This window comes from Rousettus aegyptiacus, unplaced genomic scaffold (genome assembly GCF_014176215.1).
Source record: "Rousettus aegyptiacus isolate mRouAeg1 unplaced genomic scaffold, mRouAeg1.p scaffold_m13_p_2, whole genome shotgun sequence".
NCBI classification, from domain to species: domain Eukaryota; kingdom Metazoa; phylum Chordata; class Mammalia; order Chiroptera; family Pteropodidae; genus Rousettus; species Rousettus aegyptiacus.
In genome coordinates this window covers 39,247,606-39,389,546 of record NW_023416295.1, presented here as the reverse complement: position 1 = coordinate 39,389,546, position 141,941 = coordinate 39,247,606, and the positions used below count along the sequence as shown (strand labels likewise).

The window sequence follows — 141,941 nt, the reverse complement described above, 5'->3', positions numbered from 1 at the left end:
ACTTATGAGTGTATTTGCTGGACTATATGATAATTCTGTATTTCACCTTCTGAGGAATTGCCAAACTGTTTCAAAGTAGTGTACCATTTTACATTCCTACCAGTAACAAATAAGAGTTTCAATTTCCCCACATCCTTGTCAACACTTAATCTATTTTTTTGTTTTGTCTTTTAGCGTCACATCTAAGGCATCAAGTAACCCAAAGTCACAAAGATTTACTCCTGTGTTTTCTTCTGAGAATTTTACAGTTTTACCTTATGTTTAGGTCTATGATCCATTTTGAGTTAGTTCTTATGCATGGATAAGGAAGGGGTTCAAATTTGTTCTTTTGCATGTGGGTATCTACTAGTATCCAGACAATTTATTGAAAGAGTTATTCTTTCCCCCATTTAATTGTCGTGGCACTCTTGTCAAAAACCAACTAAACAAGCCTGATCCTGTCTGATCTTGGAAGCTAAGCAGGGTCAGGCCTAGTTAGTACTGGATAGGAGACCACCTAGGAAGACCAGGTGCTAAAGGCATAAAAAATTAAAAAATAAAAGGATTGTAAACTGACAAGGTCCTTGCAATCTGTGAGGTCAACCAAGGGTTGCCTTGCCTAAAAAACAAACTAACTAACTAAAAACCAACTAAACATAAATGTAGAGGTTTATTCTGGACTCTCAGTTCTATTCCATTGATTCTGAGATATCTTAATTCATTTTGATGATGATTACTGAAGACCTTAATACCAAGATTGGTTTTATATTAGAGAATTTGTCTTGTAAATCCTATCTTCTTTGAATAATCTCTCAGAAAAAGTAAGGCAAGACAGGACAAGACATTTCTAAATCCTACCCTAAATGTATGACCGATATGTCATCAATGCAATATTATTAACTGAACAAAATAGTAAATAATTTCTTGAACCCAAAGGAAAAGCACCTGGTCAAATTTATTAATTATTATGACTTTATGATGCATTACAGTTTCTGGAATAATTCTATGAGAGAATTATACCTTCTATCTGTAAATCAAAATTTCTTTTCACTTATTTCCTTCATAAGAAATAGATTCCAAGGCTGTTTAGAAAATATTTATAATTATAACTTATAATAAATCATCTTCATTTTGATCCTCAATATTGGCTCTCAGTCTGATCGTGTACATTGTGAAGATGAAGAAGTGAGACTCTGCAATTCCTTGCTTGACCTGATGAGATTTATGATTTCATATGACTTTGCACATAGTTCTTTTGGGAAAACACTGCTTCCCTCCTAGTTATATGTCATGTGAAAAGTAGCACAGAACATGAGAAAGATTCCTAGACAATTAAGGAAAGATGTTATGTGGAGTGACACTGGTCACTTATTCCACGTGTGGTGGAAAGGGAGACAGGGACAGAAAATTAACCATTTTTTTTTTTCTTGGCTTGATAAAGATAAGAACTTGGCAGTTATTAAAACAACAAACGTGAAGGTTAGTTCAGTCCATCCAGATAACTAAATCATTTTTATCCAGATAATTTCTAAGTACAGAATTTCTATAAATCCTTACCTCTTCTCTTCATAGAAGTTCAGATTTTGACTTTTCCCTAGTAATTGCCAAACAAAAACAATTTGAATATTTAAATACTTTGCAAGAGTAATTAATAACACTTTTTTTCTTAGATTTCCCTTTTTCCCAATTTTGAAACTAAAATGATTTTAATTTGTAAACAAAATAAAATCTACTTCAAATAAAAACAGACTATGAAAATTCAAGAGGGCATTGGAGTAGAGTATCCATTGGAGTACATTTATACTATTTTTATAAACAATAAATATTTGAATGTTTGGATGGTGATGAAAACAATGACAACATAACTATCAAAGTCTAGGATACTGTGTCTAATAGGCCTAAACTGCACAGGATACAGAAGAAATTTCTTTTCTGGGTGAAGAAGTAAGGATGGATTATAATATCTGAAGAAAGTTTAAAAGAATATTGTTATCCTGGAAAAGATAATTCCTTCATCCATTCACTGAACAATTATTGCTGGCCTTCTAAGTGCCAGACAGTTTAAGGTTATGGAAATAGCACAGTAAACAACGCAAAGTCTGGGCCATTATTAAACTTACATTCTAACAAGTTTGTCCTGCAAATATGGAAAGAACTGTGTAATGGTCAGTCCTGTACCCTAACTGAGGAAAGACTAAATTACAACATTACGTTATAGCCAAGAAGGTTTACACTAGATTCAAAGAATGTACTAGGCAGAGGATGCTAAATTCTTGAAATTGGACCCTTAAAACTGTTATCGTAGATAAAGTGAACACCTTTTTCCTCAAAAAGTTTAGATGAAGCCATTTTGCAAGCCAGGCCATAAATATCACTATCTTCTTCAGACAGGCCCTAAACTTAATGTGGAAGGAGGAAGTCCCAGGAGGTGAGGTTCTGAAAGAACGGGCAGGCGGAATATAGTTAACTTGGCATTCTTAATGGTGTCTATAAACTGTTGTTAAAAAACCGCTTGTATTTCACTGACATATTTTCATGTGGATATATACTTATTTAGTCACTTTTCATATAAGAGCCTAAATGTATGCATTTGAAATGATATTTGTCCTACAGGTAACATATTTAATGTTTCATTTCACAAAATTATAGGTTTATATTTTTCTTTTAATTTTTATTTTCCCACATCATCCATGGACATGTTCTTCACAGCAAATTGCATTTCCTCTGAGTCTAGGTATAAAAAATTTTAACTAGAAGTATCTGTAAGACCATAATTGCCAGGTTTGTGTAGGCCTCAAGGAATTCCCAGTCACTCAGTACCAACCACATCAACTCAGTGAGTGCTTCCTAGTGTTAAAAATATCACTTATGGTGAGAGGTGGGAAACTTTGCAGTGCTTTACATCTGCTATGCATTTTGTTTTAGAGTTTGTTTTTCTCTAAAGAATGTGGTCAAGCCAACAACAGGCTAAGATTTTCCCTAAAGTATTTAAGAAGAACCAAATAGAAAACCATAAAATTATAACACTCATTTCATAGTAAGACTATGAGCAAAAAAACCCCAAAAAACAAAAAAGGCAATAAACTGCTTTATGTCTTTATATAGAAAAGAGGTCAATTGCATTTAGAAAACAAAAAAATTATCTAAATAGACAGCCAGTCAATTTCTTCTATCTAGCTATTGCTTCCTCTAGGGAAACACAAATTTCCAGGTTCTGTCTTTAAGTAAACATATTCTACATTTTAAATAAATGTTATTTTCCTTAGGTATTCACACATTTCTTATTTTCAACCTAAGTACAAATTTACTTTTTCTTTCCTGAATATAGAGAACTAATATTTGCACCATTTCATCTATAGATCTTAAAATAGGTAATGTATATATTTTCATTTTTGCATTTGTAAGTGGGCATAACTAATATTTCTATTATATCCCTAAGGCTACTGTATATAATCAAAGTAAATTATTAGGAGAAAATGCAGAGAAAAATGTTTGCTGGCTGCCCGGGGTCAATACGGCATGAAGCCCCCTCCCTAACACTCTAGGGCAAGGAGAGAGAACAAAGGAAAGAACAAAAGGAATGAAGAGGCACAGCAAAAAAACAGGTTGGAAGGATGATAGGGATTAACTTAATGCTAGTGGACAAACAAGGCGGTATTTCCATAGAGAGGAGTGGAGGAGAGACTTTTCTGACCTGTGAATTCTAACAAAGAAAGTGGCTGGGTTTTTCTCTCTCCTTTGGAGCCCTTCAAGCCCTCTTATTTGTCCTGTGTGGTCATTTCTAGGCGTGGCTCAGCAATGGGCCAGCACTCCTGTGACTGAATACTTAATTCTTATTAATCCTGGGGTCAAAACTGGCACTGTTAGCCATATATCTAAAGGCACATTCTCCAATCAACTTTGTTAGTAATAACATCCATCAGTTTTTCTGCTATAACTTATTTCCCAATTGGTTTCTAATTTGGATTGTTTAGAGGGATTTGTTTACTGAACTTCTTCAAGATTTACCAGGAGTGTAATTTCATCCCATTGGCATCAGAGACAACTGTATGTCCCTGGAGTCTAGCTCTCCTACAACATGGATACTTACAAAACCTCTGTGCAGAGCCTCAATAATACATCACCAAGAAGGACACAATTCCCAAAAGACTCTTTGATGCTAAAATACTGTTCTTATTAAAACTATTGTTTACTTTTTATAAACATGATCACAAAGAACAAATCAGTCAGACATGATAAATACAAAATACTGTTTACCAGGACTTCAACTCTCACCATTTTTATTTTTCTCACGTGTGCCATGACCCTCTAAGCAATTTTCCTCTCAAATTGCCTGTTCTCTGCCTATCTATAAACCAAAATGCCCTGGAGGATTAAGTACTACATAAATATAAGACGGAACAGATGGTGTGCTGAATAACCCTTTTTGCCCCCAGAAAACCCGGACTGAAGGTGCTTTTGACATTCTGTATGTTTTCATAAGGCCAAAATTGTGTTGCACCTTTTTATAATATGAGTACTATTCAGGAATCTGATCTGTACTGTGGCTTACAGCCATAAAGCAGTATGAGATTCTGAGGCACGATCCATGAAAACTGCTGAGCTTCTGTGTGAATCCACTTGTAATTCAACATGTATCCTACCATATTTATCATTTACTGACACTAAGACTCTCCTGCTTGTTTGATTTGTAACTCCCCACTGATAAAAATAATGAATTCTGAGCATGTTCACCTGGGCCTGTGAACCAAGACTCAAATTGGGACACAGATATGTTCCCCCAGGATATAGAATGGTTACAAAATATTGATGCCTTAGAAGTAAAAATTCCTATACATTTCCATTATTGATTAATTATAAATTGTTTATAAAAATATACAGCTGGTGAATCCTTAACTGATCTTTCCTGATTTCTTCTTTTTTAAAAAACTATCCACACATAGATTCCTACTTACTAGATAATAATAGCATGTAATTCCAAAGGGAGTGGTGATTAGCACTAAGGCATTTTAAAATCTTTTATTGTTTGAAAGGATTATTGACTATCTAATTATTAACATTAGACTGTTAGGTTAAAGGTGTCCTTCAAAGAAATGTCTAAGGTAACTATTACAAAAACTACAAAAGAACTTGCAACTTTCAAACTAATAAAGGTAAAAATACAAGAGGAGCAGAGAAGAAAATGAAATTAAAAGCTTTAAAATGTATCTCTGTACTTGAGAGCTAACATGGTCTGAAAATTATTTACATTTGCAAATACTCTAGAGGACAAATAACTCCTCCTTATGATCTTCAAACCCCATTGCCTCTTCTTTCTCTCTCCTCCTCTTTCTTTTTTTCTCACTGTACACACACATATATACCTATATCTATATACTCCATTCTTATGCCCTCTACTTATTTTTAGATCAATGCTATGTTTACATTTTAAGCACTTAGAAAACAGAAACCATTTACCCACCTCTATGATTGAATCTCTATATTAACATAAACAAATTTGACTATGAACAAAAAGCCAGGTTGAATATAACTGAATTCTGACTTATCTGGTTGCTGATGGTATAAGGGCTTTTAAAACCTATTTTCAATGATAAGCCAACTCTCAAATTTATGTAGCTTAAATCACTCTATTAAATCAGAATTACATATTAATCGTTTCATTGATAGTGATAATTTAGAGGAGAAAGAGGAAGGAGAAAAAATCAGTAATTGAGACATGCAGAGAAACCCCCTATGGTTGGGAATAAGTTCTCAGTGACAGCAAGAGAGTAAATAATTTCAGCCATTTTCCCTGGCTATTTATCACGCCATCTCTTTCTCCCTTTCCATCTCTGATTAGATAGCTCTGAATTGACAAATGAAGCACCATAGGTTAGAATTAGATTCAGTGTCTCATTATTATGGCTCCCAGGAAAGACAAGACAGTCACACTTGTGAATGATGCCATCAACTATAGCTAAGATCTGCCTACAGCCTTTACATATGCAGCACAGCATGATATGAAGACAAGACAGAGGCTTTGAAAATGGATTAAAACAAAGCAAAATACAATTCCTTAGAAAAGCATTCCATTCTATTCTAAAGTATAGGATTTTTGCAAAACAAAACAAAAACAGACTCATAGAAACAAATCAACCTGAGGGTTGCCAGAGAAGAGGAAAATGGGGGGATTAGGTGAAAAAGATAAAGGAAAATATAGTCAATAACATGGTGATAAATTTGCAAGCTGACTGATGATTACTAGATTTAGTATGGTGATCACATTGTAAGGTACATAAAAGTTAAATCATTATATTGTACACCTGAAACTAATATAATATATTATAATTGTATACCAACTATATGTAAATTTAAAAATAATAAATTAAAAATAGGATTTTAATGTTTAATTTATAGAGCCCTTCAAAGTTTATGAATATCCAGCAATAAATTTTAAATCCATTTGTTTCAAAGTAAACTAATTAGAAAAACTCTAAAGAGTTAGACTTTCCATTACAATTTGATTAATATGTAAACCTAAAATTGAAGCCTCTATAATAACTTATTTACATTAAATATATCCCAGAAACCAACAAAATGTTACATTAATTTAAAAATCCTCTTAGACTGCCATTTTGTTTCAAGATGGCATATCAAACTAAAATTTCACTTATTTTGTGCATGTGATGCTCTTTGGCAGATGCATGTTAGGTAGTTTTTTTCAGACAAACATGAACTATCAAATGGCTAAGCTAAGACAAAACTTTATTGCTATTGAATAAAGTTTTCTTACTATTGTTGATATAAGAAACATCCAAAACTTTCGAGAATTTTTATGAGTTTATTTGAGCCAAACTGATGACAATTGCTGGGCAGCAAAATCTCAACAGATTGAAAAAATGCTCCAGGGAATGTCAGTTTTGCAGTTTACTTTATACATTAGAATCAAAGGCAGCTATGGAAGGAGGGTTACTTGAAAACTGTTGATGGTAGATTAAGGGTGGGAGATATACAAGCAGGGGAATCTCTGGCATTGGATAAAAAGTAAAACAGAGAGGCATATACTTCTTTTACATTGATGGGTACAGGATAGTTAATAATTAACATTACCAGTCCGTAGAGATGGTATTTGGGACACAAGATATCTAACAGTTTCTGTGGTCTTGTACTCACTCTGGTTGGAGGTTATACCCCGAGGGGTCTAGAGAAGATTACTTTGACATTTCAGAGGTATGTTATCTTAGATGCAAAAAGACAATAAATAGGCTCACTTGAGGTAAAGATTGACCTTTGTCAAGGAAGCTACAGGTCTAGGACCTGACTACCCATGATTACTCGCTTTCAGTTAGGATGTTTTTGTTCAGACCGTCCTTTGTGGTTAGTTTCAATCTCTGAGTTTAGAGGGTATTGTGGTTTGCTCAAATCTAAGACCCACGGAGCCAATTGAGATGAATTGTGAGCCTTTATTAGCTACCAGGTGACTGACTTGTTAGAAGAGATCAGTCCTGAGCTCCCAAAAGAGGCAGTTTATAAAGCCTAGAACCACACTCTGGTTAACAAGTAAGCAGATTACCACATCCTGGTTAACATCAAAACAAGTAAACAGATTACAGAATCAGAAGTTGGCCATTAGCATATCTTTGAGCAGATTACCACACCCTGGTTAACAAAATCAGAAATAAACCCTTAATACTGGCTTACTGGAAAATTTTCCACCCTTAACAAGGGCCTGCCCTGCTGGCCTCCCCTGAGCTTGTCAGGTTTAGTATGTGGTCCCTTTCTTGTCCACACTGTAATGTTGTGAAAGAATTTTTGCCAAAGTTGGTGTCGCTGCGTTTGGCCAATGTAGGAGTTATGGCCCTAGCTGTTAAGAATGCAAACAAACAAAAAACTTTTTAGATGAACTATGCCCAAAATTCTGGATTTCGTTTATTCCCTTTTGGCTTTCTTTGGTGGCAAAAACATGAAATGAACACTATAATTTATGCAAATAGTCACAGTGTTTATATTTTATTAGAGTATAATTCTTTTCTTGATCATTTTTTAGGAACAATAGCTTTGCACGGCTAAAACTCATTCATAAAAACCATAGAAAAAGGTGAATTCTCTTAAATTAATCCCTACTTTTATAAGGACACTTGTTGCTGGATAGTTTGTAACAGAAAGTTGAAAACAACCTAAATAGTGTTGACCAAGGCCTGAGTCAACAGAGGATGGTCATTTACCTGAAAGTGACACTGTACAACATTGAAAAGAACGAGGTAAATTTGCCCATTGTGACCTAAATATAAATTCATGATATATGAAGTGGAAAAAAATGCAAACGAATATACTTAGCATTACTTCATTTTGTGGGGGAGAAATATACATATATCACCAAGTCTCTGCAGGAACCAGCTGGAAGAGGAAAGTAAAACGCAGGGTGTGAAATTTCCCGTGGAGGCCGGGATTAAATGCGTGTGTAAGCAGAGGGAGGGGGCATGTATCCACTTACTTTATATCATGATAATAAAAAGATGGGATAGTTTTTATGTTACTGTATTTCCATCATTTTTTCAAATAAAAATTTTAATTGAAAAAAATTACTTGTTTTCAGAGCTCTTCAAGCTCTCTTAGCAACACTTGAGAAGTAAGCAGGGGAAGCAGGCAGGTGCGCACACACTACAAACCTCCAGACCACCTGCTCCCACACGGGGCTCTTCCGCTCCCGGCTTTGCTGGGAACTGAGAGACACCGAAGCATTCCCAGAATGCCCCTCTGCCAGTGGGCTCAGCTGGGCGGGCGTGTGGTCTCTCCCTGGAACGGTTATCACCTCTTCCAGCCCTCTGAAAAGGAGTGAATGGACTCAGTTTTCCACACTAGCTTAAAAGATTGTTGGCTCTTTTCTTTCCTCTGGACCTGAATATACTTGGTACCGTTCAATCTGTTCAAAAGGTCTCATATATTTATCACTGAATCAACCTACGAGTGCAGAAGCATAAAGAAAAAGTTATGCTCAACTGTCCCGATAGTGGCAGTTTTCCAGCTCGATAGGGTAAAATGCTAGTGACTTTGATAGAGCATCAACATTAGCCACTGCAAGTGCTATTTCATACAGACCTGGCTTGGTTCTCCAGTGTCTCTCCATAGAGTCGTATATGATTTTATTATGAGTTTTCTTTTGAAGTCATTGGAGAATGAAATGACTCTATTTTTGTTTCTTCACCAGAAATCACTCGACCCTGAAAGTCTTGTAGAAGACATGACAAGGAAAAGAGTCAACCACACACACCACAATAGTAGAGAAAAAGAAAGTCAATCATTTACTGTGTATTACATCCATCTACATGCAAGGCTCTGTGTCAAACCAAAATGTATTAGACACAGTCTTGCCTTCGAGGAGTATACACTTTTGTAACAAAGATAAGAAACACATTATTTTGTCAATAAGTAAACTGGGTAGTTAGTAGGTAACAATTGTTTATCACAGGGATAAATCTGATCTGAATCCAGGTACATATGGAACTGTCTTCCTAAATAAATTCATTTTATAAGCTTGAAATATGAGTAGTAGAGCAACAAAAACAAAAAATTTCATATTAACATCTGGCAACAGAATCCTTAGAAAGGAAATATCTCTGTTTAGAAAATGTTTTCATAAACACCTTGGATGAATGACAGAACTAGAGGTCGGCAGCTGCCAAGACAGCAAACAGGAATGTGGGTGGCAGAAGACAGAGAAGAGATAAAGGAGAGGGGGGCCAAGCCAGCTGGTTGGCAGCCAGATAACAATAATTGTGATAAAAATAAAAGTAATGGCTAACCACTTAATGCCAGAGATTGTTCTAAGTGTTTTTCATGGTTTATCTCATCTAACCCGTGGTGAGCACAAACCTCAGACAAATGAAAATGGTTAGGGGGATGGGTGAAAAAAGGAATTAAAAAGTACAAATTTTCAGTTACAAAAAGTCATGAGTTTATAAAGTACAGCACAGAAAATATAGTCAATAATATAATAATAATCATGTATGGTTTCAGATCCGTACTAGACTTAATGGGGTAATCACTTCATTATGGCTAATCACTAATGAAACTAATGTAATATATGTCAACTGTATTGAAAAAATACAGAAAATCCAAAATATTCAACATTTAATTTGTAAGTTAATGTATCTCTAATGTAAATCCCTCTACCTGAAACTTCTGTCAAGTTTTCTACATACAAATATCTTTTGAGAGGTGTGTGTGTATGTGTGTGTGTGTGTATCTCTGGGTGACTTATCAGGGTCAAAGTAGCACTAAATATGGACAAATTCATGGGATGGCGAGACAATTCCTTAACAAAAAATTTGGCACATGTAGGAAATTGGAACCATAGGTAACCAAGACCAGAAGCCCCTCAGGAATTCATTGAAATTTTTAGGAAGGCTTTGGATTTTCTGCAGTTAATGAAATGATGTTTGACTCTTAAGGGGGCAAAATTACCTCCAGTAACACCTAGTGGAGTCCCCATGCTTAATGAAGTCCCAAACAATTGTCTATTCCACTTGCTGAAATTTTTCTTTCTGTGTGCCAAACTCTATGCTAATCACTTGAGATATATTATCTTATTTAATCCTCACTAAAACACAGAGTTTTAAGTCATCCCAAAAGCAAAGAGATGATTAGTAGAGCTGAATTTGAACCCAGAGCTGTCAGACTCCTGACCCACTTTATTCAATTATCATCAACTCCAGCAGCTGAATTCTCCTTTTACCACCTGCAGCTGAAGGATGATGCTTCATGCTGAATTGTACTAAGATTCCCTTCCATTATATGTTTACCCATTTAAAGAAACAGCAGTGTTCCACTGGAGGTAAAGTGAGCCAATATGAGGAATCACAGTTAGAAGCAGATTCCCTCTTTCTCCTCCACTGGACAAGGCTCTAAACACCTCAGAGAACTTAAAATAAAGGAAAAGGGTCAGAAAGCAAGAAAAGATTGAAATATAGAGAAAAGAGGAAATTGAAGAAGGAATGTAGAGATGAGTGCGAAGGACAAAAAAGTGACTAGAGGAGAGTGCATATGCAAGAATGACAGGCACCACTAAGGTGTAGTAGACTTTTGGGATGCTGACCTATGCCCCAGACCATGCCAACCGTTATCATTAAATCCATTCTTTCCATGTTGCATTTTCATGTGTTTTCGTTGATATTCTACATCAATGCAATGAGGATCATTCCATTTTGCAGCAAATCTACCTTTAAGTGTGTAGCATTGAGGTTATAGCAACCCCTCAGAGCTACTTCTTTTTAGATGCAGATAATTTGGGAAGATCTTAGTAAATACCGTAGGTTATGACTTGAAAATTCTGGCATATTGTAGACTTAGAAAAATCTTCAAGCTATTTTTGAAGTGCTTTGTTTTTAGCAAATGTATTTTCCAATCAGTGATATTCCCTTAAGTTAATGAGTATTATCAGAAAATTTAATCTTTTATAATTAATTTATACTATTCACCTATTCTATTTGAAGAATATTTTAACATCTAGACATTTGTTTTAGTTTCTTTTTACAGGTCTCTCTCTTTAAAACTTATTTTGTCCTGGTAATAGAAAGTCACCCTGCACTAAATTCTATTAGATCTCTATTTGTTTTGAAACTCTGAAGAAATTTTTGAACGTTACAAAATGAACCATGCCACTCTTTGAATATATAGCTAGGTGAAATTTTGGCAATATAGCTAAAAGAAAGAAACATAACCGGAAAGTCAGCTAAGCAAGAGTCTATTCTTGGTCTTTGGTTAACCTAATCTTAGTTTCCTACTTCAGCCATATATTGAATATTCCTCTCTAAATTTATCATAAGCTTTTCACTGCCCTACCTAATATAGAAGACATTGTCAAGTGGATGCCTGTGTGGCACTTTGAGCTGTTCAGATGATGAATAGCCTACAAAAGCTTAAAGCAGTCCATGGTCACACTACCCTGAACAAGCCCGATCCCATCTGACCTTGGAAGTTAAGCAGGGTCAGGCCTGGTTGGTACTTGGATGGGAGACCACCTAGGAAGACCATGTGCTATAGGCTTAAGAGATTAAAAAAAAAAAAAGTGGGGGGGGGATTGTGAACTGACAAGGTCCTTGCAATCTGTGAAGTCAACCAAGGATTCCCTCGCCTAAAAAAAAAAAAAAGCTTAAAGTAATGTTTGCTAATGAGACAGAGAAGAGGTCCTCTCCAACCTTGCTGGTGGATGAAGAAATAGAAACAGACCATCTGGAGGACAGTGTCATTGAAATGCTAACCTTACAGTTTTGACTCATAATTTCACCTCTGTGAGTTTATCCTAATAAACAATAGGGGATTGGTAAAAGTATGTTTTATGGAATACTATGCATTAAACCATTAAAAATGATTTAGTAAGCTATACAGCAGTAGAAAAATGACATGGAAAAATGTTCATGATATGTTTAGTTTTAAAAGTTATCAAATAGTATGTAGTGTATAATCCCATGTAAGTAGATATAGATACTGAGATCAATAGATCAATTGGTTAATAGATAAATAAATGTATGGAGTAGATGTAGATATATTAGTGTATATAAATGTAGATATAGAAATACATATAGCTCTTGAATGTATATATCTATATCTATATATCTATATCTAGATAAAATGCTAATAAAGATGGAATTTGATATTTAACATTTGTGTTTTTTTGCTTGTTTGTATTTTTCCTGAGTAAATATTGATTTTCTTCAATTAATACATAAGTTTCTGTCAATAAAAAGTATTACTTTATAATATAAAAAATTATTTAAGTAGATTACACTAGGAGAAAACAACGTATATAAGCCAATTATTAGACTATACCATACTCACTCTAAAAGAAAAAAAATTATTATGCAAATTTTTATGTTTATACTTTTCAAGCTCCAATTCTACCCATATAGTCTCATGCCCTTTCAGCTTTGTCACAAGGAGAGGTATATGTCATGTGCCATATGGCCTGATAACTGGAAACTGAGTCACAGCCACCATCTCAGGTCTCAGGTAGGAAACATCGCTCTGGCAGCTTTTGACCTCCTAAGACCTCTTGAGGTATATCTGACTTCATGAAGATTCTAGGACATTAAGCTACCTAACATCTGAAGCATGACAAAGAGGTATTTAATAGTTGCTTTAATGGGTACTCTAAATTCACCTGGGGAGCATCTTCAGATTTAGGAAGTGAAGGTAAACCTTATTCCACATAGTACCTTTATATGGCAAGCAAAAGGGGACCCAATCTGTCACCCCAAGTACTGATAGCTGGGTAGCACAGAGAATAGGAAAATTTGTTTTGGTATCCAATTCCTTATTGTTTTATCCATTTAGAATAATAATAGTTTAATAACAGAGGAGGGATGTAGTCACCTCCACTAGGGAATATCACCTTAGAGTCAAATATTTCTAGTATAATATCCTCTCTGTAGAATGCTGGTTCTTAAGAAGAATGCTTTAAAGAAATAAATATGAAAATTTTTTTCCATAGAAGATTGGTATTCAACCTGGTACATGACAGAAGACCGAGATGTTGTGAATGAAAAATATTAGGAAGGAACAATTATTGAACGCATTTTTCCATTGTTATTTAAGCTACCGTAAACTCTAGAAAACAGCACATGCAATAGAAATGCATATATGCTGAATGGCTCAGCATAAAGATCTCATAGAAGAAGACTCCCTTTTATTTTTTTTGGTTTGGACTGTAGGGTTTTCCCCTACCTTTTTGAAGCTCTCCCTAATTTATTTGCAGCCATGAGGCAACCTTTCCTTCAGCACTCAGGAGAAATGTGTCTCACTTACGGCTGAATCCTATAGTTAACAGTTCTGCAGCTTCTGGTATTTGTAGTCTGTTCTCTGATTCACAAAATGCCTCTCTATGATTATAGCCACAATCACAATATCCACAGCAAGGACCATGAATAAAATAGAGGCGGACTATTGAAATGCTGATTCTGAGCTGCTTCTGCATGTATTTGACAGCGAAATTCTGAATTTCCACTTGCTCTTGTATCCCTTTTCAAGTGAATGGGTCCTATGACAGAATTAATCTTCCGTCTGTATGAAGAAACATCTTTTCCTTCTAGAGACAACTTTGGTTGCAACAAGACTAATGATTACTACAGTCACATATCAAAACCTTACACTGGAGATATGTGGAGTTCAGACTTTTCAAGCATTTAAAGGTATTAAACTGGAATCTTCTATAGTGTCCAGAAAACGGATACCCTTTACAAGTTCCATCTCAATACCATTCACTCTTGATTAGGTCATAAATTGGAGATGCAAACTCAGACGCACGAGAGGCCCTATGGGCATGGAGAAACACCGCCGAATTTAGACCTGAGGTGTATAGTGACTTGAACAAAAATAATTGGGTACAAATACAGATAATATGGTGACTTCAATATACACTTTTCAAACTAATTATTCAGAAAAAATAAGATTGTTTCTTCCTTTCTTTCTTTTTAAAAATTTGCCAATGAAAGAATATGTTGAATTTATCTTGAATGAGCTAAAAGAAAGAAAGGGTATGGGCATCATTTAGATTCTAATCCCCAGCTTCATAAATTAAAAACTCTTTGAGAAAAATATTCCTAAAATATTTCCTAGTTTTTAAGTCATCTACTATTTTAATATTAACCTAATGCAATACAATATCTCATTGTTGGTCTAATTTGCTCACAGGAATCCCATTGCATATAATCTTTTAGGAATTTAGTATCAAGTGCCTCTTTTCTCTTCATTTCAATATCACAGTTGATTATGTGCTACCTACAGTGAAGACACAAGCTATTATTATATTTGGTAGCAAATATAAAAGACAGGTTATTATTTAGCAGTGACTATTTATTTAGTAATACATAATTTATCTGTTCCCCCCACAAAGTTACATGATTACTTCAAACACCACAAAGCATGTTCACTTCTAGGCATAAAAGGGGGATTTACTGTGTATTTCCTGTTTCAGCTGAGATCTTATAGCTCCCACAGTAGAGAAAACTCAGGAGAATTTTAACTTCCCTTAATAATTGCTCATACTTGAATGCAGCCAATATACAAGGAAATAGGAACAGGCTGTAAATACATCATACCCTCTAAGTGTTTGGGTATCTCTGGTTTGTATTTCTAAGGTAACAGTCAATCATTTTGTCTCTTTAAAAAATTATTAATTGTGAAGTTTCTTTTCCTAAAAAAAAATCAACTAACTTGCTAAATTTTACATCCTATATCGTACCATATCATCAAAGCTTGATTTCCTAAGGCATTTTCTAGGTCTTTTCTTTAGCAATATACACTTGCTTCTTAAAAAATAATAATAAAAATCATTTCCCAAGCACCTCAATCTAAAGTGACAGCTGTATTTGGTTACTCTTTGGATGGGAAATTGGCCGGTTGCTTTTCTTCTTGGCTTCCAAGCCTTGCTCCAGAATCCCTTCCACACACACAACTCTTATTTCAAAGAGAAACCCCACTGGGAGGCTGGAAGACCTGACTGTGAGAGAAGGAAGTTATGTTAATTTCCTACCCCCAAAGACACCCTAGAGCATACAAATACTTGCAGTTTAGGAGGGGGAAAAGGCCTCATTCTAGATCAATTCAAAGTTCGGTTATCAATCTTGCAAGTAAGTGTTCAAGCTCTGCCATCTCATCCTTCTTTCCCCCTCCCCAGTACCTTGCTTTGTCAAAGAAATAGTGTTGCTGCTTGAGGTGCAGAGTCAGGCTCAATGTGTCCCCACGGGAGCCTGGGCCCCGTGCTGACAATGTGGGCAGCTGCAGCAGCACATCCACGACTTTACGTTTGGGGGAGCAAATGACCCCCGAAGTATTGGGGTCACAATTCATCCGTGTAGCCTCTCTGATGTTCAGGAGAATTTTGCTTCTCAAACTTGAAAGATTCCAGAAAAAAGGGAGCTGGGACCTCTGGGAAGAAAATAATTTGTTAAATGTTTATGCATTTGTTGATGGTAAAAATAACAGACCCTTACCTCTGTTAGTTGAGGAATTTCTAAAGGAGAAATGGTACATGTTAAATTTTTTAACAAGAAATACAGTTCATTTAACAGACATTTTACATATGTTGTACAGTGTAATAATTCTTAACCTTTTCCTCACCCTCTTTGAAAATGTAATGAACAATATGAACTATTTCCCCCAGGAAAAGGCAAACACATATATAAATTCAGAGTTTATGTCACAAACCTCATGAAATGGAGCCCCCGGGGCCCCAGTATCCCACCAGGTCGAGAGCTCTGGGGTCAGTCCCTGGGTTCATGTTGGGTCCGTGGTCCTCACCGCTGCACCTGCCGCCTTTCAGTGTGAAAAGAGGCCCAGTAAGGCTCACAGCCCTATAGGTACAATTAATTTCCGAGCAGCATTATGGAAAAATATCTTCTTCTACATTCTTTGTGCCAACCCAGGAAAGTGTGAGAATGAAATTTTGGGGAGAGGAAAAACTGTATGCTGCACTGGGAGTCAGGAGTCCTGATGGGTTTTTAAAGATGCATCTCCTGCTTATGTAATATCTCTAGAGCTCAGTTCTTGTGTAAAACAAAGGAAGAGACAGAGTATGAAAGGAAAGCTCTCATGGATTCTGTGAACGAATTAGCTATTTGGACCATTGCTGCCCAGTAATTGAGGGCAGAAGTCTTGTCTCTTTACCAATCGGTAGTTGTGATACTGGGCAAGCAACTGGAATTCTCTGAACCTGCTTCCTCACCTGTTTGCTTTACAGATCAAATTATGGAAGGTAATCAGCATAGTACTTCACAAAGTATTTAATGAATAACTATCATTTTTATAAAAGAGCCAAGTTTCTTCTCCTCAATCCTTCCTCCAAAATAATAGCTCAAAGGTTTAAAACGAAAGAATTAAACCATAAAAACAGTATGACACTGGCATAAAAATAGATCCATAGATCAATGGAACAGAAAAGAGAGCACAGAAATAAAACCATGCTTATGTAGCAAACAAATCTACGACAAAAAAGACAAGAATATACTATGGGGAAAAGACAGTCTAGTTAATAAATAGTGTTGCGAAGACTAGACAGGTAATGCAAAAAAATAAAACTAAACCACGTTCTTACATCATATATAAGAATAAACTCAAAATGGATTAAAAACTTAAATGTAAGACCCAGAACCAAAAAACTAGAAGAAAACATAGGCAGTAAACTCTCTGACACTGCTCTCAGTAATATTTTTTCTAATATATCTCTTCTAATGTATTTTTTCTAATATATCTCTTCAGGCAAGGGAAACAAAAGAAAAAATAAACAAATGGGACTACACCGATTTAAAAATTTTTTACATAGCAAAGGAAACCATCTATGAAATGAAAAAGATGACCTACTCAATGGGAGAAGATACTGCCCAATGATACATCTGATAAGGGGTTAATATCCAAAATTTATAAAGAACCCACAGAACCTAACACTAAAAAAACAATCTAATTTAAAAAATGGACAGAGGATCTGAACAGACATTTCCCCAAAGAGGACATACAGATGGCCAATAGACACGTGAAAGAAAAGATGCTCAACATCACTAATCATCGGAAAAATGCAAATTAAAATCACAATGAGCTATCACCTCACACCTCTTAGAATGGTTATCAATAAATCAACAAACATCAGTGTTGGCGAGGATATGAAGAAAAGGGAACCCTCCTGCACTGTTGGTGGGATGCAAACTGGTACAGCTACTATGGAAAACAGTATGGAGATTCCTCAAAAAGTTAAAAATAGAACTACCTTAGGACTCAGCAATTCTACTTTTGTGTACTTTGGAAGAAATCCAGAACACTACTCGAAAATATATATGCACTCTTATGTTCATTGCAGCATTATTTACGATAGCCAAGATACGGAAGCAACCTAAGTGTCCATCAACAGACAACTGGCTAACGAAGCTGTGGTACATATATATGATGGAATATTAGTTGGCATTAAAAAATGAAATCTTACCATTTGCAAAAACGTGGATAAACCTAGAGGGTATTATGCTAAGCGAAATAAGTCAGACAGAGAAAGACAAAAAACAAAAACAAAACATATGACCTCATAAGTGAATCTAAGGAACAAAATAAACAAACAAACAAATAAAATGAAAACAGTCGTAGATACAGAGAACAAACTGATGTTTGCCAAATGGGGGGCGGAGACGGGGTGAAAAAGGTGAAGGGATTAAGAAGCACAAATTGGTAGTTACAAAATAGTCACAGGGATGTGTAGTATAGCATATGGAACATAGTCGATAACATTGTAATAACTATGTATAGTGATGGTGGGTATTTAATTGGGGGGATCACTTTGTAAATTATATAAATGTCTAACTACTATGCTGTACAACTGAAACTAATATAAAATAATATTGAATATCAACTCTAGTTGAAAAGTAAAAATTTAAAAATTAAGAGAAACTACAAAAAAAAAACCCACACACATGCACACACATTTATACACAGAATACTTTCACCTTCACTTATACATACATACATACATATATACACACATCACACATATGCGTAGTGAAATTCCTGGAGCATACACAAGAAAAATAACAGTGGCTACTTCTGGAGAGTATTTTTTTTAATGACTTTTCTATTTTGGTAAAATATATGTAATAAGAATTTACCAATGTAATCATTTTTAAGTGTACATTTCTGTGGCTTTAAGTACATTCATATTGCTGTGCAATGATCACTACTATCCATTTCCAGAACTTTTTCAACTTCCCCAACTGAAACTCTGTCCCCAGTGAATACTTGCTCCCCATTACCCCTCTCCCCAATTCCCAACCCCTGGCAACCACCATTTTGCTCTCTGTTTCTGAGTTTGACTACTCTGGGAATCTCATTTATAAGGAATCATACAACATTTGTCATTTTGTTTGGGGCTTATTTCACTTATCATAATGTCTTCAAGTTTCATCCATGTTGTAGCATATATCAAAATGTCCTTCATTTTTAAGGCTGAATAATATTTAATTGTATGCATATACCACATTCATCTGTTGACAGACACTTGAATTTACTGCCTTTTCCTTGTGTTCTTGTTCTATTTGAGAAATAACTTTTAAGTTCAAGTTTCCCCTGAGAATATATTTAGGGTATAGGGCATCCCAATACAAATAATTTGATTAGAAAGTGTTTTCTATGCTCCATTTTGAGTTTGGTGGTGCTCAGAATGGAGCTGGGAGACAATCTGAGCTGAGGTGCATTTGAGCTTGTTCGGTACTCCTAAGAAAAACACTTCCCTGGAGCCCATCTCCAGCCACTCACTTATATAAGGGCCAAAGAGCCTCTTAGTCAAAAACCATAAATTCTGCCACATTTGGTGCTCAGACACATGCCACATTTGTTGGAACAGAGGTGGAGCTGAAGAAGGGATTCGGTGAAGACCAAAATACAAATCAAAATTGTAGCCTCAAAGAGAAAGTTTATTCTAAGAAGTTCAACTGCTGGGCCCTAGAGTTAGGGAGGAGTAATGGTTTCTGCAAAGGTGTGGTAACTAGTTTTTTAACCGGTTCGGCGCCATGGAAGCTGAAAGGGCTCTAAATGCAAACTCAAAAGGCTGCCTTACTAAACTTTACATTTTGGGTTCCAGGTAACCCTGCTACAGGACAACCCTTGCCACTCTATCACCATCCTCTGCTGAGCACCGCCCACAAGAAGGGCGAAATTCTCATCATTACACAGGGAACTGGCCAGCTGTCCCAGCACTAGTCAGGGTGTCTGGCACAGGTCTGCAGATCTGGAGAGAGAGCAGGGAGCTCTGAGCAGCACATTCTAGGTGCATTTTTTTGTGAGAGAGAAAGAATAATTTGTGTCTGTACCAAGGTGAATGCACCAACATACTTTGGAAAGGAGAAAATATTTTTCAGAGGGTTAGAAGTCTGTGTGAGTAGTATGTGGGGAAATGGTGATTGTAATTTGGGCATTCATGCCAGTGTGTTCTCATGTGTACACACAACATTTGGAGCCTTGGGAACATTTGGGTTATGCTTCCTTGGGAAAGAAGGCACTTTTCTTCGCTGACCTGCAAAGGATAATCTTGGATCTAGGAGAATCAGATCATTCAGGATTCAGACACTAAGTAGGAGGTGTTGTGAAGGATGTGCTTGCAGTAACCTAGAAATGCCAACATCTTTGGTTTTGGCATCATATCAAAACATAGAATTTCATAAATTTTAGTGAGCAAAAAATGTTTTTTGAGTCGTTTTGGGGAAAAGTATAGATAAATCAGTATCTCAGAAAAAGAACTCAGTTTTTGGAAGTGAAGAACTCTAGTGAAAAGAATAGTTTCTCGGGCTTCTTCATGGTAACCAGAAGTTGGGGCTGAGAGTCAGAAGGATGGGTTTGAGTCCATATCACACCACATGTTAGCCATGTGTCTAATTTGTACTGACCCTCAGGAATCTCACCAAGAAAAGGCAGAATAATTCCTGTGTCACCTTCTTTACTGGGCCGTTGTGTACATCCAATCAGACAATGGGTATAAAATAGCAACCCTGAAGTTAGCCCACCTTTTGTGAGACGGAATCCTTAGCATGGTCAAGGTAATCATCAAATAAAACTTTTCTCCAAGGACATCCCCAGCAATCTCATCATCTCATTTCTTACCAAACTATGTTAATTAAGCAATGTATAAAATCTATTTCCACCTGATAGTATACTGGCATCATTCATCATATTTGCATAGGATTTAACCATGTTTAAAACAATTTCATGTACAGTTTATGTTGTGTACGAGACAGTGTGGATTTAGATTTCAAATAATCCCCTTTGTGCTTCCCAGCCGTGTAACCTCTTCCCCTTGATTCCACTGCAGCAATATACTTGTTGCTTACAACACTGTGGTGGCTTAACTTGTACAAATGAGTTCAATGTAGTGTAACATAGACTCCCGTGCATTTTAAAAGTGCAAAGCGAGCTCGTTTTACCAATATATGTGTTTGACAGTCATGATCCATGAGGTTGCAAGAACAAAAAAGAACAACTTTGATTTAAGTAACAAGGGAATTTAATGAAAGAATATTGACCAGCATGTCACTAAACAGTCAAGAAGGCTAAAAACTCAGACCTGGACCCTGGGCAGCCAGAAGCAGTCAAAATCAAGCCATAAAAATAGTCCAAAGAGAACTCCACTGTCATCCCTTGAACTATAAACAACACAGCCTGCCATAGTTGGACTCTGGACACCACTGTTGTGGCCTCTCCTGCCCAGGACAAAGGGATGAGGGTACCATCTCCTCTGCGGCCAGCAAAGATTCTTTGTGTCCTTATCTTGCATCGCTAACCCCAGTTCATATCCAGGTACATCTGATTAGATGGGCTTGAGTTATTTACCCCACAAACAGTACAAGAGAAGCTAGAAAAGTGGACCTCTAGAGTAGGAGTAGGCTTTACACCTCACCAAGCCTATGTAATGAGGAATTTGGGCAATTCTTGAAACATAATTGAGAGCCCAGAAATAAATCCTCACATACATGTTCAATTAATATTGATGAGACAAGCAAAATTCTCAGTGGGGAAAAGAGTCTTCAATAAATGATGGTGAGAAAACTAGATATCCACAGCATTCACAGAAATTAACTCAAAATAGATTGAAGATTTAAACAGGAAACCTGAAACCATACAACTTCTAGAAGAAAATAAGGAAAAAGATCCTTAACATTGATCTTAGCAATGATTTTTTGGATTTGATACCAAAAGTACAACCAACAAAAAACAAAAATTAATAAGTAGGACTACAACAAACTAAAAAGCTTCTGCACAGCAAAAGAAACAATAAACAAAATGAAAAGGCAACCTACAGAATGGGAGAATATATCCTCAAATCTTATATCTGATAAGGGATTAATAACCAAAATAAAAACACAAACAACTCAATAGCAAAAAGCAAAACAAAAAACAAAACAATCCAATTAAAAATGTGCAGAATAACTAAATAGACACTTTTCCAAAGAAGACAAATGGCCAATGAGTACATGAAATGGTACTGGACATCGCTAATCTTCAGGGAATTGAAAATCAAAACCCCAATGACATATCACCTCATACCTATTAGAAAGGCTATTGTCAAAAAGATGAGCGATAACAATTGTTGGTGAGTATGTAAAGAAAAAGGAATTCTTGTGCATTGTTGGCGGCAATGTAAATGAGTACAGTAACTATAGAAAACATTATGGAGGTTCCTCAAAAAGTTAAAAATAGAACTGCTGTATGATTTAGCAATTCTACCTCTGGCTATATATCTAAAGGAAATGAAAACGGGATCTGGAAAACATACGTGTACTCCCCTGTTCTTTGCAGCATTATTCACAATAGCCAAGATAGAGAAACAAGCTAAGTGTCCATCAACAGATGAATGATATATATATATTATTCAGCCACGAAAGAGAAGAAAATTCTGCAATTTGTGTCAACATGGATGAACCTTGAGGGCATTATGTAAAGTGAAATATGTCAAAGAAAGACAAAGATTGTATGATATCATTTATACGTGGAATCTAAAAAGGCCAAAGTCATAGAAACAGAATGTAGAGAGGTAATTACCAAGGGAGAGCAGGGGAAGGGTGGTAGAAATAGGAAATGTTGGCTCAAATTTCAAATTATAAGATGACTAAGTTCTGTAGATCTAATGCACAACATAGCAATTATAGTAAATAAGGCTGTATTATATACTTGAAAGTTGGTCTTAAATGTTCTCACACAAAAAGAAATAGTAATTATGTGACATGATGGAGGCGCTAACTAATGATAGGGTGGTAATCATTTTGCAAATGTATCAAACCAAAACATTGTATACCTTAAACTTACATAATGTTAAATGTCAACTATATCTTAATAAAGCTGGTGGAGGGAAAGGCTTTCTTGCGGGGCAGGGGAACCATATTTCAGGGGAAACCTTCCCTCATGTGCTCTTTTATAATTGCCTCAACAAATTTGAGACAGTTATATATTTTTTTCAATTTAAGTTTTTCATGATTTTATTAGAAAGCAATAACTGCAATGGCACACCCTGCTAGTCCCCTTCAGGATGACTTTTCCATTATTCATGCATTTTTCACAATAGACTCTTCATGTCTTTGAATTCTTTTAGTTGGAGTAGGAAATGCAAACGAATCAGCAAATGCACTTGGCCATTGAAAGTCTGTGTCCAGCTGAGTGGTTATGATATCAATTACACCATGAAAAATTCCTCTTACCTAAAAAACTGCCAAACTCAGAGGGTTGCAGTAACTAGCTCTCAGCATAGGGCAGACTGGAAAAGAAAATGTACCCTTTTAAATACCTTCAAAAGCCAGCAAAAACTGGGAGAGTTTTTTGATATACGAAAAGTAACTGTTTGCCTTTAAGGCAACATGTTGCTTATTATGTATTAATAAACTGACTTCAACAAAGACTTTCTTATCCATTGCTAAAAATTGACCAACTATAAACAGCCACCAGAGTGCTGTCTTTGCCAGTGCCAAAAAGATTTCCAAATCCTTTCAGCTAAAAAGCCAGCAAAGATCAAAGAGGTTTCACATGAGCGCTCTACATGCCAATGAGATACAAGTGCCATCTTTTAGCACTTTATAATAATCCTGTTGTGCAGTATTCTTTTCCAATGACCTGTAAAAATAAAATGAGAGGGAATTTTTTTAAATTTATTTAATTTTATTAGCAAAAGAAAGTATGAATTACGAAAGGCATATTTAAAAAGTTCGATAATCTATTGTTGTAAGTTAATTCACTTTTCCCCCACTTTGGAATTGGAAATGTTTGGCAGATTAGCCATAAGAGATAAAACTTGCATGTTACAGTCAATGAGATGAAATGATTTATTACTTCTCAGTCATTGGAATAAATAATATGTGTTCTAACATTTAGTTATTTGTTATGCATGTCCTACACCAAATTAAAATGTGTACAAGCATAATATTGTAGCCAGATTTCAAAGAGAGAGAGAAAAGGAATGAAAGAAGGAAGTGAGGAAAGAAGGGAGAGAGGAAATCTAGCTAAAGAAGAATTGTCATTAAGTGCAATTTATTTTATTTGCTAATGATACTAGTTTTCTACTGCATTCCCATATCCACTGGACATGATCAATAAAACAAACTTTCACTTGACCCTGTTTAGTTCTGACACTACAACATTGAATAGTCATTTGTTTTACCATCTGCCTCTTGCATCAAACAGAGTGTTTACACTCTTGTTATGGTCAAGATGAAATATGTAAAACCAGTCTTCTCCACTATACTGCAAGTATGACATTTGGGTCTGCTCCACGCACATACCGAGCATTTTGGACACAATGCCCCATGCATTCTTTCATTCAACAATATCTGAACATCGAGTATCTGCACAAGAAATACAAATTAAGTTATAAGAAATATAATCCTAGTCAAATTAATTCAAGTAAAAAAAAAGTCTGAATGTTTTCTTATCCTTTCATGCTTCTTTGCTTTATTGAGTTTCACAGGTGTTACAGGTCTTACAGTGAAGGCAAAACCCTCCACCAGCAAAAAGATTAACTACTCCATTGCGGTGGGCTGGACTCGAACCCATAGTATATCTGAGGGATGGCTGTATAAAATGCTCCCAGGATGAGTAGAATTAAATCTGGACAATTGCTTAACTTCCCTACTCAGGTTTTACTTTTGAAATAAAAACTTTTATAAAATCGGTCTTTGAAAAATCAATGAAACAGCTGAAATAGAAAACAGAGTACATAGTATGTAATTTCTTGGAAATCCTTGTCCACTATAACTAACCTTGAGGACACTGAACATTTTAAAAGGGCCACAATACTGTATTCTCTTCTTTTTTGATTCTCTTCAGAACTTAAGCTATTTAGAATGACAGCAAGGGTTCTACTGTCCATTTCAAGATTGAAAAAGAAAACAAATCCTCCTGTAATAAATTTCCCCTTAGAAATATGCTGCGAGATAGAAAAGGCTGATGGCTAGACAGATGTTATAGAAATCTGTTGGCAGAGATGCCCTCTGCATCATGTTGAGAGCAAGTAATTACTTTTCTCTTTGTTCTTATGGAGGGGGCGCTTCTAGTGCCCAGAGGACCACCTACTAGCCTTTCCCTACCTTTCTCTTCAAATAAATCAAATTTTGTAAAAAAAAATGGACAAAACCAAGACCAGATATGATCATTTAGGTTGGGAATCCATCCATGCCAGTTGTCAGAGCATGTCGTGAACACATCTATCTCGGTGATCCTCCCAGGAATACAGGTGGCACGTAGCACATACTGTCAAGGTGACCTCCCTCTCACACAGACACAGTTAAACTCATTCCAAAGGCGCATTTCCTGTGCACACTTTCAGGAACCTCTACTTCAAAAGGTACTATGAGGTTAATATATAAAGCAAAGCAGAATTCCTACAACAGGTTTTACACAGGGGGACCTGGGGGACTCAGAAGCTACTCTTGAAACATCATACCTATCTTCTAACTGTAACACTTTGTACAGATTGAAAATGTTCAGATTGCTTTTCTAAAAGGTTGCATGGCTTACAGCTGAAGAGAGCATGGTTGAGCTGTGTGATTTATCCTTCAGACTGGAGTCATGGTTTTAGTTCACATGCCAGCAAACTCTGGACTTGGACTTGGATGCAAATAGCAGAACTCACTAGAGAGGTCATCAGCTGCTTCCTCTAATCACTTTCTGGGTGCTGTGACCTCCAGCAGCAGAGGCGTTTATTCTTCCAGGGTGTTTTGCTGTCTTGAAAGTCTAAGAGCTTGTCGGTGCTCACTGTGATCAGCTGTCAAGGGAAATTGCCAGCACAATCTTGAGAAAAGATGAGAAGTTAGACTGATAGGATAACATTTTAAGGCCTACTAATCCTTGTGTCCAGTGACATGAAAAGATCATCAGACCAGCTTGAGTATGGAAGGTACTTCAGCGAAGGGATAAGATTACTGTTAAGTGTCTCAAAGCTCCTGCCTTTTTTTTCAAGAAGTACTGACTCTAGTTAGAGGTGAGTCACCAGATTGAAAGGATCACTTTTCTATTTCAGGACAATGACCTGAGCAGTTGCTTTATAATTTCGCCTTTGCTCTTGGCATTTCACTTATATTTCCAGAAAAAAAAAAAATCAGTTTTCTGTAACATGGAACACCTTTTTGATCTCTCACAAATGTTCTCATCTTTATGCCTATTTATGTAAGAAGCTCAGATTCTGCATCTTCTCCCCAAAATACTCCAGAGACATTACTACCTGCATTCCAGGTGCTAGAAATCCCCATCTACCCGTACCTCATAACACCCTGTCTCTCCACAAGAACAAAGAGGAAAATAACTACCTGCTTCCAACATGAAGCAAGGGACATCTTCACTAATGGAGTTTTGCAGCATCTGTCCAGCCATCGGCCTTTTCCACCTCATGGCATATTTTTTGAGAACTGAGAAGGGTTGGGGCTTTGATTAAACAGAAAGATGAAATAAACATGTCCTCAAGAATTCCCAGAATCAAAGAAAACACAAGAGATATGTAACAATTACAGTATAATTCAATAAGTGTTACGATAAAGGCATCTATAAAGTTCAGAAGAAACAGTATAATGTGCTAAGAAAAAGGGAAGTAATGTTTGAGTTCACTGTTTACAGTGTTCAGGAGTTTTCCAGCCAGAATATAAGAAAGCATTTCATTCCAAAGGTAGGAAGTGAGATTTGAAAATATAAGCTTTAGAAGGGGAACACACAGTGTAAACACACACACACACACACACACACACACACCCTTACTGTTAAAATGTACAGCTAACACTTATTGGATTTCATTAACCAATGTCACCACAAAAAATATTTCATGTGACTGTAATCATATAAAAAAATGTATAAGCTTTATATTGTTCATATCTGTAGTATAGAGCATACAAACTACAGGATGTGTATATAGTATAGAGCAGTCTTAAAATTAACTTTAGCATTGCTTTATGTTAAAGTCACATAAGAAAACAAACAAACAAACTTCTATTTAAAATAATGTAGACTTTAAGACCAGAACTGGAACACAAATGACATAACAATGTCCCATCCTGATGAATGTTAAGCTGTGTGGTATACTATTTATAAAAGCACAATGAACTCTTTGAAAACAATTTTATAAGAAGCAAAACCAAACAGCCTAATAATATCAGAAAAACAATCATTATTTACTGAATGCCTATTATGTGGCAGGCCCCAATCTCATCAATTTAGATACATACATTACTTTAATTCTCATAATACCCCTTTGAGGTAGATATTATTCCCATTCTACACTTAAAGAAACAAACTCAGAAATGCCTATCTCATTTTATTATGCTTCACAGAGTTGAGTTTTTTACCAGCAAGATTATGACTTGCTTTATTCTGGTGGTCCAGAACCAAATCTGCAATATCTCCAAGGTAAACCTGTATTTTCATAATTGGTAAGTATGTGACATACTACCTATTAGTATGAAGATAGACTAGGAAAGAAATTTGATTCAGCAGAGATTAAGCTGTGGAGGATGAGAAAAAGGGATGAAATAAATTAGGATCAGAGAGAGACAAGAGCCATGATACTCCCCCCCCCGCCCCCCCCGCCCCCCCCCCCCCCCCCCCCCCGCTCATTGAGTTATTTCTTATCTACCTGGGAAATATTTTTTAGTGTCTTCAGAAAAAGCATGATACAGTATAAGAAATATGGGATCAAAATCCAACAAAAATTTGAATGTCAGCACTGTCCATTTTGTGACACTAGAGCAAGAGATTTAAAGCTCTGAGTATGTGCATTCGTTTAGGAAAACCGAGAAAATAATTCCTATTGAGCAGTTTGGTTTTGGAGTTTAAATGAGGTAATGGGCATGAAATGCCTACTGTGGAGTGAATTAGTGTGAGCACTCAGTATTATTTTTTCTGTTCCTCGAGCTGCAGTTGAATCAGTGCAAAGTAGCTTTAAATGCTACTGAATAGAAAAGCCAGTCATATCTGCGAAACAATGTAATAATAATACACATCTGGGCCAAATTTAAATCTTGGCTCTGCTACTTCCTTCAGGGTGACTTTGCACCCAAGCTATTACCTTCCCTGAGCTTCAGTGTCTGCATCAGTAAATGATAATCGTCCTGCAGGGTTGTCGTAAGGACTGAGCAATACTTCGAGGATTAACTTAGCAGTGTCTGGTACATACTGATCTCTCAATAAACATGAGCTCTTGTTAGTACTCTAGTCAGCATTTTTGACTTGGACAAAACCCCTATTAACAGCCAAGGTCAAATTTTCCCTTCCCTCTCAAGTTCTGCCAGCTGGGCCTTGCTGCACGCAGTGACCCTTGTACATTTTGGCTGAAGGGAAGAATTAGGAATGAACAGAAAGATCACCTTCAGCCTGGGAGGTTGTACATTATTTGCTCCTCAGCTTCAGCTTCAGCCTTTGCAAAATCTAACAGCTGAATGCCTACTTCAACGTGCTTCCTGGAATCCACAACTTGTGTATAATCAATGATGTGACCACATAAGTTATGGTCATATCTAATTAGTATGGCATCCTGATAATGATTATTGAATATTCACTTTCAAATTAAGACAAACATTTTAGATGTAACTTGAAGTGAAAATCTATGTACTTTTTATGTTGAATTCTATTCACCAGTTTTAGTGTGAATGAGCCTTTAGAGTGTAAGTATTTCTTACATGATATTTGCTATAAAGATTATCTTTTCTACTGCAGGAAGATGCTAAAATTGACGTGCATGCAATTAAAGATAACACGCAAATGAAATTCGGAAGCGATATCTTCATCTTGAGAGCCATTGTTCCATTGTCACATTTCTAGAACCAAGGTTTACAGACAATCTGCCCTCCCCACTCCCATAATTGTGTAGTAAAGGCAAGTGAAAAAAAATTAGGAAAATAATAAACAAAGGCAACGTATTTTAGGTTTCTGAAAACATCATCCAATAAATAGTGCATGAAGTTTCAGTTTGTGAGAATACTTTAATGAAATTTTATCACCACCACTGACCCCCAAAACTTCAAATCCAGGAAATAAAGAGGAAATGCCTTTAACTTAGTTGCTAAAGGAGACAAAGCAAATCTTAGTAATTTGATAGCAACTTTATATCATGAGTTGCTCACTGATATATACATGAGAGTAACTACTTAGTATATTAAATAAATAGTTTAACATGAATGCAGGAACAATTTATCAGTTGACAAAGCTAAGAAATTAATGAAATTAAAGTTTATTGCTTGGTAGAAAGGAATGACTCTGTACTACATTAAAATTTTAAAATATAACTAATATAATAAATTCTAATTTTTGAACAAAATTTGTTCACATATTTGAGAAGCTTGTATCTTACGATGGCAATTCAACATAGGCCTTGGCAAAATATTCTTTACAAGGCTCAACCATTGAGCATTTGATCAATATGTACACTATGAACATGACTGATATATATCACAGTTAATACACTGCAATCATCAAGGCTGCATATTAAATACGGCCCCATCTCCAGGTAGCCATTTCCCAGGTTTACGGACCTCGTGTAAGAGGGTGACCAGAATGCTCATGCACCAAGAACTTTCCATTCATCTCACTCCTGAAATTGAGAAAAAAGTAGTAAGGTAAGGGTCAAACTGGGTGTACTTAATCAGAAATGAGAAATGGCCCTCTACTCTATTGCTAGGATCCTGACTTTAGATTGTTAGTTTTTCCTATTTTGTTATTTTTTGGTCAGAATGACAGGCTGAAAACTTTTCTTGGAAATGAAATATTCCAGAGTGAGGCATACTTGATCTGAAATGTTAATGACAGCAATATGTATGGAAAGTTGGGTTCATATAAGGAAAAATGAAATTTTAATGTTCTTAAAGCCACTTTCTACTCTGAAAACACCAAAGTCAATAAATATTATTTTTCCTATCAATTAAACAAGACCAAATAACTCAAAATCTTTTTACTAAAGATTAAAACATTTAAAATTTCAAACAAATTCTTTTCCCTGAAGACACTTGTCATGGTAATCTTTAGTATTTTGAGGGCATATTGTCTTGTTGGAAATTTGAGCCAAGGCCCAAATCAAAGATGGCACATGATCAAGTGGTTACAAAGAGATGAAGAAGAGATGTAAGAAGTTACACTATATTAAGGATTATTCATTCAGAGGTCTCTAAGAATGACACAGCTCAATCTCCCAAAGGCAAATCATCACACTAGAAGGGTAGGCATGATCCTATGTAAATTAACTAGACCAGTGTCCGCTACCTGATAGAGCTTGTGCTTGATTTAGAAAGCCCGATGATATGTAATAAACTTTACCATTTTAAGATTTATGGCAGAGCATGTCAGTAAACTCTGTTTATTTCCTTCTTTATAACTGACCCGCCTTACAATAAGATTTGTGAACTTTGAATTTATAAGCAAAGAACAAAGGAAGAAGATAGGCAGACCAGAAAAAGAAAAGAGCTAGTTAGCTGAATAGACTCTTCATGCTCCTTGGGACTGAAATGCTAACTGGTATGCTGTTTTCTACTTCTCATCCATGCCACCACGTTTGTTCTTGCCTTCTGGGCCTTTACCTTGACTGTTATTTCTGCCCATTTCTCGTTCCTTCTCATCCTTCACCTATTAGCCCAAATATGTCTTTTAGAGGCCTTCTCCGATTACATTTTCTGAAGTAGTGCCCCAAGAGACTCTCCCTGACTCCTTAGCCCCTCGTCTCAGCCCATTGTCCTGTATAGTTCCCTATCATTGCAGAAGTTTGCTTCTTTACTACCATCATTCAAATTCAAATATAACTATAAAAGGGGAACTTCTCTATTTTGCTCACTATTATATCTAGCATCTCTAAGTATTTGCTGAATGAATGAATGGAAAAGTAGTAGAAAATGATTAGGAGCGTGCCACTGACCAACAGGAGGATCCAGATTGGGAAGTCATAGGAAGTACATATGGCAAGTTCCATGATTACCTTTGGAAAAGAGAAGGCAGGGAAAATTAAGAAATAAGTTGGAGAAAAGAAAGGCAGTGGGTGGTGAGAAATAAGTAAGAGTCTAATGGAAAAGGAAGTAAGTTCTCATTTTAACTCCCAGGCACTGTTTTCTTAGCTGGGGATATACAAACACTAGAAGGGGTATTGCTGGCTTAAACTAAATTTATCTCATCCAGCTGATAGCTGCTTAAGTGAATCAGATTCTCACAACTATAAGCACAGGCCTTTATGGGTTATGCCAAGTGTAACCCATAAAGCCAAGCTCTGACTTTTTTCTGGACTCAGCCTTCTCTTACCTGTTAAGTTCCCGGTGGTCTTTTTTCTTGAATAAATACCAGAGCCCTAGTCTTATGGCACTTAACTTCGGAAGGTTCTCCATTCCTTCTGGGTTAAGAAATTGGCAACATTAACATCATACAATAATCAGCAGACTAAAATATAACTTAAACAGCACAAAGTTCACTCTAAGCTCCAGAAAGACAGAAGCAAGATCCTATACATTCCACCTCAGTAATAAGCAAAGATATGTAAATTGAAACAAGATCTAAGTTTCACCTTTTTAAGAGGCAAAGATGCACTGGCAATAGTGGAGAAAACAATACACACACAATGGCAGGAGTAAAATTGATATAATCTTATTGGAGGGAAATCTAATAACATGTATTGAAGTTTAAACTGTATACATCTTTCCACTAAGCAAGCAATCTTAACTTGTGAGAAATTATCCTAAGGAGGTAACAGACTAAGTTCATCAAGATATAAATACAAGATATTTATAATAATAAAAAACATAAACCATCCAAATGAAATTGTTAAATTGGTTATGGTACGTGTGGAGGCATTAAAAAGAATATCAAAGATCTTTCTTTTCCTACTATTGAGTGAAACAAGCAGATTACGGACAAGCATACATGGTATAATCACATATTGTAGAGAAAACAATAAAAACAGTATGTTCTAGTGCAAGTTTAGAAGAAAATAAGAAAAGTTAGGACAAGATGTTAAAAATAACTGTCAATTTATATTTAACTTTAATTTTCCAAGTTACCCTTTGCCCTTTTTTGGGCGCAGGGGATAAGGGGCGGGCTGGGCGAGCTGAAAGACTGTGAAGAATAACAGTACACCAGTTAGTCAGTTTAGGTATTTGAGAAAAAACAATTGGGACAAGAAAAACTTCAAATGACTATGAAAGAGTGACCTTTACTTTGTCTGAACAGGGGTAAATAATGTCTTACGAACATCCTTATGTCCTTCCCACATATTACCCCAACTTAAGTGCACATTCTGAAATGCCTGCTTTATTCTCAGGATATCAACAAATTATTACTACTTTAGGATCTTAATATTTCAGAACAAACAGTATTTAATTTAATCTTAGTTTCAATTGTTCACTGTGTGAGCAGACTATTTAGAGTCTAAAACTATTTCATTTAAAAATTCCTTCCCTTTTAAAAAATCCTCTCAGAACCACTGAAAAATTTTAAGATAGTGACAACTATTCCCTGCTTTAAATATGGCTTCGAGAAATCATACACAAAATAGTATTATAATCTTGTGGCACCTCAATTTCATTTCATTCTCTGTATCTGAACAAAGAAAACATTATAACTGAGTTCTCAGCAGCTTTCTTTTATCTTAATGCAAGTTATCAGTGTATACATAAACTTTTGAATGACAGAAGTACTACAGGATACCACACACAAACCTGTTGAGAAAGTCTTTACAATGCCAATCAAACTAACATCTGGTTAGTTTTTAAACTAAATGAGCTGCTCTGCCCTCCATGCCAGCCACCAAGCAACAGGTACTTTATGTCATCCTCGTTCATTACTGATGTAGTTTTCAACAACATTTTCACTAGTTTCATGATCATTCCATTTCCCCCCATTCTTTCAAGTAACAAACAGTCCATCTGGTCACAGATACAATTAGCAAGCTGATGGCGTGCAAGTTTCCTTTTAGTTCTTAATTTTAAAATGTTATGTAATTTTATTTTCTAATTTTAGTTTTTTCCAGTGGAATGTTTTTCAAAACATTTAAACAAACCTTGTAATAGCTGACCTGGTAGCAAATGCTATAGTTAGACATTCCTAAATGAAACTAAAGTTTATTTTAAGCTAAGTTTAAACTAAAACTTGCATATTATTGAAAAAAATTATGAGATCTCAAAGAAATCATTCAAAATGTGATAGAGTCTAGTCTTTATTTTATGTTATGGCAGGTACACTTGAATTTCAAAATTTTAAAACATATAAAAAGTGGTTAGGGGACTAACATTTGTATCAACAATTGATAAATGTCTAAGATTGTTTATTATACAGCAGGGTACAATGGTAGGTGCTAATGCCAATAGGGCACCATGGAAGTTAGTCTAAAAATTATCACTAGGCTTTATACAAGCAACAACATATGCTGCTGTTTTAGAATTGTGGGACATAGTCTGCTTCTAATACTAAGCAGTCCTTTAATATTTTTAATGTTATACAGTGTTACAGTATTTAGTTTGGCAAATGTTTCAAAATAAAGTAGAAATGTATTCATAACATCACAGAAATGCACATCCAGTTTTGTTTTCAATAAGAACCATAGGTACAGATCAGAACTCTTCCCTATATGAAATAATTTACACACAGATGAATGCTATAGTATCACTATCTAAAATAATCACTAAATACAATTCTTTTTCAGAAATAAACAAGCAAAGGTTTTTTTCATTATCAAATATCAAAAACATAGAGATAATATGTTTTCCAACCAAATGATACTCTAAAATTATAATTTCTGTGAATTCAGTGAATGTGCAACCTAAATCAACCAAGTATATTGTAGCACAACCATATTAAGAAACCAATGATCAGAAAATACAGCTGTATCAAAGAAATTTATAATCCACAAAACTGTTTTTCAGGCTTTAAGGTAAAATAGCTCCACAGTTTACAGGTAAAACCGAGGCAACAAAAATGCGTGCTTGTCTTCAATAAGTAGATATTTTACGCAGAAGATGTAACACTTTGCTTGTAGACAGCATGATATGCATTTCTCAGCAAAACATACGGAAAACAAGATTCCAAGAGATCCATTGTCAGGAATGGGGATTCCTGCACAATCTGAAAAATTCCCAAAATGGTCAGAATTCAAATTATTTGTAATGAGGACATTTAGTGGCAATAAACTGTAATTTTATATCATCCTTATTAGACATAGACAAAAATCATTTTCCTTTTACTTTAAAATTTGAGATATAAATGTGTCACAATATATGCTATCAAAATGCTTAAAAATCACTATTTCAATTAATTAATCAACAGAAATATACTGCACACTTTCATTTCCTTCAACAATTTATCAGAGTGAAGAGAATGTAAACATATTTAAAATGTGGGACCTATCTTCATGTCTAACTGGGGACCCAAGACTAAGCGAGAAAGTCAAGTCGAACATAAAACCAACTATAATTAAGTGGAAAACTGTAAGTTCTAGAGGAGTTAAAAAGGGAGGAAAGATTAATGAAGGCCAGAGTAATAAAGAAAATCTATCTGGAAAAAGATTTGAGCTATTATATAGATTGTGCTGGATCATTAGGCTAGATGCAGATCTCTGCAGGTAAAGGAAGTCATTCTGAGTAAGTGAGGAGCCACATGGCAGAAACAGACATGACTGGTTCATGGACAGTGAAAAGAAGCAACTAAGTATACAGAATTACAGAAAATTTTATTAGATGGGAGAAATGAAGTCAGAATAGAGAAAACTCAAAAAAACTGGTAGAGAGGAAACTGATACTCTAGGAAAATATAAGGCCAAAATGTTTCCCAACAGGTTGAAAAACTATTCACAAAAAAATAACCTTATAGGTAACACTAACTTTTTATTTTGTTTTCTGATATGCTTGCCATATAGCAATACAAGAAATGTCAGTCTTTTTAGCAATTTTAGAAAGTATGTAGCTTGGGTGGAGTGAACACAAGAGATCAAAAGAGTACCTCAGCCCTTACTGTTATGTTTTCACTAAAATGTCAAGTACAGAATATCACAAATGACTGGAACTTCTTTGTTGTTAATAAAAACTAAAATGAGACTTACCATATCTAGCAGTAAATAAACAGATTCTCTATTTCTTGTTGTTGTTTTATCTGTCTCCTGGCCAATTTTCAGTAAACTGGAGGATGCAAGCTTAAAAGTACACATACATTTTAAATAAGTTTTTTAAATAAAATGTTCACCAGTTACTGATTTTCAGTATGTTTCAACTTGTAACATATTTCAATCATTCAGTGCCTAGATAATGAGTAATTAAATAACAAATAAGATAAGCTTAGGATCTTTACATTCAAGCAATAATTTTGAGAGCTATTAAGGTATAAATACAATGACAATAAATACAATCAAATATTCTTATTGATCTTTAAAACCATTTTTTTAGAACATCTTTTTTAAAAAATGATTTAAATCAATATCTGTACTAACCATATTTCTTAGTTCCCAAATAATTTTACCCTGAGTTTGAATTAATGGGAACATTGTCAGATGAGGATATTAAGTCTTAAGTGCAGGAAAATAAAGAAAATGGAAAGAAAAATTTTAAATCTTAATAGTTTTCTTTAAAATAGAAGTTATTTTCTCAAGTTAATACTACATTTGCTTTTAAAATGAAAAAAAAATTATGAAAAACTAACAGGATTTACAACTTGAAGCAAACAGTCTAGTGTTCATTACACCATGATGAATTTTTCCTTTAAAGTAAAATTCAGAAAAGGCAAATTGATAAAGAAAAGAGCTACAGTAACAAAGAAACTGAAAGCCATATTTCATGTGACTAGGGTTAGCACAACTTTGGTAGTGAGTATTCTTATTTTTGAATTTGTTATCATTAACAGTTTTCCTCCAAATAAATGCGAATAAGTAACATCCTTTTGGAGGGAATACTCACTGATAGCCTCAATTTTCTTTTGTTTTGTTTTTCCTCTTTCAAATCCTAGGCAAACTTCTAGGGCAGTACAAACATCAACTTAGGAAAAAAGTCATACTGCCAAGCTCTAGAAATGAGAGACTTATACGTCAAAGGGGAAAAATGTTAAACTACCTTCTTGATTTTAAGGCCCTGCCTTCATCTATTATTCCTTCCAAAAAAACTCTTTAAATTTGAATTTATTGTTATATCTCACAGCTATTGAAAATTTTCTTCATAAAATGTCATCATTTTGCTTATGGATTATACATACCGCCAAAAATTCTTTAAGACGGTCTTCAATGCTTCCTTTGTGAATTGTAAACAAAGCTGCAGCGATCTGGTTGATGGCTTTGGCCAAGCAATGTATGTTATTGCAGTGCCCTGAAAAAGTACAAATGGGGTTTGTAGTTTCTGTGTGACCCCCAAAATATCAAATAAGACACATAAGGCCAATCTTTAATGACTTCACAATCTACATAAATCATGGCATGATTAAAAGCAGAACTGGGGCATAACCTGCCTTGCTCTACTTTCACTTTCATGAGGACTAGTGCTTTTGAAAATAATGTAATAAGAGAGCAACAAATGACTATGTCAGTATGAAACAAGCAAATTTCCAAAAACTCCTAAAAGAAATCTTACTTCAGTTTTATATTCTTAGACACTTAAAAAAGAAGTGCTTAGCTGCTTTACCAACATCTTTTCATCCAATCCTTAAAACAATCCTAAGAGTTAAATACTCCCTCACCATCACCTGCCCCACACACATTCAGGCACCCATAAGCTCACATATACACATTTCATATATCAGGAACTGGGGCTTAGAAAAAGAAAAATCAAGGTTACAAAGCTGGTAAGTGGCAGGACTTAACCCATATTTTATTATAAAAGAACATCAATTACTTGAAAAGTATCTACCATATCAAAACTCATAACTTTTCCAATGCCAAAACAATTTTAAACCACTATTACCTTCTATGGCAGGGCTGTACTGAGACATCACATTACTGGCCAGTGTTGGCAGAGAAACTGCCACAAAGACCATGAGGAGGCAGGCAATTTTATATTCCTCTTCTGGACTTATATTTTCTAAGGAAGAAAAATTAAAAATAAAACCAAGGTATTTCTTCAAGATTAGTTAAGAGTTGATCATCTAAACCAGAAAAGGCAAGTTTTAATTTTGTTATAAGGTATTTCACTGAGCCTCTACAGAATTAATCATGATTGTTAAATATATATACAAATAATAGATATTACTATTGGCTTATTTATCTATTACTCAGGTATATTTCAGGTACCTCTAACATCTTTTCCCTTTTAAAAGTTTTAAGATTATAGGGCAAAAAAATATAATTAGGATAACTGGAATCCTAAAATTTCCTAACTGAACACTTGACAATAAAATTTTACAAGAAAATTCTATCTATAACAGTTTAGAAAACATTATCTCATCAATTACTCTGCAAAACCATTCAAAAATCCTTAAATTTTTCTAAAATAGATCTGAATATAACTTGAAATTCACTTTTTAAAAATTATAAATGTATAAATTGGACTGGATTTCCAACCTCTCAATTTTAGAAGAAAGCAGTCATAAATGAAAATAACTAGCATTTTCCCAAAGCTTTTAAGATATAACACTTTCTAAAATATTTATTGTAATGTGTATTAAAATTGTTGGTTTTCTAGTGCCTGGGAACCTCCACTTACCCTATTATTCACTACCACATATAACTAAGAATTGAACAGAATATTTTTTTAAAATTTGGTTGATTATGAAAAACATAGTTATAGCAAATTAAGCAATAGTAGTAATTATCCATGTGACTATAATCAACATACTGCATGAATGACAAAGCAATTTATTTACTTTGTAGACAAATCTAGCAATATCTAGAGCGTTCTGGTACTACATTTCAAAGGACTGGACTAAAGTCTTTTAAATGTTTAATAATATATAATAAAGCATACTCCTGATGTAAAGTACCTCTAGTTCAATTAAAAGATAATACCCCTTTCTAAATATCATCTAGACCATACCCATCAGCATACAAATAAATATAGGCAGAAATTTTTACTTTCCCACCTGAAAAAAAACCTTTCCCTTGATTTTACTCATGCCTCAAGCTACTATAATTTCACTTCTTGGCTCCCCTTTACCTTAAAATCCTTTCAGAGAGTTGTTTTATACTTGGTATCTCCAGTTCCTTTTCTCCTATTCTCTCTTAACCCCTCTCTAGCCAGCCTTTGGCTCTGGAAACTCCACTGTCCCTGCTCTTGTCAGCATCACCCATTAAAATTCTTTGTAGCTGACCATTCCCTTTCCCCTTGCCTGGAAGTGACTCTTTTCTGGTTTTTCTCCTTCATTGGTTCTTCCCTCTCAGTTTCTTTTTTGGTAGTTTTTCCTGAGCTCCTAAAGTTGAGCGTGTCTGAGAGCTCAGACCGTGATCCTCTTCACTTCTGCATAAACACTAAAAGGATTTAGTTATCTCACCCAGTCTTGTGGCTTAAATGATCTAATCTGTATGATAACTATGCTATAACATATGTTCTAGAAGACAAAATCATTGTCTTTTCTGCACTGAAATACTCTACCTATGAAAAAGGAAAAAAGCTTGACATAAAGTAGGCATTTGAATAAAGAGGTAAGTATCACATCTGTAACTGTGTTGCCTTGGTAATTTTAACTAAGACTACTACATATTAACTAATGCATTTTACCTGATTTTTGTGAGGAGAGAGCTACAACCAAGGCAGGATCAATCTCGCAAGGCAATCCAGCAGCTGATGATAATTCATACACATTCATTGCAACCTGATAAAAAAAAATATATAAGAAATACAGAATAAGAAATGTTATAACAAATTTTTGGGAAATCTCACTATTAAGAAAAGCTATACTGTTTAGAGTTTATTTACGAGAACACTAGAGAATTTTGGAAACTTGTCTGTGCAGGAACAAATGCCTGTCTAACCTACACTGAATAGATGATTTAGTACTTTGTGATGTGCTGCTGGTTATAACTTCCTATTATCAGGCCAAATAAAACTTGTGTACTTTCTATGGCAAATCCCAACAGAATCATTCTAAAGATATTATTTTTTTGGAAGCAGGGAGATAAAATATCAAGCCAAAAGAGATAAATGAACAAAAGTAATTTATAGATTTATGCTTATGTCCATACTTCATACTTATTTAATGAAAAATTATACTGGCCTAATCATATCATACCTATAAACATGGTAAATTACTTATAATATGATTTATGGTCTGTACTGACTGAAAATCTGACAAAGGAATTTCTAATGACTAAAGAAATAATTGCCATGGATTAAGTTCTAGGTAATCATTTGTTTGTGATCCAATACCTGTTCTATCCCCCCAAATTAACTCGAAATGGATCACAGATCTAAACATAGGTACTAAAACTATAAAATACTTAGAAGAAAATATTGGTATAATTCTTTATGGCTCTGGGTTAGGCAATGGTTTCTTAGTAGCAACAATAGAAAAAAATTGAAATTAAAAACTTTTGTGCTTCACAGGACACAGTAAAGGAAAAAACAATCCAGAATGGAAAAAAAAGATTTACAAATCATGTATCTATTAATCCAGAATATATAAAGAATTCTTACATCTCAAAATTAAAAAGGCAAACAAACCATTTAAAAAATAAGCAAAAGCATTTAAACAGACATTTTTACAAAGAAGGTATATAAATAGCCTGTGATCACATGAAAAGATGTTCATCATCATTTGCCTCAGGAAAATGCAAGTCAAAACAATGATGTTTTACACAGCACACACACTAGAACGACTATAATTAAGAATACAGATAACAAGTATTGATAAGGATATAGAGAAACTGAAACCATCATACACTGCTGGTGGGAATGCAAAATGGTATAGCCACTTTGAAAAAAATTTGATTGTTTCTCTAAAGGTTAAGCATAGAGTTTCCAAATGACCCAGCACATTCACTCCTGGGATATACCCAAGAGAAATGAAAGCATATGTCCACACAAAAACTTGTTCATGGATATTCACAGTAGCATTATTTACTAAGAGCCATAAAGTGAAAACAATCCTAATACCCATCAATTAATGAATGGGAAATAAAATGTGATATATAGCCACACAATGTACTATTTGGCAATATAAAAATAATGATATAATTCTATGACATGCATAAGCCTTGAAAACATTATGCTAGGTGAAAAAAGCCAGTGCCAAACAACTATTATATAAATTATATGAAATGATGAGAATAGGCAGACCTATAAGGCAGAAAGTTAATTAGTGGCTGCTCACAGCTTGAAAATATGAAGAAACAGAAAATGACTGCTAATGGATACAAGGTTTCTTTTTAGGGTGATGCAATGTTCTGAAATTGATTCGTGATAGTTGCACACCTCTGTGACTATACTAAGATCCACTGAATTGCATACTTTAAATGAAATTTTATTATAGGTGAAATATATCTCAATAAAACTATTAACAAACATATGTTTGGTTTTTAAAAAGTAGGAAGTTCTGTTTAAAGTTTGTTAGAAATGAAATACAATTATGTCAGGTGCTAAGAGAATTGAGTGGTTGCTTACAATATTAATTACTATTCTCATAATCTGCACACCAGTATCTTCTTAAGGATTGATTCATCTTTAATGTTTAATTTTTTCCTATAGTGTTTCCACTTAAAAAATAATGTTGTGCTATTCATAGAGTTCTCAATCACAAAATCATAAGACAATCTTTCATCTCAAATGTTTATCCTGTGCAAAGCACTGTGGGAGAAACAAAAATAAAGAAAACTAGGTCTTGGTCTTCACAATGTTTACGATTTAGCATAAATTTAAGTGGAAAAACACAAACTACAACACAAGGCAGAATGTATGTAACTCTACAATGAGTTTTCTAATAACACTAAGAAAAAAATCTTTATCATCTCTTGGGAGGAATCAAGGGATGTTTTTTTTAGATGGCAACTGAATCAGGCTTTATAAAATAAGCAGGATTTCAAAAGGCAGAAATAGAAAATGGCAGAATTTTCAGGCACAATAAATTAGAGGACAAAACTGACAGATGTGAGAATGCACACAAAGATTTGGTTATCTCACAGGATGCACATAAAGACAGGGGTAGAGTAAGAAAGGGAAGAGTAGGAGAAGGATGGAACAAGAGATGAAAAATAAGGCTTAAAATGTTTGAGAAGAGAATTGAGTGTCACACAAAAGAATTTACTTTTTTTAGTCAGTGATTTTTGAAATTTGAGAAACAGAAAACAATCATTGCAAGAAACATGAAAGCTTAGAAAACATAAATATGAGCCCCAATAAGCCACTTATTAAATGTGTACCACTGATAAATCATTGCTGGCGTTAGATCAGTGGCTGGATTTTATGATCAATACATTTTCAAAACAAAACTGTGGATTCACATAAGACTACCAACCTTCTATCTTATATTTATTATTTAAAAACAATATCAAAGAAGTTTTAAAAACTGATTGAATTTAGCTTTATTTAAAACGGAACAACTCTTATATCGCAGTCATCTTTCTCCATGTATAAACAGCTATCAGTTTAAGAAAAAAAAATATCAACCCATTTTATTATACTTGAAGAATGACTTTCAAAATACCTACATAGTATTTTGGTGCTGAGCTCTCAAAGATGCATTTTCAAAGGCAAGTATGCTAACTGATCACTCTAAAATAGAAACTTAATAGGAGTTTAGAATTTATCAAATTTTATTTTATATTTAACTTAAATATTTCATTTTAGAAACTGTAAAAATCCAAATGGAAATTTTATTACCTTCATATCAGTTTCCCTTGGAATGTGATCCTTGAAATCTTCAATTGAACTTACAAGAAAAGGAATGTGGTAGGACAAGACCTAGGCAAGACAACAAACAAGAAAGTAGAATTATTTTTAAATGGTGATTAAAAATAATTGCCACTCGATTACTTCTAGTTTTCATAAAAATTATTTTACTTTATCTATTTTCATGTTATTTTCTGAAGTACTAAGATGCACAGAAATGGAATGTATTTGATGCCAAACCGAGTATAGTCAAAATGGAAAATGCTTTAATGAAGAGTAAAGTTTAAAAAGTAATGCAATATCCAGGCAAGTATACCCCCTGAATTTCAATACCAAAACAAAGTTTAAATACCTTTAATTTCTGTGTACTTTACACTTTAGATAACTATGAAAACTGGAATTTTAATTATATCACTGCTAACTATAAAGAATAGCTTTTAATTTCTGGGAAATTAAAAGGGATTATTTGGATATAGATATGTACTTATAATGGTTTCTTACATCTCTAAGTGCTTCTTGTGCCAATGAGCGGAAGGATAAAATTACACCAATTATTGTCATCCTCTTCAAGACACTGTCAACAGCTAAATTTGAAAGAAGGGGAGAAGAGAAGAGTGTAAATTGGATTCTTTCTTAACCTTGGAGAAAATTCTTTGTCATAAAATTTCCATGATAAAAGGCATAACTAACAGCAATCTGATTATAGCAAATGATTAAAGAGGCAAATGTATTGAAAGCTGATATTAAAATTAAGAAAATTATAGTTTATTTCAAATGCAGTACACTCTATTCTTTAAAATGGTTTAGATGGTTCACCAGAATCTTGAAACAATCATATGAGATATGAGATAGAACAATTCTATCTCAGAAATGGCAGAGGTAGGAGGAAAGAGAGACTAGGAGGAAAAAGAAGCTGATCAGAGCAGACATGATTTAACAGCTCAAACGGCCCTAGAACTTGGAGATGCTAAATTTGTAAATTACTGAGGTCTAGAAAGTCCAGAAACAAAAAGCGACCATTGAGAGCCCAAGCAGTTTGAGCAAGACCAGGCTGCTAAAGAGTATGAATGGGTTTGATCAGTTACGTTTTAGTTACAAGGCATTATTCTGAAAATTATTACTACATATTCAACATTAAAACTTGGTTAAAAAAAATCAAGGACGGTTAGGATTAAAAGGATCAATACCTTCATATTAAAAAATAACAACGAACATTTATTGAATTACTTCCCATATATAAGACACTATGTAAGAAGAATACAATAGACCGAATAATCTAGACCTTAAGTAACAATCTCAATGAATTGCCAAGATGACTAAGAAAATATTATCCCATTTATGTGAAACAAAAAGATATACATATATATTTGTATATACCAAACAAATTTCTAGAAAGATGTTTAGAAAATTGTTAACTATATAGTTACCTTTGAAGAATAGGACTGGAGAGAATTGTTGCATTTTTACTTTCTACCTCATGTGTCGTTTGTTTAAACCTTTACAATAAGCACCCTTTACTATATAAGCTGAAATGTGATGAGAATTAAAATAGCAGTGTCAACAAAATGATGTTAACGCACAGGTATGTCATAAATTCCACAAGAGCGGGAACCAGTTTCATTAATCTTTCTATCTATCTCTAGCACTGAAACCCAGAATATTAGATGTTCAATGAAATGGTTATCCACAAAATGAGGCTAGAAACTGTTACTATCAAGAAAAAGAAAGAAGAAATGAGGATGAAAGGAAAGATTTCTCTGAGAAAATGTCATCCAAGCTGGGCATAAAGGAGTAAGACGAGAAGGATATTCTAAGCCATAAAATGAAAGAATAGCAAACTCAGAAAAAAGAATGGCAGAAAACAGGTGAATAATTAAAAAATAAATAGTGTGATAGCATATATTTTCCAAAAATTTGCTGTTGCCCAAAACTTAAATAATAAATTTGCAAAAACTATATCCTATAACCTCCTCTTGAATACATACATCAATAATGGCATTTTGTGTTAGCAGCCCAAATGGATCAAGACATATTCCAAAGAACTAATACTAGAGCAGTGGCTATGTGGAGGTCTTGGGCCAGGCAAGGAGAAGATAGTGGGGGAAAGGTTGGAAAAGAATAGCTGGATGTGAAGTTAATCCAAAATAATGTCTTTTGAATACCACGCTAAGGAGTTTAAACTATCCTTTAAGCAACAAGGGGTTTGTTCAAGATTTTCAAAATACAAAGAGTGATAGGAAAAGTATGTTTAAAAATATGACTCTGAATGTGGGAGACAGGTTAGAAAGGAAAGACTGTTAGGAAGCCATGACGACTATAGACAAAACAATGATAAAGCCTTGAAACGATAGCTACAGAAATAGATTTGGGATTTAAGAGATGGGATCTGAAGTAGGACTCATAAGTTCATACACCTACAGCAGGTAACATAAAACAGTAAAGTAGACAAAAAGACAGAGTAGTGAGTAGAGAAGACTGAAGAAAAAATTTCTAAAGGGGACAGCTGCAACTTAGCTCCAGCTAATCACTGCCATGTGTGAAACACCCAGGTTTTTTTGGGGGGGGAAGCCAGATGTTTGTTTTTTTATGCAAAATATCTCATTTTAAAAATACTGATCAAAAAAAATTTTTTTTAAATTTAATGTAGCATAGGGCCAAACAAAGTACATCTTTGGGCCAATTGTGACCTACCAATTAGCCAAGTGATCTGCCAGATACAGCTACTAGATGCAGAATGTAATGATAAGAAGAATCAGAGAAGATACCCAGGTTTTCTTGTGTGAGTCACTTGAAAAATGGCAAGGGAGGTAATAAAATGGTCAATAAAGAAGATCAGGCTTTTTTTCCCTATTCACTTACACCTCCCATGAGGGGAGGATTCTTCCCATTACAGAATGTTGTGAAGTGTCTGTGGGGTCATATGTCTGAAAATGTCTAACAATGTTTCTCAAACTTTAGTACAAATAAGAATCACTTGCTGGGCCCCAGCAATGTGACTCAGGTGTGACCCAATAATTTATATCTGAACAAGATCCTAGGTGATGATGCTATTTTATTGTTTCTGGTCCACAAACCACACTTTGAGAACCCTTGGTCAACTTGCATTTAGTGTTAAATATTTGGAGCTCAAAAGAAAGTCAAGGATAGGGATAAATATTTAAGACACATTGATAAATAAGACTGTATGCATTCTCCCAATAGGAGTGTAGAACAAGGACTAAGAAAAGGCAGAGGTAAAAGTAGTGGCATATGAAGAGAAAAAAATAAAAAGGAGAATAAAAGAGATAAACACTACAGAGAAATTAAGTAGAATAAGAGTAAGGAAAGAAGACCTGATTTTGCAAATGGGAAAGCAGCCATATTACAGTATATTTAGAGTAGAGAATTGGAAAGATGAAATACATTTCTAATTTTAGGCATTCCTTGTTTTTTATTTTTTTCATCTGTGTGATCTAAGCTTCTAGCTGATATTTTTTTCCTTCAGCCTAAAGAGCTTCTTTTAAATTTTCTTGTAATTCGTAAGTTATCAGATAAAAATCTTAATTTCACTTTTGTTTTTGATAGGTATCACTGCCTGTTACAGAATTCTAAACTGTTTCTTAAAAAGCTCTTTAAAGATATTGTTCCATTTTCTTCAGATGTCCAAATTTCTGATGAGAAGAATACAAGCTAGTCAAAAAGTTTAGCAATATGAAGAGTGGTAGGATGAATTAAAAGGCAGGTTTAACAACAGATATAAAAATTCTCATTTCACAAGCAGTCGCTGACATCCAAGGAGCTGACTTTCAGGATCAGTGAAATTGCTTGGGATGATGAATGTAGCAGAAAGTCAAGAGTATGACAGTATGGAGGAAAAAGCGATTAAAATCACTAACCAAATTTCATACTCCAGCATGCATAAGTAAAGCCAAGAATAGGCTGATTAGAAAACTAGAGAGACATCAAAGTTTCAATGAGCTAGAAAAAGCTTAATAACCATGAAAGAGTGGGAGAGCTGGAAGACATGACTCTGGTCTGAAAGTGAAGTTTCAAATTCAAGATTTTACCGGTGCCAACAGTTTCAGGGGATAATAACATCCAAAGTATTACTAAATAAAGGTCCTTGGAGGCAACCTTCAGGTTTGTAGATAAATGGTGGCAAGGCCAGGACAAAAGTGAGCAAAATGAGTTTTAAAAAGGAAGAAAACAAGAAAATAAAGGTCTGGATTAAGGAAGCCAGTAAAGTGATGAAGCTAGCCCCAAGAAACACAGTATCATAGAATAGAAATTAAGAAATAGGGACATTATTCAATTTGTTTAAGTCACATAGTTAGAAAGCCTAAAACTGAAAATAAATTTCAGATTACCTTCCAATTCAAAGCTATTTTTAATAAATTACACGACTTTTTCTTTTTAAAGGAATTTAAATGAATGTGTTTGTTGACTGTGAAAATCAACTTCTGGATAGAGGGTAAAGGAAGCACAAAGGTAGAGATCAAAAGGAATATTCTGAAAAACAGTTCATCGGAAAGGATAGCTTTCTCTACTTCTCTAAATAACCCACTATCAAGAAGTTTTATTTCTATATCACCGTTAAAGATTTAATAAATTCTATTTAAAGAAAAATTTGCTATATAGATAAGTCATTAAAATTCAACAATTTAGATTCTGATTTCGGCCAATTTCACAAGTCACAAACAGAATCTAGATAAAGGATTATGGATTTTATTTTGAAAACCTGCAAATTCTATTTTGTTTCAAAAAACTCTATTTTGTTTCAATTCCACAAATAGAGTTAAACTAACGGTAAACAGGCATTGAACACTGCAGTGGATTAGCTGCTTCTGTCCAGACGATACAGTCAAGTGTTGTTTATTAGTAAAAAGTTAACTAGAGTTAAGGCTAGTTGGGTGGTTAAATGAGTATTTAAAAAAAAGAGAAACATGAAAAAAACAAAAATGATAAGAAAAAAGACTAGAAAATATAAGTATACAGTAAAACAATGAACAAAAGGAATCAGGTAGCTATTTAATAATTTCCTACTATTTATTCACATGCCTCCTTCCTATAATGCTACCAAGATAATCTTTTTCATTTTTAATTTCATTTTTTAAAATATTGTACAGTAAACTTGACTTTTTCCCTCTCTTTTGATGTATAGTTCTAGAAAAATATTTTAACATGTCTACGTAGACTTGTATTTCCACCATCACACTCTGTGGTGCACAGTTTCATCACCTCAAAAAATTCTCTCATTGCTTTCCCTTTATATTTCTGGCAACCACCAATCTACTCTACAAGGCAACTTGTAGTGTAATTTTATACTAATGTGTACTAAATAAGTTTATATTTTTTTAAAGCAGGATAGATAGCCTAATAAAGTGATCCACAATTCATTTTATAGCTTTATAAAATTTGATAACGTTATAAAACATTTAAAAGAAAAATATCAAAGGGGAAGTATGTAAAATATATGAATGGACTTTAATTTTAAGGATTATCTTTTTATTTAGGAAAAGTAACTCTATCTCTGGTTTTCTCAAATACAAACAATGTTTTATTTGGAATTTCATTAATTTCTTAATGTTGAGAAGGCTTTTACATAAATCAATAATATTATAATTTAAAATAATTTTTAATTATAACTGAATTCAGGTACAAAAAGCAAATGAAAATACAATTAACTCAAGTGCATCTAAAATAGCTTCCTGGCTAAATAAACTTTAGTAAATATTTAAGATTTACTGTTACTTCACAGTATACTTCCCACAAAGAATCAGTATCAAGAAGATATTAAAAAAAAATTTTATTAAAGCTGCAGGCTCAAGTTTTCATGCAATGAATGAATACTAGTTAGCAATAAAAAGGAACAAATTACCGATTCACTTAACACAGATCGGTGAATCTCAAAAAAAAAAAAGCTACGTAAAAGAAATCAAACACAAAAGAGTATATACTTTGTGATTCCATTTATATGACGTTCTAGAACAGCAAATTTAACTTACAGCAACAGAATTCAGGTAAGTCATGCGGTTTGGGGGCTGTGAGGAGGGAGCTGACTTCAAAGGGACATGAAGAAACTTTCCGAGGTGATAAAACTGCTCTATATTTTGATTGTGAAATGGTTACATGGATGTATACATTTGTCAAAATCTATCACAGTTCACTTAATGAGTGCATTTTATTATATGTAAATTATACCTCGATCAAGTTGATTTTTAGAAAGTTACAGACTCAAAAGTCAATTCTCCATTAATCTAAATTAATATAGATTTACTATATTAAATTTAATGGGTTCATGAACTGATGACAATATTCATTAAATATTTGACACATGGTACTAAGTATGGTAAAAAAAAAATTGTGAAACGGAGTACTTAAAAGATCCTTTGACTGCAAAATTTTTCTAATTTTCTTCATAAGCTAAAGAGTATTATTCATAATTTACTACTTATATTTGTTTACAAATTTTGAGCAAAAGTTAAATATTGAGTGTCGAGGCCTTCTTAATGCTTATAGAAAGTATCATGAGTTACCCACATGATAATCTTTTAAAGAGTGCAGCCATCTGGTCTGGTTTGTCAAAGCTGGTCCTCATTTGTGTTAGCACATCAACATTCTCCACCACAAGTTTCTAAAAAAAAAAGAAAGATCCTAGGTCAGGCATAGAGCTCCTTGTGTTAGAGATAAGAGCAAGCTTTTGGATTTTACAATCTGGCAAGTAGGAAATACAATCCATGAAATCCAGATGCTCTATGCTATATATTTTTATTGTTGTTTTAATAAAAGCATCTTAAAATTATTTACGTAGGCTTAATTTTTTAAGTTTGCAAATTCAAGAGAGAGGTTCAGGAACAAGCAATAAAGATAAGTAGTAGGATAAAGGATTACCTTATGTTTAGACACAGAACAGCATTAATAATAAAAAGCAGACACTGAGGTGGATAGAGAGCAGTAAATTCCAACCAAAACAAAAAGAACTGTTGAAGCTAAAGCTGGCCAAAGATAGCCTAGAGTTCATCACTGGACATATACAATCAGAAGGAGACTAACTTATTGGGTATGGTACCACTTCATGGGGATTATAAAAGAGCAAATGTTTCCCAATATGCAATTATCAAATGGAAGTGTCAACTATCTATCTTCTCTTTCAGGCAACACTGAGAAAAGGGAAGAGACTAGAAAGAAAGGAGGGATATAAATAAGGGAAGGAGGTTAAGGATAACTGTTCAAGAAAAGCAGAATTCATTGAAGACCATTTTTGTTAAAAAGATCAATGGAAAAGTAATTTAAAAGTTATAACTAAAACAAATATAATTAATTTGATTCTGAAAGAGATATTAGGTATATGTATTGGAAAGCCTAGATACATGTATTTGAAATATTCAGGAATGAAGCCTAGATTTGGATATATGTAATTCTAAATACATATATTCGGGCTTCACCCCTGCATATTTCAATGCAGCAGGTCAGAGTGCAAAGATACATCAAGAATGCTATTAAAGTGCCATAGTGGTTTTGTTACGAGCCAGAGCTAATGACAACTGAATTAAGGGGAGTATGAAAAACTATATAGTAAATCTACAAAAATCATTTTTTCTATACTAGTATGTATTTGATTTATGTTACTTGATGTTACTTCAGATTATTTCTCATTATGCTCCCAATTAAATGTTCAGGTCCAGTCTCATTTATTTGCTAAATTCAACTTCTATGGTCTCTGATTAGACTGTCTGCTCTCCCTAGAGTCAATTTAATACTTGTCCCATCTTAAAATGGTTTCAATCAATATACACTCAAACTATATGCCGAACCCTGAGAGTGCTCAAGTACCTTGAACACAGTATCATACATCTGTGAATCAAAGCCATCACTGAATTTTAAATGCACCATTACCTTATGTGCCATTAAGAAAAAAAAAAAAACTTTACCAATTAAACTGACATGTTTTCTATAATCATCTGTCTATAAAACACAATTCATAAATGTTAATATGGGATAATTGTTTTAGAATCAATAAGTTATAGTCTACGGCATATAATTAATTAAATTACAGTATATATTTAATAGTAAGGATACTGTGATCATTTTTAAGCTCCCGGAGTAGACAGTTTACAAACAATTCCATTTACTCTGATCCAAATGAGGGAGGTGATATTCCAAATTTAAAACTGACAAAACTAGGGCTCACAGAAATTAACCTGCCCAAAGTTACAAAGATATTAAATAGTAAAATCTGGAATTTGAATGCAAATATGTTTGATTTAAAAACCCATGCCCTTAATCTCTAAAGAAATAGTTCCTAATGTTTAGTGTGCATCAGAATGATCTGGAGAACTTATCAGAACACACTGCTGAGTCCCAGACCCATATATTCTGATTTAGCAGGTCTGAGGTAGAACCAAAAATTGTGCATTTTTAACAAGTTCCAAGGTAATGCTGATGCTGTTACTGATCTGGGGACCATACCTTTAAGAACTGTTACTCTAAAGCAGCAGTCCCCAACCTTTTCGGCACCAGGAACGAGTGCTCCTATGAAAATCTAATGTCTGATGATCTGAGGTGGAGCTGAGGTGCTGATGCTATTAACATTGGGAAGTGGCTGCAAATACAATGAAGTTTCTCTCGCTGCCCACTTCTTACCTCCTGCTGTGCTGCCCAGTTCCTAATAAGCCACAGACCAGTACAAGTCCATGGCCCGGGCATGGGGGTTGGGGACCACTGCCCTAAAGCATTTGTTTACACTTACACATCATTCTTAGGAAAAAAAGTTAATGTCATCTCCTCTTGAAGGTATAGTTTATATCTTTAATTTTTTCCTTTTCTTCCTCAATTGCATCCTGAAACAAAGTTCTCTGTATATTTAAAGCCACTGAGGAATACCACTGATGAATGGACTGAAAGCCAGAAGCAATACTAGGAATTACCAAAGAAATGGTTTGGAACAAACTGAGAAAAACAAAGTGAAACAAATCGACAGTACTAAAAAAAATTGGTTTCCTATTAACAAGAAAGTGTTAAATTCTTAACGCAATCCATATTGCTATTTCCTATTTTATTTGAAAAGAAAATCTTCTAGGGCTCTGTGAAGAACTAAGAGAGTTGATCTGTAAAATGCCAAAAACAATTCTTTTGGCAGGACTGGAAGAATAAACTGACTCAATGGGCACAACTCCAAATGAAATACTCCAAGAATTTTAGTAGGAAAGAAGACTGGTTGTTTTCTTCTCCAGAAAGTAATAAACATGTTTTACCATAAGTACACATGCATAGTGTTGACTATGTCTGACACATGATTTATTCACAACCATTAAATATAAAGAAGCTCTCCCCTTTTTTTTTATTAGCACACAAATTTACTCTTTGAAATAAAAAGATCCTCAGCTAAAGCAATTAAGGTCATGTTTAAAATGAAAAAAGTGCAGGTACATAATATTTAGCTTATGTCAATTTAGAAGTTATAGGATAATCTTAAAAACATTGTAACTCCCCCCCAAAACTCTCATGCACTAATCTGTAAAAAACTAAAATGATATCAGAAGCATTACTATGCTCTAATGCAGAGAGTATGGAGTATAATTATCTTCAGAGGGATAACATAAAAAATTTTTAAATGTTCATATCCTTTGATCCACTTTCAGAAATTTTACCTATAGAAATGCTCAAAAAGTATGTAAACTATGTGGAAGTGTTGGTTAAATGTAGAGATTTCTATACATATATCTAAAACTCTGATTCCTCCAGAAACCCAGTGAAATGAGAAGAGAATTAAAAGGCAAAATGAAAGATGTCAATAAATTTCTAGAAGATGGAGTAAAAAATAAACAGAGATGAGAAATCTAACCAGCAAGTTCCTATAAGGGAGACACAATGTAGAAGGCAAACTAATGCATGTGTGAGGACCCAAGCAGAAAACCGTAGATGGTGGCACAGAAAGGAAGTCCTGAGGTTAAAAACAGAGAGGTTATTACATGTCTGTATGAGGGACTGTTATATAACCAACTTCTCATCGTCATATTAAGTGATGGCAACAAGAGAACTCTATATTCAGGAACACCAGGAATAGAAGGTGGCAGGAGAGAAGAGAGGGAGAATGACTTAAGAATCATGGCCAGCCAGATGTACTAAGTAAACTTCCAACCTCTACCTTCTACTGATCTCCAATAGACTTTTACCTTCCAGATGGAAATCATTGTTCAAAAAATTACTTGCAGGAACTAATTAAAGCCTAGGATGAAAATACCTATCTCCAGAGAGAATTTCTGTTAGTTTCTGCCAAGCACCTTGGAGTGCCACTCATCTAGGACCACCTTAATCCAAGTTCAAGACTCAAGATTCACTGGACAAAAGAGGGCAACCGGAACAGGGATCCTGTTAAATAGGGGTGAATCATTTTCATTTCTAGTTCACTGTCTCCCTGCGTGCTTATGTAAAGAGGGTGGAGAGGAATTTAAGCAGACATCCCACTCTCCACTTTGGCAGGTTTGGGTTTTGTTTACAAACCATCTTACCCTACAAGGTCACCAAAACTATAACTTAATTTTACAAATGTTATCTCTGGATTAGCGAATGTCCTCAAAAGTGGCTTCCAGTGCTAGGCTTATGTATGACTTCCCACATTCTCCTTGATTTTAGCCTAGAAATAACCTTTTAGCTCTTCTTTAAAAGAAGATTCTTTTTATTTATATATCTCTCAGACTTTTTCAGTTGGTCTTAGGAGAAAAGGTCTAAAACAGTGGTCCCTAACCTTTTTGGCACCAGGGACCAGGTTCCTATGAGAAACTAACGCCTGATCATCTGAGGTGGAGCTGAGGCGGTGATGTTGGTGCTGGGAAGCAGCTGCAAATACAGATGAAGCTTTTGTTCCTTTGCCAGCCATTCACCTCCCGCTGTGTGGCCCAGTTCCCAATAGGCCACAGACCATGGCCCAGTGGTTAGGGACTCCTGGTCTAAATAACCTAGTGAATCAATGGTGGAAGCAAACCTCTATATGTCTGCTTCTGTAATTTCACATAGTAGGTTATTCTATAGAAAGTAATTTTATAGGACATGGAAAAATGTGAAATAATTAGAATTATCATTCACAGACTGAGTATTTCTGGAGATTTACCTCAGTGAGATAGGACAGTATACAACTCACTGAACTTGTCCAGATGAAACATCATATTATCATCAGATTTTTTATGTAATAAAATAAAGAATACTCATGGAAGTGTATGCCTCACACAGAGGTTGAATCTACAAAGTCAAAAATAACACCTTCTCCAGTTCTTAATAATACATCAGTAGCTGAATCCAGAGAAATTTGGATTATTTCTTGGTGTCGTTAAAAATAATTTTCTCTAAGAAAATTATTGTAAAGCACTGAGCAATTCCAGAAAATTGAATTTAAGGACTATGTTTTGAAGAAACCTAAATGATAAAGTCACAATGCTAGAAATGAAAAGCTTTCATATTTATGGTTAACTATATGAAGAAGCCTTTTGAAAAATATTTCATCAAAAGTATCTGAGAAGCAGAAAAGTAAAAATACAAGTAAAATATTAAAAAAAAAAAGTCTTCCTATAACTAACATTAAATTAAATCATTAATAAAACAGAAAAATTTTTGTGAAAGTAAAATAAAAAGTCAGCTAAAGTAAGGATAATCACATAGAAAACAATTACTAAAATTAAGTTTTTGAGACAGAAAGTTTTAGTATTCTAAGCAATCTTGGTTTGGGGAGCATATTACATTTAATGAGAAACTCATGCTAACTCACACTCATGTATCTTAAAGATGATGATTCTAAGCTCTTACAAGAAATGTTTATTTGGTCTGGCTTTTTGACTCAGTTCTATTATCAGATATTTGAAAAAGAATCCAGCCAACAAATACTCTTAAATCATAAAATGCAATAGCATTAAAAAAGTCAACATTATTTATACTATCACATCAACTTTAAATTAAATTTTAAAAGTATCCGAAAAAGAAAATATAGTCCCTCTAAGATATGAGAGAAATGTTAAAACATAAGCTTTTTCTATTTTTTTCCAAGAATAAGAATATATTTGATAACATTAATAGTTGAGGACACAAATAAGACAGTTAAACATATAAAAGTGGTTATAAGACTGTAACAAAATTGGAACTCAAAAAAGACCCAGAAATAATGGACAGTATCCAACAAATAAATTTTTAAAAGAATAATAAATAAATTGTACAAAATGTAAGATGTGTAGAGCCATGATTTAAGGTCACTATATATAAAAAACAATAAAACTTACCTAATTCCAAGTTAATATGAAAATAGTTTGATAGAGCTACCAGAAGTATTAATTTTCTCTTAAATTGTATTAGTAAGTACAGTATCCAGAATAGGTAAGTATACCCTTACTACACATATCTCTAGCTGAAGTTTAGTCTCATTCTGAATTGGCTCTATTCTCTAACAGTGACGCCAACAAGAGAGAGCATGTACAGAAGACAAGAGTAAGACTGAATATGAATATATTTTCACATGGGGAAGAGGAAGGTAATATACAAGTTTTTAAACATGTAAAGGGTGATCTTGTCAAAGACAGTCTCTGACTCTTCTAAGAATGAAGACCAATCAAAAATTACTGTTTAGATACTGACTCAAACATAACTAGAGATACGCAGTAATTGATGAGACTACTTCAAAAAGACCAGATTATCTGCCTGGAAAAATGTATATGCTCCTGCATTAGATTAGGGTGGGTTAGATGACTGCTAAGATCCCTTTCATTCCTAAAGACATGTTATTAGTGTAAGCACTGGAGCTAGATAAGACTAAATAGGTTCAAATGTCAGTTTCTACACTTATTAAGCATGTGAGCCTGGACAAATTACTTAATCTTTCTTGGTCTTACTCTCTTAATTTGTAAAATAGGGACAACTCTAGTTTTAAGAATTTGGAGGACTTAATAATATACATGTAAAAAGTTTAGAAAGTCCTAGCCAAAAGTAAAGAATCAAGAAGCTAGTAGCTATATTTATATTTGCATCCAATCAATATTTACCAAGCATTTACTCTATGTTGGAAACTAATTTAGCACAAGGTTTTAAGAGAATTTATAATTCAATTTTTACTCTAGTGAGAGTGGCATAAACAAATACATGATATGGGAGGTTACAAGTAAGATACACATAAAGCTGGATGATGAGAATAAGAAGTGATGCTTGCTATTTTTTAAAAAAGTATGAATGCCAAATTGTACACCTGAAACTTACTGGGTTTTGTTAACCAATGTCACCATAATAAAAAATAATAATAAAAATAAATTAATTTTTAAAAGTGTGGTTAAGGAAGGATATCTTCTGATAGAATGACATTTGAAAAATACATGAATGTTATGAGAAGGCGAGCTAAGATAGTATCTCAGTAAAGAGTATTTTGAAGTGATACAAGTAAGCACATCATGCTGGAAGAGTAAAGGAGGTGAGGAAGAGTGAAAGGCCAGATCCTACAAGGGGCTTTCCAGTACTGTAAGGACATCAGATACCTTTGAACTCTCATAGACATGAATAAAGAGAGATCCAAACAAGCTAATTTTTATAACTACATCACTTATTCAATCCACTACATGAGAGAGCAAGAGACACTCAAAATGCTAACAATTCTAGAAGTACCTACTTATTCAGTTGTAATAAAAACAAATTGGCAAAACTAAACTTATTGGGCCATAATTCTTCTATTATCTCATACTGAAAGAAACACTAAATAAACTGGAGATGATAAATTTGTTACCTGAGACAGAAAAAATAATGTATTCACAGTAAAGTGAGTCTAATAATATTGCTTATAAAAAAATCAAAACTAGCATTGCAATGTTTGTGTATTTAAAACCATATTAAGTATAAAGTTTGTGTACTGAAAATCTGCACTATAAAGTTGACTTCTATATAAGAATTGCAGAACATTTTTTTAAAAAAGAACAATGAGAGGACAATAACATGATGAATATCAAAATAATATTTACTCAGTACTTATTGTATGTTAGGCACTATGCTGAGTACCTAAGTGGCATGCATTAACTCACATATTCTCTCCAAGTTAAAGCCTAGTGAGTTTAAACTTTGCCTAAGTCAAAGCTTGTAAGTAACAGGACTGCATTTCAGGAGAGCCTGACTTAAAAGCTTGAGTTCTTAACCATTGGGTAATACTGCCTCTCCTTTTAGTCAAGTCACACTGACTCTTGCCATGTATTTCATTCATTCAGCAAAATATTATCAACCTTGCAGGAACTGACTTATACTATATATTTGCTTGATTTTCAGTAAATCAGATTACCACATTTAGGTCTCTAAGTGCTACCTTTGAAATGCAAGCTACTTAACAATGTGACTGACATACTATATTCTTAAGTAGTTAAAAAATGCAAGGCACAAATAAACACCAAAAAACTTTCACAAAGAAAAAAATGTATTTTAAAACATGTTTTTTCTATTCTGTTCATAAGCTCAAAAGTTTAAGTGAAGTCTTATGAAAACTAGATAGCTATTATACACACAGACTCATATAATATAAATCACCTTAACACTGGGATATTTATTTTTAAAAGGCTTTAAAAAATAGTTATTTAAAATGTTGCTACTTTAGCTCTTTTACATCTTTATTAAAATGCTAAGTATTCTAAACGCATTTTTCATTTAGCTTAAAAGGATGTTAAGGTAATTTAAAAGATTGCTTAATATTAAGAAAAAACATTAAGCATAATGTTTATATTATATAACTGTGGAAATGAATATATTCAAACTACAAATTTAAACAAATGACTTTGGCTAGATTTTGAACATGGTCATTCAAAGAAAAGCATTATAGTATAAGAAAAGAAAGGGAGACCAAAAGTCAGGAAATCTGAGTTTCAGTACCCATTTTAGCAAGTCAACTCACCTCCCTAGGATTTTAGTTTTTTTCATTTGTAAAACAAAGCAAAATGAAGGTGCTACTGAAAGACATGTTAGCTCTATAATTTCATTCACATATGAGAACTTTCATGTCAGGTAAAAGTAATTAACATTCTAGGCTAGCTGTTGATTTTCTTGAAATGTTTTTCAGGAATTAATGTGTATAAGCTAAAAGTGATAAAGACTGTATTACCTTAAGTTCAGCAACCTGCGATGAAATATGCCACATAAGGCTTTCACTTAGAAACTTCATACCATATGGGCCTAGCAGTTCTGATAAGGACCTCATTTCTGAAAGGAAATGTAATTCATTTTACACTTTGACAGAGCAAATACTTCAAGAAAATGAATATTAACATTGAAACATTCCATTATAGAGACAAATTATTAATGCAAAAACCCTGAGAAAAGTCTCTGGAGTAAAAAAAATAACACAAATGCAAAGGTAACTCTATGATATAATGTATGAGTATGCGTATAATTGAATGAAAGTAGTCATAACAAAATCGAAGCCAAAACATGTCATAGTATTATTCACCTGATATGTCAGAATACTCCTCTGCATTGAATGTTAATTCATTTTCTGTAGGTAAGTTCACGAATGCTTTCATTGCAGGGAAATAAGCTATATGACCATTGCTGACTTGTCTTAACAAAGTTTCCAAATACCTAAGGAGAAAAGTAAATTTATAACCAGGAGAAACTTTTAATTCAAAATTTATTTTGGTATACATTCCCGTATATAATTTTAAGTTGACTGATAACATGAATGCTTATCCATTAAAAAATAACTTTCCCAAGTAGTTCATTGCAAAGTAACTTTATATCACTCCAAATTTCTAAATGTGTTCCTTACCAATTTGTGTATAGACTTGTAATGGTTGGCTCTCCATGACTGTCTAAATGTTGTGTTTGTTGAAGAAGAACATTATTAAATACTCTTGTAATATCAATCTGCACATAGTTTTCTATCGACTGGAGTACAGTCATGTATGCTCTGACACTTGTTAGAAGCTCTGATGGTTTTGCAATTTCTTGTGTGGCTTGATTATACATTGTCATTCCAACAATTGACCTGGGGGGAAAAAAAGATTAAAAAAAGAACTCTAACTTTTACATTTATATAAAAAGGCCATTCAACCTATTGATCTCTAGTATTAAATAAGCAATAAAATAAATTTCAAATACAATGTTATAAAGCCATGAAATTACTAATCATTACCTTCTTAAGAAACAGCCTAAAAAGATGAATATCTAAAAAGTACAATGAAATGCAAATGTAAGTGATTAGAAAAATTCTTGATCTGATTTAAGGATAAATTCTTTTACCATTATACACTGTCTGTACCAAATACAATGACTACTAGGCCATAGCTTGAATTCATCTGGCACTGTTATGTGCTAGTAGTTTTTTAGGCTTTATATATATTACCTGTAATTCTCATATTTAATAACCCTACTATGTAGTTGTTATTACCACATTTCACAGATTAAAAAAACTGAGGCTCAGAACTCAAATAAACTGATTGAGGTCACTTTGAAATTGGTGGGTTTACAGTTTGATGCCACATCTGCTTGACTCAGTGCTACTTCTCAGCAAAATATATTACAGTCAACAAACAAAACTTTATTGTTTTTAAATCACTCACAGCACATAAACAGTTATATTTGGTTTATATCCCAAGAAACTATATAAGCCTAAAAAGAAGCACAAATTTTTAAAGTACTTTCCTACACTGGCCACCCCTATTTTACCTTCCTTGAAACTCCTTGAGCACTAGATTTCTAAAGCTCTTAGACTTATTTGTATTTGTAAGGACGAATCTTTAAAGACAACAGACAAACCTTATCACTAGAAACGATCCCACGAGACCAACTCAAGACAAAAATGCTATCCTTATACATAGCCCCTAAGTCTTAAGATTGTGCTCAATGAAAATCAACCAACTAATACACGTTATTTGTCCTGGCATAAAAATCTTTCTCAGGTAAAGTAGTTTACAGCTTTCCCTTGATCCTGATCACTAAGAGTAGATGTTTGGTAAAAAGAATGCCTGCTTCTCCACGGATTAATGAACCAGACTGCATGTTTAAAGAAGAAAAACAAGGAAGCTGTAAACGAAATCCTACTTTCCACCTATACCACTCTACTACCCCCACCTAGTTGAGAATAATAAATACTAGAGTGCATAATTCCCCTTTGGTCTGAATACTATAGCATTCTGGGTTTCACTGTCAGAATGCCTACCTTACTAAAGGAGAGCAAAAGACAGTCTTTGTTCAACATCGGGCTCTTCTCTAATCAACTGATAACTTAATATCCAATTTGGTGCCCACTTATTCTATTTTCTAATTGTTGTAGTCGTCTCACTAACTATAGCTCTAAGCTTTATATTGTTTCATTTACTACTCTTAGTACTTAACACAATTTTATGCATATGACATAAACACTACTTGTTAATAACTACAAAACTCTGGAAAATCTTTGGCAAAATTTTGTTTTATAAACTGCTTTAAAGCTTTCAAGAAAAACTTGTCAAATCAATCAATATTTTCTTTAATAAACGTTTAAGTTTAGAAAAAGGATTAAGAAACAAAGTAGAAAGGTTTCTGACTTATCACATGTAATATTATTTCAAGAAATATATATATAAAACTTATAAAACTTTAATTAGAATTGACTGCGTCAAGAGTCTAGAATTCTATTGGCATTAACAACATACATTTGAATCCAGAAAATACTTCAGAGTTCATCTAGTCCTGAGCTTTTGAAACATTTAAATGTGATACCCGATAAGATATGTATCCAAGAATCACGACTCAGTATGCACATACATACACATAATTGAAAAGTTTCATGAAGGAATATTTATACTTACTATGTTCAATGTATGGATTTTTTTTCCTACTTCTTTCTTTCCCTCCTCCCTCTTTCTTTTTTTAAATGTTTACTACAACCTTTTAAACTGATTTCATGACCCTCTTGCCAACTGAAATATACTAATTTGCCCCAATTTTCTCATTTTGCTTATGAGGAAGCTGAGATTCACAGAGATTAACTGTCTTGTCCAGTGTCACAAATAGTTAACAATAAGCATGGAACACAAATATGGGTAATTTAAGTAATTCCCCATTCACTATTCTTTATACTTCCCAGTTCATTATTCTTTATAATACATCAGTTCTACTAATGTTTTCCTCATAAAAGTTGACATTATATATATATGAGAAATAAATACAACAAACTCATTAATTGAACCAACAAACAAAAACTGTGTATATTTTTTCTTACTTAGTAAAGCGGATTTCCAGATGAGAAGTCAAATATTCTCGTGGAGTAAAGGTATGTTCCCAAACCACCATGTTTGGTACGTAATTTATAGAGAAACACAACTCAGAAAGTGCAGTGTGCAATTTATCAAGACTGAAAAAACATTAATAAATAGTAAATAAAATGTTCAACATTTCTTTAGAGCAATACAAAATTAATTTTATAAACATATCAGACCTTATTTGGGGATAATAAGTGCAGAATTCAATTCCTCTCCTAAACTGACGAAGTTCAAAATCTTTAAGGATATCTCTAACACATGAGAACAATTTTCTAAAGATACTATCATTCATGTTTCTATATTTAGATGTCTATATTAACTTAATATACAAGAGCAAGCTTATTTCACACCATAAAGACAATCATTTCTAACTGGTGCTTAACTTTCTGTTGTGAAGGAAGAAAGTTATCTGCTAAATGGCAAACAGCTTCCTCAATGTAGAAAGTGAGAAAGTAGGAAATTTTTATTTTAAACAAAAAATTGTTTACCCATTATTGCCCACTATGCCTCCCTCCACCAATGAGCCCTGAATGCTACTTATTCTTATATATCATTTAAAAATAGTATCAGGTATGTTCTAATACATGAAAACATTCTAAAAATAAGGTCTCAGATATCTAATTTTAAGTAAATGGAAAATAAAATACTGCTTACAGTGTACCCCCTAAATTTTTAGACAGATTCTTGGCCTTCAGTATTCTGTATATAAAGACAATATATTATCCTATTACATCTACTTTCTTCAAAAATCCAAAATCTGTATTTTGGGGTGAAAAAAGCACTAACTTGCTAATCAAGTTCACAAAAGCTAAACAAACAAAACAAAACTAATGACTGGGAAATGAATTTATCACAATTACTAGCATGTTCTCAGTAGTAATGCCATATAAAAAAAAAAGATGTAGTAAAAATAAATGGCTTACTTGGTCACTATCAGCCTGTTTTTCCTCATGCTCTCAACTCCTGGTTTTTCCCTTTCAGGTTCTCCTTTCTTACCAGTTTGTTTTTTTGACTTCTTATTCACTGCTTGACTAATGGTTTTGGCACAATGCTTGGGCAGCAACTAAATTTTAAAAGAAAGAAATCTTAGATGACACCAATTACTTTGAAAACATATTAACTATTGAAATAAACCTTAGCTGAATCCAGACTATGTAGGAAATATAATGCTAGCACTAAGAATGGAGATGTGAGTAAAAAGCAGAGTTTACCTAGCTAGCTAGCTTAGGGAGCCCACACAGCTTGGTGGAAAATAGAAATAGATCAATCATATGCGAAGAAACGCTTCATAGAGAAAGTTCTATGAAGACTGTAGTTTAAAGGATAAGTAAAAACAGAGTAGGCAAGCAAAAAATAAGACAGAATATGTTACTGGAAGGAAAATGGCCTATGAAGAAGAAAAATATATTAGGACACTTCTAGGTGATGAAGCTTAAAGTGTAGGTAAGATAGAGGGGTTTGAACTATCAGGAAGGAACTTCGATGCCAAGCTAGGGGTTGGATATTAAACTGTAAGCAATCCTTAAGACAGTGACAATTTTCAAAAACCTGAAAATGTAGCTTTACAAGCAGAGGTAATGACCTTTATTGAGATTGTGAGAAAAACAAAAACTTAAAAAATAACTAGCTAACAGATCATTTTCTCCCTTTTACACAAATTTACTACCTGTAACGAAACATAAATTATCACCTGGTCACTAAGAGTACATTGTTCTGTGCAAATATCAGTGATGAGATTTCGAGCTTGTTTGGCCATTTCATCCAGGAACATATTACATAAGGAAAGACTGCGATCTCCAATATGATGTCGCTGTTAAAGCAGGATAATAAATAATAAAAAAAAATAATAAAAGTTATAAGAAAGTAGTTTGAATTAAAACACTTTTAAAAAACATGGAAAATAAAATCTATTCTACAATAAGGATTAGGGGTGGGGAGTGTTATAGATTTCTTTTATCTCGTAACAATTACCCTACTATAGTGTATTGGCGCAGAGTTGACATAAAGTAAGTACTTGCTGATTATACAAGTAAAGTAGGACTGGAAGGAATATTAAGAAACAGTATTTTCCTTTACATGAGCAACTATTAACTTAATTTTCAAATTCCACAAAGTCCTTATCAAACATAAGATGTGAAAGAATACATTTATTTAGAGTACGTTTTCTAATCTTACTTGATTAAATACATATATTTATACCCACATATATAAAAATCTTGACACAACAAACAACCTTTTAGTGTATAAACAAAAAAGAAAAGCTTGAATATCTAAATAAAATTGTTAAAAATCTGTTGGTAAAACAAAGAAATTCAAAAGGCACTCAACTCCCTAAAATCAAACTGCCCCCGCCCCAATCCTGGGAGAGAAAAGAAGCTGCACATGAATTTTCTGAACACAATAGAGAAAAAGAACATTACATTTAATTTTTAGATTATATCTGTATATCTAGACCCATAAGCACACTCAAATCCATCTATCTCTATCTATAGTATTCTGTTTATCTTTTTTGTTTTGGTGGGTTTTATAATAGTTTATAGGTTTTCCTTGTCAATGGTAACTGGAATGTTGAGTATGTAATATTGTAAAACTGTGTACTACATAGTCGTAAAACTGAAAAGAGAGATATTTTAAAGAGCTTCCCTTCCCTCACCACCCCAATTATATAAAAAGCATACATTGAGATGGCATATTTTTACACTGCTGAAATTAAGGTAACATAATATGAAAATACTTAAACATGCAAAATAAATGTTCCTAGATCTATCATGATACTTTACAATGTGTTTTACTTAAAATGCCCTTTAAAACTTTAAAAGGGATCTATAGACCAAATACAATTAAATATTGGTTCATTTAAAGAAAGATTTCAAGTTATAAATATTTAGGGTTCTGTTTAACCAAATTCTGACTCCTGAAAGATAAAACATCTCTCACTGCCACTTCTTCCTAAAAAAGAACATTGAACTAGCACTGCTTCACATTTACTAGACTAACTTATTTAAAATACAGATCTGGTATTACTACTACACTTCAATGGCTCAGAAATGCTGAAACTAGGAAAAAAAACAAGGTTTCTTAACATGTCACAAGTCCTTCTATAATCTGTCCTCTGCCTCTATCTGCAGTACTGAGAACAGACTTTAGGACAATGGCAGAAGCACAGGGATCGCTTAGAAGACTATAATAATAATCCAGACAAAAGATGACGTGGCTTGGTCAGGGGTAGAAGAGGCAGGAGTTTGGGTACATATAAAGGTAGAGCCCAAACCAAAAAATGCTCCAAGGTTAGGGTTGGAGTAACAAGATCAAATAGTTCTATTTCTGGACATGTTACATTTCAGATAGCTAAAAATACCTAAGTTACATCTGGATATAAAGAAAATCTATAACTGAAGGGGAAGGTATGGGCTGGAGTTAAAAATCTGGGAGACAGCATACGGAAGATTTTTAAACAATGAGATTGGAAAAAATGAGTAAACTACTATACTCAATGGTACAGATAGACTGACACATTAGTACTGCCATTATTCGGGAGTCCTGTTGACCTAGCAGGTTATAAATTTCAAATCTAGTTCAAAAGGTACTCTTTCTGCAAATTTATTTTAAGCATTCCAACTCAAAAATGTGGCCTCAGCATTTAGAAGTTTTTCTGGAGGCTTTTTATGTAATATCTCTGATCTAAATAAGCTGAATGGCTAAAACTAAAATTACAAAGCCAGACTGCACTGAGAACTATGCATATCAACTTACTCTATCCTCACTTAGGTTAATTCCCTGAACAGTCCTAAAGTGCCCTATGTGTATTCCTACCACAGCACAGATCATCAGATCATGGATTTGTCAAGGGTAGAGACTGTGTCTTTTTATCACAGGATTTAATTTAACAAGGCAGCTAGAAAATGTCAGTCTTTAACAAATTAGCTAAATGAAAAACCGAACAGTGCCACTTACTAGCTACATGATTATACGGAGGAAAAAAAAATCAGTCCACCAAAGTCTTTCTTCATCATTAAACTAAGAATAATTATCAGCGGTACTATGTTGTCACTTTGTCACAGCAATCAAAAGCAAAACAAAATAAGAGAATGCTATGTAAATTTTATGATTCTATTAAATATAAACACATTATTAAATATAAACACACTATTAATTACCTGCTGTAATTATTTAATAACAATTGAGTCTTACCCTATTCAAGAACCAACTAAATGAGGCAGACACATTAAAATAAGTGATATAAGGTAGATGACAGACATTATAATAATGATATAATGTACTATGAAAATACGGTAAAAAAAAAAAAAAAAGGGACAAATTCCAACCAGAGGAATGCTAAAAATCTTTTTGGAGGAGTTGGATTTAAGCTGACTACTGAAGAAAAGGAAAGAGTATAAGAGGTAGAGGTGCAGTGAGATGAACTTTATGTCTGAGGAAAAGCCTTTAGGGGGTCAAAAAGTAGACAAGTAAAATAGTATGGTTTGCACCTAGTAGGCTAGTTATAAGGAGTAGGGAGTGGAAAGTTGAAGACAAGAATGAGGATAGAGTCCATTAAAAGATGAGTAGATAAACAAAATGTGGTATATCCATAAAAAGGAAGTCCTGATACATGCTATAACATAGATGAGCCTTGAAATATTACACTAAGTGAAATAAGCCAGATGCAAAAGAATAAATATTGAATGACTCCACTTATATGAACTAACTAGAATAGGCAAATTCATAGAGACAGAAAGCAGAGGATACCCAGGGCAGAAGGGATGAGGAGTGACTGCCTAATGCTTATGGAGTTTCTGCTCGGGGTGATGAAAGTTTTGGAAATGAATAGTGGGGATAGTTGCACAATACTGTGAAGGTAATGCCACTGAACTGTACATTTAAAAATAATTAAAATGGCACATTTTAATGCTATATATACATGTATTTTTTAATCACAATGTAAAAAAAAAGACAATAAAAAAGAATGGAGTAGAGATCAGATTGTTGAGGATTTTAAATGTCTGAGAAATTTTTACTTTTTCCATATGTAACAGAGAACCCCTGATGATTCTTTAAGAAGGAAAAGAGGAACTCTGGTGGCACTGTATTAGACAGTCTTAAAGGCAGAAAGACTGAAGACAAGAAAATTATTCAGGAGTACATATAAAGAATACTGAATATCTGGGCACCAGGCTCCAGGTGCACGAAGTGAACATGTGGGAAAAGATGCCCTTCCTTCAGAGATCCAGTTCTTAAGGGGAAACGGCACTATCCACAGGTCAGGGGTGGAGGGAGGTGGGGGCGCGGGGCGGATAGTGAATATCTGAGCTATGTTAGTGACAAAAGCGATAGAAAGTAGAGGATAGATTCAAGAAATGATACCATGAAAAATAAAATTAAGATTTTATCGGCGATTTAATGGGAAGGATAATGGTGAGGAAAAAAATTAATAGTATATCTTAGGTATAAAACCTGGCGGGGGGGAATCTATTAAATCTAAAAATTCTATAAATCTATTAATTGCATAATAATCCTAAAAGTATTCCCTTAATAAACTTCCTTCTGGCTAATCTCTTTTTCCGAGTCTGCTTCCAATGGAATACTGGAATACAATCCTGCAAGATGTTATCCAGTGCTTAAAGATATTATTAATGCTACTGCTACCTGTTAAGTTTCTTTTCTACAAGTTCTATAGTTCTAAGTAAAGGAACTCAACACTAAGTTAAATTAAACAATTTAATTTTAATGTATATCTTATCCATTTACAACGTGGTATTTCTTCCCTAAAGATTAGAATACTGAGTACATTTTTGATAGATATTTGGTCTCAACAAAATTACTAAGTATCTCATTTACACAATAACTCTGAGTGTCTGCATATCTGTGTGTATATGTTTTACAAATACCAGCAAATCTAGATTTTACTTACTATAGCTATGGTGTAACAAGTCAGTGAAATTCCTCTTTGACATGTTTATGTTTAGTCATTTATCTGTACATTCAAGTCTTTCAATGATAGTTTAAGAGGAAAAGCAAGCATACAAAATCAATTATTGTATATAACTTTACCACTAGTATTATACCTGACAAGTTAATTCCAAGTGACTTTATATGTTCTTATAAATATGTATGTGAATTTATCCATCCATCCAAACATCTATCTATTTAAGCATTCTTCTGATTCTGTATAGAGATATATTAGGTAGGAAGCTAAATTAGGTAATCAGACTTAGTTAACATTTGGTTGGTTATATGTTTGTTTTAGTTTACTCTGCCTATCATATAAAACACAGTATTACTCTGAAATTACCTCTTCTGGACAAAGTTCATGTGTGCAACTCATAAAATGAGTGCAAAGTAGTGGAAATGCAATTGAGTATCTTGACTGAGAGGGTAACTCCAAACACTGCTGAAACATCTTCTCAAAAGCACGACTATAAAAACTATATAAGAAAACAAATTTAAAAAATTAGAATCACAATATTTATAGTTAAAATTTTCATGATATAGTGCTTTACAGTTAATTTGATTAAAGTGAATGAAAGTTACCATTTGGTAGCATTTAATACCTTGAGAACAGTTATATTTCCAGGGCATTTCTTATACATCAATAATCATTCCAGAGTAATAAAAATATTATTTGTATAATAGTAACAAATTTTAAAATAAAAACTTAAGCATAAAATAAACCATATCTATGGCAAAAGAATATGACATTCAAATCTTACATCATCAAATTTCAACAAAACTAAGTCACTATCGATTTTAAGAACCACTAAAAAAAAAGAAACACCACTATTTTATGCACCACGAAAAAGAGAAGCATTGTCAGTTAAACAATAACACACCACCAGTTTTAAGTTACTTCCAGATTTAAGAGATGTTAAAGAATATGAGTCAATAAAATATAATACATATCAGAATAACAAGAAAAACATGTTTTTATTTTGGATATGATAAAGAATGTGATTATGAGAAAATATATAAAAATTAAATAACAGAAAATTACACATTTTAAACATTACTGAAATTGCTTTCATTTCTAAGAGAAGAGGACTTTCTAATTGCTGTCTCCTTCTTTAACAAGAGGAACTTTACTACAGCTCAAAAATATGTTAACATAAACTGTTCCATTTTCTTTCGAAGGAAGGCTTTGAGTCAGACAATAGTATAGAGTTCCAAATAATCTTTAATAAAAAGTTTTGTAAATTTGACATGTAAATTGTGTTTTATGAGTTCCTTTAAAAGATCCTAATGCCTTCACCGCCTGGTAATTTGGAGTTCTGCAGTACTGCTGATTAAAACCAACCTAACAAACTGCCAAAATCACTGTGGACTGTGTTATTTTCTAAAATCGAAGCAATTGAGAGGCTTTTCATAATGATACCCATTCAGTACACAGAAATGACTATCAACGGTCCACTGAGATTCTCTCGGCATTTTAGAAATCAAGAGATATACTAGATTATTCCAATCTGCTTCCCTAAAGGAAAAAAGGCCAAGAAGCAGACATAGAATTGATACTGTATAACTTTGGAGCCAGAATACCTGAATGTGAATTCTGGCTCCATTGTTTACAGTTTGATCTTAATTGTGTTCATGTATTCATTCAAACATTTATTAAGTACCTACTATGTTAAACACTAAGGAAATGAAAACATGACCTTCTTCAAGGACATTATGTGGGGAGAAAGGGGCAAACTACTAAGTGTAACTAAAGAATCTATGATAGAAAGGAGAGTGAAGTACAATGGAGGGAGCAGTCGCCACATCATCACAATATGAATGTATAATACTGCAGAGTGAAATTACTTGGATTTTATTTCCAACATTTGCTCTATTTAACCCTGATCCATACTTTATTCCCCCTTCATCTAATGATGCAAGAGGGCTTAAAAGAATTTGAAGAGACTCTTTTTTACTTCCTCAAAAAAAAAGTGTAAAATAAATTGACACCAAAAAGAGTTGCTCTTAAAAGGGAATTAAAGATAGACATAAAATCCCGACTTGGTAATTTTTTGTTAGCAAGTTGTCTACTCTTCCCTTTATTCTTGAGTTTATTATTACTGAACTGTCTTAAGGACCATACTAATATTAAAAAGAAAAAAAAATCAAGAAAGGTATCTCTGGACACTAAAAATATTTAAAGAAAATTACAGTGTACCAAAAAATGGAGAGATCTGATGTTTCCACCAACATTTCCACCAAGGAATCCACCATTTTTGTATGAAAAATTATTGTATTCATCATCTTTCCAAGTTCTCTGTGATCGGCAAGGCTAAGTGAAGCTTTAGAGACACTAGTATATGCCTGTAAAAGTAAAAAAACAAAAGTAGTTTAATTATAGACCGATGAATTTAGCCTTGTCATTCTACAGGGGAAAAAAACAACACCCACTATTATAAAACAATTTATTGTGACACTGTATCAGTAACATCACCTATTAAAAGTTCTCTATATAACCCAAACTTGAAATTCCTATGAAGAATTTCTTTAAATAAAAAACTGAAATACTACTGCCCATAAAACAGAATCTAATATTTGGGTAATTGATCTTGAACCCCAAAGGAACTTAAGATACAATACTGAAAGTATATAACAAGTAACTGTCATGTTAATCCTAGCGAAAGAAATTTTCAATCTACTTTGAGAGAAAACATACATAGGAAACAATCAGATGAAAGTAAGAACTACACATTGATTCAGTGAGGTTTTAGATTATACTGAATCATTAAAAACTGGATAGTAAAATACACTCTACTAATTGATGGAGTCCAGAAAAGCACTGAAGGTGGTAAAAATTAGTGTACGTTGGCCAAAAAGATAGGATTCAACCAAAAGCACCAGCATAGGTTGTAGGAAAAGAAATTCCACTACAGACATACCAACTCACAGAGATCAGAATCCTGTCCATGAATAGGGGGCATTCCAGAAGGACAAAGAACAAGAATGAAAGAGATGCCTACAGAATTAATACTGTTCACTATGGCGAGTTTGAGTATAAAAAAAGAAGGAGAATAATAAAAGAAGAGATTCAACCAGATCGTGTAGACACCTGTTTACTGTGGCAAAGAATTTAAACTTTCAGTAGTGAATCACTGAAGGTTCTGTGTGATGGCCAACTGTTGTTTTAGAAAGGGAGAAATGGGGAAGGGAGGGCAGAGAAAGGGATGTTAGGAGGCAGTGGTGGTAATAATCCAGGCAGGATTATGATGGTCTGGTCTAGTGGGCTGGTTGTTTACAAAAGTTAAATCTTGGAAATAACTAGGTATGGTGGGCCACAGAAAAATAATGGATGATGGTCAGGGTTCCAGATTTTGGGAGACATTCCTTCATGGCTCTCATGTGCACCTACACTTCTTGTAGGATCTTATATGCCAACAATGCAAGACCTAGACTACTCAGTATGGTTACTTAGGTCATCTCTCAGAGTTGCTACCAAACTTGAGGAATGAGGTAATGTAATGTCTCCCTGTGGAACAAAGAGCAAGTACGCTTCCTGTTGATGATAAAATGGAGGGTTCTTCAAACTCAGTGTTCCGTATCTGCAACATGAACCCACTGTATCCACAGCATTCATCTGGGTCCCTCTGTACTACCCTTGTGGGACATGGAAGCAAAGGCAAAATAATGCATATATGCTGATGCTCATGCTGCTTCCTGTGCAGTGCATAACTAAGGTCTTTGCCTCTGACCCAGGAACCTATGTCTTCTGTCAGTATCCATGAAAAAGCAAGACACTAAAAAATTATTACTTTGTAAGTAGGATAAAAATCAAATCTCACAGATATTGAAAGATAAATACCATATGATTTCACTTATATGCAGAATCTAAGGAACAAAAACAGAAACGAATCAAAAACAGACTCACAAATATAGTGGACAATTTGGTGATGGACAGAGGGGAGCAGTGTTGCGGGGCTGGGAGAATGGGGTGAATGGTTAAAGAAGTACAAATTAGTAGTTGATAGATGGTCACGGGGATGGGGAGGCACAGCACAGGGAATGCAGTTAGCATTAATATGCTAGCTAGGTGGAGGAGGGCCAGGGGAGGGAGGAGCAACTGGGGGGGGATCATTTTATGAACTATATAGATGTCTAACCAATGTACTACACACTTGAAACTAATTAAAATAAATAAATTAAAAAATATATCAAATCTAAACGTACACAATGGCAAGGAGCTACTATATGAATGAAGTTAGCCATTCACTGAGAGATATCAGAGAGAAAGCAGTTTTATATTTTGTTTTTGACTGTCAGGAAAGGGAAAAGAATTAGTAATAATGATGCGGTCTTCTGATGGCAAGATATACTCTGGACATTTATCATACACTAAGTCCAAATGATGTTCAATACACCTTTCATCAGCTTTCGAGTAGAAGAGGAGCCAGCTGTGGCCATGAGTTCAATAGGACTTCCACTAACCTTTATTTTAAAGATTCTAAATTACTATAATACTGTGAAAGTAAGATGAAATGGTGATAAAACGAGATAATTTAAAACACTCACTTGAAATGCTTGACGATAACAGAAGTAGAAACATATTTTACTAAAAAAGAAAAATAGGTTTAAATAAAAGTGTAAGACATGAACAACCCAAGTAAATTAGAAGACAGAAAGGAAGATAGATGAAAGAGTGATTGAAGATGCTTAAGGAACTAATGGAATACACATGGGAATGAGATGCCTTAGAAAGTAGAAAAAAAAATGACAAAGAATATATGCAGAGAGGAAGAACTCTTAAGACTAGAAAAGAGACAGAGAAAGATCAAAGTGATCCATAAATGACCAATGACCTTAGGATAAAAATTGGATAGCACTTCAGGAAAGGCACAAAGTATACTATAAGTCTCCCGAAGGCTTATTCTTTTGGTCCTGCTCCACTCAAAAATTACCGATATCAATGTAACTCTTCACCTCTTCTCTGGCCATGGGCTTATACCTAAGTACTCTTGTCTTTCTACCTAATCACTGATCAAAGTCAGGTCATCCATCTCTTGTGAAGACGTGCTCCTTCTTGCAGTAATACTTTACACTAAATTCTCTTTATCTGCCCTTTCCTCATTGTAAGCTATTTTCCTATTCAAATTCTACCCATCTTTCAATGTCCAGGTAAAAGGCTGCTTTCTCTGTAAAGCCATTACTAGCAATTCCAATTTGAAAAAAGCTTTCACCATTCTGAAAAAAACTGTATTGAACTGATAATGATACTGCCAGAAACATCTTTTAACTTAATCTTTTAGATTTTCAACTGCTTTTTTTTTTTCATTATATTCTATGCCTTGTCTCCACTGCAAAATTCATAAAGTCCTCAAAAGAGGATCTGGACTCTTCTACAGATTACATAATACTGCTCAATATTTTATCTCCTGTATCCTGTGATCTAGTTGGTAGGCTTGGAACCTTCACTGCTGACCTTTTCATCATCTGTATGAACCTCCTGGATTCTGGACACTGCCTCTCACCTTTTACTTTTGCCCTCTTTCCCTAGAAAAGACTTCTCTGGCTTAGCTGTATGTCCCATTCTCTCCTTGGTATGTTGTGTCCTACAGTCACTAAAAAATGAGCATCTATTATGCAGTAGAAAGGGACTGAGTGACTGTATGACCCAATCATGGTTAAGAGCAATGTATGGTTTAATCTGTGTCCTCAAAAAAGGTATCTTGAGACCAAAGTCCCCTGTACCTCAGAATGTGACCTTATTGGGAAATAGGGTCCTTACAGAGGTAATTAACTTAAAACAAAGTCATTAGAGAAGTCCTTAATCCAATATGACTGGTGTCCTTATAAAGAAATTTGGACACAGAGAGACGTAGATTAGGAACACTATGTGAAGTGAAACAGGGAGAATGTCATTACAGAGACACATTTCAAGTCAAGGAACAACAAAGATTGCTAGCAAACCACCAAGAGCAAGGAGAAAGGCAAGGAACAGATCTCCCTCTAGCCCTCAGAAGGAATCGACCCTGGTGACACTTTGATCTCAGACTTCTGGCCTCCAGAACTGTAAGACAATCATTTCTGTTGTTTAAGCCACTTAGTTTGTAGTACTTTGTTATGGCAACTCTACGAAACTAATGTACACAGACACAGAATATATGAAATAATCAGACAGTGAGTGATGTTCTAATAAGTATCTCATAAAAATTTTAAAATCTTACATAGTGGTATATCAGTTCTGCTCACTCAAATGCTTTATATTCTGCCATATGACCAAATAAAGCTAAAATTCAAGTGAATCCTTTAAATAAGTTTAATAATCCTGGAAGTACTTCATCAGGGTTAATTTGAAATACATCTAAATCTCTCAAATTTTCTAAACCCAAATGTTGCTATGAGCACTCCCACAATCTGAAAACAGAAGACTGAAACAGTTTAAGCTTATGACAATAATTTTAAAAATTTTAAATGTGTATATCCTTTGGCCAAGCAATTCTACTTCTACTTTCACTTTATAAGCTCTATTTCTGTGGTGTTTCATAGCTTATTTAAAAATCAAGGAATGTTAATTTCTAAACTTTGTTTTCAATAGGAAAAAATAATCCACAATATATTCACATTTAATATATGCTGTTTCAAGTTTTTTTCCCTAATCTCTCACTAACCAGGCTCTGTAACCTCAGGCAAGCTACTTAATTCTTGTAGCTGCGTTTATAAAATTATCTCTAAAAATATGATGCTACAGAACACAGAACGAGAAAGAAAAGTACCAATGTATTTTGAGGTTAGAAGGAAAGAACCTAAGAAAGCACCTTAGGGAAATAAGCAAATCGCCAGAAAAGTACGCTCTTCCTAGGAGCCCTTCTTGACACTATACTCAAAATCTCTTCTACAAACACGTTCAGCTTATATTTTCATGTTTTAACAAATAAAAATTTTATTTTTATTTTTTTAAAATTGCAGTATATAGTATAATCTCATTTACGTGTTTAAACACCTAAAAGAATATAAACCAGTTATTAAAAGTAAGTATTTCTGGAGAATGAGACTAAGAAAAGTACAAGCTTTCATTTTCTACTTTACCTGTGGATACTTCTATTTTTTGTAATAAGTACATACTATTATTATTTTAAAATATATGTCGTTTTTAAATATGAAGTTATTAGAAACAGCGGGCCACAGTTTCTCCATAATACTAGAAATATTTAAGGAGCAATTAAATTCTATCCTTAATTTTACATATATAAAAAGATTTTAGGCTTGAATTTTAAAAGCCCTTAAAAATTATTTATATGAGTTATATATTAAAAGAAAAAATTTAAGTCCAATATCTTATTAGTATTTATTTCTGCATTTCAGAAAAATGAAGGTTTTGGCACTAGATCAGGACATGATAAACTATGGCCTGTGAGCCAGCTACCTGTTTTTATAAAGTTTCATTGGAATGTAGCTATGTCCTTCTGTTACTGTCTATAGCTGACAAAGACTATGTGGCCCACAAGCCTAAAGTTTTTATCAATTGGTTCTAGATTACAAATACCTTATCAAAGATTTTGTGATTTCACTTTAGAGTTAAATACTTGAAATCAAAATAAGCAAGAGAGATATTGGGATTTAAACATCTGGACATTTTAAAATTATAATCTATTTTACTCAAAAAACCTTTTATATTGGCATAAGTTAGAATATATTTATCCAAGTTTAACGACTAGTATGTTTCTTCTATATACAACTCAAGAGTAAAGAAACAATCTTATTTAAAAGTTGGACAAATGGTCTGAAAAGACATTTTTCCAAAGAAGACAAACATTAATATGTCTGACAGGTACATAGAAAGGTGCTCAACATTACTAATCATCAAAGAAATGCATATCAAAATCACCTCACACTCATTAGAATGGGTAATATCAAAAATAAAAGTGATAACAAGTGTTGACCATGTGGAAAAAAGGGAACCCTTGTGCATTACTGGTGGGAATGTAAATTGGTACAGTGGCTATGGAAAAGAGTATGGAGGTTCCTTGAAAAATTAAAAAACAGAACTCACCATATGATCCAGCGATTCTATGTCTAGGTATTTATCCGAAGGAAACGAAAACTAGCTCATAAAGATATCTGCACTCTTACTTTCAATGCAGCATTATTTATAACAGTCATCACATGGAAACAACCTAAGTGTCCACTGATGGATAAATGGATAAAGAAGTTGAAAAACACACACAATGCCTTCAAGGTCCATTCATGTTGTTTTAAGTGGCAGAATTTCTCTTTTTTAAAGCTGAATAATCCATTTACAACAACATGGATACGCCTTGAAGATATTATGCTAACTATGAAACAATTCGGAGAAAGACAGACTGCATGACCTCACTTAACACGTGGAATCTTAAAAAATAACAAAACAAAAAACAAAGACACTCAAAGATAAAGGCAACGAATTGGTGGTTGCCAGAGGAAGGGAGCTGGGACTGGATGAAATGAGTAAAGGTGGTCAAAAGGTATAAATTTCCAGTAAGGTAAGTCCTCAGGGTGCCATGCACAGCATGGTGACCAGTTAATTGCACTGTATAGCAGTCCTCTCTTATCTATGGTTTCACTTTCTAGGTTTTCTGTTACCCATGGTCAACCATGGTCTGAAAATATTAAATAGCAAATTCCAGAATTAAACAATTCATAAGCTTTAAATTGTACACCATTCTATGTAGCATAACAAAATCTCAAACCATCCTACTTGGGATGTGAATCATCATTTTGTCTAGTGTATCCATGCTGCATAAAATACTACCCTCCCCTTAGTAACTTAGACGTTGTCTTGATTATCAAACTTGTGCTTATGCTCAAGTAACCCTTATAATAACCGAACACTACCTCACAATGACTGCTACATCATTCATCTCACTTTGTCTCATCACATAGGCATTTCATCATCCCTCATCATCACAAGAAGGGTCTGTCCAGTACACTACGATATTTTGAGAGACCACATTGACAACTTTTCTTATAGTAGACTGTTATAACTGTTCTATTATCATTGTTGTCAATCTCTGTGCCTAATTTATAAATTAAACTATATCACAGGTATGTATGTATAAGAAAAAACATAGTATATACAGAGTTTAGTATTATCCGTGTTATCAAGCACCAGAGAATCTTGGAACATATCTTCCAAGGAAAGGGGGTACCACTATATTGTATATTCAAAAGTTGGTAAGACAGTAGATGTTAAAAGTTCTCATTACAAGAAAAATAAATTTGTAACTATGTATGGTGATAGATGTTAACTATAGTGGTAATCATTTTGCAATAGATACATATATTGAATCACATTATAAACATGAAACTAATACCAAAAGAATGGTCATGAAAATTATTAAATTATTCTTACCTGTAATCTGAACCAATCTAATCTCATTCCTCTGAAATCAAACACTTCTCCATCTTCAACTATAACAGAAAAAAAAAAAAAATTACAAAATAAATCAATGTTCTCACAAACCTATAATCACATTTCAAATTTTAAGAGCTAAGACAATTCCACTTCTGGGCATATACACAAAAGATGAAAAGCAGGGTATGAAGAGATATTTTTGTACACTCACATTCACAGCAGTATTATTCTCAATTGCCAAAAGATAGAAACAATTCAATGTTCCTCAACAGATAAACAGATAAACAAAATGTGGTTTCTTATTGAGCCTTTAAAAAGGAAATTCTGACTAACATATCCTACAACATGGCTGAACCTTGAAGACATTATGCTAGTGAAATAAGTTAGAAACAAAAAGACAAATACTACACGATTCAATTCCACTTACATGAGGTATTTAGTCGAACTCATAGAAGCAGAAAGTATAGTGCCAGGGGCTGGGGAAGGGAAATGGGGAGTTGCTATTTAACAGCTATAGAGTTTCAGTTTTGCAAGATGAAAAAGTTCTGGGGATTGGTTGCACAACTATGTGAAAATACTTAACACTACTAAACTGTACACTTAAAAATATAGTAAAATAGTAAATTTCATGTAATGTGCATTTTACCACAATTAAGAAATAAAAATAAAAATAATTTAATAGCTAAGACAGTGAAATAATTCTCAAATCCTATAAAGATAATGTTAAAAGAGGCAGCTACGCCAAAAGAAATGTATAAACTTTTCTCCTCAACATGTCAATTTGAAGGAGCTAGAATGGAGCTTGAAGAATCCACTAGAAACTTTAGATAACACAGTAAAGTCCCACAAAATAACTCTATATATAAACCAAATATCACCAGGCAAGTTTACAATAGTTTCATTACATAAGTGTGATAAAATAAATGTATTTATTACTCAGAAATTACAAAGGTTTCTGATACCTTTCACGTGACGATTACAAAACTAAAACATCATATCAATACACTAGAACAAAAAAACGGAGAGGAAGTCTAGCATATATCATCTCAACTTTTAAGACTGACAGACCTAACTTAAAATTCCCATTCTAGTATTTACTACCTATTAGAGCTTGGTCAAATCATATTAAATAACTGAGAGCTTAACTCTCAAACCTTGAGTTTTCAAATCTGCCACAAAAAAGTAGTAGCAGCTTTTAAAACTGATGCAGATTAAGGGATAGCATATATATAAAATGCCTACCACAGATTAAACATTTTACCATGGTATTTATTATTGTCATGGTATAAATACCATGGTATTTATTAATGCTAGTATGAAATATACACTATTCTAATACCAGGGACTCTTTGGTAGGTTTTTCTGGACTAAATATACACTTTCTATGTTATGGGGAACTCTTATTTTCTTACTTTTTTTTCCCCTGCTAAAAAATTTCAAGCTGTAATTCTGATGATTTTTATAAACATCACCACACACCCATTTTGGAAACTTGCTTCAGAGAGAACGAAGACAAAAGCGAACAGATTAAAATACAGTGGTCTCCCCTTATCTATGGTTTCACTTTCTGTAGTTTCAGTTACCCATAGCCAACCACAGTCCAAAGAAATTAAATGAAAAATGCCAGAAACATTCATAAGTTTTAAATGCATGATGTTCTGAGTAGCACTGTCCCACTGGGTCCCATTCCAGATGTGTATCGTCCAGCAGAGCCACACTGTATACAATAGTTAGTCACTTATCACCTGTCTCAGCTAACAGATTAACTGTTGTGGTATTACAGTGCTTGTGTTCAAATAACTCTTATTTTACTTAATAATGGCCCTCCAGCACAGGAGTAGTGACACTGGCAATTTAGATGTGTTGAAGAAAAGCCATAGAGTACTTTCTTTAAGTGAAAATGTGAGTACAGGAAAAAAAAAGATATTTTGAGACCACATTCACATAACTTTTATTACAGTATATTGTTATAACTGTTCTATAATTATTATTGCTGTTAACCTCTTACTGTGGCTAAATTATAAATTAAACTTTATCACAGGTATGTATGTACAGGAAAAACAGTAGTTGATCACTGAACATGGGTATGAATTGTGCTGATCCACTCATACAAATTTTTTTCAGTAAATATATAGAGTACTGTAAGTGTACTTTTCCTTATGATTTTTAAAATAATATTTTCTTTTCTCTAGTTTACTTTATGACTGCAGCATATAATATACATAACATACAAAATATGTGCTAATTTAGTGTTTATGTTATTGGTAAGGCTTCCCATCAACAGTAGACTACTAGTAGTAAAGTTTTGTGAAGTCGAAAGTTATACCTACATGAATGGATCTAGAGAGTACAATGCTAAGTGAAATAAGGGGCAACTCCTGTATGTCTAAAAAATAAGTGAGTCTTTAAAAATTATCTGTCAAATCCTTTCCTTAATTTAAAATTTCAAAACCTAATTAGAGGAAAATATGCTTTCATTTAAAGAAAAGATTTATTACCTTGCTTTACACTTAGGGAAGTCATAGTGTTAACAAAAGAGGACATGATGATCGATTCATCTTCAGGGCAAACAGAAAGATTCTGAAAAGAAACAATTCATAGGTCCATCAACTGGTGGATATATAAATAAACTGGTCTAGCCATACTATGGAATATTTTTCAGCAATAAACAAGAACAACATGCTGATACACATAATAACTTGGAGGAAATCTCAAAAAACATTATACTAATTGAAGTAAATCAAAACCAAAAGATTATATGGTATGTGATTCCATTGGTATGATTTTTTTTTAAGGCAAAAAGTGACAAAAAGCAGATGACTGGCTGTCAGGCGTGTCTAAGAGAGAATCAACTGCAAAGATGCACAAGAAAACTAAGCGTTAGACAGGTTCTACACCTAACTGTTGTGGCAGTCAGATGAATGTATTTACAAGTTGCAAAAATTCAAACTATACACTAAAAAGTGGTGATTTTTATTAAATGTAAATTATACCTTGACAAAATTAGGACCAAAAAACTTTCTCTCAAACTGGATAAAAAATATTAACATTTGATAACTGCATCTGAAATGGAGATTAATTTTTTTAAAAAAGTGAATATTTAGCTCACGAACAGCATAATTTTCAAAACATAAATACCTACACAACAATGTGAGTGTACATAATGTCACTATACTGTACACTTAAAAATGGTTAAAACGGTAAATTCTGTTATACATACATTACCACAATAAAAAATAATTTAACCTATTACAATGAACTATATTAACAGGTCAATCTTAATTCTAAATTTAAATGCTAGTAAATGGTTAAAAACACCATGCATATACTTTACAAAAGAAAAGGTGGTAAAAAGCTCAGGCATGTTGACTTCAAATACTAGCTTTGTTTGTTACTTATGAACTGCGCAATACTAAGCAAGTTACATAAGGTCTTTTACCTTCAACAAATAACAACTGATCCTAAATTCACAGAGTTATTGCACAGATGTAATAAAGTATGTTATCAATAATTTGATAATTATTAATATTACTATTAGTGTTACTACTATTACAATTCTAGAAAAAGTTAATTTTTTTAAGTACTGATAACATACAGTTTACATAAAAGACAACAAAAGATGGAACGACTTAAAATCGTTAACACTATAACATAAATATGTAAAATTAATAAGTAAGTTTCCACAAGCCATAGCAAGTTTCAAAATGACATGAAACCAGGAATCTGATTTACTTTTTAGATGGTGATAGCATGACAGCCTCTGGTTTATCTGATAAGTAATAAGTATTTAAATAATATTACAGCAAAGTAATAATATTCTATGAATAAAAAATCAGCTTTTGTATTCCTTTTTTTAAATGGACATTCTAGAAAGGAAGCATCTGAGCGCCATCTAGTGGATAAAATGAGAAATTTAAGATTTAGTTTAGAATAGTAACTTAGAACCTGTATATAATTCAAGATAAATAATTACATACTTTTTATTTCTTATCTGCATTTTTAGGTAGATTTAAAAAAAATAGAATTTTTTGGTTTCTTTAAAGTTTCGTTACTTCAAAAAAAATAGGATTTTTTTTGGTTACTTCAAAGTTTGGTTACTTCTCTGAAAAACCAATTGTTGTAATATAGCCTTAATATTAGTCTTAATATAAAGAGAATTCATGATGTTATTCCTTTATATTATGTTAGCTTAGTTTTTAGATGCTTGTGATTTTATAAAATGAAGCAAAATAAAATACTATTTTCCTTACAGTCTGGTTACTAGGGAAAAAATAAAAGATGAAAAAGACCAAATAAATTGTCGAAAGCAAAAATAAAACAAAACTCTAAGACTAAAAATCAGTAGAGGAAAATTCAAATGGAAAATAAAATTAGGACATTTAATTAAATTAGGACATCTAGATGATTTTTTTTTTAAAACTGGCCATTCTCTAATGCACTGTGTAAAAAGATTTATCTCCTACTTTTCCTCTAATACTTAGTCATCAATTATATGTTTCTATCATCTTTTCCTTATCTCCATAGCCACTATCCAAGTTCTGGTTCTCATCAGCTCTCACTTGCCTAATTTTTCTCCTAATCTCTCTACCTCCTCCCTGGAATCCAACAACTCATCAACCACACTGAGCCAGGGTGATCTTTGCAAGTAGTAAATCTGATTTATGGCCAATCTCTTTTGCAAGACCTTCTATAATTTAGTTACTGTACACCTCTATATGCAAAGTAAAGAATCATTCCCTGCATTGTGTTCACTTTGAGCTTTGTACACACATACACATAATGCCTATCACACTGGACTACAACTATATGTTGTCTCCCCGCTGGACCTCTTTGACAAGATACGACCCCCTTGACAAAATATGACCATGACTTATTTAAATCTGTATCTCCACCACATGGTATAAGATTGTATTTTATAAATGCCTGTTGAGCAAACAAATCAATTACTAGAAAAAAGGGAAGGAACAAAAGGGAGAATGAGAGAGATTTTACCTGCACAAGCTCATTGAGAACAACAGCATCAAAGCCAGAAAGGTACTGCACATAATACCTCTGCATTACAGGTCCATATTTCCTGACATGTGCTCTAAGCTCTTCCATGTAAAATATTAATTCAGCAATGTGCCTTTTTAAAAAAAGAAAAAAAAATTTCAAAAAATAGTTATCAAGGAAAATGTGAAATACCAATATCACAATATTTTTCTTAGAAAAAGCACTATTAAACATCTGCTATCAATTACTTCTTAAAATTACTACATATGAAATAAAGAAATCACAGAAAGCAAAAAAAAAAAAAAAGCTAAGGCTAAAAAGTGAAAGAGAAAAATCTAAAATAAAAATAAAATTAGGACATCTCATAAATAATCATTTTAAAAATCACAAAATTAGACTGAGAAAAAATAAAATGCTCCTGTATGCTATTTGTTTCATTTATTTAACTTAACTTCTTTTGAGAGACTGAACAAAAATGAGGGGAAGATATTTCAAATGACATACTTGGTGGTAACTCTGTAAGGATTCTTAAGTTTTTTTTCTAAATTGTTTTGTAAATCGCTTTGAAAAATGAATTCCACAGGAAATGTTACTGGGTAGAGCAAGAAAACAAACAAGAACTTTATGACCACCTATGGTACTAGAAAGGAAAGCCTTAATTTTAAACTTGTTAACTTTGCATTCTAATTAATATCATCTAATGCTACATTACAAATATTCCTGTATTATGATAAATATGAAAAGCCCTTAAAAAGTCTTTCAAAATAATTTTACTTCAAGTCCTCAAATTCCATAGCCCATAAATCAAAATATACAAGAAATAATTTTTTAAATGTTGCTAACTTACTTATCTATAAAGTCATCTGCACTCTTCTTTGGCATATTATCTGCATGACGAAGTAGCCAGATAATTTCATCACGAGCAAAGGATAATGCCATAAAAACAAAAAGTGCCTAAAAAAAAAAAAATTTGCTTACTCTCACACAAAGACTTAAAAACAATACCTATTCATAATCTTTCTGTAAGTGCAAAGTCATTGGCAAAAACTGATGAAATCAAGTTCAAAAGACAGAAATGAGAAGACCAAAGGGAACTTGGAAGTATGTATCAGGGAGAGCATACATATAAGCAAGAGGTGAGGAAAATTGGGAGGAAGGTGTGATGTATGAGTGTCAAGTCAACAAATATTTATTTGTTCTCAGCTAAAGAGAAAATCCTTTCATGTGGTCCTTGACTTAAATTTTAGTAAAATTTCAGAGAGAGAAACCTTTTTTTTAAAATTTCAGTATGACACACTTGTAGATGAAATAAGAATTAAAATCAATTACCTTTGGACCGAGCAAGCCAGGTTGATCAGAGAGGACAGTAGCCAATTCTTTCAGTGCAGACCTTAAAAACTTGCGTCTTTCTCTGTGCATTGAACCACTAAAAGAAAAGACATTAGAATCTATGTGTTTCTCCTAAAATTATCAGAAGTTAAATAACATCATTTTAGAGTAAACATCCAAAGCTTTTTTACAAAGCAGAAAGCCCTATGAATAGCATCTTCTATGTGTTTATCATTAAATGACTTTCAGTCTTATATTTATCCTTGTGTTTCTTGTGCTGCTTTTGTAACCATGTTTATTCTGTTACTCTACATGTATCAAAATCCTACCCAAACTTCAAGACTAATCCTATGAAAAACATGTTCCAAAATCCAGATGTCCATTTCTGGATAATTTCTGCAATTTTAGTACCATATAGCCTAGCATTTTATAAATTGGACTGTGAAATCCTTGAAAGCAATCACTATCCTGTTGTATACATTTCTGTCACTTCCATATAGAAATCAATAAATACAACAATAAATTTCTGATTGTTCATAGCCTCATTTAAGTATATTCCTATTAAATATATAAAACTGACTAAACAAGAGTTATGTTCAATAAAGAGATCAGGATGACAGCTATTTAGTACTCTTGTTCAAAAACAAAGACAAGGAAAGAAAAAGATAATCATAAATATTCGTTCATATACTAGATATTTTAAAAATAAAATGCAAAATAGAAAAAATTAATTCTGACATGCTAACATGGGGGAAAAAATCATATAGCTTTCTAAATATTCTAACTCATACTATGCAAAATACACATTGCTCCAATTGTCTTAAAATTTAGATAGGTGCAAAAAATAAATGGCCACATACACATAATGTATATGCCAAAAAAAAAAAAAAAAACAAATATAAGAAATATATAATACCAGATATTTAGCTTTGATACAGATTAGTTTTAGAAGACAGTAAAATCCATCCTTTGCCTATGTGAAACTTAGGTTCTACTTAAGTTTCAGCCTCTCATCTATAAAACAGGGATGACAACACCTGCCTCAGATAATACATTTTATAAGCCTCATGTATAGTACACTTCTACAGTGTTATTTGAATTCCAATGACAAGTTCTTTTTATCTGACAATAATAAAAGTCTTCTGGAGTAATTTCGAAGAAGAAAGTGGACAAATATCATTTTGACTATTTAACTACACAGGGTTACTGCAAGGTTTCTGTGGTGTTTTAACATTGAGAGGAAGTATCAATACTGCCTAGCACATCGTAATGAGTAATAGAAATTACCATCGCTTAATTTTTATGATTACTTTATGTAATAAGTAAATAAAAACACCTTACTTTTAAAAGATCTTTATAAAAGATAGCTATAACTCCATATATCTGTCTACAATAAGGTCCATCCCATGAAGAAGTGATAATCATATGTATTCCTATGGTCAGGAAAGGAATTCTAACACACTCCAAAGTACGTTATTTATACAAAAGGATGATTTTTTAATAATGTAATAAGCACTTCATTTAAGCGAAAAAAAAATTCATGAGGAAATCATGTAGCACAGATAACAATGAATAAAGATGGTTTAAATCCTCACTGTCCGTTCTACAGCTTAAAACTAAATTCTAAAACTTTCCATCTATGGCAATGGTGCTTATCGTCTTTATGCCTTATAGAAATATTCATGGATCAGATATCTCTACATTACCTAGACTCGGTGGAGAAAATATTCACAAGTACGTCATATACATAACAATTAAGATGAAGTATCAAATTATTTATAGTTGTTTCATGAGAAAACTGAAAAATTATTCAATTGTTTAACATACACTAATTTCTAATTTTATCTATACATCTACTAATATAAATATGTTAAAAACTGAAAAACATACTTTGAAAAACTCTATTTGGAAAAGTATGAAAATATGTCGATTTTCATGAAGAAGTACAAAAATCATCACAACTTGCAAAGTATTGGCAAGGGAGAAGAGTGGTAATAAGAGACTTGAATAACCTAAAATAAAAGTTCTTTGTTTTGTACTTCCTTAGAGCATTTTTATCAACACTTTAAGAATATTTAAAATTTTCTGCACTGACTCCAAGATTACTAGATACTGAGGTTATCTATTTATTTCTTATTGATTAAAAGTCCCCCAAGTCTACCACCACACTTTGTATACTATCAATCTGCACTCGTTTCAACAATGCTTTAAAAAATTCCTGATTTAACAGTACCACAGATAAGAGAACTACTTACGCATGCGACACAGCTGCCTCTTTGCATTCTCTTATGTCATTAATACGTTTATTATAGCTATGTGCAAAAAAAAGGGAAACATATTAACCTTAATTTTATCAATAAGTCAAAATACGTTAGTCGAATACTAAGTCAATTAAAAATAACGTATTATTAAACAAGAAAATCTAGCCCTCAAACTGAAAAGGCATGGGGAAGAGGTCTACCCACATCCTTTCCTAGAACCTTACGTACCCAGTCAAGTCCTCCTAGAAAAATCTCATATTACTCCAACAATAAAATTAAACTTCACAATGTAAATTCGTAATTTGTTAAATATACTTCCTTAAGCCCCAATAGAGACATTAAAATTATACTTCTGATATAATTAATAGTGATTTCCAAAAATTTAACAAAGCCATTCTGACTTTTCAACTTCCGACCTATATCGCTATCCCATAAGCATTAGAAAAATTCTGAAAGGGCATATACTAGTAATCAATACTCGCAACTGTTTGGGGATAGGGGGCTTTATGGTGGAGAAAACTGGAGCAGGAAAGCATTTGTCTACTTTAAAAGAATCAGAACACCAACAAACAGTTTGAAGGGGCCATCTGAAAAATAAATGCTAATAAAAGTTAATTTCATAAATACTAGGTACAAAAACTAAAAATTCTTAAAATGTTAAGAAAAACCCACTTAATACTAGGAACTCCACCTTCTAAATTAAGTGCGCTAGGATTTATGTGTTCTTTGAGCAGATGTCCAAAATATACTAACTCTGTATTCACTCTCCTTTATAATTAATAAGGTTTCATACCCATGGCCTGACTTGTAATTACTGTAATTCACATTTAAATTAGACTGATCACTCACTAATTAATAAAAAATTAAAAACTTCTTGACTTCAAATATAGAAATACTTAAAATGGTAAATTTATCACACAAAAAAGCCTAACAAAAAGACTATTCGTTTCACGGTACCATTAAACTTACTTGTACCATACATAAGCTTGCTCAACATATACAGACAACCTGGTTCTAAATTTTTATATATATTTAGATATGATTCCATAGAGAGGTTGTCAATATCCTAAGATATCATACAAGTTTCATGACTTTCAATTGGAAAATGACAAAGCCCCTATAATATAGGATATTTCCAGGTAAAATAAAAGCCAAATTAAGAGCTGAAAAGTACATAGGGGGTACTGTTTCTCATTTTATGACTACGAAACTATCTGCCTGAGAATATCAGAATCACCTATGGAAACAGAAATCAGAATAGCTGTTCACTTGAAAGTGGCTGAGGGGAGGGGGACCGGGGTGGCAGTACTGACCAGAAAGAAGAGGCATGAAATATCCATTTTTCTGGTTATAATGGAATTGCTCTGTCTTGATCTAGAAAGTCACCTAGCATATTCATATGTAAAGTCATCGAGCTTTACATCTAAAATTTGTGCACTTTTCTATGTGTAAATTTTACTTCAATAAATAACTGGGAGTGGGACAGACTCTTTTAACCTCTCCCAGACACAGACAGAGCAGATACAGGAGGTTTGGGATGAGGCCCAGGAAGCTAAATTTTAGTTCCCACACCCAGGGTAATTCTTAGGTGCACTAAAATCTGAGACATAATGACTTACACTGTTAAACAGTTTTATTTTTATTTTTTAATAACTAATAGACATTTTATTTTATCTTGGTTTCATTAGGATATTACTAAACTGGATATGAAATAAATGCAGGTAAACTTAATTCCTATCTGAAGGTAATAATCCCAACATAATTATTTAACACTTTAAGGTACAGAGGATCCCAGGATATTTTAGATTCTCCTAACTTCAAAAGATTTCTTAAGTGCTACCAAGTCTGAGCTCAATTTGGCTTTTCTATATTGTCTACAGAACTTCATGCAGAAAGAAATGAAGGCATTCAAAATTTCGAGTAACAAATTTCTGGTACTTATTTGCTTTACTGGAAGTGAATGTAGTTGAGTCACTTGGAATACCCTTCTATTAAAAGGAAACATGATATCCTATATGCAGCAGTCTGACTTCTGTAATTATTACAACTAATTTAATAAAATATTTTTGATTGATTCATATATTTTTACAAATACACTGTATTCTAAAATAACTTCTAAAAAATTCAAAATTTTAATATATGTATGGTGCTTTTAGTAATATTTATATCTGAAACCATATTATGATTTGCAAAAAGACATATCTCCTTTCTCCTAGAATACAAGTTTTGAAAGGGCAGGAATACTAGGTATTTTAATCTGTGAAATTACTTGTAAAATATATGAACACTACCATATCAGGATGATTGTTAAGAACAACTTGCTGCTACTGGGAAAATGGTACAGGCTGTATCTTCTTGCATGATATGACCCTTCTCTAGTTCAAAAACTTCAATAAAAATAATCCACTCATTACCCTTCTCTAAAGACAAAAGAAACTGAAAATAGAAAACATACCCTCGTATGTTTACAAATAAGTCTTCTGCAGCTTTATGAATGTGGAAAACTTCGTCTCGAAAGAGAGAGAGGCAAGAGCTGCTCTGAAGAGCTAGCTTCCAAAGGTTCAGTGCTGTTGCATCAGTATTTAGGATCCCATGGCACAAAATAAAGCCAACTTTAAATAAAAAGAAAAGTAAGTACAAATATAAAAGTCTTAAAAAGTTAATTTCTTTTAGTTACCTGGTAGCTTTTCAAAATTACAGAAACAAACAGAATCACTAATTTGAGGCTTTTAAATGACAGGTAATTTCATATATATACAAGATGACAAATACTCTATTCTGCAAAATCCATTATGAATTAAAGCACATTCATTTGTAATAGAATCACAAAAGATAATTTAAAATAGACTGCCGAAGATGAGGAGTATGGTTTATAAAACCACACATTAATCTTTTTTCCCTACCAAGGTCCCAGTGAAAAGACAGAATTTTTTTTTTTTTTTTAATTTTTGGCCATAAAAATGTTGGAGGACAAGACAGAAGACCAGTACTAGACAAGAAAGTTAGAGAAAATCTTTGTAATCTAAAACTCCAGAGATAAAAAAAAGATCTTTCTCAGTGAGTCCTCTGAGTTCAACCAACAGAGCAAGATTAAAGCCTTAAAAGAACATAACGATAAGTTGTTTTATAATTGCATTCCGAATACCTGGGTCCTCAATATTCCAGAACCTCAATAACTGTTGGCCCAAAGCTAAAATCTAGACCAGTAATCCCCAAACTTTAGCTTGTGTCAAAATCAGCAGGAAGGCTTATTAAATCACAGATTGCTGAGATTCATCCACAGAGTTTCTGGTTTAGTAGGTTTAGGGTAGAGATCAAGATTCTGCATATCTAAGAAGTTTCTATGTGATACTGCTAGTCCAGGGACCACACTTTGAACTAATCTAGAAAAAAGTTCTAAGAAAATGGACCGTCTTTTGTAAAAACGTCCCACTGGAAAAATCAGAATCAAAAAGAGAAGTGTGGAGTTTGAGGTAACTCTTTACCTTATATTAACTCTAATCAAGATTCAAATACATGAAAGCAGCACAACTCAGAGGAAGGCTTCCTTGCTTTGGCAACTGTGGTTATCTCAAATCTGTCTGCCTTCTCCATGATCACAAATCCTCCATTAGGGTAGCCTGCCTTCCTACCCACCTCCCTGCTCATTATAAGAAGCCCTAGAATGAACATTCCAATTTAAGGTAAAGAAGTGGGGGAGAAACAGCGCTATGTAACTCTAGAGGTCACCCATGCTACCTAACTTTATTAATCACTCAGTTCTTCAGACATACATCCATAAACATAAAACAACCAAGAATCACTGTACATTTGAGCAAACTCAATACTTTATGTTTCTGAACTAACAGACAAAACATGAAAATCTTAACTATCATTATAAAAAATATAAATGAACCTGATCAGTGTAAAAATTATAAAAAATGGCTAAGGGAAGAGAGTATGTGCTAAATCTTACCTTTCATAAGAATAACAGTGTTATCTATTCAAAGTTCCAGTGATTAATGAGATTAAGTAGAGAAACTGAGAGTTTTTAGAAACTCATAAAAATTTGAGGGATTTATGAACAGAAACCGAATAGCAACCTAATTGTTGAATTAAATCTAATAATTTAATATGTGGCCTTTACTTTGTCTTTGCTTATTACTTTATTTCTGGTAATTCTAGTATTCATTTCCATGGTATTTTATCAAAGTATCAATACAAAAAACAATAAAAAAGAAAAACTGGTCTTTTACTTTAATATGAAAAACACTAATAAAAAGTCAGCATAAAATATCTAAAAGTTAATAAATAAGAATTAAGAATTGTAAGAACTAAAAAATATAAACTACTCAAAATTATTCCCTTTTCCCAATGGACGTGGGGGTGGTAGAAGGAATTACATTATAGCACTTCTCATTTTGTACTATATCTGTGTGTCTCTGTGTCTATTTCCCCCATGGTTTATAAACTTCTCAGGGGCAGAAATTAGTAGTAATTTTATCCTTCCTGCATCTAACAAATTGCCAAACATATGAGTCATTTATTATATGTACTGAAGTTAATACCTAAAACCAAAACTGAATAAATGCAATATTAAAAAAAAAAATCATTAAAAACAAAACAAAATTTAGTTTGACAGCTATGTTGAAAGATAACATAGACTATGAGCTTTGGAGTTCTAGTCTGAGAACTTACTCTGTCACTTATCGGCTGTGTGGACTAAGCTTTATATTTCTCAGCTGTAAAACAGACCATTTACCCTGACAGGGTCAGTATGAAGACAGAGTGAGGTAATGCACATAGAAGGCTTAGTGCAGGGCTCAGCATAAAAGTAATACGTGTTACCTGTTATTTTTCTCTAAAACTTAAAACCTGAGAGGTAATAACAAGACTAACCAATTTTACTTACAGATAATCCATTTTTCCATTGCATCCAGAGAGAGATATTCGCAAGGCATCTTAAAAACAGAAAAAATACATGTGTGGTTAAAAGAAATTCTTTAAAAAAAAAAACCTGTATTGAGTCACTCTCCTTCTGACTCCTGAGAATTCTTACTATTTAATTCTTGGCTCAAATGCCACCATAACAAATTTGAGAAGTTGGATAAAAGTTTTATAACCTATATTTAAACTTGCTGTCCCTAAAAGACAACAAGAGCTGTGCTTCTTTCACATATACACACTTTAAACTTTTTCTTTAAAAACGACTGTTGCTAACTCATAGTCAATTTGATAACAGGCAACTTCCAAATTTCCCAAGACTATTTCGGAGTTTTCAGTATTTCAAAGGATAAAATTTTAGTCAAGTTAAAAAAGTTTTATATATAGGGACGCTCACTGTCTCACCCAAATCAGTAATTATGCATGCGTATTCTCCATATGCATAAAATCGATGTTCATATATAAAGAGAAAAGACTGAAAATATAACATCCTTTTATAATGATTTTCTCTAGTTGGTAAGATTTGAGGTGATTTTTGTTTTCCTATTGAGCATTTTACAATAAACTTCACTAGAAGAAATACTGCATCAGAACTGCTTAACTGATACTTTTTAAAAATAATCGATTTTGCTACTTTCATTCAAAAGGAGAAAAACAAAACCATACGGTGTCAGACTGTGCAGGATTAAGCATTGTACTGGGTGCACTGATGAGACTCAATAATTGGGCATTCCTCCACTGGTCAGCTGAAAGATTCCTTCGAGGATATACCATCTGAAGAGAAATTAGTGCATCTGAAAGAGACTAATTAAAATAGGAAAAAAGAAAGTTGATGAACAAAAATGGTTTGTTTCTTCTTTCATTCAAATTCCAGCTACAACTGCTTTTTGTTTTTAACTGTACCATATTAAAACAACAGCGCCTAATTACAGCTATGCTCCATATACTATCTGAGATGGGTCCCAAAAACTCTCATCTATTTTATTTTTTTAATTTCATGTAAGCTATATAGCTTCTGCGTTCCTGGGCAAGAGCTTAGCTCAGGAAGCCATATTATTTTCTTAAAGGTTAAAATGTTTGGTAATCTTAGGATCTTTATTTCAAAAGGGATAGAGAGCCCAGAGTCGTACTTTTGTGAATAATTTACTCTGATAGTACTCACTGGAAAGAAGACTCTAGGGTTTTATGATTGTTAATAAGCTCAACACGTTTCATATTTCTCCAAGAATGTCTTATAAAAATAATCCACAGTACCATTAATAAATAACTTCTATTTGCCATTCGGCCTATTAACACAACTTTATCATTGAGGTATTTAATGTTTCATCTCGTCATCTTGCTTGCTTTTAACTGTCCTTTGCTATTATTCATCTCCGTTTCCTAAAAATTCTATATAGAGTGATTGTTTAATCTGGCTGCTCATAAATTGCCAGGGGAGCTTGTTCTAATTACAGAATATGGGGCTCCACCTAAAATTAACTGAACCAGAACCCTTGGGAATAGAACCCAGGACTCTGTATTTTTATTACACTCTGTCAAGTGGTTCAATATGTTTTTTTAAATTAATAAAATGGAAATTAATTTATTTTTAACAAATCCTAGCAAATACATGATACATCGAGATACCATAGAGAAACAGAAAAATCACGATTAGGAAATAACTGGTCTAACCCGAATGGTCAATTTTACTCAAGTAATTATTAATAGTCTAGTATATGCTAATGACTATGGAGAACTTAAAAGAGATCCAGCAGTTTTTAAGGAAATTTCCATTACCTAAGTGAAAAAAAGAACTAAAGCTAAAGTGGCTAAATAAAAACAAGGCCATACATGACTGGTGAAAAGTCAGAAATGGACCCAGAGAAAATAGGAGAAGGGTAACAGAAGACAGTTTTAGGTAAGGAAAAAGCACTACCAAAATCAGATAGACAGATGACTATGATATACTCTGAGAAATCCTTACACTTTCATATACAATACTGGTATTTGTTTCAAAACTGATGTCATCCACTAGCCTATTTCAAACTAATGATTCAACCAATTCCAAGATATTAAACCTATACAAATTTGTGGATACAACACAGCTATGCAAAGAAAATAAACTAGAAACACATCTTCAGATTTTTCATAGAAGATAACTGAAGAAAAATTCTTGATGTTAACTATGTATCAAAAAAAGCATAGATTTGTACAAAATACTGTATTATTAAAAATGTTATCAATATTCGAAGAGAACAATGGACCAAAATACTATTATCCTGGGCTTCAATTCTGGTTCTGCAACTTTTGCTGTCAAATGGCTTGCCATTTCACTTCTCTAGCCCTCAATTTCCTTACCTATAAATAATAAAGATGTATAAAGTACCTATTATTTTTTTTGACATGCTTAGGAACTATAGCTCTTCAAATTAGTCCTACTGCAGAGAAGCCATAATGGCAAGGCTCCTTAGAACCAAAATTATCTCATTAAGAACTATTTTTTTAATATATCATAAAAGAGATACTCCAAATTCTTTTCATAAAACTGTAATTTTTTTCTCATTAAGAGGCTATATTATAATAGTATAGCTAAAACCTATCAAACAGTATATATATAAATACTTTTAATGAAGTAACTCATTTAATCCTGTAATAATCATATGAGGTAGGTACGATTATTACTCCATTTTGACAGATAAAACTAATGTAGAGTGAAGTTTGTTAACTAACTGGTCCAATATTACACAGTAATTACACAGTTATCAAAGTTGGGATTAGCACCCAGACAGTCTGGTATGACAGGAGACATTCTCAAGATACCAAACTTTACTACTTCTGCATACTATATTGAATCTAAAAATTATAATGGATCAATCTATTCCTCTGTCTTGATACAGTATTTGGAAATAACTAATTAGTTCCTTTGTTCACAATTAGATAAAATTATGAATGCCTACTATATTCATGTCCCATTATAATTTTTTCCTAAAAGAAGTTTATCAATCTAACTATCCACATATAAGTTATCTCAGATGTCTATTAAAGCACATCTAAAAAGCAGCTCTTACCTTGCTATGGGGCACGAATTCTTCCATCATCTTCTTTAAAGGGTTTTCATAATCCACAATCATCTGACCAAGGCGTGGGTATTCTCGGTCACTTAAAAAAAGATATGCCAAATTCCAATGAGCCATGAGCCAGCAAATTGAAAATTTCACAGAGATTTTTATAATAGAAGTCTACCTTGCTCCATGGGTCATTTCATGAGCGTAGTTGTACAATCCAATGATTGCCTTCCTTTCTTCAATTCGAGACAGCAGTATCATTAGTGTTGTATAGGTTATGATCAAATCTAAGTAGTTCTTTGTTAAATCGAAGTTTACAGTCTAGAAAAACACATATCAAAGTTTAACTCATTATTTCACAAACTTTTAAACATGTGCACACACACATATCTTCATGGCAGTTACTGAAAGCTAGTAGTTTTCTAGTTATTTATTTATCAGCATTTCTGAAATTCTAATTCCTTTCCCTAAAAGCGTGTCTAAAATTTGGGAGTTAAAAGTTTCATGTTTCTGAAACAATTTTATGGATGAAAATGAGTTTGTGATCATACTATTCAAACTGATAACAGTTTATAAGGATAACCAAACACAGACTAATAAGAATCACTGCCACCAATCTCACTAAGAAAAAGGAATGTCAAATAAGAAAATAAAAGGGTTCATCATTAAGTCAATGAGATATTTTTCACTTTGACCTCCTATATTTAAAAATCATCGTACTGAGAAATATTCTATCCAATATGCCTTTTACAGGAAAAAATAGTATCCATTTAACTTTTCTTAATTCGGCCTATTATAAAATACTGAAATTAACGACTATTTCCGGTATGTACTAGACTTATATTCAGAGACAGATAAACTAAGTAAAAAGAGAGAATACATTTTAATTCCTTACTTAAAAAACAACTACAAAACAAACCAAATGAACAATGCTTAATAAATTTTCTCTAAAGAAAATCATTCAGTCCCCTTAGTTTACTAGAAACAGAGAGGAGAAATTGGAAAATCTTCTGAAAATAATACTTACAATATCAAAGAAGACTTGGCAAACATCAATAGTATTCAGCAATTCACAAACATGGTCCTGAAAATAAAAGTTTATTTTAATCTTTTACCAATATAAATAATATTAAATTTAGAAAATACATGCAAATGTATTTTAAAATATAGTTCCAGGAGAATTCTAATTATTATCTATGAGTGAGAAAGCAATTTGTACAATGAACAAATAGCAAATCTACCTCTGAAATGTTAAATTTTATATATTAAAAAACATACCTTAAATTCCATAACATCTACAAAGGTGAAGTAATACAATGCCAGATTTTTCAGAATCTCTGATTTTTCTTTCTGGAGTTGTGCAAGCTGTTGCTGTTAAAACAAAATTAGAATGCACTGTTCACTGAGAATAAAAATATTTAATTTTACTACAAACTATCTTCTTCTATGATTGCTATATGAAAGCACAAGCTTTTAGAACAATATTTCTAGATGATTAAGGCTTTTTTTAAAAAAACCAAACTACTTGAGACAGCAACTGCTAACAGTGATCAGCAACTGACAGTGAGGCTATAAAACGAATCAAAGCAGATTAGTACCAAACTGTACTACTATTAAGGAAAATTGGAACATGTTAGGAAAAAATAATTTCCAAATGAACTCTTAAAAAAATTAAAAATAACTCATGAGCATGACCACGTTACTAAAGGTGAGAGAAAAGATGAAAAACATTATAACTTACACTACAAAAAACAATATGCTTTATAAATTTGTAACTTACCAAAAAGAACATCCAGGCAAAGCCACGTTACGCATGCAAAATAAAATGTAGATACAAACATAAAATACAGTAACGGTTCCCTGACCAGATCCACGAAACACAATAATACATTAAACAAAAGCAAAACCACAACAAAAAAGAAATGAGAAAGAAGCAAAACTAGAGTTAAGACACTGGTAAACATGAAAGAGGGAAATGTGAATACAAAAGACAAATATTATTTCAATCACTTATATTATTATATTTACAAGTTCTAAATTTTCTTTTTAAAACAACTATTAATATAAATTCTGAAAGAATCCAGCCATATCTAATGCCTTCTATCATAAGACTGCTGGAATTCCAATAAAACATTTAGAACTCTGATACTGAATGTCTACAGAATAGCAACTTCCACATCATTTGGGAGTTTGTTAGAAAAGAGTCTCAGGCCCACCTCAGACATACTGAATCAGAATCTGCCTTTTTAACAAGATACTCAGGTGATCTGAATGCACATTAAATGTCTGAGAATCACTTATCTAGAACATAAGATGAGCAAATATGAGAAAGTGATTCAAAATATTAAACTTGCTCTCAAAGCCCACCGATTTTGAGGCCCTCTTACAGTTCTTACTTACACTTATATGGGGGATTGGGAAGAGAGGTACCTCTATATTATACAATTATATTAAACCATGATATAAGCCAGAAAATTTACAGCAGTGAGCATAACATCAAGAGAGGAGACTGGTAGACCCAACTATTACCGGGTTAAGTACCCTAAATACTGAAGTCCTTAAAGATATTTAAAGTAACTGTGTCTAAAAACTTTGTGTAAATGAAGTATTTCTGCCAAACAAATTAAGATAGATACTTACAGTGATATGTAAATGTTTTTAGCTTTATCTATAAAAGTAGCTAAATTTATTTTGAGCAGTATCTGTTTCAAAACAAATGTTTATATGTACATTTTGAATCATTACCACTCATACCATCAAAAAAGATACTTATTTTAAAATGATTCTATTTCATTAAATTATACTACCTTTACCTTGTTCAACATTAATTTATGATTAATGTCTTAGTCCTTTTTCTTCCTTTTCAGTATATTAAGTTTGCATTTTAAAAAATAAATGGTGAAAGTAGACTCCTAATAATAGGATAAGAAGCAAGAATATAATTTGGTTACTACTGGGCTTAATTATTAATAGTGCCTCCTTTCAATTGCAGTGTCCTAGTTTGGACAAAACAATGACACAGTCACCATTTTATTATGATCTTTAATGATTTTTTATACAAACTCTCATTTTACATATTAAGAACTTAATGCCCACAGAACTTTAAAGAACCTTCCCAAAGTTATATAACTACTTAATGACAAGGTCAGGACTGGAAGTCTAATAAAATGTTCTACCATTCTACATGCCCACTATCTCCTTTTTAGTAACAAAATCTCATTATGATCTAAATACATTCAACTTTATTCCTCCCAAAACCATACGGCTAAAAAATTTATTGAACTAACAGATGTCTGAATTCAAAACAATTAGTCAAGTTTTCAGGGCCCTACACTGCTTGGCTCTAACTTACCTTTCCAATCAAAATTTCCCCTAAACCCATTCACATACTATACACAGTAGCCCAAACTATTCACTATTTCTCTATACACATCTCATGTTTTATTTACTGTTACCTTTACTGAGATGTCCTAATTCTACCACTTATACATATTCAAATCCCACTACTCCTTAGCCACTTAATTTAAATGCTAACCCCAATTTCAAGAAAACAATTTGACTGAACTTCTTCCCTGAATATAAATAACGTCTCCCTCCTCGAAATGTACATAATTTCACTCTATATCATAACAATCTCCAACACTATAAGACAGTGTGCCAAACTCAATTTTTTAATTTCCACGACCCATATCATAGTTCTGCACATAAAGAAGTATGCAATAAAAACATCAATCAGATGAGTGAGAATGACAAATTTAAAAGACTTTTACATGTCGGTATCAGATGACATGCTTTGGTAGGCGAGGCTAGAAAGCCTATCCCTTATTCTGCTACCATAGCTAAATTACTTAACCTCTCAGAGTCTAATACCCTCATCATCAAAATAGGAACTGATGATCTGTACAGTTAGTCAAGATAATGTACACGAGAACATCTAACAGTGCCTGGTACCCAGAAGTTGCTCATTAAATATTAGGCAAATAAGAAAATGGAGCTCAAAGACCACTTTTTAAAAATAAGCAAAAATAAAAGTTATTTTAAATAATCCCAGTACTACTCATAATACTTCTAAGAAGAACTTATAGTAACTGAGCATGCACTCTGCCAAATATTCTACAAGTATCTCACAGAAAACTATCAATATATTTATGAGATAGTTACAATTATGTTCCCTATTTAGTGAAAATATACTCCATAATACTTTGCATTAAAAAGTTCAACTATAACAAGAAAGAAAAATGTGTCATCTATGGCCATGCCACTCTGAACATGCCCAATCTAATCTGATCTCGGAAGCTAAGCAGGGTCAGGCCCGGTTAGTACTTGGATGGGAGACGACCTAGGAATACCAGATGCTGTAGGTGTTTAAAAAAAAAAAAAAGAAAAAAGAAAAATGTGTCTACGACTCTCTTCAGCTTTAACTGCAAAACCAACAAACAAACGAGCTACATGTTAGTTCTTTAAGTGAAGGAGTGTAAAACTATCAAAAAAATACTTAGCTTTAGGTTCAACATCCAGAATAAAGCTTTCTTAGTTCATTATCTCATTGTTTTATAATAAATAAAAAACAGGAAATGGTTTAAGAACACTGATTGGTAATAAATTGATTTTACACAACATTAGAAAAAAACAATTTTGAGAGAAATTGATTCTATTCACTAATGCTTAAAAAATATAGCATGAATATATAGGTTAACTATATTAGCAAAATAGATGTACAATGCTTTCATTAAAATTTCTAACTAGGGGTCATTATTAACATTCAAGTAAAACGTGTAAAAACTGAAAATAGGATAAACATTAGCCATGAAGATCACAAAATATGATCATATCTTCATTCTGAAAAATGTTGGTAATTGATCTTGGTACAATTAAAAAATATTTTCCACACAAAAATAAGTATCTAAAAAATTGAAATTTAGTATTTACTAGTTTTCATTCTCTCAAAAAAAAAAGTATTGGCAAATTACAATGAGGAACCAATATCTAGGAGAGCCAACTCTGATTTTCAACGCAAAAGAATGTGGCTTTAGTTCTTTATTCACCTATTTAATTAGTACTTTCTTTCATTACCAAACTTGCTTATGCATAATAAATTATTTTTCTTGATGTAAAATTATGCTAGTATTTTCTTCCTCTTAAAATACAACGAAGTACAAAAGTTTGGTTTCAGGGAAAATTTTTATACAATTTCTTAGTATGATATTCTAAACTAGGCTTGATAAAATAAAAGTTCTAGAGGCTATTTGGATAAACCTCTTTTAAGGGACTGTTCAGTTACCACCCTAGTAATCATCAACTCTCATGTGGACTACTAAAATAGCCTAACTGGTCTCTGTACATCTGCTCTTGCCTCTTCAGTCTTCTCCACACAGCAGCAGGAGAGTGGACATTTTAAGGGAACATACTACTCTGAAAAAAATGAATCCAATGATGGTTATGTAAGATGTTAACACTGAGTAAAGAGAATATGGCAACTCTCATTGTTTTTGCAAACTTTTCTCAAGCCGAATATTATTTCAAAATAAAAGGGTTTTTTTGTTTGTTTGTTTTTAATTCCAATGGTTTCCCACCACAGTTTAGAATAAAACACGAAGTCCTTACCATTGCCTCAGAATAAAATTTAAATAGGACCGATGTTTATTTCTAAGACCTCATCTCTTTCTATGCTCCCTCGGCCTCATACAGTACTGGTCATACTGGTCTTCTTGGTTTGTTCATCAAATTCACCAAGCTTGTTCTTACCTCAGAGCTTTTGCGCTTGCTATTTTCTCATGTCTGGGGTGCTCTTTACTGCTTCACATAGCTCGCTCTCTCTCACTTCGCTTCTCTTCAGAAAAATCACTGTTGAACATTCTTATCTAAAATAGTCTCCTTACCCTTGTTACTCTCTAATATCTCATCCTGCTTTCTAATTCTTCCTACCACTTATCTCCAACTGAAAGTATGTATTTATTCATTTTTGCTGTTTGTTGTCTAACATCCCAACCTGAATTTAAATTCCATGGGATAAAGAGGTTTGTATTATTTCCTGATGTATTTCCAGCATCTAGAATACTGGCACATAGTGATGCATTATAAATAAATGATTCTCAAGCTTCTCAACATAAAACTCATGGAGTCAATTTTTTAATTGCATTGCTGAGTATAAATGAATGCAATATCAGGTATCAATTCATGTCGCAAATGAATTCATGTATCCTAACAAAGTAGTGATTTAATCCCTCGAATGAATCCCTAAAGTTGGGCAAAACATGTCATTATGTCCTTCTAAGATAGAAAAGCATGAATGAAGGAAATGAGAAACATCTAAAGAGAATGACACATTCTTATCAAATATAAGCAAATCTCAAGGATTACCTGAAAATCCAAATTAACACATAAAGATTAGTCATTTTAAAAAAGGTTCAGGATTCTATAGGACTTTTCCCTTTATCATATACAAATGACTCAACTGCCTGTCAATATTTCAGAAATGCATTTTTTTTGAGCAAAGAATACATTTAAGGAAAAGTTATCCTAACATTTGCCTAGTAAATAAGCATTACAGAATGTCTGAGATTTGTTACTAAATTGAATCCTTATAACTACTTTCCAAGGTCCATTTTTTTATTGTGATAAAATATGCATAACACAAAATCTACCATTTTAACCATTTTTAAGTGTGTAGTTCTCACTTAAAAATACATTCGAACTGTTGTGCAGCCATCACCTCTATCTATCTCTAGAACTTTTTTCGTCAGCCCAATCGAGGTATATTTTTACCCTCACTTTCCACATACAGAAACACATTAGAAGAGTATGGTAAGATGCCAATCTAGGTCCAATCAGATTTCAAAGCTCAAAACATCTCTTCAAAACACTTCAACATTCAAGTTGCCATACAATGACACAAAAGAATTAAGGACAAGAAAAGATAAAGCCCCTGTGTTTACAGAAAATACTTGTATTTAACTGTAGCTTTATCAATCTCTCAGACTGAATCTTTTAAGAACTTCTCTAATATGATAAAGGACTCTTTTCTAAGTTTGCATTGCTAGTTACCTGTTTAAGTCTCTGAAAAGAAAAGAAGTTTTATACTTTAAACAGAAAGGCAAAAAAATTAAAGGTTATATCCATGACTCTTTGTAATAGGGCTTTATTGCTTCTCTCATTAAGAGTATGTTCCCACAATTACAATCTCAGCTTGCTTTGTGACTTGCTTAGACCAGTAGAAAGCAGAAGTGACGCTCAACTTAAAGAGGTCTTACAGCTTCAGGTTTGCTCTTTTTGGACATAGTGAGTACCAAAAACCTTATTTCTGAATATGCTTAGTTTTTTTTTCTAAAATACCTTTCTGGTTGCTCAAAATCATTTGTTTTTATAGCTCTATAAAGGTATACTTTATGTACCATAAAATTCATCCATCATAAATGAACAATTAAATAATTTTTGTAAATGTATACAGAGCTGTGCAACCATCAAGTCTATCCAGTTTTAGAACATTTCCATTATAACCAAAAGTTCCCGTGTGCTTATTTACAGTTAATCCCGCTCTTACCCACAGCCTTAAGCAATTGCTGATCTGCTTTTTGTTTCAATAAGTTTGCTTTTCCTAGACATTTCCTATAAAATGGAATCCTACAATATGTAGCTTTTTGCACCTGGTTTCTTTCACTCAGCATGTTTTTGCAGTTCATTAATGCTGTAACATGAATCAGTACTTTGTACCTTTTAATTACTGAATAGTATTTTGTTAAATGACTATACCACATTTTGTTTATTTATTCATCAATTGGAGGACATTTAAATTGTTTCCAGTTTTAGGCTACTATACATAATGAATGTTGCTATAAACATTCCTTTATGTAGACATGTACTTTCATTTTCTTCAGAAGATTCCTAATTCTCAGGTGTGATTTAGAGATGCAAGTGATATGAAAAGTAACCTCTAGGTAAGTGTAGTAGTATTTTTCATTTAGTCGACAAATGTCCCATCCCATTATATTGTTAAATCATGTGCGAATAGCTGGGGATAAAACCATTAATAAAACTCTGTCCCTGCTCCTAAAGATGCACATAGTCTAGTGACAAACGTGTATATAAACAAACAGGTAACTCACTTTTTTAAGGTAAATGTTAGTTTTAAAAACTGGTTACACCACAACTAACTTCCAGGTGCAACGTTCAAAGATGGTGAAAAATTACAATGATTAGTTCCCACGTGCCTGTCAAGACAAAGACCCTCACCGACTGGTAATCACATGAAAGAGGTTAAAAACAAAACAAAACAAAAACACAACAGTATGAGAAAGGCTACAATAACAAAGGATAGAGCTTCTAAGGACTGGCGAGGATGGTGAGCAAGACAGGAAGTTAAAAGAGGCCTTGGAACTGAGAAGGCATTTAACATTATTTTTGTTAAGTGATTACGTGTTGACACGATAAGTGGCTCGCTTAAGTTTCTCCACTGGTAGGCCTGTAACCAGGAATAAAGTTTATGCTTAAGCTGCTTTGGCTTCTTTCTGGCCTTTCTGAACATGTTTTTCCTGGAAGATTTGGAGACAAGGTGAAATGACATCAATAGAAGAATAATTTCCACTTAATTCCTTTAACTCATCTCTACCTGGTATTATGTTCCTATACTATTTCTTTATATCTCTGACCAGCTCTCTAAGAGTAGTGACTTGATTTATTTATCCACTGCTGGATCCCCTCTTCCAGAATAGGACTTTGCTCATAGAAGGCACGCAATAAATGTTTTAAATAAATAAACATAAAGGGTGTCAAATATGTGGTGACAGAAAGAAATTTAACTACGGGAGAACACACAGTGTAAATATATATACACACACGCCTTACTGTTAAAGTGTACAGCTGAAACTTATTGGATTTCATTAACTAATGTCACAATAAAAAATAAATTCTTTAAAATAAAATATAAATAAATAAATAAATAAATAAGCACACTATTAGTGAAGGGGACTATGGAAACACATACATGCAGTACTTAATCTAATTTGAAAGTGTTAAAGAAAGTTTCTCTGAAATGGTGACATCTAAAAATAGAATTGAAAGACAAGCAGAAGTTAACATAGTGAAAGAAAAAAGGGAGGAAAAGATTGTTTCAGATAGTAAAACAGCATAAATAAAGGCTCACAGGCAAGAGAAAGCACGGCCATTTGTGCCATGCAAAGTGTACATGTATTCTCCTAAAATACTCTTTAAAAAAATAAAGCAATTATATGTTGTTATTTCCCCATGTTCTATCCTACACCAGACAATGAGGACTAACACAGTATACTATCCTATATGTCCCTGTCTGAAGACAATGGGGCATTGGTGTACATATGTACAACATTTTTACTCAAAATGAATGCTAAGAAGAATAATAAAGAAATGTAAGTGTTTTTGTAACATCTGCTATTTACTATATTGTAGTTTATCTTTTATTTTGGATCTTGGAAAATAATTTTTGATCTGACAAAAGGTTAAGACTGGACATTCCATGAAAAATGATAAGATACCATGCTAAAAGTACTCAAAGGGTATCAAGTTAAAAGTGGCTAAATGACCCTTCAGAGAAATGACCAAGAAAACAAAAATTAAATATCAACAAGTGACTTGGTATCAATTACATCCTTTGTGATCGTAAAAGACGTCACAATCACTACTGCAGGCAAAGGGATTGGTTAATAAACTTTTTAAAAGATAGCTTAAAAACTAACACTTGAGGTAAGCAAATTTGAAGAAAATAGATGACTGCAAATGATAGAAATGCATCTCCTTGGGGGGTTATGTTATAGAATCACAGTATAATGCTCATAGGCAGTCTCATCTGCAGGAAAACAGAAAGCATCTTCAAGCTGAAGAGGTTATGATTGTAGTTTAGTGTAATTAAAATATATAGTGCACAAGATTCACAAAATAATGTAATTTTAACACAGGTATGTTTTTGGATCTTAAGCATCCTTGAGAATATGAGGAAAGCTGAAAAATACATTCATACATAAATTCCCAAACTCCATGAAAACAAGGAGAAAGCTTAAGTAAAAACTATTACACTCTGGACTATAAACAGAAATATGTCCCAAGATGAAAGGTAAGCAAAAGAGCAGACTTATGCAAACTGTCCAGAGGGAATTTATAAGACAGAGGGTGATAGAAGAGTGAGTTCTAAAGCTGGGATCCCAAACCACAAACTAGTTTTGGTCCATGGCCTGTTAGGAACTGGGCCAGGATGTGAGTGGCGGGTGAACTAACAAAGCTTCATCTGTATTTGCAGGCTCCCCAGCTCTAGCATCACTGCCTCGGCACCATCTCAGATCATCAGGCATTAGATTCTCATGGGAGTACCAGTCCCTGGTGCCAAAAAGGCTGGGGACTGCTGCCCTAAGGGAAAAGAAAAGCTTATATACAATGGTGATTTGATATTAGACTGGATAAATTTAAGAATTCTATAAAGGCACATAACTGTACAGGAAGTCCTCACTGAATATCATCAATAGGTTCTACGACTTTATGTGAAACAACACATAATGAAACCAATTTTACCACACGCTCATTGATATAAATAGAAGTTAAGTTCCTACAGCATCTCACCAACATTATAACAAAATGGTGTTGAAGGACCTGCTGTAATTCCAGAAAGCCATACTATACCTATGAAACAAATTTTACTGTGAAATAATTCTAGAAGAATCCATTTGACTTTAATGTGGAATATATTATATATAAACATACAACTAAATGTTTATAAATATATTTAAGTATATCATATTATTTGAACTTATAAAAATATCTAATGATCCAAAAAAATTTACAAAAAAAACTATCAAACATTGGGAAGAGGGAAGAGGGTAAGTCACGGCAGGAAATTTAATGAGCTAAATCCTCATCTTGGTAGTAAGGAATTAATAGACATTGTCTATTAAATAAATAAAAGAATAAGTATATTCTTTATAGTTCTGGAGGTAAACTCTAGAAGTATTAAAAACAGAAGTACTTCTGAGAATATGCCTGGGGTAAGAAACAGTGAATAGAAGATTCCTGCTTTTCATCTTAAATTCTTCTGGACTATTTGATTCACTACTATGTATTCAAGTTATTCTGGTAAAAATTAAAAATAAAATTGTAACCAGTTTAGGTAGGTCATTAATGCGGATGCAATCTCTGCAAGCATTTGACCTATTTTGAATACTTTTAAAATACATCAAAGCAAGGCTCACTTGGTATCTTCTAATGAGGGGATTGTCTTTTTATTTATTGTTTATTCAAGCTTGAATACTAACTGAATGTCCATTATACCTTTTTAAAAGGGTATTGACACATAAAATAGTTCTCACTGTATTCAAATATTTCTTTAAGTTTCCATTAAGGGGTCAGTCTCTACCCCCCCCCATATACATGTATCATGTATACATACATACATACATACATACACACACACATACACACACACACTCTTACTCACAACAAAGTACATCATCAAAACTTGAACTATTTTACTATAACATAATAATACTTTTAAAATCAAAGTATTTTTTGCTGGCCTACTACATCTTAATCAACAGAGAATCAGAGATGAGTGCATGCTCCAGGGAAACAGAGATGTGAGTACCACAGAGAAAGATATTAAATTTTGTTTTGTTTAGCTTCCCCTAGTGAAGGGTGGGGTAAGTAAGAAGGGGAAGGCAACAGGAGGAGAGACTGGGAGCTTTGAAAAGCAGTTTAGATTACCATAGCGTTTGTCACATCAGGAGATGCAGACCTGAACGGGATAAATAAATTCAAGATACATTATATTAAAACTGACAAGCCCTAAATAACCACCTTGATGTTTTATAAAAGTCAAAGGGGTTTCATTTCTGAAAGTTTTAATTTAGGTATCCAAGTGGATGGTAATCACTCAATGCAGAGAAACAAAATGGAGGATAATCATATGTTCGATAATGGATACAAAGTTTGCTATCTAGTTTGTGGAACTGTCCAAACTGTAGCTGAAATTCAGATCTAGAACACAGAAGACAGAAGACAGTATATTACTTAGTTGAAGCCATGGGAGTAAATATTTTCATACAAATATATTGTTGGGGGGGAGGAAGGGGAGAAGGTCATTTAGAAATACCCATATTTAAAGAGCAACAAGAAGAAAAGTCAGAGATGTAATATAGAAAGCTTGTAGAGTTTACCTCCAGAACTATAAGGAATATACTTATTCTTTTATATATTTGTTTACCAACTTTAGACAATGTCTATTAATTTTTTGTTACAGAAGATGAGGATTTTGCCCAAAATCATTAGCTAATAAATGGAAAGACTAGAACTCATTCTGGTGTACCGACTCCAAAATCCACTCTCTTAACTAGTATACTATCATCATAATGGAAACCATGACAAGACAAAGAATGCCCTCTTAGAGACGAACTCAGAGCAAGTTAGCTACCTTACCCTTTCTTTATAATTCCTAACTAAACTACAGTGCATGTGTCAAAGGCCTCCCTACAACCATCCCCAATACCAACAGCCTACCCACAAAACACATTTGTTTTTAAGAAGCTGAAACTCTTACTGTTTTTTCAGGTTACTTTTAGTAAAGCAGAGATGTGTTGTATAGCTATACTACAAAGTATAGTTACTTTTTACCTAAAAACAGAATAAAGTTTAAAAAAAGGTGGTAAGTTTGGATCGTGACAAAGATCTAAGACAATGTTTGCATAAATGAAAGCTAGCTAAGGTAAAGCATATCAAGTAGGTTCAGTCACTTATCACAAATTTATTTAGTGTCTCTTATGTGCCAAGCACTAGTGATAAAATGGTGTTTAAAAACAGACTCTAACACTATGTCTGTGAAACGACTCTATTTCCAATTAAAGTTGCTTTACTGTCTTTCCTTGAGTGACCTTGTAAGCTACTTAAATAAAAACATAATTTATTACATAGTATCTTATAATACTGTGTTCAATGAGACAGGAGATAACATCTATAACAAAATATTCCTATAAGTTTTAAAACTTAATTCAATAATGGCCTGTATCTCAGCCCAGAATCCTTATTACTCCTGTGGCACTCTACTCACTAACAATGTCTTCATTCTTAGGGAGTTAAGATTTGATTCAATACATATTCAACAGTCATTTATATCATTTTCCCCCTTAATGTGAACATCATCACTGTTGAAGCCATGATAGGGACCAATTCAGCTATCTGTCAGTAGAGTGCCCTCCTTTGTTGTATACCAGATACCTACGTACTCACAGCTTCTAATAAGATTTAAGAGTATGAAAGCGGGAACAGTTACCAGAGAAACAATCAAAAATTAACAATTTTTTGGCTGTAAAATAAGATTAGCCTTTTGAAAGGATCTATTTTAGAAACTTAAAAAAAATTTTTACTGAATATTTCACTGAAACAATCTCTTTATCATTGCCTTTTCTGAAACTGGAGACAAGTGGTTCTTGTATGACATGAATCAAAACAGAAATAGTGCTATCCAGGAATTCTCCTTGATCCATGAGATAAAGTTAAGCATGCGCTGTGTCATATATTTATACAGTGACCCAAACACTAAGAATAAGGAGGGAGAAAAACCTTCTATGATATCAATACCATTTCTTCAGCGCAACAATAGCTAAATCTCCAAACTCCTATTAATTCCAGATATTCCTGTCAGTCCTAGTCCTTGAACCTCCATTAACTACTTTTGTGGAATTTAATAATAAAACTGAACTCCTCATTTTTCATTTCCCAACTCAACCTGGCAAGGAACTTTTTACAAGAATATTGTCACGCACATTTCAAAAAAAAAAAAAATTTATTATGGTGACATTGGTTAACCATGTATCAAAACTGAAATCACAAACACCCAGTACATAGTACTTCAGCAGATAAAAAAATAGAATAATATTCATTACACAGAATAGATGTATAACTAGTCACAACATTCAGTAACATTGTACAACTGATTGTATAGGTTAAACAAAGAATCATCACATGACCTAGCAATTCAACCCCCAGGTATATTATCCAACAAAAAATGAAAACATATGTTTACACAACTTTTATGCAAAAGCACTATTCATAATATTCAAAAAAGTACAAACTCAAACATCCGTCAACTGCTGAATGGTAAATAAAATGTATTTCCACACAATGAAATATTTTTTGGCAAAAAAAAAAAAAATGAAGTTCTGATACATGCAACAACTTGGATAAAACTTGAAAACCTTACACTAAGAGAAAACAAGCCAGTCACAAAACACCACATTATATGATTCTATTTACACAAAAGCTCCATAATAGGCTGGGAGACTGGCAGGAGTGGCTGCTAATAGGTCCAAGGTTTCTTTCTGGGTGATGAAAATGTCCTAAAACTACTAAAAACTACCAAACTGTATACTTTAAGTGGGTGAACTGTATGATATGTGAACATCTCACTTAAGCTATTATTTAAAAAATCAATTTTGTACAGCAAAAGTTGAGAAGGGAAGTAAAACTACTGGGAAAAAAAACAGTATTTTATTATAAACAATTTGCTAAGTAAATCGAGAACAGCAAAAACTCTTAATTTACTTTTTAACAAAATTTTTGCTGTTATTAAAGTGATTATATACTTAATTGATGGCTAATTTTCTAAGAAAAGACCTATTCAGGAATTATGCTTATTTTCTCACAAAAATTTACACACACAACACACAAATTAATGTTTAAAAGGTCTTGAAAGAGCTTATATCAGATTTTATGAGCCATGAAAGGTGTGCTACATGAAATTAAATGTAAAAGAGATTTTCGTTATAACATCTCTCAATCAAACTGAGTATAAAATCTCTCAGGTAAGTTGCCTAATTATGTCTATAACTAAAAGAGTTCTTCGCACAAATGATAGTGTTCTCAAAAAGTATGTGTGTGCTCTGAATCATATATTTGTAATTAGGCACTAACTGAGATACCTTAATATACTAATTATAAAACATAACCTTTGAGACGAAGAGAGGCCTTTATTAACCTGTACTTAGGAAATTTCTAGACTAAGTTAGTATATAAAGAAAAAAGATAGTAAGGATTGTAATGAGACTATCAAAGAAAAAAAAAAAAGGCGAAGACATGCAGAAAAGTTTCCAAGCCAATAAAATTTATATGAAAAAGCCAAGTAAGGTAAAAAATAACTTTATTTTGTAAAATTATTCATAGTAATTATTATAAAGATATACCAAAAGATAAGTAAACATATCGGGAAGACTGTGGCTATTATTTCAATATACTAAAAAAAAATTTCCCATCTGAGAAACTATGGGATAATAAAGATCTTAAAACTATCATCTAGTTATATTACTTAATTTTCAGAAATGTTTTCTCCAATATAAAAATACTAAACAAATATATTTTTAAACTTAACCTAATCACTAAAAATAATAAAAGTTCTATGAAGACACTAACTTCAAAATAGTTAAGTTTATGACTATATGAAAAAACTCTCCAACTAGTCATGCAAACATTTGGAATATATACTATCTATTACCTTATTCTCTGTTGCAACTTGAAAGAAAAGAGATGTATAAGAAATATCTAATGTTGTGTGTAATAAAATGGTAATATAGCTCATTTTTTCAAGTTTCAGAGATAAACACAGTCTCTAAAAGCCCTTACTCAATGTATGCAATTTGTATATCAAAATATAAAAAATTAGATTAATAAGAGCTACTTTCACGCATTTTGCTGACCATTACTTTTCCCTACAGATGACTAACATCGAGTGATACAAAAATTTAGATGACTTACATTGTTGTTGCGGGTTTCTACAGCAGGAAACTTTCTGACTATGAATTTCACAGCAGATTCCAGGTTTTTGTCAATAAGGTAAGATGGTTTTGCCTTAGGGTCTCCACATGCCTATAAAACAACAGCAATAAAGAAAAAGTGAAATGCATTCCTCTTCTAAAACCAAGATGAGCAAATCTGTAATTAGAATTTAGAGATATTTATTGTTTTTGGTGAGCAGGTGATAAAATGAATAGGCAAAGTGCAGGGATTGTCACAGCTGAAATATGCAATGAAAGACAGTACAGAGATGTTCTTCTACTGAAAAAAATGCATGGAAAGTTTCAAAGCAGTTAGCGCAGAACAGCAGTGAAGAAAAAAGCTCAAACCTAAAAAAAAAAAAAGAAAAAAAAATTCTTGGTTTGAGGTAGGATTGTATTCATTTAAAACTAATAAAAATATTACAAAATTAAATATTCAGTAAAGTGCGAGAAATGTTTCTAAGTGTTATAAAAGTTTATGTTTAAATGTCTTTTCCAAAATGTTTCCTCATTCACTTTAAGCATTTTAATACAAGAGCCCTAGTTCAAAAGAACCAGAAACTACTAAAATTGTCTTTATAGTACTAAAGTGTGCTGCCTGTTCCTCTGAACATGAGTTACAACAGTGTTTTCCATCACATCAGAAGCACTTCAAACAATGACTCTTCATCTGTTCTTTATCTCATAAGCACAGAATAAATGGAATGTTTACATTTTGACCACATCAGCAGTACAGCATTCTCTGTAGTAAAGTGTAAACCATTAAATAAATGTAAGGCACTATTAGAAAGAACTTTTTATCTGAATTATTAGCAATACGAAATATAATCTTCAATACTTCTGTTTCATTGTGTGACATTTAATTAACTACTTGCTATTGAGATATTATTTCTTAGGGAATTACTAAAACTGTAACAGTCCTATTTAACTTCTTTTTATTTTATTTAAAAAGGATGTGTCCTTTGAAAATTTATATCACTCTACTACGTGTGAGGAAATACAGTACTGTAATTTAATGTTTTTTCATTGTTTACTATGGCTATGTTGTGGATTACAGAAAGAGAAGTTATGAAACATGAAACTGATCTGAAAGCGGGCAAGCGGGCAGAGGGAAGGTGAAAAGCTTTTTGCAAACCTTCCAAACTTGTCCTTGCTGGGGAAGCATTGTAATAAAAAGAGAGAAAATTACGTGTAAACAATGATTGTCCAACTATGACATAACGTTTCAGTAGAGAACTTATGCACTGCAGACTATGAATAACAAAACAAGGTTAGAACTATATGGTGCTATAATTTAAAAGGTATTCTAAGTAGCAAGTTGTAGTATACAATAAATTTATAGTTTATACTAGTCATATATTTTTAAATACTACTGTGTAAGTGTAAAACTATGTCAGTTTCTTGGTGCTTTTTCTAAATCGACTTAAAATAATACTAGAAGGAAAAATAAAGACTACATGCAACTATAGAAATAGTAGCAAAACCATCAGTGAAATTTTACATACCTTAAAAAGAAACGGTAGCCAAGAATAAGAATAAATCGTTACTGGATGACTTGTACATCAGCTTGGATTCAGACTATTTTTCAATTATTAGCTAACTTCCTTCCAAGCCAAAGTATAAAAAAATCAATGTAGAACATTTCTATATTTTCCAAATGGAAATAGGAATGCAGTAAGAATTCTGTTAATTCTCACATGTAATTAGATACAATAAAATAAACTTTCAGAAATTTAAAACTTCATAATCTTTAACCAGACTGACACATGGCTACTGTATAAATTTCATTTCAACATCGTAAATATTAAAGTATATCTGACTTTTCCTCAGAATGGACTATCAGTTTAATACATTATCTTATAAATTAACCTTCCAGTTAATCCACTTCCCTAAAAATATTATACTATAAGAATAACTAAGAACCACATAAGAATTTGTCCCAATAGCTACAGATTTATATACCCTTAAATGAATGATATAATGAAAATCCAGTTTCATAAACACACCTGAGGTAGTGCAGATGCCTAAAGTGATTCCAAATTATGTTCAGTTTTTAAATACATCTTTCACACTCTAATTATTTAAAAATTCAGCTATCCATTCTAACAATATTAGTGATTCTCAAATAATAAAAAATATGATAGACTATCATACCCATTTCCCATTATTCCAAATTATACTGTGTAAGAATTTACTCAAGTAACTAAAAAAAAAAAAAAAAAAAAAAAGGTACAAGCAGCTTTTTCTTCTTACACTGGAAAAAAAAATGAAATTTCATGTCAACAGAAAAAGTTATATAATCTCCTTTCCTTGAAACTGATTTACCTTTTTCTGTACTGCTCAGTGAGCCATATCTAAACATACTACATTGGGAGGCAGTATGCCATAAAGGTTAAGAACACAGATTCTGGAGTAAAACAGCTTCAATCTTCACCACCTACTAGCCATGAGACCTTTAATACATTATATAACATCTCCTAGTCTCAGTTTCCACATGTGTAAATGGGGAAATCTGTACTTACCTCATAGGGTCATTATGAAGATTAGAAGGGAAATAGATAAACAAGGTATAGTATTCGACAAAAGACCAGGCACATAGGTGCTCTAAAAATATTAGCTGTTGTTAACAGATATAATAATTATAATTACCCAAGTAAAAGCCTCATATGAGTAACCACAGAATAGATTTTATCATAGTATAGAGGATTAGCAATAATGAATACCATTCCCCCTCCCAATCATATATTTCCTTCATTTACCCTAAGTGTAAACACATCAAATTTGTTTAACTACAGTAAAGAACATGAATGCTAAGACAGGCTGTCCATTTTCAAATCCTGGCTTAATCACTTCCTATCTGTGTAACCAAAGCAAGTTGATATTACTTTTCCAGGCCTCAGTTCCTTCATCTGTTAAATAGCTAATAATAATTACAATCTACCCTAATAAGTTTTTAGGACCATTGCATTAGTGTATGTGTGCACATGCATGCGGTGAGCAGAATTTACAAGAGTGTTTGGCATTCCACGAGCACTCAAAAAATACTAATAAAAATGTACATACGGATCATAGACACCATATTGAAGTATTGGGTCCCATTTTATGTTTTCCTGAAATCAACCTAATTCATTTATTTACTTAATGCCAACATAGACACTTGTGTGGGAACTAGGCAAAAAAGAAAAAGTACAAGAAAAAAATAAGCAATGACTTGACTAAAAGCAACATCTAGATAAACATATCCTGGCAAAGAGCCATACAAAATAATTCAGTTAAGAATGGTTTCTTGCTATATGAAAGCACTACAGCAAAATTCAACTAACTAGATGTCTCAGTTTATAAAGATTACTCTACTTCACCTTATTTCAAGAAATTTTATTTTGAGGACACTGAGGACAATGAAATCATATGATAACAACCTATATTTAAGAACGTAGCCTGCAGTTGGTAAACTTGAAAGCTTATCTCATCCTACTACAACTATATTACGCGAAATTAATCCTTTACTCTTATAAGTATCACCCTTTGAAGTACTACGTTTAAAAAAATATATATTACTATATTTAGTTATCAGTATTCTAGACTAATACAGTATGTTTCAGAAAGGCTTACCACAAAGACTGAATCAAATTACAAATTCAATTAAATAAAACTGGAGTACTCCTATCCTCCCCACTTCACCCCTCCAAAAAAGGAAAGGTGAATACTGGACAAAATTGCATCTAAATCCCTGAATCTTATAGCCCTACCAAAAAAATAGTTTTTTGGGTTTTTTTCCCATATAACTGGCTACAGGGCTATTTCACCTGAGAAAACAAAAACAAAAACTATACCTAAACCACAAAATTAAAAAAAAAAAATCACCGCCCCAAATCTTGTATTTACTTTATCTTGACTAAGCATTCTATAATGCATAAAATACCATAATTTAAAATTCTAGAAAATCTAAGACAAATTTAAATATTTATACATTTAAATTTTCAGTTCTCAGAACTGAAACTTTATTTTCAATATTCTAATTCTTTAAATTCAATAAAGTTAGGACCGTTTAATGTGACATAAATTTATACTAGTATTCAAGGAAATATTTAAATATAATAATAAAGAACCCTGTCTCTGATTCAAGTAGATCACAATCTCTATGACCTTAAGTAGGTTGCCTAACTTCTGAGCCTCAGTTCTCTAATCCATAAACTGAAGATACTACTACTACTACCTACTTAATCGGGTAGATTGCTCAGATTTTTAAGAGAAAATGAAAATTAAGTGTTTATTGCAGTGCCTGGCACATAAATACTTAAAGTTCTAAATAATTTTCTTCTGTTTTTAAAATGAAACTTTCACAATACATAGATATCTATAGTGAGTTTCCAATTATCAAAATAAGATTTGCATTTAACCAATCTAGGTCAGTAATGTCAATACAATATCTCCCACTTCTATTTTTCATGAAACACAAATAGAGCATTATTACCAAAAATAAAGAACAAAGATGTTAAAGAAAACCACATAATATTTTATTCACGCCACAAAATAAATGTCTGACTAAAAGCCTCAAGACCAAACCTTACAAAATTTTAAAGTATGACTTTAAAACAAATCTTTCTGCCAATCTACTACCAAAATCCCTTCCCAAAGTCCTTTCTCCAGGTTGTCACAACACAGATTAGAAACCATAGCTTAATTTTACATGGTAAATGTTACATATTTTTTTTGAGAACTTACTTACCCAATATATTAAAAAAAAATCAAATATGAATAGAAATAATCCTCTATCAATTCAAAGAAATGAAGCTACAATTAAGAAAAAAATAATAAAGGCACAAAAGTAGGGAGTAAAGAAACATTTACTGGGTACCTGCTGTGTACAAAACACCTATCACTCACCAGAGGAAAAGACTTCAGAGAAACTGACTTGCTCAAAGTTTTATAACTACTAACTGAGTACCCAAAGATTCCAAAGCACTAAAAATATATACTCAAAAAAAAAAAAAAAAAAGGTACAAAAACGTGCTCTATTCTTTTAATACTTCAGTTGTTCAAAACTTTGTAGAGTAATTACTATCGAGGATAAAATCTGAAAAGTTCATTCAGAAAAAAAAAAATTCCTTTGCCAAAACAGGTATTTTGTAGAACAAAACATTTTTATGTAGAACAAAATATTTTTAAAAACAATTATCTTAATTTAAAAAAAGAAAACAAAACAAAACAAAATCCCAGGGATTAGAGTAAGAATACTATTTGTGACAGTACATGAAACCAACCCCATCTGAATTATGTTAGGGAAGAGGAGAAACACACAAAATGTGACCAATTTATGCTAGGAAAAAGAATTTCATTTTTATTCAATTAATGAGAAACAGCACAGTTTTTAAAGCAGGCTTTGCAAAACTGAAGACATAAAAGGACCATGATTCTCCCTGAGTCTTCAACAAATAATACCTAGAGAAAGAATGATCATCTAAGATCATGGACTGTAAAAGCAACTTACCTATCATTCTTTTATTTCTTAATTTTAAAAATAATGAAAACAATACATTGTGAAAATTTTCAGTATATTTGGAAAATCTATCAAGAGGAAAAGAAGCCTCAAATTGTAGTATTAGTGGTTAATTTTCCAAATTTTTTTCTCATGTGTATCACCTATGTTTTGGCCAACCAATCTGCTTTAAACTTCCCCTTGAGCTTGAATAAGTGAAAAAAAAAAAAGTCAAAAACAGTAGTATTCCACTGTTACAGTTTGGATTTAGAGGCCTGATAGGACAGCGTACTGAAAATATTGGTAATGCTTTAGAATTAATATAATTTTATCAATAAACACCTCTTACAGGGTTAGGCCTGGTTAGTACTTATATGGGAGACCACCTAGAAAAGATCAGGTGCTGTAGGTGTAAAAATAAACAAACAAGCAAACAAATAAATAAACAAACAAACACCTATTAATTAGAGCCAATAACAGATTTAAAGATATATAAATCAGGGTTATTGTTTTTCAAGCACAAGTTATGGGAAAAATCATGAACTTGAGAAACATCCTAACCCACTACATATTTCAAAATTCATTGAGTTACTAATCACTAATTCACGAGAAAATGTCTCATCACTGTTGCCCTTAAACATTTTTCAGTTTCTAATATAAAGAAACATCTCAGCTTATAAAATAAAGGTTTTCTGTTACAGTAGTTTAACAATGTTATATGTGGTCATATTTTTACTGTTTTAAAGAAGTTGCTCTTTAAAGGACTACTGAAGAAACACACTTCTGAAATACAAATAGTTATTTTGTATTAGTAGTAAGTAGCTATCAAACTGTAACATTAGGTAGTAAAAACAAATAGTAAAGAAATGTTTCCTAAAGGTGGTCTTGAGCTACATTTAATAGGGAAAAAAAAGAACTTTTTTTGTAACGAACTTTTTAAAAGTGTCCTCTGTTTCAATCCCCAGAAACAGAACTAGTAACATTAGCTAACATTTATTCACTTCTAAGTCTTGTGCCAGGCACGATACCAGCACTTTATGTGAATTGACTCAATTCTTATAAGGTTATAAGGTTAATTAAAGAGTATTCCACAATTGTGGGCTAAGATAGCAAGGATTAGAATCAATAAAACTAACATGGCTTAAAAAACAAAACAAAAAATATATGTATATATTTAACTTGAAGCATAAAAGAGAACAAATAAGCACCATGCAGATAGTTTTGCTAGTAGAGAGCCTACTGTGCAGCTTAGCACTTCGTATACCCCAGGAGATAAAATTAAATTGCTCCAGTAAACAATTTTCAGAGAAAGAAATCAGAGGTATTAAGAATTTACAGTTTACATATTTCAATGGTTCATGACATCAGAACCACTTCAGGAGCTTTTTCTTATTTAGTAGGTTTGAGTCAAGATCCAGATGTATTTTTAAAAATCTTCCAAATTTATTATATTGTGTATCCCTAGCTACGAACCACTGGTCTCTTAAATTTATAAATAAACTGCAACCCAAAAAGGTTAAATAATTTGTCCAAGGTAAGGGGAAAAAAAAGTACAGAGCTTCATCTAGAATCTACCATTCTCAACCCACAGAATATACTACAAGTATGAAAAATGACATAGATGTTTAGAGGCTTTATGCCAGCAAGGAGGACATTAAACATTACTAGAATGTTTTATAACTTTATATATTTTGTATCTTTATATATGCTACTGAACAAAGGTTCCAGAATCTTAAATAATGAATCTTTGTCATTGCCTGGCTGAAGCTTCTATGTAACTATTTTTTCCTCCCATTTACCCCAACAATGGAATCTTTAACTCCCTTTTCAAGACTCCCATAACCAGCTTACATGCTGTATAAACATCTATATATCACTCTCACCTAGTAAGATACAGATTTCTTGACATCGGACACTACATCTTAATTTGTTTCCCCAATATCCAGGAAGACAGTCAATAAATGAAGAATGGATGAATGAAAAGGAAACCCTCACTTTTTGGAACTAGCTGAAAGAACGGCTCATAAGACTTATAAAATAGTTTTAAAGATACAGTGTTATTATTGTTAAAAGCATACAATAATCAACTATGTAATAAGAAATTACTTTCCATTACAGACTTTTACTTAAAATAAGAGCTTTCTTTGAAACTGGTACATGCATACCCTACTTAAAACTAATAAAGAGCTTATGAAATTTGTTAACTTATTTAAGTAAAAGATTTCGGTACAATATTATTTGAAAAAATGTTTAGAAGATGTTCTCATCACTGTCAAATTAAGTAAACAACTTACCAAAGTCTAATTAAAGTATTGCAAATTCCTAATAGGATCAAAATTAAGGTTTTACTACATTTACTAATGAGGGCAGCATTAAAAACAGCCAACACCCAAAAAAAACGCATCCTGGGACTAGAAGGGAGAACTACTAATTTTGCAAAGTCCAAGACAGAAAGAAACAAAATTACTGGATGTGTTTTGAAAACCACATATCTTATATTTCATGATGTTACAGGGGTTACATGAAAATATTACTCTTTCATTTTAGAAACCAATATGTAAAATTAAAAAAAGCCTATCTGAAATGTCAAAATTAAAAATACCTCCAGACAGGAAATAATTGCATGTGTCCTTAAAATTAAGGAAGATAAATGCTATTTCGTTTTCTCTTTTACTATATCTCTTCCTTTCTGCTTTATAGGTATTCATCCCACAATTTAAGCAAAATTTCCTGTTTATTTTCTTCAGTATCACTTGCATGGTTAGTCCTTTCAGTTTTTATATTTTACTATGTCGGGTACTAAATTTGAGGAATAACAAAAAAAAAAAGTTTATAAACATGAAAAGCAAATACAAAATATATTTCCTCAAAATTTTCTGAACAAATTGAATTTTAAAATTCCTAATTCTGAACTACTTCTTATTTTAATACATCACAAGGCTAAACAGGAGTCTCCACTAATAATCATTCTGGTATCCTGATAGTATGGTCTTCATGGTCTTTTCATATAAATCCATACAAAGTTCATGCAAAAGCAGTCTACCATAAAGAGTAAAGTTATTTCTTTAATATAACTGCATATTTCTTTAAGGTTATTTATGTCCAAAATAAAATGATATCTACCACAAAAATTTCACTCATTATAAATCTAATGGCAAAATTAAATTAAGAGCCCAGACTCAGGTATTAACAAAAAAAGGTGGCAATCCAAACTCTTTATTTTTCTAGAGTAAGAATTAGGCAAATTACCTAACCTCTACAAAATTCGACTGCTTTACTTATAACATAGGTACCTACATCATAGATACAAGGACAAATAAAAGATACTCAGTATATATTAAGGTCTCAATAAATGGGAGCTGGCATTACTTTTATTACACATTTTTACTGGGCAACGAAGAGATGAAACTACTTAATTCTAGTAAAATATAAAATATACCTGATCAAAATTATTGTTAGAATTTTACTTAATATTAACATTGCTAGTAAATCATCAAACAAGAATATGAATTAGATTTTTGATCATGTTAACCAATAAGGACAAGAACTTTTAACACGAACAAACTAACAAACTTTTTCATCTGGGCCTCATTTTTAACATATTGGATACAGCTAGCTAAATTTGTCCATTACTTTAATTTTCTTAAAATGTAAGTATACAAACAACAGATTAGGACCCCAATTTCATTAACATGTAAACTGTACCATGCTGCTGCTTCAATCTATTTTTGTAGAGAACTTAATTTAATCATAGTAAAATATGCACGCACATATGTTAGCATTTGTACAGAAAAGGGTGTTAGTATATATATGGTTTATTTTTTAAAAGTGGGAGATGGGCAAGCAGAGAATTTTTAAAGTCACACATTTGTTATGTTTAACAATAAATATGTATTCCTTTTGTAATTAATTTTTAAAAATTAATATTTGTTATTTAACAATTCCACAAAAGAAACACAAGATGAATAATCATTGCCACTTCAAAAAAATTTTTTCCTAAGTATGTTTCAGTGATCTTTATCACCTTGGCCTACCAAAATGAGAATTATCGAATCCTCATTTTCATAAGCAGCTTCCTTGAAAAATGAAGTTACAAACAGACATAACAGAATTGGTTGTTTAAGTAAGCACTATATTTTAAATTCAGATTCATGGAGAGAATGTTTTATTCTTAACATGTTTAATTCTCAATAATGAAACCCCACTGGGAGAGAAAAAAATCTTATGCTAACAACCTATTAGCCTAGAAAATGCCACAATTCAATCTTTAGAACGTGCTTCTGTTCCTGATTAAGCAACAGAAAAAATAACGCCCTAAATAAAGAGAAACAACAGTGAAAGGGAGTACTAAGGCTAGTTCCCCTCTCTGTCCCTTGCACTGCACCCTTCACATATCATCTTTTTTTTTTTTCCATTAGATAAGCAGATACCAGCTAAAGACTTTCAATTTTATACTGTTATTAATTTTTTCCTCATAAAAAAAAATGTGTGTTGAAATCTGCAAAAACATTCCATCTAAAAAAAGTTTAAATGGGTCTTTTCTGTCCTTCAGAGGTGAAGCAATAATATGACAAAAGGAAAATATGCAAGTATTAACTGAGACCTCTTTGGTACAGAGTTATTTATCAAGTCTATACTGGTGATGGTGTAAGAAAGGAGGCAGAAAAAAAATAAGAGTAAACAACAAAAAAATAATTTTAAACTCAGAAAAATGTGGGATTTGGGAATGTGTTTGCTAAATAAACATCAGTAAAATTTCAGAAAAACACATGTTGCCCTGAAAGGTTGTTGAAACTCCTAAATAAATACCATCTTACATTCACAGAAGTTTTAAACTATTTTTGCCTTGTTATTTTATCTTCACAAATAATCCTGTGAAGCAGGCAGAGCATCGTCAACCTCATATTATAGAAAACCAAACTGAGCTAGCTACTGTTTAAAATGAACCTTAACTTCTACCCTACTACTTCACAATGAACTTGTAAAAATAACATAATCAGAACTGGAATCGACTTTAATGTTCCTTTTACAGTTAATTACTTTTTCTCCATTTTACAAATAAGAAGAAATGAAGCCCAGGGAAGTCAAGACACCTACTCAACATTACAGAACGCTCAGTAACAAACTGAAAATTGGAATACAGGTCTAACTTCTGGCCCAGAACTCTTTACTTCTACCACCACACACTGTCTGCCATGTCACAGTAACAAATATAAAAGGAGCCCGAAAAATGTTAAAAATCACTGTATAAGTGAGTGGTGTTATTAGGTCTGGGAAAAGGAAGACACATTTTAAATAAAATATAAAACTTTAAGAAATTAAGAAACAAATTTAAGTGTTAAACTTGCTACCACTTTTCACATCTTTTCACTAAAATCCTATTTTTTCAACTAATGAAATTTTTTTTAAAAAGGCAAAACATTTTTCATTAACTATGTTGCATTCCCTCTAATCAGCATTAAAACATTATTCTTGATTATAGTATCTTATTATTTTACTTAGATCACTTAAGTATTTTTCATTGTGTATGCTCACTAAAATATTTCCATTGCAGATTCTGAATTGCAATAGAGCAACTGGATCTGATAAATAATCTAATGCACATATGCATTAATAAAAATGTGATAACTGATTGGCAGACATGTATTTATTATACACAGTGGAAGTTTTTTTTTTTTGAGGACTATAAGAGACTGAGATTGAAAAGATTATGTGGTTTATACTGTCATAAAAATGCAGACAGCATGAACCTTATAAACACATGGTTAACAGAGCTTACTCATTTTTTTGGCAAGATTTTTCAACAAATGTTTCAATCCCTAGCCAGCCTGAAGATATGCCAGTCTTATAGACACCTCTACATAAGAGGAAGGATTAAAAACCTATCTGTATTTGTATAAGATTATACAAGGAAAGCAAATCCAAAGCTATTATTATTAAAACCAGAGCAAGACTTTATATACATATATCTATATACACACATTCATATATATGCTAAATATATATACTTTACAACGTATAGATTGTACTCATCCATTTCAATAAGGCCTAACTGAAGGCCTCATGGACTAGGTAAGGCCCAAAGTACTAGTAATTCAAAAATGAGTAACACTGTCCCTGCCCAGAGGGAACTCATAATCAGGCAAAGCAGACAAAATATTTAACAAATTATAAATACGTGTTAAATACTGAAATACAACATTTCAGTAACTGAAAATATGATACTTGGATATAATAATTATATTCAACCCATTTTAAATTTTACTAGTTGAATGAGAGCCTGAAGTTTCTCAAAACAGGAAGTGAAAAAATATGCTTTCAAGAAAAAGCAGTGAACTGGAATTACAGAAATTCAGATGCTTAAAATTTAGTTTACTCTAATTTATGAAGGTGCAATTTATAAGTTTGATTGTATTTATACCATAAAAATGTTTGTGAATGCTTAAAAAAGGTATTTTGCTCATGTACCCAAATCACTTTTGATGTTACTCTCACTTCCTCTTCTGGAAACCATCATAACCATTTCCTTTAACCACAATACCACAGGTCTAGTAACTTTTAGTAATGTTTGACTTGCTTTTTTTTTTTTGGATAAAGTTCATGTAACAACCAATTTCCAAGTCTGTTAAAGGATATAATCTCACAAAAAAGTTCACGTCAATACAATTTACAAGTAATACTATCTAAATTAAATTACTCCAACCCCCATAAATTCATAACCAAGGCTCTTAGGTAAATGCAGAGGGCTTCTTCCCAATGACAGAGCTCCCACCACATAAAATGTAACAAACTGAATAGGTACCTTACAGTTAACTGCAGACTGCACTGGATTTAGAGTCAATCAGTGCTTGCATCCAGATGAGCAACCAGAACATAGCTATCCTCATACAAAATTCATCATGATTAAGCCAAGACAATATTCTCTTTTAGAATTAGTGTTTGCATCAAATTGTTGAAACAACCAGTTTTATTCTTGAACCTCAAGAAATGGATTTCGAAAAAATATTCTTACTTCAGCAGCCCTAATTTACAAACATTGTAATTCTATTGCTAGAATTAAACTAAAAGGAAATATTCATGATAGAGTAAAAAGCCAACAAAAATAATTATGAAGCTATGACATCAAATACACATGTGAAACTCTAAGGGTCTAAATTGTACCCCCCCCCAAAAAAAAAACTCTTCAATTTTCTCTTTATTGAATTCTTTAAAACTTACTGCCCTTGTCTTAAAAGGAAAAAAAGATTGTGACTGTTTTCTCCTAAGATAAACATACATTCTTCTATATTTACATCTATTTTTCTCAACTACAACTCAGCCTTCCTTCCACTCAATCTACTGAAGCCATGTAAAGATTTTCAATGGGCCTATTAGGTATAGCTACTCAAATTATCAGAATATGCTATGAACCAGCAGTTAAAGGCAACATATTTATAGTTTTTATTTTGTACAGACACTGAACTTTAAGAAATGGGATTTTGGTACTATCAGACAGGGTTGGAAAAACTAAGATGAGGAGGAGTAAAGAGGGACGGGAAAGGTTGTTATTCCTGTTCCAGTGACTCACAGCCCAAAAGTATTTCAGAAGAAAATTGGTTCCACCCTCACTTCCCCCTCCTCTCCACCTCCAAAATGAAATTGCAAATCGTCAACACGCTCTCCCATGACTTTTATTAAGCAATATAAAAATAAGGGGCAAAGTGAAGTGGATGCGAGTTCATCCTGATTAGCCATTCCCTTCCCACATTCCCACACTTAAACATCAAAAAATTGAGAAGAAAAATTGCTACCATTTCCGCCAGATTCCTACCATTCAGCTCAGTAATGGAACGTTCGGGTTCCCCTACCGCCACCCCCGTCCCGATCTTGCCCACCCTCCTCGTCCTGCTGACCCCATCCCGGGTACTAGGGTGCCGGGGAGCGGGCGGCGCCCCCCACCCCGTGCCGGGCCCGGTCGGATCCCGCCGCTGGGAGCCGGGAAATGGCTTCTCATTGCCTTCGGCCGACCTGCGAGCCACCGGGGAGGCGCCCGGGACTCCTCCGCATTAGGCCGCGGCGCATCCGGGCGGGCCGGGCCTGACGCGGCGACGCCGTGATTTGGGCCCTGGGCGCTGCCCGTCGCCCCCACCCCCCGCCCCGGGCCTCCTCTGCTGCCCCTCCCTCCCCGGCCCGCCCGCCGCCTCCGCCGCGGCCTCGCCGGCCCGTGCGCACCTTCTTGATGTTGTAGAGACGGGTGAGCATGCCGACGCCCCGGTCGTTGAGGATGGTGAGCTTCTCCGCCAGCTTCTGCTGACTGGGCTGCAGCACGGAGCGCGACATGGTGGTGGTGGTGGGGCCGCCGCCGGCCTCCTCGCGCCCAGTCACCGGCCCGCGGCCGCCGCAGCCGCTCTCGGGCCTCCGCCCCTCCCGCCCGCGACCTCCGCCTCAGGGGAGCGCGCCCATGGCCCTTGCGCCCCAATTTTGCGCCGGTGACAGAGCGAGCCGCAGTGAGCGCCTCGAGGGTCCCTTGCCCCGCTGCAGCCCGCGCCCCGGCAGCCTCCTGCCTTCCGCCCGCCGCCCTTCTGTCTCCACCCCCGGTGCTCTGCGCCCCAGCTCCCACCGAGCCGCCGTCCCGGGCTCCTCCACTAGGTGTGGCGGTGGCGGCGGTGGCGGCGGCGGCGGCAGCGGCTGAGAACGAGGCCGCCTCCCGCAGCCCCGGACCGGCGCTCGGTCACCTGATCCGCCGCGCCGGCGCCCCCGCGAGGCCGGACCGGGAACTGCGCCTGAGGGGCCCTCGCCCTCCCTGCTTCGCTGCTGCGGCCGCCACTCAGAACCCAGTGCCAGCCCCAACCTGGCCCGGCCCGCCCACTGCGCCTGTTCGTGGTTTAGTAGTCCTAAACCGGGATCGAGGGGGGTCACGTTTCTACGCTCAACCCCACTTCGCCCTACGCTCCTCTCCTTCAAGTCCCCAAAAGTTGCTTTTCAGCACCACCTTCCTAAAAAATTCAGCAGATGCCCGGGGGCGGGGTGGGGGAGGGTGCGAGCTTCAGGAGAGTTTCGCCTTCGAGTGGGCTGGTGGCTCCAAGCTATTTTTCCTCCCACTGCTTGACAGACGCTACCCGCTGAACACTGCAGCTGTTGTGCTCCACGTAGCCAGCATCCCCTCTCCCATCCTCCACAAGCCATCCTTACTCCCCCGCGTCAATGAGGTTTCTGACAGAGGAGGTCGGAAGTGAGGGCAACTCAAGTTCCTGAGATAATCAGAATCCGGACTTGTCGACCAGGAGCACCCATCCGGAGAAGTCTCAAATAAAGAGACCCTAGCATGTGGGAAGCAAAAAATAAATGTTTGGTCAATGAATGAAGAAACGCTTCCATTTTTGTTTTTGTTTTTGTTTTTGTTTTTTTCTGGCCTCCACCCTAAATCCTACCCCTTCTTGGAAACATCCTACCACTTGACCATCTCATGGTTTTTTCTCAGCATCAGTTTCTTCCCAGCCACACTCCAAGGCTATTCCCTCTGGTTAAATATATTGGAAGCGGTTCTAAAAATAAACAAATCAAGGACTTATGTAATCGTGTAATCGCCTGGGCTTAGGAATTCCAGCCAAGAAGATTGAAGCCTTTTTGATATTTAGGGGTTTAATTTCCTTCCATGTGTTAACTCTCTCATATTTATTAATTGTAAGTGAATTACAAAATGTTCTGCCACGTTCAATAAGACATTCTAAGAGTAAATAAGCTATCACCGGATTGATCCAAATACTTTATGAAAAAGAAATTGGGATGCATAGCTCTTAAATCGTTTTTAAAAGCTAGTATATGTACTATTCCTATGGAAATCATTTTAATACCCCAACAAGAGAAATGAAGTGGACTGAATGGATTTGATTTAAGAGGCATTAAAAGTCGTTCATCCAACAGGAAGTCAATCATACCTGACCTAGTGCTTGTGCTTGAAATTCTATACATAGAACTTAATTATCTTAAATGAAGGCTTTGTTCCTAGAGTCTGTTCGTTCTTTTTTTCTTTTTTCCCTCCCTTCCTTCCTTCCTTCCTTCCTTCCTTCCTTCCTTCCTTCCTTCCTTCCTTCCTTCCTTCCTTCCTTCCTTCTTTCTTTCTTTCTTTCTTTCTTTCTTTCTTCCTTTCTTATCTTTTTTCTAATATAAACACCTCAGATCACCTTTTAAGCTATTAGTCAATAACACATTGGGGGGATTTAATTTATCTAGCTACTTTCCAACCTGATGGTAAAATTTTAATTCAGAGGAAGCGAACAGGTGGAGATTGAGGTAGTGAGAGGAGACCTGGGGAGAGACAGGCTGCATAAGGGGTTTGGAGCAGCCAGAGGAGAAAACAGAAAACTTGAATGTTAGAGGAAAGATGCGCTCTTTTAGGGGACTGCAAGTGCTGTATAGCAAGAACAAGGAAATAGCACCATGTTATAATTTTAACAACTATTCCTCCTCAAGAAAAGCCACCATCATGTTTCCATATGAACTTGAACACTCCTAGCTGCTTTTCACTCAGAGAGTACCCAATAGAGGGAAAACTCTATAGATACTAGTCTCATTATTCAATTTTTTTTATAATGAATTTTTAGACATTGGCCCTAGATGGAATGGAATATGTCTATTTAAGTAAAAGAGGTAAAGTCTAGATGTAGTCACAATTTTTGCATTTCTCTACATTTTGCATCAAAAAGCATTTTGTTCTTAACAATCCTTTCAAAGTTCACCTATATGTGTAGTATAAAGTATACTATGAGTGCCTGATAATATGTGAGTAATAATCATATTTTGCCATGTATGTATGATTTTATGGCAATTATAAGTAAATATGTCATTTTATATTTCCTTTCAGTTTTTTAGTCTTTGAATATGTGTTATACCGTGTGAATCATCCTGTAAAGTTTGTATGAAAATTGTTCCTGTTGTGGATTTTTTTTTCTGGAGTTTTTAAATTTTAAAATAAAAGCATTTTAAATGATTAGGAAACTAAATTTTTTAAAAGCATGATTGAAGGTCTTATTTCCCCTATCATATAAAGCACAGCCTTCACAGTTTTTTTGGAACTAATTTTCAAATAGCATCACTTCCATTAAGAAATTTATCTCCAGAACATATTTAAAGTTATTAAAATTATTATAAGCCTTCAGAGAGATGTAGAATATAAATAATAGCGTCATGTTTATAGTAATAGTAGAAAATTAACTCGTAAAGTCAACTAGCATAGACCAGTATACCTAAATAAATGTGAACAGATATGCAACTTTTTAAAAGTCAGATTTATTGAGTTATAATTTAAATACAGTGAAATTTATATATCTATGTTCGAATAATTTTTTTATTGAGACAATTACAGTAGTTCTCACTGTAAGGAAAGTAAACATTTGAAAATCCAAACCGGAAAATATTTAAATTGGAAGATGAGTGAGTTTGTTTGGCTTTATAGAGGAATTTCTAATAGATTAAATTCTGTGACCCCCAAGTATAGTTTACAACAATTCAGTTATGAAATTCTACTCATAAGATTTCAGAAACAAACCTATGGTATACAGCTTTTTTATATGTATTATAAAACATTCAATCATTATAAAAAAAATCTTAGAGGGATTTAAAGAATTTTTTCAATTCTATATAATACATTAAACAAATAACATGTTCACAGCCATGCCGCCTCTAGCTCACCAAGCTCCTGCTGGAGAAGGTGGCTAAGTAAGGAGGTCTCTATACCATGGCTCATACAAAGCAAACTGCCAGCAATTCCACCAGTGGTAAAGCACTGAGGAAGCAACTGGCTACAAAAGCCCCTAGCAAGAGTGCGCCCTCGACTGGAGAGGTAAAGAAACCTTATTGTTACAGGCCTAGTACCATAGCATTCTGCGAAGTTAGACATTATCAGAAATCCACTGGACTGATTTGCAAACTTTCCTTCCAGCACCTGGCGCGAGAAATAGCTCAAGATGTCAAAACAGATCTGTGCTTCCAAAATGCAGCTATTGGTGCTTCGCAGGAGTCAAGTGAAGACTGTCTGGTTGGCCTTTTTGAAGACACCAACCTGTGTGCTATCCATGCCAAGCGTGTAACTATTATGCCAAAAGGCATTTACTTAGCACACTGCATACATGAAAAACATGCTTAAGAATCCACTATGATCAGAAACATTTCATCCTTTAAAATAAAAAATGTCTCTTCTTCCTGTTATTGGCTGTTCTGATCATTAGATATATTTTTTTCCAGGGGTTCAAAAAGTACCTAAATATATGATTGCAAGTGGAAAAATAGGGAACAGAAATCAGGTATTGGCAGTTTTTCCATTTTTATTTGTGTGTGAATGTTTAATATAAATGAAGAGACATGAAGCATTAATGCAAGTCAAAATGTTTCAGTGAAACAAGTTTCAGCAGTTCAACTTGATAACAATTATAAATAAGCTTGTTAAATTTTTCTGGACAATGCCAGCATTTGGATTTTTTTAAATTAGTAATTTCTTATTGATGGCAAGTAAATGATGTTTGTAGCATTTTTATCATATAGTAGATTCCATCTAGTCACTATACTGTTCTGACTGATTTTACCTACATGCAAATACATGTTTTTAATGTTGTCCATTTTCTGTCCTGTTTCTGTAAGTTTGCTATTAAAATACATTAAACTATTTTAAAAAATAAAATACTTAAAGTGTGCTAAGTATTGTTTTTCTAGAGGGAGCTATGAAGCTGTTTAAGATATAGACTTTGATCTCATTGAACTCACATCCTGGTGAGAATAGAAACATATATAAAGAACTCTAATATTAGTCAGCTTGAGATACAGGACTATAAGAGAAGACAGAGCCTGAACTTTCTAAGAGCCATTTTGAAATAATTTACATTTAGGCTTTGAATAAGAAGTAAGTCTTGGATTTACAAACTTGTAGAAAATGACATTCTAGGCAGAAGGTAAACTTTAGTAATTGTGAAATAGTAGTAAAACAATAGTTATGTTTATTACATACATGAAAGGAACAGTGGGAAATAAAGCCAGACTAAAGGTGACTTTGGGGACTTAAGGATAATAAAGATAATTTGAAAAAGTTTCTGATTGTGACAAGGATTACAATATGGATTATCCTTTGATATGCATCGACTCTTTCTCACCTATAAAGAGAACGAAGACTACATTTCCCAGCCTCCCTTGCAGCCTAATGTAACTGTATGACCATAAGATGTAAGCTTTCAAGAACCTTCTTTAAAGACTGCTGTTGCTCGCCTTTTGCCAATTCCTCCCAACTTAGTCCACTCTGCTACATAAAACAAAGATGCAATGACCACTATCTGGGACTGAGGAGACATGGCTAATCACTAAGGATAGCAGAACATATAAATGGAAAATGCGTGGACTTCTTAATGCAGAGCTGCCATATCAAAGCTGGCCTATCTAGATTTGGATTTTGTACAAAAGAGAAACTTTTACTTAAGCTTCTTTTATTTATTTATTTTTTTATACAGCAAAGCCTGATTCTAAATAATCATAGTTTTGTGGCCAATATGTAATATCTCTACTAAGAATTAAAATTCAATTTTTCTCATCTATGAGTCTCGACAATCCTTTGAGGTGTAATGATATTCATTTTACAGGTAAAGAAATTGAAATGCAGATAGATTTTTTAAATCGCCAAATGTCACACCCACAGAAAATAGTAAAGCTTGCATTGAATCCTTTATCAGTCTGACTACAACATTCATACATACTCTTAATTACTGTGATGTCACTGAAGACAAGTTAGATGGCATAAATTTGTCATGTATTCATTGAACATGTTTCTATGGTTTCTTCTCCAGTCCCTTAACTCTGCCTAAACTTTCATGTATAGTCCCTTCATTAAATTTTCTTCAATTAACAGCTGACTCTGACATATTATCCGTTGTCATATACCAGCTCTTTTAGATAACTGTCTTTAGCTTTGCTTTCTGCAGAAACTTGGATGAGAATTACTTCTGTAATGCTTTTGACTAATTATGAAGAATTTTTCAGTTTGTTTTTTTAAAAAATCACTTAGCTAACCCAGTCCTCTGTTGCTTCTCTACTTAAGGCAAAAAAAAGAGAAAATCCGATGAAGACATGTACTTGGATTCTTAGGATAAAGCCCTTTGATTGGGATGTCTCCTGTCAAGGGGAACATTGCACTTATTCTGAGATAAACTCAACATTTTTTATCCCGTCAGACTTCAAGTCAGGTATACTAGTTATGTATCACTAGAAACGTTTGACCAAATTTCTCTGAGAAACAGCCTGGGAATAGTATAGTACACTTATATTGTTTTTGTCAGTCCTCCATCCTTTCCTTTTATAAACTGCTACATTTTGACAAAATTGAATGCAGAAAGAGAAAAGTAGGTCACGGTGTAGGAAGAGGCAGGCATATGTAAATAAGAAATTAATGTAGTTTTGCAAACAACTGTCATTTTTTAAATTGGTTTAAAGACTGCATGTAGTTAGGCCATAATGTAAACGGAGGAATCAACTTGGGTGAAAAACTGTTGGAAAAGACAATATAAGATTTCACCATGGTTTAACAGTATTCATAGAAAAAATAGGCAACATACATACTAAATCAATACTTCAGGTTCTGTTCTCCTACGTCCAAAGACCACCAGATACGAAAAATTTACTTCACCAAAAAGTAATTAAGAAAGGGAATAGGGAAAAGATGAAGCAACAGTATCCAAGTATCTATAGTAAAAGAAGTAAGGAGTGAAGACTTAGCCAGAGATTGCAACTTGGTATTGCAAAGGAGTAAGGAAGACAGGTCTAACTGAAACATTAGCTCTCTAGTAGTCAGCAGAAGAGATGCCAGAAATAGAACTGACCTGAAAAGTTCAAAAAGAAAACAATAAAAGATTAATTATAGTCTTGATCTTGACCATTCACATCCAATTAGATTCATCTTTTAGCCTGCCAGACAATGTACTTCACATGTATTTATTTGCTTCTGCTCTGCAAAACTAAAGATATATAATTTATCTTTCCTTTTAAAGTCACTCAGAGAACTTTAGTTTTCTCTGCAGAGAAATAGTAATGTAATTTCCGTTTATGATTGGTTTTAATTCTTCTTGGTTCTTTACATAGTACAAAGGACTTGTGACTTTTTTGTTTTAGAAATTAGTATGCTTAGACTTAAATAGTAGATGATAAAATACATAGCAGTGTATACAAATATTGGTTGATCTTTTTGGTTTACTCTTAAGACTTTTTAAAAATATCAGAACCCGCATGGAAAATTGACAACATCAGTGATAGAACAAAACTTGAGTTAGAATACAGAATAATCCTATGATGATACTCAAGTTCCCACAGAACACATAAGATCCATTTACATTTTTACATTTAGTATACCCCAAAAGCAAACAGTCTTTCAAAAATTGGGAAGGATATTGAGTACTGTATACTCAACTGGACCTCCAAGGAGAGAGCCAGACTGAAGATACAAATTTGGGATCGTCAGAATATGGATGTTGTTTGAAGCTGTGGAAATGGATGAGATCTTTTTTGGGGGGCGGGGATCATTTTTTGAGGGAGTATTTAAAAAAGGGAAATAGGGCTTAGTTCAAAATCCCAAGATACTCCAGCTTTTAGGAATCCAATAAAATAAATGGAACTAGCAAATTAGATTGGACAGGATTGTAAAGAGGACTAGAGATTGTGACAGTAGCTGGAGGGGTCAAGCAAAGATTTTTTGTTTGTTTAGTTTCAGTATAGTTGACAGATTATCCTGTTGAGAGGGAGAGATTTATAACTTAGTATAGAGAGAAGGGATAATTTAAAAAGCAGAAGCTTTGACAGAATAGAGAAGGAAGGAAAGCAGACAATACATAGCCAGATTGATTTTTGTTTGGGTGTTGCAAGGAAAGACAAAATAATGATATTAGCTAACGTTTATTGACTACCTATAACGTTTCATGTCCTGTTTCAAGTGCTTTACGTGCATGAACATGTTTCATCTTCATAACAAACTTTTGAAGTAAGTACACTGTATATTCCTATTAAACAGATGAGGCAGTTATGCCTGACATTACAACTGGTAAGGGACAGAGCCAGATGATTAGCCATTTGGTGTGTACGATGATGTAGATCAATAGAATTGATTTGGGAAAGATGAGAAAGTTTTCTCATATTTTCTATAATCTCAATGAAATAGAAATAGCTCATCAGCCAAAAACATAAGGAGAGAGTGGCAAAAGCATTGGGTGAAGTGATTAGGTAATGATATAGCTAACTCATTGTGTTTTAGCATTCAATCAAAAAAAATTAAAAATTTACCTAATTGTATTAACACTGCTTTGCTTCCCAAACTCCTATTTCGAAGCAATAATTTCTGAAAATGACATTTTCACTGTTTTATAATACACATTTTAACCAGTAAGCTTTGAAGTGTTAATTTTTTCTTAATATTATAAGAAATGTTATAAGAAATATTGTCATACTTTATGTTAAAATATCATAAACTTATCATAATTTTCCCCCATTAAAACATCACTTAAGTTCAAATATTTATAATAAATCAGGTGTTCACTGATGCTTAAATTCAACTTTGTGTTCCCACTTAAATTCAAATCCTGTGTTACTTAACCACATCACACAGCTAAGGAGCTATTGTCAAATCCTTTTTTTTCTGCTTTAAAGCTATGACTATACTATGGCTCCACCTAAATTGTTTGCATATTAAAGTTTTGCCATTTCCTCTATTATTTCCAATTATTTCACTTGATTACACCTTTCACAACAAAACTTTAAGATAAGAATTTATTCAAATTTTCCACAATTATTTTCTGCATTTCTCCCATTCCTGATGGTCTTTATTTGTACTACATTTAAAATAATAAGATGAACAATTTAATTTTCAATTTGTGAAGAGAGAAAAACCACATTTCCTAACTAGTTTTGAATTATTTATTTATTTCATATAATAGAGTCTACGTTTAAAATATTAAGAGAATATTAAAGCAAACTTTAGCATATACATATGTATGTATAAATGCTTTCTTGTGTCAAGTTTCAATTATAGAATAATTTGACTTGAAGTCATGTTACCTAATAGATTAGCTAAAAAATGCTAGCAGTTTTGTTATCTAATATATTAGTTAAAAATGCAACCACTAGATTACGAACTATAGAACTTTTGAATATCAGAAGAGAACCTCGGCTGTGCAATCAATTCTGGAAATAATAAAGTTAGTCTAGTTCACTCTCTTGTATTAAGAGAGGATGAGATAGCCTTGAAGCCCATGAATTCAATCAAAAGAATAGAATGAAGTGAACAACTCATCTTTACTAATTTCCCCCAAAGAATCAAAGCAAAAACAAAAACAAAGCTGCAATATTTTTTCTTTACCTGTTGGTCTTTATAGGCCAAATTAATTCTTAGTTCCAACTAAGGTTCCTAGCTAGCTTTGGATCATAGACCCCTATATAAACTTAATGAAGCTATGTATCCTGGCCATAAAAATACACAAAGTTTTAGTACAATCTTAAAGAGTTCATGGTCTCACTAAAACCTCCATAAAGCTCCATAGACACAAGATTCAGAACCATTCTGGATTGCAATGAGTCCACCCAAAAAGGCATAGTAGGAGCAATTGCATACCCAGATAATCATATGTTAAGTGTCCTGGTTTAATGTGACATAAATGTTAAAATACAAACTTTTTAACCCCTCTTTCAGTAGTGTAAAAAGAATATCTCTCCTGATCATTTCAATACATTATAACCAACTCTATGGTAACCTTTCCACAGAAGTGATAAGGTAGCCTTTGTAATCAACATTTTATCAGGACTAAATATCCCACTGTAGATGGATTACTCAAAGTGTCTCTTTATCTGACTCCTCTGGCTGCCAGACCTTTGGCACTTCCAGCAGAAGGTGGGAAGGAGAACTGAAAGCAGGAAACTCGAGTTGTTTCGGTTTACTTTCAATTGAATACTTCGACTCAACAGTTAAGAGCAAAGAAAAAAAAAATGGCAACTGCTGTTTAGCACGAAACCTTTGAATTCCATGCAATTTACCATTTGCCTCCATATCCCTTTCTCTCATTGCTATAATTAATACAGGGTTGGCTGCCTCCTTAATGAAATGCACAGTGCTTTAAAGAGATCCTGTGACTTCTACAAATTACATAAACCATAGTTAGTCTGCCTTAGAATGATTGCAGAAAAATTGTAAATTTAGTCTCGGAAACCTGCTGCTGAAACAGAGCCAGCCAGCTTTCAAAGCTGCTATGTAAAAAGCAGCACATTTGGAAATCTGGTGCTGGTACACCCTATTCATACTCTATTCATAAGAAGTAAAACAACATGAGAAAGAAAGGGACATTGCATATATGAAAGGATCACAAAAAATGAAAGAAGCAATGAATCGTAGAAAATCCAGTGCTGGTTAGCTTTTCAGGTACCCAGACAATAGTATGTCTTTGAATGTTGACAATATACCCTTGTTAGTAAAATAACCCCTCTCTTGACTTCTTTGCCAGGTGGCAAATTCCTACTCTATTAGAATACAATTGACTCTATGTTTCATACTGTTATTGCTTTTCCCAAGTAGGGAAAAAAGTAAGTATAAAGTAAATACATTTAACATTAAATATCATTTAACATAAAGAACTTCCAAATAATTATCAGAGTGAGGTCAGCTGCCTCAAATTCTTTGTGGCATGAGGTCACGTAAAAAGATAATAACATACTAGGATTAAGGGATTTTTTTTCTTTCCTCCATTGAAGAGAGATTAATTCATGTAAAAATTTCTTTTTTTGTTTGTTTTTTGTTTTTTGTATTTCAAGAGGTATTCCTACCTTAGTTGGAAGGTTATTTTTAATGATAACTTTTTATTACAAACTGTTTCAAACATAAAAAGAGAGAAGAGTATAATAACCTCCCATGTACCCATTACCCAAGCTTTGACACTTAATATTTTTCCAAACTGGAATATAAAGGATTTTAATTTGTCTATAATCTAAATCAGAATTCAGAATTCATTTATTTATGCTACAAATAATAAATAATCAATAGAAATAAGGTAAATAATAAATAACTAGAAATTTTGAAAGAGATCACTTTGAATTATTTCTAAAAAGACAGCTACTTACTGTTCCTCAGAAATGATCTGGAGTTATAAACAGTATTCTTAACATGGGGTTAATTTTATTTTCACATTTCTTAATGGTAATTTTTAGCAAGGTGTTTAAAAGAAGAGACTGTTAAATAAATATTAAAGTGACATGCCAAGCAATAGTCAGATCAAAGGGTAAAACTTAAGATCATTAAATACATATCTTTCTATCAAACTGAAGCTAAATTGATATCATGACTATGAGTAGTGCTTTCTAAATCTTGGTTTCTTCGAGAAGCAAATGAAGAATGCGTGCAGTGTGTTGATTGTGCTAAGTCACTGGATTGAAAGAGAGAAAGATAAACCACCTACTGAACAATCGCTTTATTTTTTTTCTAGATGATTCATAATTCTTTGAGGACTGGCAGGCATGACGTCACCATGCCTTGTGCAACCCGTCCTGTCTAAAATAATACTCAATGTTTGTTACATATATTTTGATCTTGGGCAGCTCTAATTATGGGAATTTGATTATGTAGAGTGTTCTCTGGTTGATATGCAAGTATAAGCAAAAATCTTTTTTTAAATCAGATAATATTCAGTATCATAATAAAGTATTTTGTTAACTAAACTCTTTTTCAGTTAGTATTAAAAATTTGCTAGATATTTACACTAATTGGTAAGGAAAGCTGCAAAATCTGAGAATAGTCAACTCAATCTGAGAATAGTTTCTCCTTTTATAATTTCCAAAGAATTAAAGAAGAGTAATTTTGCTGGCAGTAAAAATTGGCTGTAGCTTTGGGAAATTTAACTTATTAATTCACAAGCTTGATTAATATACTCTTTGTTTAATTTTTGTTTAGTAAATCTTAATTAAGCCTAAGATTCATTGTAAGAAAAGAGCTATAATAAAAGAAAAATATTAATCTTTATAATTTAATATGACTTGTGATTTCAAATGCCTTTTTCTCTCTATAACATACACAACACACACAAAAAATGCACACTGTATTTTTTTCATGAATTTACACTGTGGAGAAAAAAAAGTTTCCGAAATTTAGAGCTGCAAGAATCTATACTTTGGAAAACAGAAAAATAAAGTATAAAAATAAATTGCTTCTGTAGTAAAAAGAGCACTTTCGAACAATGGTGTAACCATTTTGGAGATCAATTTGGACATACGTATAAAGAACATTCAAAATAAACATTTCTTCTAAATATAAATATACACTCATACCTTTGAATATTCAAATCCTGGAAATATTCCCTAGGACAAAAAAATTCTAAGCAAAAAAAAAAAAAGAAAAACGATGTGCATACGGATACATAGATTAGATACGGCCTAAATTCTCACAGTAGGAAACAGTTACAGGAGTTATAGTATACCCATACCAAGAAATTTCTAAGAAATTCCGTGAAAGAAGATACAGATATCCAGGTCTTACTAAACCTGTTGTATATCTACTGCTTGCTGGGGCATTAGATAGAAGTTCTTGGTCCTTTATTAGCTTTTGAGAACTAAAAGGACTCTCTCTATTGGTAGCATGGTTTCTATAATAAAACCAAGTAGATCACTAACTTGATGTGATAGGAATAAAACTATAAGCTCTTGATACTTAAAATATTATAGTATTACTTATCCTTAGCTCAGATTCTGTAGCAGAGGGGAGAAAGTGGCTGAAATACAAAACTTTCAGGCACCTTTAAAGGTACTAGAGTCATAATCCAAGATTAAGTACTTCAGACAAATAGGTCTTCAGAGAGGGGTACCTGGAACTGTGGTGTCCTGACAAGGGGTTAGGACAAGAAAGGCACTAGGCCTATGGACAATGACTGATAGAGCTGGAGTTTTGAAGCGAAATGAATGTTCCACGTAGGGTTCTTAATATTCTCTGTGGCCCCCACAAAGCCCAATGCCTAAGTCATCCTTTTTCGTGGAGTAAAGAGGTCAGTGCCAAAACTATCTATTTCACAGGTGTTGTATGGTGCTGATCTACCTTTTCGAAGCCCCAAACAATATTATGGCACTGACTTGCAAAGGACTGCTTTCAAAATGTACTTATATCCAAAAAGTAGATGTAAATTCTCCAGTTCCCCTTTTTCCTTTGTTAGCATGGATTAGATTAGCAGGCAGCCTTGTACTGAGTGGGGAAACATAAGAGGAGTTAGTATATTTGAGAGTAAGTCTAGGACTGGGACAGGAATAACAGTGACAGTCTTAGTGGCCAGGGTGTGCTGTTAGGACACCCGTGCTGTTAGATAAGAGAAAGAGGAAGTTCCCTTCACTGAAGAGAGCAGAAGAGGAGGACTTGTCAGCATGCAGTTGTGCTGCAAGAGAAGATGTGGCATTCCAAATGAAGGAAACTATTTAAAATGAATTTTTAAAGAGTTGGGTCTAAAGTAAGGATTACTTTCAAAGAAAAAGAATGGTGCCATAATTCTGACTAAGTCTGTTCTGAATAAATTTAGGAAAACTGCCTCTCCTCTATCCTTATAAATCTTGGAGGACAGAAAATTTAATGGCCCTGGAGATTCCTATGGAAGGGAGAGTAGTAAAGATGTCAAAACCCAAGGAGTCAACTTTCCATGTCCCAGGAACTGCAAAGGGTTGGGTATAATCAGCCCTGCTTTTTAGCATTCTCTCCATAGATACGTGTTCTGGCCCAGCCCATCAGGTCACACTTAGCCAATCCCTTGGAGGACTCTGACATTGAAATCCCAACAGAGGAGATGTGGAGAAGCATGTGCAAACTGAACATTGTTAAAACTGTGAAGAGGTTCTCTCCCAATATAAGAAACCTATTCAATGGGTCTTCACTGTAGAAAATTGAGATATTTTAAAGGCTAAGAAAATGAAGCCAATTTTAATAACAAAAAAAGAAAACTAAAATATTTGAAGTCTATAGAAATGACAATCCATTTATTATGGTAAATAATTTTAAAACTCCTTTATCTAAACTAGTAAGGGGAAAAGAGTGCCTGCCTTAGGTTTCAATTGTTTTTATTTCCCAAGCTCACATTTTCATAATAGTTCAAGTTGAGTAGAGACATTACAAAATCATAAAATTTTAGAGCTAAAAGAGATTTCTTCCTCCTCATTTTATAGCCAAGAGACCTTAGAAGGGATAAATGGCTAAAATGTAGGAAGCCAAAAAGTTGCAGGAAAAGCAATAAATACAGATAACCCATAAAAAGAAAATCAGACAGAATGAAATCTTGAGTTTGTTATAGAAATTTTCATTGCACTTAACTGTAACTTCTCTGCAGATGGGGGCATATGTTTGTTGTCTCCAATTTTGTTGGTTAAGGAATGGATAAAGGTTTTTCAAAATTATTTTTTTCTGCTAGAATGGAAATCTACAAAAACTGATAACTGACTATTTTGGGACCGTTGTTTAAAAGTGCATTTGTCTTAGAAATGGTAACCATAGAGATAAGCACATGTTGAGTGACTCTACAACCTTTAGAAGTTAGAGTCATCTATGCTAGCAAGACATAATTATCCATGTACACACATAGATGCACAGGAATCCATCCATGCACACGTGCATACTGAAGTTATATTATACCTCTCTTTTTGTAAAATAATAGTAATAGAATTCCATGCAGTGCTGATCTCTGATGGTGGAAGGACCTGCAAACTTTAGACATTTTAAATGTAATACTGAGCAATTATATAAGAAAGACTTTTAAAAACATTGTAAAGTTGTCTGAATCAATCTTAGAGACTAATACTGAAGGTATAAAATAGATAATAAGAACAGTTCTTTTAGACAACATTGTTCTTTTAAGTAAAAATTTAAAAATAAGAGAAACAAAAACCAAACCCAGAGTATTTTACAAAAAAAGTTCTTGAGTTATTTTTCCCAAAGTATTCAATAATATTGGGCCTAGTTATTTAGCTGGCCTTACTCTCCCTCCTTTTTTCTAGCTAGCCTTTAGATCACTTCTTTTTTTTGTTTGTATCCTTTCCTTTTTTTGCTTTTCCTTTCCTTTAATAAATACAATTTTTAAGATGCTTAAATTCCCAAGACGCTGGCCATTTTCAGATCACAAAGATATATCTTCTGATAAAAGTTAATTTGTTTTTATTTATTTTACTTTGTTGTTCAATTTTAAATAGTGGACATTTTCAAATTTTCAAACAGAAAAGAGGATAGTAAAATTAATTCCTTTCATGTACCCATCACTCGGCATCCATACATACCAATATATGGCTAATTTTGTTCAATTTATAACTGTCCTTCTTCCATCATTTTAAATCAAATTAAAAACACCATGATAAATAATTTTTGAATAAATATACTACCCAATAAGAAAATATTTTCCTCCATAATTTGGTTTTTATACATATTTTAGAAACACCAAAGGTTTCACTGTATATAAGATGCATTATGAGATACTAAAGTCAGTGGTATAAGTAATAACTAGAATTATAACAATGCTTCCTTAAACACTGAAGAAATTTAATACACCAACAATTTAGCCACATTTAGCTTTGAAGCTAAATACCACCATTTGTCTGTTTCTTTTCTTATGTGAAAAGAAATCTAATGCAGGATTGTTAGTTTTTTCAGACTAATTAGTATATATGTACTTAAAAAGTCTAAAGGAAGCTATGCACCTTGACTTATTTTATAAAAACCTAGGAATGTATATCAAATAAAACAAATGTGTTTTTGCATTTTTCGCAAGATAGCTATTTTAACATATTTGATTAGTAAACAAATGTTCTATAATTGCTAAAGAGTTCACAAAAAGTGTAACGATAGAACATCACAGCATCTTTCACAGTCTTTTCACAAAAACAGTCTTGTAAAATTTCTCAATATTTGTTGCAATTTTCAAACTAAAGTGTCATGTATTTTTGGAGCTGGGGTAAATCCTTCTATTGAAAATCAACAAAAATCCAAAACTGAGGTCAACAAAAAGCTTATAACATAAGCTTTATTCCCTGATTTTCACTACTCTTCCACACTGCTTTCTATAATTTTAGCAGTGAAAAATTTGCAAAATTTGCATTTTTTGCTTGATTCATCAATCTAATATGCCTTTCTTTATTGTTAAATATTTGTTTATCGGTGTATTTGTATTAAGTCCAAGTCTTTAAAAATCTAGTTTTTAAATCTTGGTCTTTTAAATCTAAGTGTCAAGAACTAAAACACTTAACTCTCATAGAATGAGAGAACTCTCAGAGATCAGAAAAAAATTTCTTTCACTCTATAGAGTTTCATCCCAAATTAATAAATCGAGTTTTAAATAACCATTGTTTGAAAAGAATGAGTGCTTTCTCCTATATGCATAGCACTAGTGATTTTAGTTTTTACTATTCCTCTTTATAGAATATCTATGAGGATATTTCCAGAGAAATATATAGTTCTTTACTAGTATTTCCAGGGGAAAAATTTACTAGGAACTCCTGACTCAAATGAGAGAGGACTGAAGATAAAAATAGGAGACATGTCATGCATTGGTCATCCAGCTAAATGTTGACATTAAGATACTTTTTGAAAGGAAGCACTGTAGCTTTCTAAATCATTCATCTAAAATCCAGCAATATAGATCGTTTTCTTAATGAACTAAATCAGTTGACAAATGACCCAAACATTTTCTAAACTTAACAATTACTCTGTTGTTTGCTTATTCCAATGCTTTAGACAACATAATTAATTTTATAACCTACCATGTTCTTTTGGTTGGCATACATTATTTCTTTTAAGTGTCATGATACACTCCCTAGTATTTTTAATATCTTAGGATTTTATTAAAAATAATTAACAGTATCCATATTATCCCTGATTCTTTTAAATAAAGTGGTCATAGTTCTCAACTTTTTATTATCTTGAAAAAAAAATCACATATTACATATGTACATATATTTTTATAATCAACGTAATTAAAGAAGTTTAGAGGTGGATAAATTCCTGGCAGAAAGTGGAGAGGTCAACATTCCTTGAAGATGACACTGTGGAAGGGAATATTCTATTACTGACAATCTAGTGCTTTCTGAGTATGGCCTACATCAGCCTCCGCTTTCAATCTATCAAATCCCTTCAACCCCTCTAAATTGGTGGTTGTCCTCACCATTCTTTTGAAGCTGTTCTATGTAAAAATCACTAGTCGATATCATTTTATCATGTCGAAAATTTTTTTCTTGGTTCTTTATATCCTGGCCTCTCTGTAACTTTTACACCATTGGACAACATTTTTTCAACAAAACTCTATTTAACCTTGAATACATGGACCAGGTTTTCTACTGGCTTCTATAACTTCTCTTTATCTGGTTTATTTTCATGTTATTCTTGCTTTTCAGGCACCCAAAGTTTGTCCTTCCAGAAATTGTCTTTGATTAGGCTTTCTCTAAACTGGCTCCACTGAAAAATTAATATTTTCTCATTCCATCATCACCTCTATATGAATGACCTCAACTCAACTCAGATGTCTTGGCTTCACTCATTCATTCAGCCATCCATGAAATATTTATTGAATGCTCATAAGACTAGTAACCAAGTTTCTCTAGCTTTAAACTGTCAAGTCATCTTTGATGAGCCTCTTTATTCAAACCCTATATTCATTCTTTCAATATCTATTATTTATTTTTAAAAAGTGCTTTTGAGCCATCAGTTCTTATGAGCTTCAATATAATCTAAGTTTTCATGTCCCTTATACATGGGTTATTACTTTAGCTTCCTAATTGGTCCTATGATTGTTTTCTTCAGCCTGTATAATATTTTTTATTATGTCACTCCTACTGTTTGTAAACCCATACATTTCCACCTGGTTCTTGAAGCTGGTATAATCTAAACTCATTATATTGTGTAAATGCATCTTATTTACAGCTAAGAAGTTTCTCTACAACATGAATTATTTTTTACTTTTATGTTTTTGTTAATACTGCTTTTCTTTTTTCCTTTTTTATTTTGTAATTAATTAATTTATTATTAATTCTTTAATGTCACCACATATTTGACCCATTTTACCCCATCTACCTTTCCCCTCCCCCCTCTCCTCTACCCTCTAGTAACTACTAGTCTGTTGTCCACATCCATGAGTCTCTGTTTGTTTGTCCTTTTCATTTGTTGCTTTTAGGTTTATATCCACGTATAAGTAATGTCATGTGGTTTTCAACTTTTTCTGCCTGGCTTATTTCACTTAGCATGATTACCTTGAGGTCCATCCATGTTGTCACAATGGCAGTACTTCATCTCTTCTTATGACTGAGTAATATTCCATTGTATATATGTACCACAGCTTCTTTAGCCAATCGTATATCATAGGACACTTCGTTTGCTTCCATGTCCTGGCCACTGTGAATAATGCTGCTATGAATATAGGTATACAAATATCTTTTTGGATGAGTTTTCAATTTTGGGGAGTAAATACCCAGTAGAGGGATTGCTGGGTCATATGGTAGATCAATTCTTAGTCTTTTGAGGAACCTCCATACTGTTTTCCATAGTGGCTGTACCAATTTGCAGTCCCACCAGCAGTGTATAAGGGTTCCTTTTTTTCCGATCCTCTCCACCATTTGTTATAACTTGTCCTGTTGATAAGAGCTATTCTAACAACTGTGAGATGGTGTCTCATTATGGTTTTGATTCGCATTTCCCTAGTAGCTAGCAATGTTGAGCATTTTTTCAAATATTTGTTGGTCATTTGTATGTCCTCTAGGGAGAAGTGTCTGTTCAGGTCCTCTGCCCATTTTTTGATTGGATCTTTTGTTCTTTTTTGTAATTGAGTCATATGAGTTCTTTGTATATTTTGAATATTAGGCCCTTATTGAAGGCATTGCTTGCAAATATATTTTCCCATTCAGATGGTTGTCTCTTTACCTTGTTGACGATTTCTTTTGCTGAGCAGAAGCTTTTTAGTTGATGTAGTCCCATTCATTTATTTTTGCTTTTACTTCCCTTGCCTTTGAGGTCAAATTCATAAAATCCTCTTTAAGTCCAAAGTCCATGAGAGTTTCATTCCTCTGTTTTCTTCTATGCATTTTATTGTTTCAGGTCTTATATTCAGGTCCTTAATCCATTTTGAGTTAATTTTGGTGTGTGCTGATAGACAACAGTCTAGTTTCATTCTTTTGCAGGCGGCTTTCCAGTTTTACCTGCACTATTTATTGAAGAGGCTTTCCTTTCTCCACTGTATGTTTTTGGCTTTTTTTTTTTTTAAATTTATTTGCCCATATAAACATGAGTTTATTTATGGAAATACTGTTTTTCTTATTCTGTGATTTATTTTTTCTTGGTTGATTCCCCCCCTTCCCAAATGAAATTATAAACTCTTAGAAATCAGGGTCAATTTTCAGTTGTCGAATTTTATTACTTCTGAAATGCTTCATTATTATTAATAGTACTGAAATCAAGATGCATCTTATAATCAATGGTGTCTTAAACATTGTAATAGTTTAATTGGCATTATTTCTTCTTTCTTGGTGGTACATAAAATAATGGTGTCTTATAATCTTAAATTCAATGAAATATCATTTTAGGGGTACCTTCACAGTCTTCAATGGAGTACGAATCTCATTGCAGATACTCCATAAATGCTTGTCGATTTATTTCCTAGTTACATCGTTTTGAACCACCAAAGTGGCTGCAATAAAGATAAGCCATGTATCTAGCATGTCACTAATTTCAAAATTTAAACAAAAATCATTTTTTGAGGGGAGATAAAAAAGATGCAAAAGAATTAGACAAGTATGTGGAGCCTACTTGATAAAAATGTATATCACTAAAGATTGAGCTCTAAATTTTTGAATTATATCCTAAGCTCTCTTTTTTCAGGCTTTGAAAAGACCTCACTTGTTTTGGGCCATGTGAGATCCTTAAATATCACCACAGACATGCAAATGATTAATATTTTGAAGGCATGTAGTAAGTTTCTGCTTCTGTTTTGATTTCTTCTTTTTGTGTGCGTGTGTTATTACTATAACCATGCATACGTAGGCAAAAATATGTTGTGCAATCAAAATGTTTCAGTAACAAATTCACATTAAAGATATTGTATTCACAATGAAAATTTACATTCAAATTTGTTTCAATCGAACTAATTCTTTTTAATGTCTTTAAGAAGCTCACAGAGGAGCAGTGCCATAATCATGAGAGAAGTTTGATTTTTCTCTGTACTCATTTTGGGCTGTGTTTGTATGTTCTCAGTGAAAAACAGACTTGAGACTGTTAACTCAAGCCAAAAATTGTAATGCAAAGTATGTTTTTGATTATTTATAAATGTTTTTACCCATGTAAGTCATATCTGAATTAATGAAGATTACATTCTCCCACGATGATTGTATTACATAATATGTCAGAATGTGTGATGCAGTGAATGGGATACAGCTGACATTGGGCAGTGGTGGCACGGGAACATATTCTAGAGTATATCCACTTCACGCTTTCCCTATTCCCCCAGACCCGAGGCCCCTTGGCCTTTGGAAAGATGTGCACCCTCTTTCAGGAAAACCCTTTCTCAAATCACGTCCCAGCATAAACAAGGCTTTGCCTATGTGTGTAATGCTTCCCTGTCCCTCTGGCCTGGGTCTCATAACCTTTTTCCTCTTCTTTCTCTTCTATCATCATTGTGGGCCTGAGAGAGTACTACTTCTCCCATTCCTTCTGCATCCAAGCTAGCTATGTGAAAAGTTTTGCCCTTAAAGGACTTTTTGGAAACCTATGTAGTGAACTAGAATGAGCACTAAATATTGAATAAGTGACCTGGGATCTGGGACCATGAGTGATGTAACATTAGGCAAATCAGTTTATTTCTCCGGACCTTGGTTCCTCTTCTGTGAAATGAACGGTAGAGTCAGATAGAGTCAGTGAATAGAATCAGTATATTGGT

At 33.4% G+C, this 141,941-nt stretch overlaps 2 protein-coding genes and 2 pseudogenes across 3 annotated transcripts; 3 read left to right on the top strand and 1 right to left on the bottom strand.

Annotated features, from left to right (window-relative positions):
• Nucleotides 1-11,884: 11,884 nt before the first annotated feature.
• LOC118614399 lies at nucleotides 11,885-12,003 on the top strand (annotated as a pseudogene).
• Nucleotides 12,004-31,544: 19,541 nt separating this feature from the next.
• Nucleotides 31,545-122,136, bottom strand: NCKAP1 (NCK associated protein 1). 2 transcript variants are annotated; one of them, XM_016149775.2, is made up of 32 exons: nucleotides 121,246-122,136; nucleotides 108,691-108,708; nucleotides 107,536-107,646; nucleotides 93,058-93,150; nucleotides 92,807-92,863; nucleotides 91,958-92,100; nucleotides 91,783-91,873; nucleotides 89,402-89,539; nucleotides 88,704-88,752; nucleotides 86,268-86,424; nucleotides 83,807-83,863; nucleotides 81,552-81,648; nucleotides 81,070-81,176; nucleotides 80,223-80,355; nucleotides 77,729-77,810; nucleotides 75,228-75,286; nucleotides 68,064-68,209; nucleotides 66,210-66,342; nucleotides 61,611-61,730; nucleotides 60,844-60,983; nucleotides 59,881-60,012; nucleotides 57,445-57,663; nucleotides 57,127-57,257; nucleotides 56,782-56,879; nucleotides 48,219-48,312; nucleotides 42,201-42,283; nucleotides 41,691-41,771; nucleotides 38,595-38,688; nucleotides 36,846-36,962; nucleotides 36,145-36,254; nucleotides 35,006-35,095; nucleotides 31,545-34,032 (listed from the first exon to the last, which is right to left on the bottom strand). In XM_016149775.2, the coding sequence occupies exons 1-32, from the start codon at nucleotides 121,351-121,353 to the stop codon at nucleotides 33,916-33,918; spliced, it is 3,405 nt and encodes a 1,134-aa protein (XP_016005261.1). In that variant the 5' UTR covers nucleotides 121,354-122,136; the 3' UTR covers nucleotides 31,545-33,915. The 2 variants fall into 2 exon arrangements, with proteins under 2 accessions (XP_016005261.1, XP_016005263.1); XM_016149777.2 differs by lacking the exon at nucleotides 108,691-108,708 and having other exon boundaries at nucleotides 33,110-34,032; nucleotides 121,246-121,617.
• Nucleotides 96,025-96,143, top strand: LOC118614072 (annotated as a pseudogene).
• Nucleotides 122,137-124,750: 2,614 nt separating the features above from the next.
• LOC107513278 (histone H3.3-like) lies at nucleotides 124,751-125,259 on the top strand. Its single transcript, XM_036237808.1, has one exon. It carries the CDS (start codon nucleotides 124,751-124,753, stop codon nucleotides 125,156-125,158), a length of 408 nt encoding a protein of 135 aa, XP_036093701.1. The 3' UTR covers nucleotides 125,159-125,259.
• The last annotated feature ends 16,682 nt before the right edge of the window (nucleotides 125,260-141,941 follow it).

Excerpts from the sequence above, each read along its gene's own strand:
- NCKAP1 (XM_016149775.2), bottom strand. The coding sequence starts at position 121,353 with ATGTCGCGCTCCGTGCTGCAGCCCAGTCAGCAGAAGCTGGCGGAGAAG. Across the intron at positions 93,151-107,535 it reads TAGAAACCCGCAACAACAAT|CAACAGCTTGCACAACTCCA; the intron begins GTAAGTCATCTA and ends TTGTTTTAACAG. Across the intron at positions 41,772-42,200 it reads CACAAGAAGCACTTAGAGAT|GTCTTGTCCTACCACATTCC; the intron begins GTAAGAAACCAT and ends TGTCTTGCCTAG.
- LOC107513278 (XM_036237808.1), top strand. The coding sequence starts at position 124,751 with ATGGCTCATACAAAGCAAACTGCCAGCAATTCCACCAGTGGTAAAGCA.